Source organism: Cnephaeus nilssonii (genome assembly GCF_951640355.1).
Source record: "Cnephaeus nilssonii genome assembly, chromosome: 14".
Lineage (NCBI taxonomy): Eukaryota > Metazoa > Chordata > Mammalia > Chiroptera > Vespertilionidae > Cnephaeus > Cnephaeus nilssonii.
The window spans coordinates 39,570,823-39,700,201 of NC_137085.1; the positions used below are offsets into that span (position 1 = coordinate 39,570,823).

The following is a 129,379-nucleotide window of genomic DNA, read 5'->3' on the forward strand; positions in this document are numbered from 1 at the left end:
TTTATAAAAATTGTGGAGGCCCTCTCGTGGTCCCATAGTGCTGCTTTGAGCCTGCTGCTAATGGATCCCCTGATTTGAAGCTCCATGTTCTGCTTTCTGACAGAGAACCTGATTGACCACAATTTAATTAGACCATTTGGGTTTTCATTTGCTTGGGTATTTATGAACCAAATTCAATGGAGTCTGTGCTAAAAAAATAAAATAAGAATGAAGTTGATACTCAGAGGGAAGTGTAAGGGAAGGACTAAGAATCTTGACATTGCTCAATCCCCTGGTTCCACTTATCCCTCTGCCCAGTTTCACCTTCCCTATGGCTTGGCTATGCTGAAGGTTGGATTTCTGTCACCTATAATCCAGAGTTTAATTAACACAGGCAGCAATTGTTATTCTTCTAATAATAGGTAAGAGGTCCTAAGTAAAACCGGGAGAGCTGAGAATAAACACTCTTTTCCCAATTTCATCTCCTACTTAATAACTTATTCTACCACTAATTATCTGATTAGTGGAAATCTCAGAATATAAAATATAGTTGATAAATTTTTCCAAAAGATGTTTTCCTACATATTTGGCTTTATCTTGTTGGAGTTCTTCAAAGAGTAAATTTCATCTTGACTTTAGTTCTCATCTCCCTGGTGGAGCATTTATAATAAGCTAATGGTTTTGAGGTACATCCAATTCAAGCAACATAATATACTATTATATAGGCTGTTCCATCTGGGAAACACTTAGAGATAAAGAAAATTATCTGATTATTTGCTTCATACAAATTTCAGCTCTGAAAATTAGGTTTTCTTTAATGTAGAAAATAAGATCATATTTAATCCTTCTTATCTGGCTTAGCCTTTTTAGATTTCAAGGGACTCCAACTGAATATTGACATTTAGCAAAACACTGTATATGTAATAGAGAAATTTCAGATTATACAAAGAAGAAGAATATATTTGTTTTGGCATCTGCATCCAGAGTTATTGTTAAGAGTTGTTTTCAGGGACTTAAGAACCAAAAGAATCAGAGGTAAGAATCAGGTACCTTAGTACTTACAAGGAAACACTAAATCCATTCTCACTTTATATAGTCTGAGCAGTACTATTCAGGTAACAGCCAGACTTTCAACAGTAATGTGTTTCATGGAAAGAATGTACTGGGGAAATAAACCATCATAAAGAAAAAAATTATAGACTATATACAAGATATCAAAAAAGAACAAAACACAAATTAATTCCATTGTATACCCCTGTCAGGCATAAGATGCTCCTGAAATGAAAACCCTGCTACCAACAGTGGTACTTGCTTTTAAGAATTTAAAACTGTCTGGGTTTGTACTTTTGATTACCTTTAAAAAATATTTAAGCAAAATGTTTTACAACTTTCAGAAAACTTATTAGAATGTCCATCTGTTTCCTAATTAAAATAAAATATGGAAAGCCAACAAGACTTTGCCTTCTTTGTCAAAAAGTAGTTACTGCTTTGATCCCTAGCCAAAAGAAACCAAGCATTTGTATACATAAATCATCTCAAAGCCATATCCATATCCCCTCCACCTTACCCAGAGATCACTTGCAGACATTTCCTATTTACCACCATGGCTTCCTGCAGCATCTCCTTATTTGAGGGCACTCTCTGACCACACAAGAGAAGAAGGTCACAGACTTGAAGTACCAGGAAGCGTATGCTCTAGGAGCAACCCTTAACTAATGAGGGTAGGAGTTGGTGCATAACCTAAAAAATTCTCATCACCCACGGTGACATTCAGAGGCTCATTCCATCCCATCTCAAAGGGCAAGACTGATCTTTCTTCCCTTCCCTGTCTCATATCCTCACTCCCTCACAGTGCCTCCTGGAGTCACTTCCCAAAGAATCTACTTGCCCTCAAATCCTTATCTCAGCATGTACTTTGGGGGGAACCTAAACAAAGACCAACTCCAAGCAGGTTGTTTTTACTCTGCATTGCTCCCTTTCCTTCTTACTGTTATTATCATAATTAGCTACTTAATCTGCACTAATAAAAGAGAAACATGCAAATTGACCATCACTCCACTACACCCACCAGCCAATCAGGAGGGAATATGCAAATGAGAAGGACAAAGATGGCGGCTGCCCAGATGCTCCAGGCGCAGTGTCCAGGTGGGTGGAGCAGGATGCCTGCTATGAGAGGAAGGGCAGGGGGCGAAGGGATCTACAGGAGCGGCAGACTCCGGCCGGAGCGAAGGCCTGGGTCCCGGGTGCCGAAGGACAACCGGTGCTGGAAGCCAAGGGAAGGAAGGCCTATTGCATGAATCTCTTCGTGCAACACCTTTAGTGTTAATATAAGAAAGAAAGCAAAGGGAAGTAAGACTGTAAGGATGGCCACCTTGGAAGTTTCACGCAACATTGTTCCTCCAAGGGGTTAACACCCCTCCCTTCCCCCCATCAGGTACTGGATTGTTGAGGGGAGAGGTTTAGGCATAAATTCAGTAGAAGTCAGGGATGTGTTTGCTTATCAGTCTAGCCTAAGGAACAATGGATTGGCTAGGGGGTGGACCCCATCAGAAGTGCAGGAAATCTTGGAAGGTTAATTGGTTAGTTTGAAGAAGCTCCTGGTTAAAATCTCTAAAGAATTCCCTCTTGCTCTTGCTCGCCTCTTGCTCTCTCTTGCTCTGTGACCTGATCTCGCCCATGTGCTCGCCTGTTCTCTCTCCATAGTCCTGTGGCCCATGACTGTGCAGATCCCACACTCAATGGACTGTAACTGGGAACACAAGCTAAGCTAGTCAGATGCTAGACAGGACTATACTTTAATATAGAGTAGAAACTATGGCCTTAATTCTGGCCCTAATGAAGATAAGATTGGATTTCATCCATGACAAGATGGATATGGATGGACTTTGGAGGGGAATGTCTTTAATTTTACATCATCAATAAAGCTTTCCACAAAACGCCATCCTCCCAAGGGGCCTCAGGAAATTCTTTTCTTCAAGGTACCCCAAGAACTCTACTTCCACTGATAACATTACCTACTTCCTTCCTACTTTCAACACCTAAATTGTATAAAGAAAGTTTATCTACATAATTCATTTTAAAAAACTGATCTTGTGGAATCTAATGAACAAAATGAACTTACAAGCAAAAAAAGAAAAAAATAGACACAGACTCATAGATAGAGAGCATGGTAACAGCTGTGGGGTTTTGGGGCTGGGGGTGTGAAGAGAGATTTAGCAAAATAAAAAAAGAGAAGAATGTATAAGGAAGTTATCTAAGGGGATCTATTCAAATTTCTGGATTTAACTTCTCTTATTATTGGTATTAAAATGAAAAAAAAAAAAGATGACTGGTCATCAAGGTAGGAATAAAATTATTTTTAAATGTTGACAACTTAGTTCATGGTGGCAGATTAAAAAAGGACCATGAATCTAAGATTCAAACCAACTGCACAGCAAGAGATAAATAAATAAATAATAAATAAATAAGTAAATAAATATTTCTTTGCAGCTCTTAAAAAAAAAGTTTATCTATTGTGAAGAGAAAAACCAAAAATAATAAACCATTACCTCTGCTATCCAAACACATGCACCCACACAAACACATTCACACAAATCTGTAAGTCACAGAAAATCACAAGTATTCTCATAAATATAGGAAGACTACCCAATTGTATCTGTAAACTGAATTGATAAAGGCATTCCTAGACAGAGATGCTCAACCAATACTTACTCATGGATGAACAGATAAGAGAAGGAATGAATGCAAAACTGAGCACATGATCCATGAAAGCATGATAAAAATTGGAAAGGCCATTAAATCAAACATAAGGATCCAAACAGAAGAGCCCAGCTCCAGCTCCCTCACTTACAATGTAGCAAAGACAATGTCACGTGACCTCTGAGCTTCAAACTGAATCAAGAGTGCCAGACATGCCAGCATTAAGAGGTTTGGCCCACAGGCCAGGACAGCTGAACTGGAAATCAAGCTCACCAGTACCTGACACAACATTCGGCAAATCCAATCTTTATTGGAACAAATGTGGGGTTACTTGTACTTTACAGGTTATTATTAGAATGAAATGAAAATTTGACCTTGAAAATGTAGCTACGTTCTATACCCAATGTAATTACCTAAGGACCTTCAGCTATATTTGTTTTCCTTAAAGAAAATAATCCAAACCTTGGTCGGGAAGTTGTGTTTTTGTTTTTTGTTTTTTCAAAGTAGAGAGTTTTATTCAAAATAAACCCTCAAGTAGAAGCTCAACTTATTTATCTTCATTTATTCAATTAACAAATATTTATTGTGCACCCAGCATTGTTCAAAGTACTAGGGATTCAGCAGTGAACACAATAAATATAAAGCCCCAAACCTCCTGGAACTTACCATTTAAAAGTGCTGTGATGAATGGGTATATGTGAGCTGGGAGAGGCGAGGGAAATGGTCCCTGGGGCTCTTCATGATGCTTAAGAGTCATCTGGAACATGTGTGTAACTACAGGTCCCACCAGCCCCCTTTCTTCCAGCAACTGCTCCTGTAGATCTCTAGAAAGAAAATCAGAATTTTCAGCAGGTACTCCAAAGTATCTGATGCAGGTGATACAGACCACACGATGAGAAACACCACCCTAGAGTTTTCCAGGCGCAGGTTACAAACTACATGCCTGGACAATTTCTTTAGGAGCCAGGCTTTCCCTCCCAATTCTCAGGTGGCCACCAAAAAACATATTTGATGGATATCCCCATTGAACTAGAACCTGAGAAATTTCTGAAGTTTCATTAGAAGTATGCTTTGTGCCCAGCTGGCATGGCTCAGTGGTTGAGCGTCGACCTATGAACCAGGAGGTCACGGTTCGATTCCTGGTCAGGGCATATGCCCAGGTTGTGGGCTCGATTCCCAGAGGGGGTGTGCAGGAGGCAGCCGATCAATGATTCTCTCTCATCATTGATGTTTCTATCTCTCTCCCTCTCTCTTCCTCTCTGAAATAAAAATAAAATAAGTATGCTTTGTGCCAAAGTCACAGCTAAATAAAACAAAGTATTACACTTCATATCTAGGTCCTAAAAGTATTCATAACAGTAAACTGGGCAAATGAATACTTGTTAGCTGCTCCTCAACTAAGTTCCTAGAGTGCTTCACACACACACACACACACACACACACACACACACACACACACACACACGTACCCTAAGTATCTATATTTCTGCCAGTGTTTCCTATTCTCAAGTAGTTCTCAAGTAGTTGAGAACTGTAATTTACATTCGTCTTTATGTCCATGATGCTACCACAGAACTTGTCCTATGGTAGACAGTAAATGCTTATGAAATCCTCGAATAAATGAAACAACTAATCAATAACCAACGAATTCACAAGTAAATAAGCCGCCTTTCTTGCATTAGTTTTCTCATCTAGCAAATGATCTTTCTACATAATGTCCAACTTCCCTTCTAAATCTCTAAACCTTGAAAGAAGATAAAGTAGAAATAAAGAGAAAACTAGCCAAATATTAATTGCTGCTTCCAAAAATATGCCCCCCAAAATTACAAAATACTCTTTACCACATGGCTTATAAATCCTGGATTTGGCTACATTTCACATCAATTCTACAAAAAAAAAATAGATCTATCAAAAAGAAAGTTTGATGTGCCCTGGCCTCCTGTGTGGCTCAGTTGTTTGGACACAGAAAGATGGTGGGTTGTGGGTTCGATCCCCAGGTGTGGTGCATACAACAGGCAACTGATCAATCTCTCTCTCTCTCTCTCTCTCTCTCTCTCTCTCTCTCTCTCTCTCTCTAAGAAAAATCAATTAAAAACATTCCCTTGAATGAGGATTTTAAAAATAATAGTAAAAAGAAAGCTTTATGTAATGAAGATTATAAGAGTTTGCTTGTCCTCCGACACAAGTTACATCATTTCCACAGCACATCCTCTTTTTACTGAAAAAAAAACTTTTAACTTTTAAAATAATTCCAAGAACTTGATAATAACGACGACTATGAGGATGAGACACAAAGCCTCCCACTGGTTATTTACTTAGGCATCACTGCCCTCTGCTGGATAGAGTTAAAAGTTTTCCCATGAATGTACATAATATTCCAGACTGCCCAGCTAGGAACGGACTTTTAAAAAATATTCTTATCTAGTCAAATTTGGGGCTAGGACTAAGAATAATTATTTGGTTTTTCCTTTTACCTAAGGCTCCACAATGGCTTATCACAGCATTGTTACTAATCTTGTCTTTATTCAAACTTGTGAATCACTATGGATTATACATTAATTTCAAATTTTAAGATATTAAATATTATTTATTTTAATTATGGAATCTTTTTGTTTCCCCTTAAATTTTGCACCTGAGATGAGTGACTCATTGCCTTCCCCCAGTCCCAGCCTTGATCAAATCACCCCTAAAGTACTTTCTCCAGGTGGTTAGTCAGCTGTATTTGAACAATTCGGGAACACCTTCCCTCACTAGCTCAAGGTCCCCTAAACCAGGCTTCGACAGGGCTGTGGATATTTTCTTGCATAACTGCTAGATAAATATCCACCTCCTGCTCTAGACTCTGAGCTCGATGAAGGTGGTAACCATATCTGGTATTAGCTCTAAGCATGGGATTTCCAGCCCCTAACACAGACCCACCACATTGTAAGCCTCCATAAACGTTAAGTTGAATGAAAAAAAAATCAACATACTCCCAGGGAAAGAAGGAAGAACTGTGTAGCAGACTTTTCCATCTTTGGACCACTTTATTAGGAAGATCTTACTATCGAAAAAGGTAATAATAAGGACAATGACAACTGCCATTCACTGATCACTGGCTACATTTCAGACTTTGTGTTAAGTAATATATGATCTCATTTAACCCACACAACCTTATGACACATGTACCTTTATCACCCACATTTCAATAGAATACAGAAATCAAAAAAAAAATTTCTCCCTATAGTTTTCATGCTGGTTCTAGAACTTCTCCTCAATAGCACTTTTATAAATCACATAAAAATAATTCTAACTCCCACCAAAAAAAAGTGTTACATATCTGTTAGGTGAAAGGCACAATCATAAGATCTCAAAAGGATAGAAAGGCAAAGTAGAACACATTTTTCTCTGGAATCTTCAGTCTCTGAATATGAAGAAGATTTATTTATAAAGTATGCAAATGATAATTTAAAAAACATAAGGCTCAATAGAGTTGAGGTCAAAAGAGAAAGTTCAAATGAGAGAGCAGTTATAATCTGGTTGGAGAGTCAAGAATCCCTTCATAGGAGGTGGCAGCATGTCAAATATGCCTTGAAGGAGAGATAAAATATTTACAGGCAGCATTAAAAGGGAGGAGAGAGGAAGAATAGTTCAGAAAGAGGCAAAAATCCCAGTGCAATAGGAGATGCAGGAGGGTGTATGTGTGTGTGTGTGTGTGTGTGTGTGTGTGTGTGTGTGTGTGTGTGTAAAGGAATCCCCCAGTTTGCCTGCAGCACAGAGCACATGTAAAAACAGAGAACATCAGATGGAGAAGGAGAACATCAGATGGAGAGGAAACCGTTGGATGGAGAGCATTCGGAGGGACAGGAAGGACTGGTATCCTGCAGCTGGCTCGATCACCATCACGTCCCCGGCCTGTGCTGGGTGCAGACCTGGATTGCTGGACTCCTGACATTTAACAACTGTTTCTCTATCCAGTAACTTGTTTTTCTTTTTTGTTTCAGAAATAATCACATTTCAAAAATATGTACAAAGGGAAGAATAATCACTGAAAAGAAATAAAGACTGAATATTTTGTTATTAAAAAAAAAAACAAGAAAGAAGGAAAAACAAAGAGACATAGGGCAATGAGGCAGACTGGAACATACTAATGAGGACTCCCCATGTCAAGCTACGGGATCTGTAGTTAAGTACATCCTACTGGAATGAAAGAAAGTTCTTGAACAGAGGAGTGCCATGATACTCAAACCTCTGCCCCCACCAAAAGCCATTGATTCAGACTTCTGGTAGTTCCTTGTGTCAATAGGAATGTCTCATCCATCATGTCATTACTACTTCTAGGTAGATGAGGGCAGCTCCTGGTAGCAGCTCAGCCAACCAAGGCAATGGTAGAGGCAGCAGTGCCCCCCCCCCACCTTACTACTCCCAATGGGCCTGTGTTGGAACAACAGAGTAGTGGGCAGGCCCCTTGGTGGTGGCGATGTAGGTGGAGCTGGGACATGGGTTCTCCCAGGTCCCACATGTAGGAGGTGCTAGCATCTGTATGTATACCCAACCCAGCACTTATAGCTGCAACAAAGCTAATCAGAAAGTCCTTGGAAGACCTTGTTGCAGTTCCCTGTGTAGAATCATGGCTCAGAAAAGAATATGATTTAATCAATGACAGTCATAAAAATAATTTTTTCCCAAAATCAATAAACAACTTGGAAATTATTAGAATAATTGATAAATGATGTATTGTAGAATTTACGGCACTTGTTTTATGACATAAGGTTTAGTTTAGTTAAAGAATAAAAAATACATTTCTCATTTTCTTATGCACTTATTTATATATATAAGCATAATGGTTATTGACTATTTAAATATCACTCGGGTTTATAGGCTTTCATTTACATGGAGATAGCTGGCTGTCAGGGAGGGCCTGGGCAGTAAGTGAGGGTATGCAAAGACAAACCTCCCTCCTAAATGGTGGTCACCTGACCTGGGTATATCCCTGGCCATTACCACTGTTTCCTATCCCACTGAGCTCTGCGCTACAATACCTCCAGCAGCCAACTGCCCTAACACAGCATGTTGATAATGTGGATCAAGTTTGCTTTGTCCTTCAGAGGTGGAACCGACTACAACCAGAATACAACAGCTTTACTAACTAATTAACTTACCTAAAGGTTAGGGAAGATGTACTCATTCATTTTAAAAAGTATTAATTATCGTAGGCTTGCTATGTTCCAGGCACTATGCTAGACTCTGGGGACACTAATGAGTGACAGGTAAGCAAAGGAATTTATAGAGGAGGGACCCCAACCCAGTATTAAAAGGAAGGAAAAGCTTTCCAGAAAAAAGTGGTCTCAACACTGACACCTGAAATGTAAGAATTAAACATTAGCCAGACTCTGGTACACAGGAGAGGAGAGAAGTAGAGAAGGAGAGGAAGGAGGGAGAGAGAACAGTAAGTGAAAAGGCCTGGCAGAGGAAGAGGAAGTGTGGTCCTTCCGGGGAACAGCGGTTGTTTTTAAGGCTGGAGCACTGAGCACAAGATGGGGAGTAGTGAGAGATAAGACTAAGACGACACGCAAGGCCCAGTTCGCAAAGGGCCTTGTGAGCCAATTAAGGATCGGGGCTTTATCGTGAAAGAAGTAAGAGGCATAGAAAAGATTTGAGAAGAGTGATGTGATCATGTGTGCACTTGAGAAAAGCACCTCCGCTGCAGCACAGGGACTAGGTGGGACGGGTAGACTGGGAACAGAGACAAGTAAGGATGCCTGCTGTGGTAAACAGATGTCCAAAACTAAATTATTACTGTAGGAGCTGAGAGAAGAGAGTGTTTCAAACACTAGTTATTAGGGAGAACTGAAAGACTTGGGATGATTGATAGATGGTGTTATGAACCGAATGTTTGTGTCCCCTTCAGAATCTCTGTGTTAAAATCCTAAACTCCAGTGTGGCCGGATTTGAAGATGGGGCCTCTAGGGAAGTAATTTAGGATAAATGAAGTCGTGAGGATGGGACCCAGAAACCAAATTTGCTAGCACCTTGATCTTTGACTTCCCGGCCTAAAGAAATGTGAGAAAACACATTTCTGTTGGTTATGCCATCCAGAATATGATATTTTGTTATAGCAGCCCAAGCAGGCTAATACAGATGGGAATTCGGGGAAGGGAAGGAGTCAAGTGGAACATCCAGGGCTCTAGCTTGGTCCCTGCATGGCTTGGAATTCCAGCCACTGATAGAGAAGCACAAGAGAAACAGGCTTGGGGGTGGGGGGTGAGGGGGAGGATGCGTTCAGTTCTGGGCAAAGAGCTTTTGAGAGATTATGGACTAACCTTGTGGAGATGCCCAGTAAGAGGTCAGATACATAAGTCTAGAGCTGAGGGGAAAAGTTATATCAGAGACACAGATTTGGGAATAACATGCATATTGATCATTAAGACCTTAAAAATAAATATTTCTCAGGAAGTATATGAGGATGAAAGAAAAGAAGAAAAAAAAAACAGAGTATCTCAGTCAAAAGATGGCCAATATTTAAAGAATGGGGAAAAGAAAAGAAGAAAAGAAGAGCTCTTAAGAAAGATTAAGAAGAAGAGGAAAAACATAAAGAAAGGATGGTGAACAAAGCAAAGGAGAAAAAATATCAAGAAGGAGGGCATGAGCAATAGTGTCATATGTTAATGTTAGACAAGGACAGAAAAGAGATTCCTGGGTTTAGCAGCATGAAAGATACTGATGACCTGGAAAAAGGACTTTCAGTGGCACGTTGGTGTGGGTAGCCAGGGTGCAGAGTGAGGGCTGAATTAACAGAATAAGTTAAACTGAGAGAAACTGAAGCAAAATACAACATGAGAAATAAGGTCAATGTATATCTGCAAATTTGTTTACCCTTGAGTTGTAATTTTTTAATAGATGTAAATAATAAGACGAAATTCACTTCTAGAAGGCATAAAGATATGCTTTATTTGTGCAATACTATTTTTTACATTAGGTTATTTGGCAGGTTAGAAATGAAGTCACATTTCAACCTCATGTGGAACTAGATTGGTTTATTTTGTTCAGATTAGGTTTTAATAGAAACAACACCTTATGAATCTCTGAACTTTCAAAAATGTTACTTTTGTTTATTTGTAAAATAACTTGAGAACAAGTATAAACACATTCCGAAACCAGGCCAAGTCCAATAAACTTATCTCTGTGTATTGTAATACTGGTTTTCATTATTGTTATTCAGAGGCAATAATATTCTGTACATTATTATAAACAAATTACCTGTATGAACCCAGAACCTTCCTAATCTATTGTTGAGAGAAATCTCTGGATTATAGGAATAGTCTAGGAAGAAACTAACCCTGTCCCTGTCTCTCTCCTTCCTCTTTCTGTCCTTCAATAATTATCCAAATGTGACAAGCCCTAAAAAGGCAGTTGGCAAGATCATAGCTAGTGTTACTTTAGATGCCTCTTTTTACCTGTGAGCTTCAATTTCTCTGCAAGAAGTCCTTTCCTGCTCTCAACATAGGTGTTGAAGGATTCTTCCACTCTTCTCCTCTCTCCGGATTCTAGAACTTGTCCCATCTAGGACCCAACACCTTCTCACCTTCCCTCTGATCTTGTTAAGCTCCCCTCAAGTCCAGGCACACATTATCCAGTCTCTATGCAGGAGAAACCAGCTCTAAATGCTTATATAGTCTTCCAACTACTTGTCTTTGCCAGGTCTTGATTTCAAAAATACAAAACTTAAAAATCAACTCGTCTTTTATCCACCATTGGCTCCTTACAAGCCGACCCTCAAGGCATGTAAGGTGAATCTCATAATATAGCAGACTGACACAGAGGTATAAAATCCACTGGGGGCAGGGGGAGTTTAGAATTTGTTTATAACTCCAAATTTTATCTTGCCACTTAAACAGATAAAAGAAAAAAGAATAAAAGAACAAGGAAAAGGGCAGTTGACTATAATAAGAAAAATTAAAGCATCCAACACCCAATACCATAATCACTAGGGAAATTTTTTGGCATGTATCTTTTCAATTTATTATCTATCTATATACATATATTTCTATTATGCTTATCTTTTACCATCTTTTGGTGAAAACTGGCTTCATTTAATTCAATCACTCATATATCCCTTGCATAACATTATTTATTTCTGGAAAATCTTGCTAAGTAATAAAACTATAATTTTTAAATTTCCATTCTTTTTTTAAATATATTTATATTGATTTCAGAGAGAAAGGGAGAGGGAGACAGAGATAGAAACATCAATGATGAGAGAGAATCATTGATCCATTGATCGGCTGCCCTGATCAGGAATTGAACCGTGACCTCCTGGTTCATAGGTCAATGCTCAACCACTGAGCCATGCCGGCTGGGCAAATTTCCATTCATTTTAATGGAAAAAGTTATGATACATTCCATCCCACTCTATGATACCTAAACAATTCTCACATTGCTAACAAAAAATGAAAGCAAGTCATATAAGCAATAGAAAGCAATATTTAAAAGTATATGAATATGGTTCATACATTGAAATATAATAAATATTTGTTATTCTCACAAAATGAGGAAGAAGAGTCTTAATAGTAGCTATTAGTTGGGAACAGTTGTGAGGGAGTCATTCTTTTGGAAGATGAATTCTATATATACCATGTTCTTTACCAAGTTTTCAAACTTTTGGGGGTACATGGTTATTATTTTGTATTGAAATTAGACTTAGAGATAAGTTATAACACTGAAAATCACTTTTAGGGAAAAATAAAGGATAAATCTGCCAGTCCTAAGTGATTCTAGAAAGAGAACAAAGAGATGCTTTATCTTTAGCGCACTTAATTGGTGAACATACACAAAGCAATCATTTGGAATCATCAAATATGGTGTCCAATTCACTGTTTCATATTGTATTACTTTATTAGAAATTATTTGTTGAGAAAATTCATGACTTCATTAGCCTAAAACCATAATGTTTCCTATAGATATTTATTATTTATTGGTTGAAAAATAATTAATTTTTTTAAAGTGTTGTCTGAAAAGTGGTATAGCTGTTAAAAAGCCATATGGAAAAAAATAAAATCATTAAATGAATGTCATTATACAAAGTAAATCTATATATGAAAACATCATTCCATTCCAGTAAATATGATTCTATAGCAATATTTTAAATGGCTGCATAAATTTCATTATTTAAATGTACCATAATTTATTTAAATAATTCCCTATTGTTGGAAATTTAGTTGGATATTTATTTTTCAGATTTCATTGTTAGACAACAATATTATAATGAACATGCTTGTGGTTAAGTCTCATAGGAGGTGCTTTATGTACAAGTATTAGCTTTGGCCTGCATGCAGCTAGATCCCAATTCTTCTGTTTCTCAAGTTAGTATTTTTTTTCTCTTTGCCAAATTGAGGAGACTTGGATCACATTCGATTCTGCACAAACACAGAAGCAAACACACAAAGATTCCCATGAACACACACAGTTTATGTTGACTGCTCAATTCAAATGAATGCAATTCTCACTCTAATGTAATTGGCTGACAGTTTATAAAATAATAAGCCTTTAGGAACATACCATCAAGATTTAAAAAAAAAATGCAGTCCTTGTCCAATTTGCATTGTCCTAATGGCATGGACTGGGAATCCCTCTCAATGACTCAATGCCTGTAGGCCAGAGACTCAGAGTTTCCCAACTTTTCTTTCTTAACCAAGTAGGGGGAGACTGTGTTGTACTAAATAAATAAATACATAAGCCTGGCTCTGCCTTATTCTTTGTCTCTTTATTGACTCATATAAGAAATAAGAAAGAATTGTACCAAACCATTTATTAGCATATCAGTACTCTCTCTCCTGCATCGATTTTTTTATGCTTTTTTGTGAGATTGTTTTGCTTATTCTTTTTTGTTTGTTTGGCTTTTTTGTTTGCTTTGTTTTTGTTTCTTTTTTGCTTCTGTTTTCCCTCGCCTTGCTTGATATTAGTTGTTGTTTGTAGTTTGTATTAATCTCCAGGAACTTGTTGCTGGCATTTACTGAGATTAGTGGCTGTTCTCTTGGAGTTTTCTCCCCATATATATAGTTTGTTCCCCTTTACTTTCTTAGTCTCTTTCTTTTCTCTCTTACTTTTTTTTTCCTTTTCCCAATTTCATTTTGGCACTCCTTTTTTTTTGTTTGTTTGTTTTTTCTTTTTTCTCTTCTTCTTTCTCTCCTATCCCCTAATTTGCCTTTCTCTGGTGGTCACCTTTATTAGGGGTTATTAATATCGTGAATACATTTCTGTTCAGTGCCTTGTGTGTTGTACCTGGTTGTGTTGTATTTTGTGCCTTTAAATCAATGCAGGAGAGAGAGAACTACATAACCAGACATCCAGAGAAGAGAGACTATGGGGAGACAAAGATACAGCCCGCATAGGAAAGAAAAGCAGGCATCACCAGAAAAGGAAGTAAACAAAATAGAGGCAAGCAACCTGTCAGAGAAAGAATTCAGAGAAATGGTCATAATGTGGCTGAAAAGAATGAAAGACAGATTCGACAATATGAGTAAGAACCAAGAGGAAATGAAGAAGAACCAAGAAGAAATGAAAAATGACATTGCTACTGTAAAGAACTCAATAGAAAGCATTAAGAGTAGACTAGAAGAAGCAGAGGACTGCATGAGTGAGCTAGAAGACAAGGTGGGAAAAAATACCCAAGTAGAGCAGCTTCTAGAAAAAAAAAAAACATTAAAAAGCAGGAGGAGAGCCTAAGGGAACTTTAGGACAACACGAAACAAAACAACATCCACATAATAGGGGTTCCAGAAGGAGAGGAAACTGAGCAAGAAATAGAAAACCTGTTTGAAGAAATAATGACAGAAAACTTCCCTGATATAGGGAAGAAAAAACCCACACAAATCCAAGAAGCTCACAGAGTCCCAAGCAAAATGAACCCCAAAAGACGGACGCCAAGGCACATTATAATTAAATTTGCAAACACCAATGACAAAGTAAGAATCTTAAAGGTGGCCAGAGACAGAAAGTTACATACAAAGGAACCCCCATCAGACTAGCAACTGATTTCTCAACAGAAACTCATCAGGCCCGAAGGGAATGGAATGAAATATATAATGTCATGCAAAAGAAGGGTCTGAATCCAAGAAAACTGTACCCAGCAAGGCTATCAATCAAAATTGAAGGTGAAATCAGAAGCTTCACAGACAAAAAAGGACTAAGGGAATTTATTACCACCAAACCAGCAATGCAAGAAATGCTAAAGAGTCTGCTGTAAAAAAAAAAAAAAAAGGAAGCAAAGAAGGAACACAGGGGTAAAGAATAAAAATGGCAACAAATAAGTATATATCAATAATAACTTTAAATGTAAATGGATTAAATGCCCCAATCAAAAGAGATAGGGTAACGGATTGGATAAGAAAACAAGACCCATATATCTGCTGTCTACAAGAAACCCACCTCAGAAAAAAAGACCCACACAGACTGAGAGTGAAGGGATGGAAAAAGGTTTTACAGGCGAATAAAAATGAAAAAAAAAGCTGGGGTAGCAATACTTATATCTGACAAATTAGATCTCAAAGTGAAGGACATAACAAGAGATAAGGAAGGCCACTTCAAAATACTAAAGGGAGCAATCCAACAAGAAGAAATAACTCTGGTAAACATGTACGCACCCAATACAGGAGCACCCAAATACATTAAAAAAAAAAACTCCTGGAGGATATCAAGGGAGAGATTTACAGCAATACAATCATAGTAGGAGAATTTAATACTCCACTATCACTATTGGACAAATCCTCTAAACAAAAAAATCAGCAAAGAAACATCAATCCTAAATGACTCACTAGACCAGATGGAATTAATTGACATCTTCAGAACATTTCACCCCAAAGCCACAGAATATACATTCTTCTCAAGTGCACATGGGTCATTTTCAAAGATAGACCATATGTTAGGACATAGGCAAAGTCTCTCCAAATTAAAGAAGATAGAAATCATACCAAGCATCTTCTCAGATCACAGTGGCATAACACTGGAAATCAACTACAATAAAAACAATCCAAAGAAATCAAACACATGGAGACTAAACAGCATGCTATTAAACAATGACTGGGTTACCAGAGACATCAAGGAAGAAATAAAAAACATCATGGCAACAAATGACAATGAAAACACAACAATCCAAAATCTATGGGACACAGCAAAAGCAGTTTTGAGAGGGAAGTTCACAGCTCTACAATCCTACAGCAAAAAACAAGAAACAATGGTAATAAATTACCTAACCCTACAACTCAAAGAGTTAGAGGGAGAGCAACAAGAAAAGCCCAGTGTAAGCAGAAGGAAGGAAATAATAAAGATCAGAGCGGAGATAAACGACATAGAGACCAAAGAAACAATACAAAAGATCAACAAAACCAAGAGCTGGTTCTTTGAAAGGATAAACAAGATTTATGAACCTCTAGCCAGGCTCACCAAGAAGCAAAGAGAGAGGACCCAAATAAACAAAATCAGAAATGAAAGAGGTGAAATAACAACAGACCCCACCAAAATACAAAGGATTGTTAAAAAATACTACGAACAACTCTATTCCAACAAACTGGACAACCTGGAGGAAATGGACATATTCCTAGAAAAATATAACCTTCCAAAACTCATTCAGGAAGAATCTAAACACCTCAATAGGCCAATAACTATGGAAGAAATTGAAGCAGTCATCAAAAAGCTTCCGGCAAACAAAAGCCCGGGGCCAGATGGCTTCACAGGAGAGTTTTACCAAACATTCAAGGAAGAACTAAAACCTATACTCCTCAGACTATTCCAAAAAAATTTAAGAGGAAGGAACACTTCCAAGCTCCTTCTATGAAGCCAGCATCACCCTAATACCAAAACCAGATAAAGACAACACAATGAAAGAAAATTACAGGCCAATATCCCTCATGAACAGAGATGCCAAAATCCTCAACAAAATTCTAGCAAACCGGATCCAGCAGTACATCAGAAAGATCATACACCATGACCAAGTAGGATTTATCCCAGGAATGCAAGGAAGGTACAATATCTGCAAATCAATAAACGTGATACATCACATAAACAAATTGAGAGATAAAAATCACAGTCATATCAATTGATGCAGAAAAAGCATTTGACAAAATCCAACACCCTTTCTTGATAAAAACTCTCAACAAGGTGGGAATAGAAAGATCATACTTCAACATAATAAAAGCTATATATGATAAACCCACAGCTAACATCATACTCAATGGGCTAAAACTAAAACCATTTTCCCTAAGAACAGGAACAAGACAGGGATGCCCACTCTCACCACTCCTGTTTGACATAGTACTGGAAGTATTAGCCATTGCAATTAGACAAGAAGAAGAAATAAAAGGCATCCAAATTGGAAAAGAAGAAGTAAAGCTGTCCTTATTTGCAGATGACATGATATTGTACATAAAAAACCCGAAAGACTCCATCAAAAAACTAATAGACTTAATAAATGAATTCGGATACAAAATTAACGCCAAGAAATCTAGGGCATTTCTATACACCAATAGTGAACTTACAGAAAGAGAGACTAAAAAAGCAATCCCATTTACCATCGCACCAAAAAAATTAAGATACCTAGGAATAAACTTAACTAAGGAGGTAAAAGACCTATACACGGAAAACTATAGGACACTGAAAAAAGAGATAGAGGAAGACGTAAACAAATGGAAGAACATACCATGTTCATGGATTGGTAGAATCAACATCATTAAAATGTCCATACTACCCAAAGCAATCTACAGATTCAATGCACTCCCCATTAAAATACCAATGGCATATTTCACAGACCTAGAAAGAACTCTCCAAAAATTCACCTGGAATAAAAAAAGACCCCGAATAGCCACAGCAATCCTGAGAAAGAAGAATAAAGTAGGAGGATCTCAATACCAGATTTCAAGCTGTATTACAAAGCCACTGTTCTCAAAACAGCCTGGTACTGGCACAAGAACAGACATATAGACCAATGGAATAGAACAGAGAATCCAGATAGCGACCCAAACCACTATGCTCAATTAATATTTGACAAAGGAGGCATGAACATACAATGGAGTCAAGACAGTCTTTTCAATAAATGGTGTTGGGAAAATTGGACAGATACATGCAAAAAAAATGAAACTAGATCACCAACTTATACCATACACAAAAATAAACTCAAAATGGATACAGGACTTAAACATAAGACGGGAAACCATAAAAATACTAGAGGAATCCACAGGCAGCAAAATCTCAGACATATGCCAAAAGAACTTCTTCACTGATACTGCTCCTAGGGCAATGGAAGCTAAAGAGAAAATAAACAATGGGACTACATCAAAATAAAAAGCTTTTTCACAGCAAAAGAAACCATCAACAAAACAACAAGAAAGCCCACTGTATGGGAGAACATATTTGCAAATGTTATCACTGATAAAGGTTTAATCTCCAACATCTACAGGCAACTTATCTTACCTTATAATAGACAAATATGCAAATTGACCACACCTCCGCTACGCCCAAGCCACGCCCACCAACCAAGCCATGCCCACCAACCACGCCCACCAGGAAACCGTTGCAGGGACGTTGGGTGTGGCGGAGCCCAAGGCCAGGAAAGCCTCGGGCAGAGGCTTTCCTGGCCTTGGGCACCAGCAGGGAGCCTGCACGGATCGCAGGCAATGACCAGGGGGTAGGCTCCTACGATCTGTAGCAGGGACGCTGGGTGCGGCCGAGCCCAAGGCCGGGAAAGCCGCCCGAGGCTTTCCCGGCCTTGGGCACCAGCGGGGAGCCTGCACGGATCACAGGAAACCACTGGGGGTCGGCTCCTGCGATCCTTAGCAGGGATGTTGGGTTCGGCCGAGCCCAAGGCCACCGTCCGGGGCCAAGCCCCGACCCTGAAAGAAGGCAGAAGGCGGTGGCCACCGCCAAGGCCTGGGTCCCCAGTGCCGGCAGAAAACTGGTGCAGGCAGCCAGGTGAATGAAGGTCTATTGCACGAATCTTCGTGCAAACGGGCTACTAGTACAACTTAATAAAAGGAAGATAAATGATCCAATAAAAAACGGGCAACAGACCTAATAGAATCTTTTCGAAAGAAGACAGAAGGAAGGCCAAGAGACACATGAAAACATGCTCAAAGTCACTAATTATCCGAGAGATGCAAATCAAAACGACAATGCGGTACCATCCCACACCGGCCAGAATGGCTATCATCAACAAATCAACAAACGACAAGTGTTGGCGAGAATGCGGAGAAAAAGGAACCCTCGTGCACTGCTGGTGGGAATGCAGACTGGTGCAGCCACTGTGGAGAACAGTATGGAGTTTCCTCAAAAAACTGAAAATGGAACTCCCATTTGACCCAGTAAGCCCACTCCTGGGAATATATCCCAAGAAACTAGAAACACCAATCAGAAAGGATATATGCACCCCTATGTTCATAGCAGCACAATTTACAATAGCTAAGATTTGGAAACAGCCTAGGTGCCCGTCAGCAGATGACTGGATCAGAAAACTATGGTACATCTACACAATGGAATACTATACTGCCATAAAAAAGAAGAAATTCTTACCATTTGCAGCAACCTGTATGGAACTGGAGAACATTATCCTAAGTGAAATAAGCCAGTCAATGAAAGAAAAGTACCACATGATCTCACTCATTTGTGGATAATAAAAAGCATTATAAACTGATGAACAAAAAGATAGATACAGAGGCAGTAAAGCATCAAACAGACTGTCAAATTACAGCGGGAAGGTTAGGGAGAGGTGGGGAGATAAGAGATCAACCGAAGGACTTCTATGCATGCATGTAAGCATAACAAATGGACGCAAAACACTGGGGGGTGAGGGCATGTATGGGAGTGGGAGGGGGGTCAATGGTAAGATATGTACACATATAATACCTTAATAAAAAAAATGGAGGGAAAAAAAAGAAGAATAATGAATGAATGAGGAAATTCCACATCAAAAGATACTCTTTTCATTTTCTCTTCTTCATAGTCTTGTTCACTCCTTTCTTTTCCTTTATCTATTTTTTAAATTATATTTGTATTGATTTCAGAGAGGAAAGGAGAAGAAGAAGGAGATAGAAACATCAATGATGAGAGAGAATCGTTGATTTGCTGCCTCCTGCAATCCCCCCACTGGGGATTGAGCCCACAACCCTAGCATGTGCCCTAACCAAGAATTGAACCATGACCTCGGTTCATAGGTCGATGCTCAACCACTGAGCCACACTGGCCGGGGCTCCTTTCTCTATTTCATTATTATGTTTTTCTATTTCCTTTCCAGTATTTAACCATTTTCTCTTTTTCCACATTCCCTAAGGAGGAATCTATACATTATTCCTTGACTTTTCTTATAGTTTTGTTCACACTGGAAATTTGCTGTTCTATTTTAGCAGAAAATTCAGAGTATTCTCCCAAATAAAACTGCCTCTCTCAGATGAAATATCAGAAATCATATTGCACATAAAGTGTGCTGAAACTGATTTTATAACTAATACTACAGATAATAAATTCTTTATATAATTTTTAAGAATTCTAATTTTTTAACCATGGTAACTACTGACCTCTCATGGCCGATATAGGAACTGAGAGTTAAAAAAATAAACATCCTTGCTGATTAAACATATATTGAGCATCTAATGTCTGTCAGACATTGTAGATGTCTGTGAGAAATCTAGACAAATAAACTACACCCCCTGCCTTCAGTTACTCAATTTTCTCCCATATTATTTCAGAAATTCCAGAATAATATTTGATCGAAATATTTATTTCACTAGAAAGTCTTTGAATACTATTTCAAGTTCTTTAGGCTAACTATTCAGAGTCTCTAAAGAGAAAGATTTTTCTTGCCCAAAAGGTAATTCCAGAGCTTCATAATGTATGAAAAATGAAATTTACAACTATAACTCAAATCAGAAACCCTGGGCTGTGAATGAATCATGCATCTTGATATGGAAATTTTAACTCTTTGAAATTTCCTTACCTATAATGTATTATATATATATATATATATATATATATATATATATATATATATATATATTATAATAAAGATATAGATATAGATATCTTTCCTTTGAAAACAAGTAGTTCAAGATAACTAACAGGATATATATTTCCCTCTCCTTCCTCCCCAAATTCCACTGAAATAATGAAAGAAGTGTAATAGAGAGATGAATAATGGGAAAGGTGGCATCACTGGACCAAAAGTAAAGTGCCATTTTGATGAAATGTATGTATGGGATAAGTGTATAAAGGATTCATGTCAGACATGCAAACATTTGGTTAGTATAGGGTCTTCCAAGAGCTATGTTGATATTCACAAGAAGAGATTCTTAGGGAAGAAGAGGTAATAGGGGGCTCAGAAGCAGCAGGAAGTTAGAGCAGGCAGTGACCTGAAGATATATGTATTCGGAAATTTCTGGAGATACTGGGGAGAACACTGGATTTCCAATAGCATATGGGACTAATGTTGAAGTAAGTCTACTAGTTATTAAAGTATCAGACAACCTTCAAGGGCTGAAGGATATATAGACACCCACACAACAAATTGCTGGGTTTCAAATAGCTAAAGTTTGCAAATTTATGTTTTTAAATGAATGAGAATGGTCTTACTTTCCCTATAACAATATCACCTTCATTAACTTACATTTACTATATTTCATTGACTGAAAAAAAAAAAGGGCTAGCCTGAGGGTCATAGGCACTGGCCACTAGGTGTGTTGTAAATGCCATCATATGTGTCATTGTGGGGAAAATAAATCTACGATAATACATTTCATAGAATTTGCTCCAGGATCCTGTCCTGATGATTCACCTAATTTATTGTTCACAATCCTCCAGGTGAGGGAGGTTCCACCAAGGTTTGGTCCACATTTACCTAAATGATGAGAATAGAGCATCAAGAAAAAAAGACCACGCTTTCAGTGCCCTCAAACCGAAGCCAGCTTATATTCTTTGTTATGGGCTAAACTGTGCCCCCTTTCCCCAAAATCCATCTATGGAAGCCCACGTACCTTAGGATGTGACTGTATTTGAAGATGGGGTGATTAAAGAGGTGATTAAGTTAAAAAGAGGCTACTGGGTTGGACCCTAATCAAATCTGACTGGTATTCTTATTAGAAGAGGAAATTTGGACACCAGGGATGTACACGCACAGCATACAAGGAGACAGTATGAAGATGGCCATCTACAAGCCAAGGAGAGAGGCCTCAGGAGAAACCACCTGCTTGGATTTCTAGCCTGCAGAGCTCTCTCTTATATAAAAGGCCCGTGGCCGTCACGCCATAACGCTGTCACAACCAAACGAGTAGCGGCTCTCACGGCAGGCAGGGCGGGGCACGAGCTACTAGCTGCAGAGGGCTACGAGTGGCAGAGGGCGGGGAGGCCAGCTGAGGCAAACGGAAGTGAGCTACTCGCACGATTTCATGCGCACTGGGCCTCTAGTGAGGAAATAAATTTCTATTTTAAAGCCATCTAGTCGATGGTATTTTGTTAAGACAGCCTAAGCAAAGTAATATATTCCTCAAGATATGATATCTGATTTTTAATTTTCGGCCACCTAAGCTAGGTTTATTCTTATCTTTTTTTCTGCTATTCAAATTCATGCACCAAAGATCCCCAGAACACATTTGTGATTTTAAAAAAAGAAAGAAAGAAAGAAAGAAAGGAAAGATTAGATTAGATTTTATTAGCTTCCTGTAGCAAGGGGCTACACACACCATGAGAACTTGACACATCTCAAACAAAGGCAGTTAGTGAAGGGTGTTTGTGCGGTTTTGGGGACTGTGGTTTGTCATCGGGTGGTTTTAGGGCAGAAGATACTACGCAAGGTCTAGGCAGAGATGGGTCAGAGTTTGTAAACTAGGTGAGTTACTGGAACAATCGGTGGTTTTTACTAGTATCTCTAAAAGATGCAAGTCCTTATTCAGTTACTATTAGATCAATTTTGTAATTTATCTTGAACATTGAGGTCTGAATGAGCTGGTGCTAAAGGAATCAGCTTTGTTTGTCTTGCATGTCATGGTTTGGTACAGTTATCTGTCTTGCAAGTTATGATATAGTTTTCAAGTTGTGGTTTCTGTCTTATTTCTCAGTACTTAGAATCTCTTTGTGCTTAAATGAAAGTGATCTCAGATATGATCCAGAGAGCTGATATGGATAAGTGAGCACTATATCAGTGATGAGTGACTATGCTTACTTTCTAAATAATTCCAAAACTCCTTACTGTTTACAAACTGTCAATATCCTAAGATTAAAAAGACAAAACTTGGCATCTGAAAAACTAAAGGTTCGATACACTAAGTCAGTGGTCGGCAAACTCATTAGTCAACAGAGCCAAATATCAACAGTACAAGGATTGAAATTTCTTTTCAGAGCCAAATTGTTTCAACTTAAACTTCTTCTAACGCCACTTCTTCAAAATAGACTCGCCCAGGCCATGGCATTTTGTGGAAGAGCCACACTCAAGGGGCCAAAGAGCCGCATGTGGCTCGCGAGCCGCAGTTTGCCTACCACGGCACTAAGTTAACACAAATTTACTTTTTCATGTTAACTGAAATCCAAACAGTAGAATTACATTAACAATTTATCTCAAAATTAAAATTAGGACTTTAGAGTCAGACAGACCTTGATTCAATCAATTCCCATCTCCCTGGCTCATCAGTTGTAGATTTAAGCAAATTATTTAATAGCTATGGGTCAATTTCATCACCATTAAAATGGCATAAATGATTATACTTCCCTCACAGAGTTATTATGAGAATTAAATAAGTGAATGCATGTAGTCTACTTATCTGTTACTACATAACAAACAACTCAAACTTAGTAGCTTCAAACAATAATTTTATTTTGCTCATGATTTGGGGGGGGGTCAGGAATTTAGTAAGGGTGGCATTCATGTCTGCTGCCCAAAGCATCTGCTAACATGATTCTATTGAGGCTGGAGGATCCATTTCCAAATGGCTCTAAGGTAGGAGATCACCTAGATCTGTTGGCCAGAGGCCTCAGTTTCTCTCCAAGGGGCCTCTTGACAGCGCTACCTGGGATCCCTCATCGTCAGGCAACTAGGTTCTTAGACTTTATGAGTTTCACAAAAGCTGGAAAGCCTTTTTTTCACTTAGCCTTAAATCCCAGAGAGTCACTTCCACTAGAATTCAATTGGTGAAGCATGTCACAAAAGCCAGCATAGATTCAAGAAAAGAACAAATAACTCCACCTATCACTGGTGGAATGGTAAAGAATTTGTGGTCATCTTGAATCTACTACGCACATAAAATGTTTAACATAATAACCACCATATTCTGTGAGCTATTACAGTCCTTAGAGTTACTACTAACCCAAATGTAGGACACAAGACAGCTTTAGTTTCCTAAAATCAGCATAGGAACATAAACTAAATGTGTTGTTGTTTTTAATTTCCTTATAGAACTTTTGTCATTTTTATTAACTCCATATTGCTCAAGGAATGTTTTCCCAGGCCTCTTCAATAATCACAGTCACCACAGAGGTTCATGATAGTTTTCCAGATATGTGTGAATCCTAGCAAAACTAGAATTTGTTTAAACAACCCACTGATTGGTAGAACGTATTTGCCAATGATACATCTGATAAGGGGTTAATATCCAAAATTTGTAAAGAACTTATAAAACTCAACAACAAAAAAACAAATAATCCCATTTGAAAATGGGTAATGGGCACTTCTCCAAAGAGGACATACAGATGGCCAATAGACATGAAAAGGTGCTCAATGATCAGAGCACTGACGGTCAGAGAAATGCAAATTAAAACCACAATGTGATATCACCTCACATCTGTCAGAATGCCTACCATCAATACATCAACAAACCACAAGTGTTGAGGAGGATGTGGAGAAAATGGAACTCGGTGCACTGTTGGTGGGAATGCAGATTGATGCAGCCACTGTGGAAAACATGGAATTACCGCAAAAAAAAACTAAAAATGGAGCTGCCTTATCACCCAAAGATTCCACTTCTGGGACTATATCTGAAGAAACCCCAACACTGATTTGAAAGAATATATGCACCCCAATATTCAATGCAGCATTATTTACAATAGCCAAGATTTGGAACAGCCCAAGTGTCCATCAGTAGATCAGCCGATAAAAAAGCTATGGTTCATCTACACAATGGAATACTACTGAGCTGTAAAAAAGAAGGAAATCTTACCTTTTGCAACAGCATGGATGGACCTGGAGAGCATCATGCTAAGTGAAATAAGCCAGTCAGAGAAAGGCAAGTACCATATGATTTCACTCATATGTGGAATCTAATGAACAAAACAAACTAACAAACAAAAGAGAAACAGACTCATAGATACAGAGGACAGACTGACAGCTGTCAGAGGGTGAGGGGTTGGGGACTGGCTGAAAAAGATGAAGGGATTAAGAAAAAAATCTCATAGACACAGACAACAGAATGGTGAGTACCAGACTGAAAGGGGAGGTAGGGAGATTTAGAAGAGGGTAGAGGAGGGATGAATGGTAATAGAAGCAGACTTGACTTGGGGTGGTGAACACAGTACAACAGAGATTATGCATTATAGGATTGTACGCCAGAAACCTATATAATTTTATTAACCAGTGTCACCCAAACAAATTCAATAAAAATAAAAAAATTAATATATAAGTAAAATAAAAATTATTGCTGGCATACCAGTTTAAAATCATTGATTTAATCAACCACACCTATGTAATGACACCTTCATTTATTTATTTTAAATAATGCTAATAATAAGAGCACAGATAGTTAAGATGAAAGGCTAAGTATTTAAGAGGAGGTTTGTCATTGTATAATTTATGAATTATATCAAAAGACATCATGACCACATTTCTAAACAAACCTCAGGAAACATGATTTGTCAAAAGACATTTGTTGGGGCAGAGATTATAAACAGGAATTGCCCTCTACCCTGAGTTGAGATGTGTGATCTGTACACATACATGATCTGCTGAACCCTGACCTCTGCAGTGCTGGTCACCAACTCCTGATATGCTTCATTGGCCCCGGTGTGGTGAGTTTGAGGACTGCCGTTTCCACGCGAGGACCTCCACTCACAAACCTCAGTAGCATTGAGAGGGGTCACAAAGTGGTACAGAGTGCTGGAAAAGTTGACCAGCGTCATTAATTTCTACTGGAAGCCTGAAAATCGCCCTGATACTGTCTGTGCTGGTGGGACAGGAAGGATACTGGGAATGACTGAACTCCCTGTTGGAGAAAGAAACGTGCAGGAAATAACGGATGTCCATCCAGATAAGCCTCCATTTATTTAAAAACAAAAACACAACTAACTGAAGAGATCTGGAGAACGGGGTTGGTGAGTACAGGGAGGTGGGGAGAACGGCACACTCAGGGCATAAAAGCTCCTTGTTCCTTCCCCAGTGCCTTGAGCTCTTCCGTCTGGCTGTTAAACATAAGTAAACTGTTTTTCTGAGTTCTGTGAGCCATTCTAGCAAATTATCGACCTCAAGGATAAGGTCTGGGTACACCTGATTATCAACAGCTGGTCAGGAGAACAGGTGACAACCTGGACGTGTGATTGGCATATTAAGTGGGTCCAGGTGGCAGTCTTGCAGGATTTAGCCCTTAACCTGGGCGGTCCCAGCGCTAACCCCAAGGAGACAGTGTCCCAGAACTGAAGAGAGTTATAGGACACCCGGTCGGTGTCCAGAGAGCTGGCGAGCTGCTTGGTGTGCAAATCCCACCCAGTGGTGCGGAAGTGTGGTGGAGTGAATACAGAAGGAAGCAGTTTCCCCTTTTAGCCTCCAACCAGGCCTATCACCAATTTTGCTCGCACACCAAAGTCCCTACGACCAAGTGGTTGAAACCATGCTGACCGTCAGCACATTCATCTGTTCATTGGTAAAGCACTTACTTTGACACGGGCTCTGGGTCGGGAGGCCGGGGAGGCACATGAAGGAGGACTGTGCCCAGAAGCTCCTGGTGGGAAACGGTGCAGCATCCGGGTGCTCCAATCCCCTGCGGCCGGAGGCGGGGCGTTGGCGAAGCTGGTCCTGGGGCGACCTGGCGCGTTCAGATCTCGCGAGGTTACAGGGTCAGCCAGAGGGGACATAGCACAGCGAGGGCTGAACCATGGGGCTGGCTGAGACCTGCGTCCCCTTTCCACGTGCTGGGTGGGTGGCTGGTGCAGAGCCCACGCTAATCCCTGCATGGAGACTCCTCCCTCCCCACCCCCCCAAGGCCATACTGCCGAATGTTTGCGCAATATCGTGGCTGTACAGACACAGCTCGGTAATCATCCAGTCTGGAGCAGATACCCGTGCACCTGGGCCTTGGGTGTGTTGCAGAAGGAATGAAGGTTTCCAGAGTAAATGCCCAGGGAAGGAAAAAGCATTGAAAGAAACAGAGAAATCATGGGCACAGGAAAAGGTCCATGCAGATGTGGGAGGTGAGAATCCAGGCACCCTCACCCCCTGGCAAAGATGGAAATAAAGGATAGTTTGATTTCCTGATTTGCTCTCAGTAGCAAAGAAAGCAAGCAAGTGCTTATGAAACCTGTAAATAAATGTTCACAGCTTGCCCTAATTGCCAATACAACCCAAATGTTCAACAAACTGTACATTCATGAAGTGGAATATTACTTAGCAATAAAAAAGGAAGGAGCCGAAACTGGTTTGGCTTAGTGGATAGAGTGTCAGCCTTCGCACTGAAAGGTCCTGGGTTCGATTCCGGTCAAGGGCATGTACCTTGGTTGCGGGCACATCCCCAGTAGGGGGTGTGCAGGAGGCAGCTGAATGATGTTTCTCTCTAATCGATGTTTCTGACTCTCTATCCCTCTCCCTTCCTCTCTGTAAAAAATCAATAAAATATATATATTTTTTTTAAATAGAGAAAAAGGAAGGAACCATTGATACATGCAACAAACTTTGACAAATTCAAAGGTAAGTTGAGTGAAAGAAATCAGTCTCAAAAGATTGATTCCATTTATGTGACATTCTGGGCAAGGCAAAATTACAGGGCAGGAGAACAGATCCGTAATTGATGAGTGATTGACAGGATGGAGTTGGGGGAGGAGGTCACTATAAAGGGATAACCAAGTTATTTGTGTTGACTGGAACTGTTCTGTATCCTGATTATAGTGGTGATCATACAAATCTATATGCGTATTAAAATTCATAAAACTTTACATAGAAAGGGGGGGCACTCAAATTACTGTGTAACTTTTTAAAAAAAAGTAAACACTCTATACCAGGTTTTATGCTATCTAAGGCCAAAGCAAGAGAAAAGGCATGACTATAAACACAAAGTAATTAGAGCACAAACATATTTGATATAGGATAACTGCAAAGTAAAAGCAGCGTCTTATAGGAGATGATTTCCAGTTTAAACAAAATGCTTCAGAGCAGAGCTTGCAATGGATCTCAGTTTCAAGAACAAGAGGCAAATGATAATTCCACGTGGAAAATGGTCATTTAGATTTATCATGTGTGTAGCATGCAGGAAGAAATGGAACAGAAAGTGCAGAGGGCAGAAACTATGCCTGGTTAGAAGATAAGGAATTTGGGGAGAGCTTGAGCTGGGGTATTGACCATCTAGTACAGCAAGTCTTTCCAGGGAGCTGCACCCACACCTGCAGGGTACCCTGGAGACCAGGAGAAGGTTGGCATGACCTACTTCTTAATTTTATACCCAACAATTGAGTTTTTTTGCCTCATTTACACATGTGGGTCACATATTTATCATCCTTGCTACAATGTTGGCTCTTTCTAATTGTAATTATGCTGTCTCTTATCTGCAGCTTATCCTCGACCTCCAGGATCCCCTTCCCACAGACCCCCTTGTGAATCCAGGCAGTAGCAGTGGAAATGGAATGGAAGCACGGATTTGGGAGGCACCATTTTAGAGTTACGATTGACAAAACTGGTTTATAACTTGGATGTACAGGCTATAGTTACAGGGCAGAAAAAAACACTGGTTTAGAGACAAAGTTCTAAAAGAATGAAATGTAGCTAGTAACCATTTTATTCGTGTCCAACAACTGCACTTAAATATCAGTTTAAATCAGTTTTAGTTTGCTTAAATCAATATTTGTAAGTGAAACCAATTTTTATTATAAATGCATGCAGGGCAATAAAACAGTTTGTGAGCAGGCCATTCCAACTTTAAGTAAAAACTGGAAAGTATTTTAAGCAGCCATATGATTTAACCCAATATTTTAAAACATAAAATATAGCCAATCCTGTAAGTCACAATTAAAAACTTTTTATTCATGAGGAGAGAATTTTCATGAATTTTATAGAGTACAGAAAATAGTATGTGATTGAAGAATTCTTTTAAAAATGAGTGCAAGCATACCCTCATTTTACTGTGTTTTGCTTTATTGCGCTTCACAAGTATTGCATTTTCTACAAATGGAAGGCAAGACCCTCCACCGACAAAACAGATTTTGACTTATTTATTGCAACATTCTCTTTATTATGGTGGTCTGGAAGAGACCACAATACCTAACAAGGTATGCCTGTATTGGTGGCTTTTCTCACAATAAAAATATATATATGTGTGTGTGTGTGTGTGTGTGTGTGTGTGTGTGTGTGTGTATGTAAAAGAAATAAGAATGACTTATATAGAGAATAAAGTTCGTTATACAGCTTGCAGCAAAAATAAAATTTGATAGTACTGGATATATATTGTTAGTTTTTGTATTAAGCCACAATTGTATGCCACAGAAGAGCCCCTCAAATATCTAAACACAACGAGATGTTTCCTGTTTGTATGGATGTATATGAAATCATTATTAACATTGCAATAAAAAATATTTGCAAACAAGTAAAATAAGCAAGGCACATCAATAAAGACTGAGGAAATGAACCCAGACTTGTATTCTTATTCATCTAAAGTCATTACAAAGTTTACAGGGCTGTTGGTTCAAAGGAAAGCATAATAGCCACAAATATTTACTGAAACATTACCTATTTACCAGGGTTTCATTTTCAGGATTCCTCAGTGGTTCTAAATGGCAATGCTGCTAAACAAGTACAAAATAGAAACATTCAAAATATTTATTCTTCATCTTAAAAAGAAAGCACCTTATACATAAAAAGGTTTGTGAATATTTGCTGAATATTCAACAATGTTCATTGCTGACAGATGAAACAGAAAGTACCATGAACACTTATATCCTGTGATTGGACATACTCCACAGAATTGAGTCATCTTATTGTAGTAACTCAGACACCATAAAAATAAGGGCACAAGAATTTCAATTCCTTTTTATCTAGGATAGCTAAGAAGTCCAGACACAAAACTTGGATAATAAACTCAATCATTTCAAGTTTCATTTTGGATAGCATTTCAGTTTCTTCTCATATTAACCTTTATCAGGAGACAAAAGTAAAAATATATGTTTTTTATTTATATTTATAAATATGTATATTGATTTGAACAGGCCCTTCCCAGTTCCCTGGTGTGTGGCTAAAATGTAGTAAAGAAAAAAAAAAAGGGAGGGTGGAGAGAGCTGAATATAAAGGACTTGGAAAAGCCAACGGGGGGCGGGGGGAAGAGGAATATCTACAGTGTGAAAATGATCTCACACACAGCAACTTGATCTAGAAAGAAATACCCATGGCAACTATCTCAAATCCCGTGCATCTGATTCCGGTGATCGGCTGTCATTAACTTGCTGTGTTTCTTATAGGAAGACACTTCGTGGCCTCAGGCTCCATTTATTAAAAAAGGGGAGAGGGGCCAGATACTGAACTGAGTAAGTAGCATCTGACTATTCAGAAACATTTAGGAACAGTTCTCATATTAGCAGTTACCATTTTCTTGCTGAAATTTCCTAGTGAGGAATAAAAGCTTACTGGTTTGAGGTAGCAGTAGTGGTATTAATTAATGAATTCACAGTACAGAAGCAACCACTGCTAATAATGCAAAATGGAGAAAGATAAGGCACAATTTCCAATTTTAAGAGAGAAAGGCATTTACAAATTTCATACAGTGTCTATAAGCAGTGACCAAAATATTAAAAATAGGTGGAAGGCATGTGACTTATAGAAGAGCAATACCCCCAGCACTGATGAATGCAGACCTAAAGAATAAAAGTAAAACCTCCCACTATACCACACCACTTTCACATACTCACCTGGGTGGAAGTAGAAGACCTCCAAGTGGCCTTTCACCCTGAGACCCACCATCTGATCGCTAGTTCTGAGATTAAGAGCAGGGGCTCTCCATGTGGCCTGCTGCAGATGAGGGCTACCACACACTGAGGAATTGACACAGCAACCACAGTAGGTTATGCTGTAACCTGAGGTTCTCAAGAGTCCTTGATCCAGGTTCTCTAAAAAGTGGATGCAGCAATGACACTTTGAATTCCCATGAGGAGCCAACATCACCTGGTCCTCATTCCGGGTACATCAAGGGGACTAAGAGGTCTGGTCAGTGTCACGGGGCGCAGACATGATGGGTGAGGGCTGCAGGCCAGGTGTCCCCTGAGCACTGGCTGTCATGGTGACACTCTCTTTACCTGAGAACTTTTCAGGGCTGTGGATTTCTCTGAAGCTATTTCTAGTTTCAATCAATAGCTGTTCTTTGGCTGATTCTTCAGAGAAATTTGTGTGTAAGTAGGCGTTATTTTCATACCTTTTTATACCAGACTTACTCCCAATATAAAAAGACATTTTCTGTGGCCCCAGGAATTCCCCGTCTGGAATAGGGATTAAGGAAATATCCCATTTAGTTCTCACTCTATCGCCTTCCTGTGCAAAGTTAGTGAAGACTGTATGATACTTAACTTCTAAATGTCATAGATTCTCTATCTCATTGACCATGATTAACTAAATTCTTGAAAGCTTCGATCTCATAGGAGAAACATATGAAGTTGCAAAGCTTATCTACTGGAATATATGGACTGTTTCTATTTTGAAAAAATATAAGAGCAAGATGGTATATCAAATAGCCTTCCAACTTGAAACTGTCCCAGACCAAATATTAGACCCATGGACTGTCAAGCCCATGAAACTACTCCAAAGCAAGGATGTACAACGAAGACAGTGGGAGAGACAGTCTCCTCACCTGAACTTTGAATTATTTCAATAATAACCACGTTTTTTTCTAGTTATATACCTCTTCTCCATAACTCCCAATAAGTACATTTACATTGAAAAAATGTAAACTACCACGTCTAAACACACCTAAATGATTGAAAGGAAACATCATTGTCCTTCATTCATTTTAAAAGTATTTTAAAATATCTCACTCTTCACAATAATGGTGACTTTGAAAAACATTTGTTGACACATCCTTCACACATACACATTTATTTGTTTTTAATGAAAACTTCCTCGTGGGGGCATATGAGTACAGCCAATATTTATTGAGCAATGACTCTGCCCGGCACTATTCTAAGTTATTTACATAGCTCATTTTATTTCATCCTCTTCACTCTAGGCAGTAGGTACGCCTGCTTCCCCCATTTTAGAGCTAAGGAAACGAAGTGTTTTAGGCAATTTGCCCAAGGTCATTCAGCAATATCAGCAGAGCCAGACTCGAACCCAGAGTTTCCCTGCAAAGCCCATACACTCTTAGCCACTTCTTGAAGCATTCTTATGATGTCACATCAGAACTATGGGTGATTTTAAAAGGGTCACCATTTCTCCTTTGTTGTTCAGCCTTTTTCCTACTTTGTCTCTTCTTCCACTTTCCTTTCTGGTTCTTCTCGGGCTCTCTAACTCCGACCTTTGAACTTCCTCAAAGTTGTCTTTTCCAGCCACAGCCAAAATCTGGACTCATTCCAGCCCCCACTTGGCAACGGTGCAAGTGAGGCAGAGGTTGAGCCTATTGGGAACCCCAGGCAGATGGCCTTTGGCAGAAAACAACAGAACTGCATGGCAGTGTGAGGTTACCTCCACGTCCACCACGAGCTCCCAGACTAGAGTAAGACAACATTCTGTGACCCTTCCCAGGGGCACACTGATTTTCGGGGTTATGTGGGAATATGTGAGGAGCTCTCAGACTGTCTGAGGGAAAAGTTGACTTTAGCAACGCAAACTCAGACAAGGTGAACTGCTAGTCTAGCCTTTCTTTCTTTAATATGTATTCGGTTTCATTTGCATGGAAATTTTGGAAAGTTGAGGGGTACAACCTGTTTCACTAAATATTTCTGCAGGGTTACCAGGAACCAAAAAGTTTTGCCAAAATTTTTCTGGGGGTGGGGCGGGGGGGAGAAAATCCTTCAAAAAAAAAAAAAAGTTCTTAGAGTTGCTTCAATAACACATTTAGTTAAATTAGTAGGTATGTTGAATTTATTAGATGCCACATCCAGGGATTGAGATGGAAGAGGAGCTGGTCTATTTCTGCGTATTTTTCTGGGCATGTGGATGATCATCCGCCAGTAGCAGTAGGCAGCAGGTACATCGGCTCAGGAGTCAACCACACCTGCACTTCCACCTTCAAGCACTGTGACCCTGAGCCAGTTACTTAGCTTCTTCAAACCTCAACTTCTCTGTAAAGACATAAGGGCATTAACGTTCACCACCCCGGTGAACCTTTGCTGGAAAGATCAAATGACATCATGTCATCGAAAGTGCCTAGCACAAAAAAATGTAAGAACTGACAGAGTAGGCATTCAATAAATGATAGTTTTATTTAATTTTATGTCATTTTAAGGGAGGGGCAGATGTAAAGGCTTGTTATTTAAAAAATAAGGAGACAGAAACCATAAATTTGTGGTCTACAATTTTTCCTTCACTTAAGAAAAGTGTTCGGCAAGGCTGTATTTTCCGTTAAAACAGAGCAGAGTCTTTTGCAATACCTCTCCCACCAAAACCTCAACGTTCAGTAGTCAGACACTTCGAAGTTTGGCTGCTCAGTGTATGGCTGCTCTGCTACATACACATTTACAACATAAAATTTCACGGAACAAACACAAAATCAAAGTCAACAGGGAAACGGTGATGATCAGATGTAAATGTTAGGCCCTACAGCCTATTAGAAAAGAAATCATCATCTATGAAGATGTGAAATACAGAGCTCACAATAAGAAATATCGGTAATTCTGCAGTTCTATACAATAAAGAACATTTGTGAAGAAAACATATATGGGAAAACATTATATTTTTCTCTACCTAAAATTATCTGAGATTTCACTTTCAGCATATTTCCAATTTGTTGTGAAAGATTGGAAAAAAATAATAGGGTCACCACTGCTTTGCTCCATGTTTCCCTTTGGTTAAGTAGACAATCTATTGAAAAAGGAAAAGAAGCCATTTGGGGAGCTCACTAACGAAATACAGAAACTGACAGCTGTAATTGCATGGCAATCCAACGATAAATAACTTGCCACAGACCAGTCCCATAAAGGAATCTAAAATGGGAAACTCTGATAAGAAAAGAAGAATGTTCTTTGCAGGAGGTTACTGGGCTGGTAGCTGAACTAGCATCCTGAGCCCAGGGGGCTGAAAGGCTGGGAAGGAGTTCAGGCCACTGTGAGGGTCAGAAAGCTCAGGTTACAGGGAAATCTCCTAAGCCATTCCCAGGACATAATCAAAGCGCTCCTCTGCAGGGGCAGAGCAGTGGCAAGTTCCTAGAACCGATTTTTGCTGCTGACTTCAGCATGAAACAATCTCTGAGAAAGTTCAGATCAGCTAGGCTGAATAAGCAAGAAACAAAAGTAAATTTCACCATGGAGTTTCAACTACAGCTAAATGCATTGTCCTGTTTCACCAAAAAGTCGTGCAAATCCCTAAGTCCACCCTCCACTCTCCCAAAATACTATAGTTGGCCAACTTTCTAGAATTTTCATAGGTTTGAAAACGTTAAAAGCAATGATAACGAAGTCCCCACTATTCTTTTCCTCAAATACATAAATAATCTAACTACATCAAGCACAGAACATTTTCATAAAAACTATCTATATCTATGCATGTATTATCTCTGCCCATGTTAAAAAAGAGTGTTTAGTTGGCATCTTTCCTAATTATCCCAGGCCCACAGTGTCCTGGAACAAAAAGTTAGAGATTTCCAAAAGCTTTTAGTTATGGTACAAACACCCTTTTTAAAGAACAAATCCTTAAAGGTTCTGTGAGGACAGATATAATTTCAACAATGATTTCGTATCTTCAAATTTATGCTTATGAAGAAATACAAATGTTCACCTCACATTTAGTAACATTTGTTTTGAGAATAAAGTATCCTTTTTTGTTAATTTCAGATTTTTCTTCTTATCTTTTGCTGTCACTACTTATACAGATTTCTTTCTACTGAAATTGAGTTGGGGTAATTTTTTTGAAGACCTCAAACAGGCTTCTCAGAGTATCCTTTCTCAAGGCACCCACAGAGAGAAAAACCAAACAGTCTCAGACAGAGGAAAGCCTTATAGACTAGAGGCAGTTATTCGTTTCCTGAGCTAACCCACTTCCTTCTTCAAACAGTTCCTTCTCTTCACCAACGTGTGTTTTGAAATTAGTATCGAAGTCTTCTTGCAAAATATAGTCCTAAGCCTAGTGCCTGGAATCGGGACAAATGCCAATGGCCATGTCATTTTTAATATCATCACAGGAGTGATAAAAACTAGAAGCTCAAATAAAGTGTCACTTCGATAGTACAGAAGGCTCCCTAAAATGTTACTTGATGTTTTAGCAAAAGAATCCGAATCATGAGAAAACCAATGTGAAAAATTGAAAGCCAAAAAATACCATGACTCCTGGCTACTCCATCATAGAAAACTATGGCATGTTCCATAATAAGGAAATCATTTCCTTTTTTAAAAAATTTATTGATTGGTTTTAGAGAGGGAGGAAAGGACAGAGAGAAACATCATTTTGTTGTTCCACTCATTTATGCATTCATTGGTTGCTTCTGAGGAGAGATCGAACCCGCAACCTTTGCATATCGAGACAACCCTGTAACTAACTGAGCTACCTGGCCAAGGCAGTCATTTCTTTTTTAACCTTTCAAACCTTAAACAATGAGCTGCTAGGTTTCTTCATACTAAGTATAACCTTGGAGATAAAACTGAAAGTTTCATACTCATTAAAGTTATATATCTTATTAGAAAGTTATCTTTTCAGTGATTATTGTCTTGACTTTAATCAAAGCAGATATAGAAAGTTGAAAGTAGCCGAGACCGGTTTGGCTCAGTGGATAGAGCATCGGCCTGCAGACTGAAGGGTCTCAGGTTTGATTCCGGTCAGGGGCACGTGCCTTGGTTGCGGGCACATCCCCAGAAGGAGGTGTGCAGGAGACAGCTGATCGATGTTTCTAACTCTCTATCCCTCTCCCTTCCTCTCTGTAAAAAAATCAACAAAAAATATATTTTTTTAAAAAAGAAAGTTGAAAGTAGATTTGGCTCTCATGATTCTCCTGTGCTAACAAATACAAAATATAATTTAAAAAAATAAAGTGAGTCCTTACCTAAATATAAAAAACTTATTTATTTACCGGCACAGAGTTATACCAGAAAAACACACAAAAGGAAAAAGTCTCTTAAAATGTTTATTTTTGTCAGAATAACTGACAATTTTCTATTGTCTTTTGGTTTATTATTATAATAAGCATTTCTACCCTTGAAAAATCCATTCAAAACATCCTTGAGGTAAAGAAATTTAATTTATATAACCATCCTGATTTTTTTAAAGAAATAAATTCTTATAATTCCTTTAACTTGATAAATAGCAATAATCTCTTCTTGTTCTATTCTGTTGAACAAAAACTTACTTTATACAGCAAAGAATCCAGTAACTTATTGGCAAACCAAAGGTGAGAACTATTCATTTACATGTTCTACTCAAACACAGTGCAATACTGCCACGTTCCATATTCATATGGACATTAAGAAACAAAAACAAAAATACAGTTACCAACACTCTTCTGGCAAAGACAAGGTTTTGGAATGGCAAAAGCAACAGAAGTTTTAGCTCTTAAAGCTTCAGAAAGGAATTAATCTGAGTCATCTTCATCAAGATAATCCTCAGCATTGCTTAATGTTCGAGCAGCATCTAAAAAAATAGAGGGAGAAAGCAAAAAAAAGAAATTAAATATTGCTTGGATTTTGTTTTCATGTACAAAGCTCCTGACATTCAACAAATGGTCATCTTCTCTCAGACCCAGGGGTTGTTCTTTCCCCAAGGATCTTCTTCAACTTTTGCTTTTCAGCCTAACTGCTGCCACAGAGGCTGACAAATCTACTTGTTGGCATGTTCCTTAGACATGCGGAAATTGAAGCATGTGGTGCTAAGGTACCACCATTACTCTATCTCATACAAAATGGTCCACGACCACCGTGGAACACACCAGAAGTCCCTCCCCTGTGAGGGCTGTGCTTCCAACCTCCCCCCAGGACAAGCACACACATGACTTCAGTCAGTCAACAACCTGAGGCCTTACCTGAAGGCAAGGTCACTGGATAGAAAGATAACTAATGAGGGAGAAAAAGGAAAGAGAATGAAAACACAGAAGCTTCAGTTTCATTGTAGAAAACACTGATAAAGTAATACTCAGAAGCAAAAGACTGAAATGAAAAATAAGTTTTGAAATAGAAAGAGCTGAACCTCATCAAATTTAAAATCAACCTTGAACAGGGTTCAAAAGGAAGACTGGGACCTTAATGTTCACCTATTCAACTGTCTGTTCAAATTGTTAGGGGCAAGAATAGAATACTGGGGACTAGCTATAGTTATAAGAAATATTAATCATGCTGCTAACCGTGATTGGCTTGTTCTGATTAAAGAAAGGACATTCTAACCTGGTTGGGAGTTGTATGCCCAGGACCCCAGAGTCAACCACAGAGTTGCAGTCAACCTAGGACCTGGGAGTCAATCTTGGAATGCAGTCCATTCTCATTCAAGAATTGCCTATTATCACCCTGACCGGTTTGGCTCAGTGGATAGAGTGTCAGCCTGCGGACTCAAGGGTCCCAGGTTTGATTCCAGTCAAGGGCATGTACCTTGGTTGTAGGCACATCCCCAGTAGGGGTGTGCAGGAGGCAGCTGATTGATGTTTCTCTCTCATCGATGTTTCTAACTCTCTATCCCTCTCCCTTCCTCTCTGTAAAAAATCAATAAAATATATATATTTTTAAAAAAATGAATTGCCTATTATTATGGAAAGATTAACAATCTTGTTGCCCAAACAATGGAGTCTCACCCCAGCCCCCATTACCTGCTTCCCATGCCTATAATTCTTACTTCCTCATGTAATATTGCCCTAACCAATATAAGTAGCTGGCTTATGGGGATTGCAGAGCAGATTTTTGTGGATGACTTGCTGCTCTCCCATACTGCCAAAATTATTGGAATAAACGCTCACATAAGATTCAACCCTGTCTCTGGTGAATTGGCTCAAGTAGTGACAGGCAGCCTGGACCCATTGGTTATCCGGCTTCAAAATTTCTATAACAGGTTATACTAGGTATAATTTAGAGGGGGAGGGGGGAGGAATTGAAATGTACATATAAACACATTGTTAGAGGTCAATAAATATATGTTATAGCGCCCAGATCATGGTCTCTAAATACTATATCCTTACCACTCATTGGAGATAAGACTAATTTCAAGTCTGGGGCAGAAAATGTAAAAAAAATAAAATAAAAATGCACCTGAAACCATTTGTCATGCCACGAAGCAAGGATCCTACCAAAATTAGCATCACTTTAAAATGATTCAGGATCCAACATGAAGAGGCCTCCACTAGCCAGTTATCCATAAAGATATTAATTATAAAGGATTAAAACACATCAAATATTTCAGCACACACCAAAGGGAATTCATTGGTCCCTTTGGAGACTGATAGGGAATCAGCACTTTTATTTTGAAAACCCTTAAATGAAGGGTAAAAATCAAGCCTTTATTCTGTGTGGACGAAATGGGCCACATGTTAACCTGACAAGCTCAGGGAAGGCCTGAATGGCGGTCTTGCAAACTCAGAGACATGCTAGTAAAGTAACCACAAAGGATGGTCTGAAAACTTTAACTAAAAGCGGTTATGGTGGGTAGTTACATCCTAAGCCGGTATCTTCACTGACAAGGTCCACCTTTACCTTAACTGAGCCTATCTGTCTTTTTGCATCTTTAATAACATACCCTTGAAATGTCTGGGTAACTTGTAACTTCCCTTTTTCTGGACCCCTTGGGGCACAACCTAATGTGCCTGGGCTCCAGGACAGACACCACAAATTCCTTCATTGTTATGGTAATTGTTCTTGCACCCACCTAAGTATGTGTCTATCATTTTACTTTTCATCCAATCCCAGGGGTTTCCCTGCTTTGCTTTCTCCCACCTCTCTAGTCTATCCCCAATGGATTTCATGTAACCCACCTACATCCCTTTCCTTTGATTGCAACGTATAAATGCAGATGTAACCCGCCATTCTCCGGAGCATTATCTCAGTTCATTGAGGTTCTGCTTCCCGGCATATGTCCATAGCTTGGCTCAAATAAACTCACAAAAATTCTTTACAGGTTTCAATGGTTTTTTACGTTAACATCTGCTTCTGCTACATGAACTATTTCTCTGGGTAACCAAACAGCTGATGAGAAATTTTTCTTTATAGAATTTCCCGGCTAATAACTGAGGCAAAAAAAAAAAAAAGTGACAGAATTAGAATATCACCATTTGCAACAGATTAGTGAAATAATGGATCTAAACAATGATCATCAGTGGATGCTAACATCATAGGAAGAGTGACAACCAGATATTATATGCCTCTGTGGAAGGACATGGTTTTCTTTCTGAAGTATTCCTTCCTCTCCCCCTACGATAGCTAGACCTAAATCTAATCAAACATCTAGATCTAACATCATTCTTTGGGGGGTGGGGGGATGTAACATCATTTAACAAAAATGCAGAAGACAGTAGAACGTGACGCACACCACGGGACTACATACTTACAATGCCTACCTACATGGGGAAATTCAAATAAACTAACCCAGTCTCTAATAAATATATTACAAGGCTAAAAACAGGGGAAGAGAAAAGGAAACACTAATTTAAAAAACAAAACAAAACAAAACCGAGAGTTAGCTATCAATGACCTAATTTGGACCCTGACTTATACAAAGTGTAAGTAAATAAATAGATAAGTAAGCAAAGAATAAGTAAGTAGGCATAAGAAAAATGGCAAATTTTGAAAATTACATTTGATAATATTAAGAGCTTAATAATTTTAAGTATGTTAATGATATTGTAGCTTTTTAAAGAATCTTTACATGTTTAGAACAAGTGGGTACAGAACAGAGGGAAACTACCATGATTTCACTTCCAGACTATTACAAGTCTCCAGATTGACTGTATTCTTCTCCATTCCCCTAAGAGGAGTTCTGGAGACCTGGGAGAAATGTATTTTGTTCTACCCCACACACAAACTTCGAGACTGGCTACTCACTTGGTAAAAGCAGCTTTAAGTAAAAGACAGAGAGACAAACAGCAAAGTTCTTTCCCCTTCTACTTTGCTACTCCAATCCTGCATTTTGCAGTATTTGAGATATTCTTTGTCCTTCAATGGTTATTTCTGCACTTTGTTATTTTAACCTCGTTTCTCTTGTTAGCAAGAGAAGGATGACCTGCCCTGGTGCAAACTCAGACTGAATGGAACTCACGAGACAGAAATGAACCAGGCAAATAAATTCTTTTTCCTCCCTTCCTTTCACTGACCACTCTGAAGCAGTTTCTCTGGAAACTTCTCATATGGACAAATGCTGAGTCATGAGCTGTATCTCTTCATAGCCTATCTTGGTTCATGCCCAGCATGATAATGTATCACCTAGCAGCACTTCCAATCTCCCCTACCTCACTTCCATTTTTCTTCAGTCTCAGTGCCCTGGACTTACATGTTCCAAATCAAGCATCAGCACTTCAGACAGACAGACATAAATAACTGGTGGAGGGACAAACACATAACATGGATAAACATCACAGAAGTAATGTTAAGGAAAAGACACAAAAAAGTACATACTGCTTTATTCCATTTACATCAAGTTCAAGAACTGGCAAAGCTAATCTGTGGTAAGAGAAGTAAGGATACTAAGGGAGGCCTCTGGAGTATGGGAAATGTTTTCCATCTGGATCTGGGTTGTGGCAAATAAGTGTACGCACTGTACACTTAGAATTTATGTACTTCACTTAATGTAAATTATACCCCAATTTTTTTATTAGAAAAAGGATTAAAGGACTCAACCCTCAAATATGACTCTTGCCCCACCCTTATATCCTAAAGTTATCCTTCATAGTAATTAAAACAAATGAATTATTTTTTTCCTATAAAAAAAAATCCAAGAAGTGGACAATGATATCAGAATATACCTTTTCCAGCTTAGAGTTCATGCTGGCAATTAGTGACACAGTTCAATATTTAAACTCATTCCAACTAGGATCAAAATACAAATTAAAAATTTTTTTAACTGGATTACTGAGGAAATGAAGCAGAAAGAGAAAGAAAAAGGTAACATGAAAATCGAAATATGAAAATTCCATTCTTGGCTCTGTATGCCAGGCCCCAAGATTACCTCCTTAACAAATCCATTATCCAATCAGTACATACTTAGGAGGGCATGCTAAAGACACTTGGAGTGAACAGAGAAAAAGAGCGTCCATCTTCTAGCCCTATTCTACAAAGACTTCAAAAAGGTGAGAGACAGAGGAGAGCTGGCCACCTGCCTCTCCCCGGTCCAGCTGCTCACGTCAAAGCTTCGGGGTGCAGCTCTCTAGGGGCTGAGCACATTTGGCATTTTCCTTGCCCATCATGATCAAGCTCACACTATGCCTGAGCTTCTGATAACCTTCAGCTCACAAGAAACCTTACTCCTCGGTCAGGACATTCTGAGGACACCCACAGAGCAACAGGAAGTCAATGGCAGAGAAAGGAAATTAGGCCAGAGTCCTACTTCCTAACCCAACCAAGGCAGCAAGGAGTAGGAGGTCCACATCAAGTCTCTCTCCCCAGCAACAGTGCAGCTGGGGAGCACCACTCAGCTGGTAAATACTTTCTCTCTCACTTACTAGAACCTATTTCATCTCTGTAGGAGCAATTACTTTAAAGAAAGCCTTGCTCTGCTAGTGAGCACACATGGCTTAAATAATTAATGAGTCCCCAAACTGCTTAACAGCTGACATTATATATCTGAAGTTTAAAAAAAAAAAAAAAAGGATCTGGAGCAAACACACGTCTGGAATAAAGGACAAAAAGGAACAATAGATTCCAGAGGAGGGCTGTGATGGGAATCCCATAATGGGTAAGGAGGATAATTCTGGGAAGCTCCCTTGGTGAGCCAGGAAGAGAAGGGGACTGTGATATTTTTGATGGGCTGAAACAGGAAACCAGGGGACTGACTTTATTTTGTTGCTTCTGCTAGGAATGGAATATGTATAGGACAACGTAAGATTGCCTCTTCTCATAAATAAAAGGATACCTGAGGGAAAAGTAAGTTTTCCCAGGGTTCAAAACTTAATGAGAAATCAATTCAAATGATAAAAACAGAAATCAGTAGCTCATTACACAAACTCTGAAAGTGATAATACCTTCAAGCTAAAATGAAAACAAATGCACTTTAGCCTCTATAATAAAGATTTTTCAAAAGTTATATTGTAGTTCTCCACCAAGATTAATCAGTCTAAACTTTAGATTCTAAAGCAGGGGTGGGGAACCTTTTTTCTGCCCAGGGCCATTTAGATATTTAAAAATTCATTCATGGGCCATACAAGATTATCACCTTAAAAATGAGCCTGCTATATTTGGTCAAACATTCAATTAACTCACCCCTAACGCTTTGGCAGGGCCAGACCAATGATACATATTTTTTTAGTGTTTTTTTGTTTTGTTTTGTTTTGTTTTTTCAGAGAGGAAGGGAAAAAGGAGAGAGAGATAGAAACATCAATGATGACAGAGAATCATCGATCAGCTTGCCCCACACTAGGGATCGAGCCAGCACCCCGGGCATATGCCCCGAATGGGACCATGACCTCCTGGTTCATAGGTCGACACTCAACCACTGAGCCACACCAGCCAGGCCAAACCAATGATTTTGTGGGCCTTAGAAGACCTGCAGGCCAGACATTCCCCACCCCTCCTCTAAAGCTACACTAAGAAGGGTTGGAATGATGAGTAGCAATGCTAAAGATTTGGAAAAACCACTACAGGTTCCTTTAAAAAAAAAAAAAAACAGTGAAAAATATGTATTAATTATATACTTCAAAGTGGTATTAAAATGCCAAATATAAAGTAGAGTAAGACTTGAGATGTGAGAAAAAAGAGACGAGAAGTTCCCTCTAACCAAATCATCTTCTACCTTTCTTTTCCTACCTCTCTGGGTTTCTCAGGGGCCGGTAGGCTAATGATGAATGAAAAGGGGAATCAGAAGAGAAAGATAGGAAGAGGAGTTCAAGGCACACCCTCCAGCATTTTTTTCAGGAATCACATTAGAATGATTCTGGGGGACACATTCAATAGGCTACGTACTGAGAGGTCAAATGGTCAAACAACATCCGGTCTCTGAATGTTCATCAGGAATGACTGCAATGCTGTTTGACACCTTTCTTTAACATCTTTTCAAAACAACCACACAAGCCTTTCATTTTTTTCAAACCTATTTTCCCACATCAATAGCTATTTTTATCTTTAAGAATGTATACCTAAACTTCATCTTTAAAAACCACCCACAGTCCTACAAATAAATGCCAAAATGTTTACAAAGTATAAAATATTTTAATATATTTTTATTGATTTCAGAGAGGAAGGGAGGGGGAGAAGGAGACAGGTAGAAACATCAAATGAGGAGAGAGAATCACTGATCGGCTGCCTTCTGCACGCCCCTCACTGGGGATCGAGCCCACAACCCGGGCATGTGCCCTGACTAGGAAACAAACCGTGATCTCCTGGTTCATAGGTGGACGCTCAACCACTGAGCCACACCAGCTGGGCTAAAATAGTTTATTGAGATTCTCATTTAAAACAGAAACAAAATATAATAATGGAGCTGCTAAATGCTTAAGTTAAAAAATATTTAGAGATAACCACTCATTAAAAATGTATCTGAAAAGAAGAGATGGAGACGATGGTTCTCTGAAAAGGACTGTAATGGAAAGCAAAGTGATTAGAATTTGATTGTAAAAAACAAAGAAATATACAAAAATTTGTATGTTTAATTTGTCTCTTCAAATTTGTTTGCATGAGGGTACTCTTCTGTGTTAGAGGTTCTGATTTAGACCAAGGATAGACAATCTAACTTCAGAATCACCTGAAGAGTTTATCAAGAAATTTTTTTTTTCCTAATACTAAATTGAAAAATCTTAGTCATGACAGCACCATTGGAAAAGAAAGGTTAAAACCAAATACACACCCAGCTGGCGTGGCTCAGGGGTTGAATGTCAACCTATGAACCAGGAGGTCACGGTTCGATTCCGGGTTAGAGCACATGTCCAGGTTGTGGGCTCAATCCCCAGTGTGGGGCATGTAAGAGGCAACTGATCAACGATTCTCTCGCATAATTGATGTTTCTATCCCTTTCTCCCTCCCTTCCTCTCTGAAACCAATAAAAATATATTTTAAAAAACAACAACATGGGGTGGGAACCGGGTGGAGGGGAGCTATGGGGGGGAAAAAGAGGAACATATGTAATAATCTGAACAATAAAGATTTATTTTTTAAAAAATACCTGTTCCCTGTTTCTTTTTCAGGAGAGTTGCGCAGGCAGCATTAGTAGCCATGTCCAGGGCCAGCTTCTTCTCATTGTTTCTTAAATCTGTTCTAGCACCTTTCCCAACACAAGAAACGTAAATTAGATGTTTTTGAACACTGTAGCAGCAGCAATACTCTTTCCACCAAAACTGATTACTTTTGGCAAAACTAACTGGAGAACTTTTCTGGTTCAGAAGTAAGTTTTTTCAAAGCAGAAAAACATTCTCAAACCAGTAATAGGGTATTTGGCATCTTTAATCAGGGAGCTTGTTGCTGCACCTGTGATAATTATGTACAATCAAAATATAGCCTTTCCCTCCAAGTCCCTGTAGAATTTGATTAAATCCTAAAGCAGTTCGACCCCACTAGTTAATGTGCCGCAGCATGATTGTTTGGAGATTAAATTCAATACACCATTTGCCTCTTCTGTTCACTGTCTTTGGGAAAGATCATGTGGGTTGAGCTTGAGGGAATTAATATTTTATGTCTATAACTATATTCTCATGTAAATTAGCAAAATAGTAATATAATAAAACTTAGAGGCAATTTATTCATAATTTCCATCACCCATCTTCTATATACTTTTTTCCTTGTCTTAATTGTGTTAAAAATTATATCAGCATTCATAAATACATTCTCATCATTAAAGATTCAAAAATACAGAAGTATGCTGACAAATCCATATGTTCCATTTTTTATCTCCCAACAAATGCATCCTTCCCCATTTTCTACCTTCTTCACAGGTAACCATTCCTCACAAGTGGGCTTCAGTTATCTCCTTCACATGCATGAATGCATTCACAGACATATATGTACATCCACACAAACCCAAACTACATGTATTGGTCTGTCATTTCATTTTTTAACTGATGTATAATGGACATAAAATTATATTAGTTTCAAGTGTACATGATTCAGTATTTATAGATATTGTGAAATGATCACCACAATGTCTAGTTAACATTCTTCACCATTCAATTACAAAAAACTTTTGTTACATGATGAGAAGTTTTAAGATCTACTCTCTTAGCAAGTTTCAAATATGCAATACAGTATTATTAACTATATCACCATGCTGTGTATTACATCCCCATGACTTATTTTATAACTGGAAGTTTATACCTTTGACTCCAAGATTTTTTTTAACTTAATTTATAATGGTATTACTTCCTTAGTAGCACACATACTTATAACTCAACCTATTTAAATGTTTATAAGTATTCCATTTTGTGGATGGGCCAAAATTTATTTAATCTCTCCTCTACTGGGGGGCACTTAGCTGTTGTTCCTAATTTTCATGATCGCAAACAATTCTGCCATGAACCTCCTTGAACATCTGTGTGTGTGTGTGTGTGTGTGTGTGTGTGTGTGAGTGTCTGTATTTCTGAAGGATGGTTTCCTAGAAGTGGTGTTGAAATGTAAGAATATGTACATTTTTCATTCTGCTAGCTCCTATCAGACTGCTTCCCAGGAAGGCTTTAGCAATTTTCACTTTCTGCTACAATGGGTGAGAGTACCATTCTCTTTGCAACCACATCCTCTTCAACAAATCAGAGCCATACATGTAATTTTCAATTTTCCAGTGGCCGCATTTTCCAAAAGTGAGATTCATTTAAATAATATACTTTATTTTACCCAGTATATCTGAAATGTTATTACTCCATCATGTAACCGTTACAAAAATGATTATGATACTTAACTTTTTTTTTCATTAAGTCTTCAAAACCTGGGGTTCATTTTACACTTACAGCACATCTCAATTCATACTAGCCTTTATTTCAGGGGCTCAAGTGTGCATGTGGCCACTGGCTCCATAGCTGATAGCACAGCTCTCGGCCTAACTTGGGGGGAGCACAACTAAAGTGGTGTCCAATCTTTTAGACCAAGAGTTTATATCATCAATATACTTTACATCAAAAACATTTCCTCTCCTATATGCCAACATTGCTCCAAGGAGCCCTAACAATAGTACATCCATGTAACAGGGCCTTGGGGGCTCAAGCATCTTATATTATAGCCTTCTGGACCAGGGTGTTAGGCCGGTTTCGCTGTAAGGGTTAACATTTGTTGGACAAATGGTTGAATGGATGGTCAGTCCATAATTTCACAGTCCCCTCTGACTTAAGTAAAAACAGAGAGTTCAGGGATCTTCTCTCATTCTCTATACATCTAACTCCTTCTCAGTCAGAGCAGGACACTGCAGCCACAGAAATCTTTCTTAGCTATCAAGACTTTCCTGTGAGAACAGGAGCTCAGAGACTTTACCCATATTTCTCAGAGAGGACCTCCTCTGTCCCTCCCCCCACCGCCACCTCCGCCTCTCTCTCTCTCTCTCTCTCTCTCTCTCTCTCTCTCTCACACACACACACACACACACACACACACACACACACACACACACAATACCTCTTTCTTTTTCTAAGGTCCTTTAATCCTACATAAATGTATAATAAGTTCTTACTAAAATTAATATATATAATTTGAAAGCTTACCACAGTTTTAATTTAAAACTAAAAACACAAATCATCAAAATGATTCTATCTTATCATAACAACTCTGTGATACAGACAGAGTAGAGGTTAAAAATCCCAGTTTTATAATAAGGAGGCTATTATTTTTCCTACTCTTCCTATTCTTCCTACTGGTATAATTGGATGTAGCCTATTTTTCAGTGTAAGCAAAGACCAGGTAAACTCAGCACACTTTACCTTTTGCCAGAAGCAACTCGACAATGTCTGCATAACCCTTCCAGGCAGCAGCGTGCAAAGCTGTGTCTCCCAACTTGTTCTATGGTGATAAAAAGAGAAAGCAGCTTATTCCCCTCACCTTTTTCACCCAGCCCTCACAACCCCCATCCCCTCTGACAGCTGTCGGTTTACTATCTATGAGTCTGTTTCTATTTTGTTTGTTAGTTCATTTTTTTTCCCAGTAGATTCCACATGGGTGAAATCATATGATTCCCTGGCTAGTGTGGTTCAGTTGGTTGGAGCGTCGTCCTGTGCACCAAAAGGTTGCCGGTTCAATTCCTGGTCAGTGCATATACCTAGGTTGTGGGTTTGATCCCCAGTGGGGGCACATACGGGAGGCAACCGATTGATGTTTCTCTCATCTCTCTCTCTCTGTCTCCCTATCCCTCTCTCTAAAATCAGTAAAACATATCCTCAGGTGAGGATTTAAAATATATATATATATTATATAGTACTTGTCTTTCTCTGACTTGCTTATTTCACTTAGCATAACGGGATGGTAAATACACAATACATGTATAGATAATGTATTATAGAATTGTACACTGGAAACCTATGTAATTTTATTAACCAATGTCATCCCAATAAATTCAATTTAAAAAATTAACAAAGAAAAAAAAAAGAAAGTAACATTTTAAAAACAGAGTGTAGACCGAAAACACAGGAATTTAGGCTTACTCTAAGTCAGTGATTTTCAACCTTTTTCAACTCATGGCACACATAAACTAATTACTACAATTCTGCGGCACACCCAAAAATATATTTTTTGCCAGGCCGACAAGAAAAAAAAAGTATAACTTTGGTTTACAAAATAACAATAATAATAATAATTAATTTAATTACCTATCCTTTTTACTCCAAAGTGACTTTTAATTAATTTATTTATCTTTAAAACATCTATTTGTTATTCCACTTATTCATGCATCCATTGGTTAATTCTTGTATGTGCCCTGACCAGGACTGAACCTGCAATCTTGGTCTATCAGGATGACACTCTAACCAATTGAGCTACCTGGGTAAAAGTGACATTTAAAATTTTTTAAAAATATTTTTATTGATTTCAGAGAGGATTGAACCTGCAATCTTGGTCTATCAGGATGACACTCTAACCAACTGAGCTACCAGGGTAAAAGTGACTTTTTAAATTTTTTAAAATATTTTTATTGATTTCAGAGAGGAAGGGAGAGGGAGAGAGAGATAGAAACATCAATGATGAGAGAGAATCATTGATTAGCTGCCTCCTGCATGCCCCCTACTGGGGATCGAGCCTTCAACCCAGGCATGTGTCCTTGACTGGAATCGAACTCTGGACCCTTCAGTCCACAGGCTGATGCTCTATCCACTGAGCCAAACCAGCTAGGGCTAAAAGTGACTTTTCAAAAAACCAGGTGCCTATACATGTATATAAGGATTTCTGGTACTAAGAATTAACTAAACAAACACAACCTTATTATACAACATGACCAGTATATGTATGCCCTATATATTTATGGTTCAAGACAGGGCATGTACACAGGACAGCTTGTTGTCTGTGGTCATTTTTTTTTATTTGACAATCTAAGGGAAAAGAGGTCAGTGCCCCTGACTAAAGAGTCATGTATTGCACATTTTAAAAATTCTTGCAGCACAGTGGTTGAAAATTACTGCTCTAAGTAAACCTCAAATGAGAAGAAAGTTATAAAATCACATAAGATTCCAAAGAGGGTAAGGAGACTCAAGAGATGGGACCTGAGTCACGTAGGGAGATGGAATGGGATGGAGGAACGGAAACGGCAGTGACAGAACCCAAGTGGAAGCGCAGAGGCCTGCAGAGCACGACACCAGAAGGAAGCCAGCGGACTTCCCTCCCCAGAAACCTGGCACGAACTGGGAACTGGAGACGCCTAGAGACACTAGAGCAGGAACGAGGCATGGGGGTGAAAACAAGGGTGTGGGGAAAAGTGTCTGTAAGAAGTAACCCCAGTACCCCAGGTCACCTGCCTCTCTCCCTGCTGCCAGAGGATCCAGTACAGATGCTAGAATTACCCTGTCAAGAAATTAACCAGAGAGTTTCCAAGCTCATGGACACGAGGTAGAAAAGAAGGTGGCAATAAGGCCAGGAAATACACCCAGAGGCTAGCTGAAAAACCTAAAACCTGAGCAGTAAGACCGCTCTCCCAACTGCCTTTATGACTTCCTTGCCCCAATGTGTACAATCTAACATGTACCCAGACAGGAGGCTGGAGGTTATTTTTCTGTTGAAGCTGATCAGTCCCACATGCGGAGGAGGGAGGGAGTATTCATGCTGGCACATAAGGACAACCCAGCAAAACCTGTGGAGAAGCCCACCAGACAACAAGCCCCACAAGCACACAGAGCTTCTAATTACTAGTACACGTAAACATGAAGGGACAAAGACACCGGGTATTTGAGGAAAGTCTGTATTTGTAAAAGAACCAAAACAAAAAAAAATCAAATGAATCTCTGAGGAAAAAGATACAGTACTGTGAACAGCAGAAAATGTTTCCAAAAGCTATAATTAACATCAGAGATATATTAAATAATGAAACAAGAAATAAAGAACGCTATTTAAAATAACAATCAGAGTAAAAGAAAGAGCTTGGGGTAAACATAATTTTAAGCTTGCCTCCAAGACTCCTGCTCCTGGCACACACCCACTGTATAATTCCCTCCCTTTGAGTCGTGGTTGAGACCGGTAAATATAATAAAACATCACTCCCATAATTAGGTGTCTCATCAGTTGATGTTGAATTCATCAAAAGGGAGATTATACTGGGTAGGCCTGACCTAATCAGGTGTGCCCTTTCCCAAAAAACAGGTATAGTGTCAGAGATACAATCTCCCACTGGCCTTGAGGAAGAAAGCAAACAGCCATGCTGTGAACTGTCCATAGAGATGCGTGGTCTCTGAAAGCTGAGGCCCCTATTACTACCAATACACGAAACTCAATTCTCCTGGCAACCTCAAGAGCTTGGAAAAGGATGTGACCTCCATATGAGAATCCCACTCTAGCCAATACCTACATTCCAACCTATGAGACCTGAGCAGAGAACCCATCTATGTCACGTTGAGCATTTTGGTCTACAGAAAATATAAGGTAGATGAGTGTTGTTTTAGACTGCTATATTTGCGGTAATTTGTTACATAGCAATAGAAAAGTTATAAAATAGAAAAGGTAACCAAAATAAAGCATGAAGATAAGAGTGAGAAAAACCTTAGAAAAGCTAAGAAAACTGGAGGTTCAACCTAAGAGGTCTAACGTAACTACTAATGGGCATTCAGAACCAAAGAACAAAGAAAATGGTCAGAAAATGACCATCAGAACTAAAAAAGGAATAATACAAGGTATTTTTCCAGGCTGAAAACACTCACCATCGTTATTGGGAAAAGACCCACACTGAAGCCCATCACTGTGAAATTTTAGAACACCGAAGTTAAAGAGGCCAATTAAGAGAAAAAGTAGCTCACACACAAAAGAATGGAAATCAAAATGGCATCAAACCTCTCAAAGGCAACCCCAGAGAGTAGAATACCATGGAGGCATGCCTGCAAAATTTGGAAAGAAATCATTTACAGCCTATAATTCTGTCAACCAAATAATCAGTAGCAAGCTCCCCTTTCTCAGGATTCTACTTGAAGACCTATGATTTTCAAGACACTATGATATGATTTTTTTCATACCCATAAGCTGCACAAAAAGAACAAGGCAGATGTGTTAAATGACTTTCATGTAAAGAATCTTACCTGTTGGTCCAGTTCAATGTTTGGTTGAGTAAATAGCATTTCTACTATATCTGAAATTCAAGAAGAAAAAATAATAGTTTTTTAAAGAATTTTTTAAAAGTCTGATAAAACTAGGCATAATACATTTAAAGAAGTGAATTCTTCAGAAGAATCTTCAAGAAAATCCTTACAACAAATTTTTCTAAATTGAAGTCTTAAGACTCTAAAAGGTAGAATTATTTGGGAATTTTTTTTCAAATAATTTGGCTGTTGCATTTTCACATGACATCTATTATAGAAATATTTTTACATTTGCTATGATACCTAATATTTATATCACTAATTTGTGTTTATTAACTAAAATAAAATGGGTATCTTTTGAGACACAACCATACATTTTCCTTCAGCTATGCTCTTTAATTTGTTGGTTTTTTTGTTTCTCATTGTAGTTGGGATTATGTTTTGGGGTTGTAGAGAGAGGTGTAAAGAGAGTGGTTGTGGCAGAATTTTGGCCAGTTTGAAATACATCTAGAAATTCCATCTGTCATTATTACTAGGGACTATAACAGAGAAAGTTACCAACTGAATCACTAACTCAAGCAAATGCTCTTTCTCCTGAATCTAACAGTTTGCATTAATCTTCAAATGTATATGATCGAAGCATGTATCATGGAAAAAGCTAAGCTAGAGGAGTCCATTCTGCCCCTTTCTTCTGTAAGATTAGATATTGGGGTTTGTTTTTAAATGACTGTTGTTTTCCTGTAACTTTGCCAAGTCTGAGGAAAGGAAGCTTCCACTCCTTCAAGTCAAAGAGGTCCATGTAGGAAGGCTGACTGATGACATTCAACCTACTGCGTTACAAAGAAAGCTTCTAGGATCAGGGCTATTGGCTGATGTTCTAAAGGATTTGACAAGAATAACCAATTCTTTTTTTCATTTCTATAAATCCAACCCCCCTAGATGAAGTACATTTTTCAGAAGCATAGACATTTATGGTAACAAAATGGATTACCTTTGTGACCCCCGTGACAAGCCCAGTACAAGGCAGTGCTCCCAGCTTTGTCTAAGCCATTGACCCCAACTCGGTTGTCCAGACACTCTCTCAACCAGCTCAAGTTGCCTGAAAAAAATTTTACATTTATAAAAACACAAGAAAAAGAATTTTGGTTTTTGTTTGGCCTTTAAATCAATTTCATCCTGCATAAATTTCCACTTGCAATGGATTAATCAGCAAGTCTGAAAATAAGACCTGCTGAGTAATGCATCTATTATGGTATATTTTGACTTCCAGTTTATTAATGGAAAGCATTAACATCAATTTTTAATAGTAGGTTAATGGGAAGAGTTGCCTAAATGGGTCTGCTAAAGGTATTTTTACTCTGTAAAAAATAGATATTTTTCCTTTGTGAATTCCTAAAATTTGGGGGGGGGGGGAAGTCAAACCTAAGAACAAGCAGACACTACCTATATTCATATTTAAAATGTACTTTCAGTTCTTACAAGAAAAGAAATACTAAATAACCTACTCTGATTTTTTACTCATATATCAAAGTAAAACTACTGATTTAAAATCCCCTGGCTAATGCCCTAAATATCTAATTTACAAAAAAAAAAAGTTTTAAATGTCAGTTTCTTAGCTCTACTTATGCACAATCCTAAGCCAATAATTTCCTTTTGCATATTCCAATTTCAAAAGGACCTAAAGTAGAATAAAAGAATCCTTGCAAACACTCCCCATGCAGGGTTTCTCAACAGTAGACTTATTGACATTTGAGGTTGGAGAATTCTTTGTTATCAGTGCTGTCCTGTAGCCTAGAGTATATTCAGCAGTATCCCCAGCCTCTACCCAAAAGGTGCCAGTGGTATGCCCCTAGTCATGACAGTCAAATATCTCCAGATATTGCCAAATGTTCCAGGGTGTGGAGGGAGGATTTACCCTCCGTGGAAAACTGCTGATCTACAGGATAAAGCCTCAGGTACAAGGCCCATCCTGTTGCTCCCTCCCTCCCTGATTCTACCCTTCTCACACACACACCATCAACACTCTCCCAAATGCCGTACCCCCAAAAAGCCCCCACCCTCCTGCCCTCCTGTTAACTCATTCTGGCCTCTGGGGCCTGTTTAACTCAAACACACTTCCATTGCTGTACATATCACACCATCTTGTTCTGTCACACACATCTCTCTCTTTCTAGACTTTAAGCCAGGGGTCCTCAAACTTTTTAAACAGGGGGCCAGTTCACTGTCCCTCAGACCGTTGGAGGGCCGGACTATAGTTTTAAAAAAAAACTATGAACAAATTCCTATGCACACTGCACATATCTTATTTTGAAGGAAAAAAAACCAAACAGCAAAAACACCCGCATGTGGCCCGCGGGCCGTAGTTTGAGGACGCCTGCTAAGCTCTGGGAGTCACAAACCATTCTTTTCCACTTGCCACTGAGCACGGGGTATATAAGGCACTCAAAAGTGTGAGTGACTGACATTTCAAAATCAAAATTACACTTATCTCTCTAAGATGACAGAAGGCAGAACAGAGACTGCCTCTGGGGGAGACAGGGATTTAACTAGAAATGGAACTTTCTGGGATGATAGAAACGTTCTAAATCTTGGACCTTGATCTAGGTATTGGTTGCATGGCCGTACGCATTTGTCAAAAGTCACCAAACTGTTTAATTAAAATCTCCGTGTGCCACTGTTCTGTATATCTCAATCAAAAAGAATCACACCTACCTCTTTTTGCAGCTTCATGCAATGGATTGTCAATGGATTCTGCCTGCTCAGCCACTAGACGGGAAAGATAAAGTATAAACCCGGTGTTGAGCGTGTCACCCAAATGGTTCACTAAAGCCTTCACAGTCCCCCAGTTCCCACAGGGCCAGGGCCTTCCGCAATCCAGCTTCCCTCACTGAGAGTGTGTGAGGCCGAGTGGGGAGGGCGAGGTGGGGGGATAGCAGAAAATCTAAATGATGTTTCCCGCTTTAAAAGAAGCTGAATTATGTGTTCAATGAAACCAAGCGAAGCAATAACACAGTAACATAGCAATTAACTGGAAGTATAAACAAAACTAACAGATCTACGGCCTGCATACCAGTTTATTCAAGTATTTAATAAACAAATTTAGTCACAAAAATACAAAAGAAAGACCTTGATGTTCATTTTTACATTCTGAAAAAAACACCCTCTATGAAGATGGCTGAGAATCATTGTTTCCAGTGTGTGTGTATGGGGGGAGGAGAGAGAGAGGGAAATATTTTGCTTCCTGTATTCAGAAAGGGCAAGGAGTACACCTACCTGCCTCCAAGGAAGGTGTGTTCGCTGCTATTCTAGAATCAGCAGGGGTGACACGACTATTGTTCAAATGAAACTTCAGACACACACCCTCCCTCCATAAAGGGCTGGAACTGGATATTCCCTTGGCTAACTGGGATCCAAAGCCACATTTTACACTCCCAGTGTCTATGAACATTTTACACCCACGGGAATCAAGTATATTTGGGATTTTAAAGGTTAGAGAAATGGAGAAATGTTTAAAGTCTTTTTACATCCAGAACGGTATCGCCCTCAAACCAGGACAGGTGGGGCCCCTGTGTTGGGCCCCATGCCTCAGCCCTCCACCCTCTCCCTTCCCTCCTCCCACTAGGAGCTTTAAAGTGCCTGCCTTGACATTTTCTAAAGTCCCCTTCCAGTGCTTGGGACTGGTGCCTGATACCAGCCCCATCGGTCTAAGGATGCATCCAGTGCTAAAGTCCAAAGGAACCTTAGAAGTTATTTAAATCGACCCTCTCATCATATAGATAAGGGAACAGTCCCGGAGGTAGCAGTTCAGTGCCTTCAGGAAGGTCCCTGGTTATTAGGAAGTGGAAGGAAAAGTATTAGAACCCTGGACCCTTGTTTATCAGTCCTGGGCTCTATTGACTTTGCCAATTTCTAGGAAACCCTGCTTTCTCCCCCATCCAGCTACAAGTGTGTTCATGGCAGGGGCCACGTCTCCCTGCTCAAGCTGCCCAAACCGCCCCTGATAGGCATCTGATGAGCATCCCTGCCCCGAGAATGAACTAACAAGGCAGGGTTACTTCATCAGAAAAGGAAGGGCTAGTCTAAGAAACCATCCGTGAGATGTAGTTTAACAGCAAAAAAAAAAAAAAAAAGTTCTAAGAGTTGAATGAAGTAAAACGTGTGTTTCCTTGGAAACCCTGGGTCCTTTCAAGAATGCTACAATGCATTTTCTTCAGCCAATGAGTCAAGGCTCAAGCACGTCTACTGACCATGACCATTTTATTAACAGGAGGCTCACGGAGAAGAAAATGTCCTAGACCAGTGGTCGGCAAACTCATTAGTCAACAGAGCGGCAAACCCCGGCTCGCGAGCCGCATGTGGCTCGCGGGCCACAGTTTGCCGACCCCTGTCCTAGACTGACAATGGCTCCATTGATTTCTCAGCCAGAGCAACAAGCAGAAAGGCCCCGGGGACCAGAGAACTGGAAGTGCACAGAGCATGCCAAAGTGCAGCCACGGCCACGCTTACCATAGTTGCTTGGGATTAGTCCAGTCCGGCCTTTGCAGGTGCCTTTCCACCAACTGGTGTCACTCTGGGGAAAGAAGAGTTTTACGTGGTACCAAATCCAGTGAACATTCGATCACTTTTAACGCCATGGGACTCTCATGGAGCGTACCAGCTCTACAAAATGCCCATCGGCCCTGCTCACAATCATCAAGCTTCCTCACTCCCTCGTTACGGGGGTGCATTCATCTTACCACTAAATTACAAATATTCACATATCTGTCTGCAACAAATTAAAGGCACTTCATCACAGAGCCTCAAAAACCAAACAGATCAAACTGAGATAATACGAATGAAAAGAAAAAAAAATTACATTTAGTTTATACAGACTACCTATAGAATATTTTTTGTCCAGACTAATTTTTATTAGCGTCAAGATTTTTGTTGGTTTATTTTCTAAAGATCTCTTTATTTCACCTTTATTTTTGAGGTAAATTTTTAATACAGAATAATCCAAACCTATACAAAAGTAGAAAGAACACTAAATGAACCTACATGTACCCATTTTCAACCGCATGAATTATTTACTTATGGACAATATTGCTTCGTATACACCCTCACCTATAACTTCCCTCCCCTTCAGATTAACATGAAATAAATTCTAGACATCATATTATTTCAATATCTGCAAATATTTCAATATGTATCTCTGAAAGATAAGGACTTTCTCAGACATCATTGTTATACATTATCACAGATTCAAATTTTTCAACAATTCCTTAGTATTATCAAATATCTAAATCAATACTTAAATTTTCCGGTTGTTCTATAACTTGGAATTCAATTAAGAGCCGTACGGTAGGATTGATTGATTTGCCTCTTAAGTCTCTTTTATTTTATTCTATAGGTTCCCCCTCCATTTGTTTTTTTCACTCCTTCCCCGTTTACTTGTTGGAAAAAAAAAAAAATCCATTTGTTTTGTAGTTTCCAACAGCCTGGATTTTGCCTGTTGAATTCCTGTGTTAGCAAAGATGTGTTCTTCTGTTCCCTGTATCGCCTCTAAATTGTTCATTAGTTTTAGAGGTTTAATTATATTTAGATTCAAATTTTTTTGGCAAGACTAGTTCATCTTGATCTCTCTCATCGAAAGACACACAATGTCTGGCGGTCTCTCCTTTTGGAATGTTAGTAACCGCTGAAGAGCATTATCTGGATCCATTATTTCATAGGGGTTGCAAAGAGGATGACATTCTAATTCCATCATTCCCACTTCATTTAAATAACTAGAATACCTTTTGAAAGAGAAACTCTCCCTCATCAACTCCCAGGCTCTCCAGAGATGAAATTCATGAAAAAAAGGCAGAATAAATGCTGATTATTTTCCATAACAGATGTCAGAATAAAAAGTTGGTTCCCTCACATCCTCTCATGGTGTCTGATAATGTTTATTTTGACATATCATTAGGAATTCATAATTTAAGCATAGTAAATGTGTTTCAATCCTTGGGAATTGCTACTCTAATCGATTGCTCAAGTTGTCCTGTCTTTGGCTAGTGGCGGCCTCTCCAACACAGTGCCTGTGTCTTTCCAATGTGACCCTAGGTAGTCTTGGTAGCTTCCTTGCATTCTAAAAACAAGATGTTAGGGGATTATCTTGTACCTTAACTGCCCCCGACCTGGTACCAACCTTTTCTCAAAAGAGCCTTGATCCTTTTAATGGGGAACAGTATAGAATTATTAGTTGGTTATTTTTTTCTAGGCCTTTTCAAAGTACAGAGGAGGAAATAATGTCTTGTTTCATTTTAGGTAAAATATGTTCTATTCAAATGCAGAGCTACAGGGTTTTTACTTACCCTCATTGATCTTACATCCATATATCCTTTCTTGCAGGCTGAAAATCCCAGTTTTCAACATCACTGACCTAATGACTCATTCGCTACACAATACACATGCAACTCTCTCAGAATAGTGATCCTAACAATCTCCAACAAAATCATGCTTAAAAACAGTTTACACTTTTTTTTTGGCAGTTCTTTTTGTCCTTCATCCATCTTCTACTAGAGAGGTCACTCCAACTGCTGAGTTTTAAAGTCACTTGGAATAGATCCTCTCTGTGTGGTTATTACAATGAAGTTCACCTGATTCAGGCTGACTTTAATTTTCAGGGATTGCTTTTTACCAATTTAATTGTATGACTATGAAAAAGTTTACATGATTCCAAAGTGAGAACTCCAAAATTAAGTATAATTTTTAAAAAGTCTATCTTCCATCTATGTTCCCTCTACTCTATTTTCCTTCCCCCCACACAGAAGAAACTATTTTTCAAATTTTATTTTATGACTCCTCCTTTGACTTTTTATTACAAATTGAAGAAAATAGGTTTATGTATATCCTCCCACCTTTTCTTAGGTAAGTGATGGCCTGCAATCCTCATTTTTTCATCTTGCTTTTTTCACTTAAATTACTCCACATTATGGGTATGCCTTATTCTTTGTAGCTACATCATACTCCAATTCTGCAATGTTTATTCAAGTATCTTCTTGTTTTTCAACATATGGAGTATTTCTAATTGTATGCTATTATAAACTGTGCTAAAATGAACAGACTTGAGCATATGTATTTCTAGATAGAAACACATTTAAATAATGTTATGGCTTTACAAAATAGTCTTATACATCTTTAATTCATACATGGGATTATAAAATTTTAGCTGGGCTTACCATGTCAGTAATGTAGATAATATCACCTTCCTCAAAGTACAATTCATCTGGCTAAAAGAAAAAAAAATGTTTTTAAGTTTGACTCCATGTGATATTTTCATGAATTAGAATATGATTATGATAATTATATAGATTCCATATAGTAAAGTATTCAATGTGGTTTTAAATTACATAACCCATTTCACAAAACATTATTAACAAATTGGCACATATCGAAGCTGAATTTTTCCCATTTGAACTTCAAGAAACTATAACAAATAAAGATTCCCCAAATACACACATCATATTCTTCCACAATGAAAGGAGGGCATTTTATATAAAAACTAGAGGCCTGGTGCACAAAAATTCGTACACTTGGGGGGGGGGTCCCCTCAGTCCAGCCTGTACCCTCTTACAATCCAGGACCCCTCAAGTAGGGTCTCTAGGCCTGGCCTGAGATCAGGGCCTATCGGGGCTTTCCTTCCCCCAGCTGAGGCAGCTGGTCCCACCCCCACCGCTACCACTGCTTGCCATCTATGCAGCGCTTCTCCCCCCACCCCGCTCCCCTGCCACCGATGGCCTCCCTCTGCAGGTGACAGACATGGGGTATGATGGCTTGGCTGGCCTGGGCCTCCCTCTGTGGGGCGATCACTGGTCAGCCACACACCTGCTACAGAGTCACTGCCAGTGGCCTGGGCCTCCCTCTTTCTTTGCTGGGGGGTGGAGCCAGCCCTGAGAGGGGCCATCTGCCTACCTGTTCACTCCTAACCCCTGGCCTGCCTACCTGATCACCCCTAACCACTCTGCCTGCCTGCCTGCCTGATCGCCCCTAACTGCTTGCTTGGGGGCAGGGCCAGCCTGACAAGGGGCCATGGTGGTTCTGGTCTCTGGTTGTTCCAGTCATTACACTTATGGTGGCTGGCCTTTTATTATATAGGATAGAATATTAAATAAAACTTCTTTCTTATAGAAATTCCAAAAGGTGATATATATTTCTTTATCTATATATATAAAAGCCTAAGTGGTTGTTATGACTGGTCGACGACTTGACTGGTTGCTATGATGCACACTGACCACCAAGGGCCAGACTCTTAACACAGGAGCTGCCCCCTGGTGGTCAATGCGCTCCCACAGCGGGAGCGCCGCTCAGCAAGAAGCCAGGCTTACGGCTGGCAAGCACAGCTGCTGCAGCGGCAGGCAGGTGCAATGGGGCCGGGATCAGCAGGAGCAGCATGGCGCCTGCCCCGAGCCGGGTGCCTGCTGCTTTGCGCACTGCTACATCCCTCGGGGGATGTAAGACTGCCAGTTTTGGCCTGGCCTGTCGGGATCAGGCCGAAACCGGCTCTCCGACATCCCCCAAGGGGTCCCAGATTTTGAGAGGGTGCAGGCCAAGCTAAGGGACCCCACCAGTGCACGAATCTATGCACCAGGCCTCTAGTAAAAGGATAAATGTCCAGAATTAAAACCATGACAAATGACTAGAAGCTTGGCTCTTTCCTAAATGATTAGGCATCAGTACTTAAACACTTTCATATCAACATCTGCTAAATGCTTACTTTGAGAAAACTATTATCCTATCTCTTTATGTTCAGAGAGAATGAGCATTTTATATGTGAGAATAGTTAATACAGAATTTAACCATGAAAGATATGGAGCTGAGAGATATGATCATAAGCAGGTAAGGGATTAGTTGATTACAGTCAGTATGTGCTCTGGCCCATACCACCCAACTGTCTGACACACTCTCTGAACAAATCCAGGCACTTTAATTAAACATCTCCTTTTTCCCATTAGTAGATAACACTTATCAGCATGACCTTATGAGTAAATAGGATGATGTCTATTCAGAGGGAGTTTCAGATATTGAGAAATGTTTACGTTGTCATGTTGAGTGGAAAATGTAGGGCACAAAATTTCACACAGGATAAGATCACAATAATGTATGAAATAAGTATTTTCCAAATATTATTACTTACATATTTTTAGTTGTAAAAATACGTTCGTCATAAGAGGCTTTGATATTTCCTATTATAGTTATTCTTCCATACAAATAAAATCTATGCTAGCAAAACAAATTATTTCATCCATTTCTTTTTCCATATGTTTATCTCCTCTCTCAGTCACTGACCAGGGTAGTAAATATGACTTTGCACTAGCAATTTATTTAGTATCAAAGCTGATCTATATCATTGTTATAACTATTTCTTCCAAATATAAATGAAGACTATAACATGCTTTAAAGCTACATCATGCTTTAAACAACCACAATACACGAATATTTAGATGCGTTATAAATTCAAATATCAAAATTAGCATTAATGATTAATGATAACAAAAAATGGCTAAGTTCCTTTAAAAGGCAACTTTCTGAAGCATTTGTTGCATTTACACTTTTATTTACAGACACTAGACTTACACATAGCACAAGCTATGCAAAATTAATTGAAACTATGTAGACTTGATTATACACATTTTAATGTTATTTGAAATGGGAATTTAGGAGGAAAAAACAAAGCATGCCCTCTAAGATTGTCTGTAACTCTTCTCTAAAATGTTCTGATGATCTATGATCAATATGACTACCAAAATGTGATGGACATAGAAAGTGATTAGGGGAACAAACTATTTCCTTTTGTACTTCCCTCTCAGAGAAGCTATAAAGGGGACTTGCTTACCATCATAGGTAGCATCCCAGCTAGACATAGTGGCCGCCCCATAACAGTAAGGTCAGCCTTTACTGGCAACACCATTTGACTATCTCTCCTTCAGATGACAGTCAGAGATGGGAGAAGAGAATGAAATAGGGTATAAGAAAGTAAGGAAAACAGAATATATGTGAAAAAACAGAATATATGCTTTTTTTTTTTTTTTTTTTTGGAGTGACTAAGTGTCCTGGAGTTTTGAAAGAGCTCAATGCCTTGAAGAGATCTTCCTGGTCTTAGAGCCATCCTGGGCCATTCTTATTATGTACTTCTCTAAGCGCTAAACCTACCCACTTGTGTCTAACAGTGAGTCCTCCTCAATCGGTGCTTTCATTGAAATTAAGGAGTCATCACTGCCTACAGTTTGGGTCTGACTTCTATAAACATGGAAGCCAAATCTGCCTAAATTTTCTCATTTAATAAGATCACTCACCCTTGGAAGCAAAAGGCACATTTTGAAAAAGTATCATACAAATACCTCAACAAAAACAAAGTGTACACACACACACACACACACACACTCCCTGCATTTAGTCTTTCACACACAAAAAAGGAATAAAGCCCAGAAGAATGGAAAATAAATGCTTAATGGGTATGGGGTTTCTTTTGGGGTGATGAAAATGTTTTGGAACTAGACAGAGATGATGGCTGACAACACTGTGAATGTACTGAACTTGAAAGTGGTTAATTTTTTTTTTTTTTTTAAGAAGTCAGTCTGGTTCTAAGTGTGATCGGAGTCCAGCAGTACTTCCTTTTTGGGCAGAACTCACTTATTGGTTGGGGTATAGACTGACCTTTGCTTGGGTGCTCAGGGATTCTTTTGTTGTGTGCATTCTTTTCCCTCCATCACCATGTATCCCCTCTATGCCTTCTTCCATCTAAAGTGGTCAATTTTATGTAATGAAAATTTTAGCTCGATTGTTTAAAAGGCAATAAGAGCCTAGGACAGTTAAAACTCTTAATGTCTTTTAAGTAATTCCTGTCCTGCGTGGTTTGGTTAAGTGGCATCTGGAAAATGTCGCTAAGTACGGTCATTTTGCTAACTTCTCAGCTTTCTTTCGGTTTGGTTTTTAAATTAATGGCTGCTATTCAACAGCGGCGTCTACCACAAGCCACATATTAGGGCAGACGTGTTTTTTAACTGAGGCAATAGCAGGCGGTCGATTTCAGCCAGGTATAATAAGGTCTCACTATTTTTTTTTCATCTTGAGAAAGGAGAGTGGGGGTTTTATTTTCTTTTTAATCAATAGTTCCCAGACACTCAATGCTACTTACTACCCATAAAATAGCTTCTCCCAAAGAAACTAGTGGCAGCTTGTCCTGAACACAGCTAAGGAGGTGGTCTACCAAGTTCTTTAGACTGTTGATGGCAGTATAGACCAGCGGCCACCAATCTTCCGGACCTCACGGACCAGCCGTGGTCCACGGACCCCCGGTTGGCGACCGCTGGTATAGACAACAAGGTAATTTCATGATTTTAAAACTCAGATACGTTTTACCGGTAATACTCACACTTTCCATTAAGAAACCGCTTACAGGGCACTTAATGTAAATTGTTCAATGAGGATCTACTTTTAAATTCCTGGCATCATATACATGGGACAGAAATGGGAAGATAGTGACACAGTCAAGTAAGCATTTCTCTATTTCCAGCTTGTTCTTTGGCTTTTAACCACATTCCTCCTTTTTCTCCCCTTGAAGAACCACAAGGTATCAGAACAAGTAAACTGTTGGCCACTGCAACGTTACAGCGATGGGTACAACTTGGGATTATATATTCTCATTCCTGTTCCATATAATTCCCAAGGTATTAATTTTGTTGGTTTATGCAAATATATTTTTTTATTTTAAAAAATTCAGAAGACTGAGATACTTTTGACATTTTTCAGATTTGTCAATGCGGAGCCTCAAAAATTAATAAAAAGAAAAAAATCAAATTGACACATATATATTTATTTAACAATTTACAGTATTATTATGTCCCAGGGATTGGTCTGGACAATTACAAATATTAATTAATTTAATCCTCACCAGGGACATTATCAGGTGGGTGCTACTCTTATTGCCACATTAGCTGTGTTCAGGACAAGCTGCCACTAGTTTCTTTGGGAGAAAATATTTTATGGGTAGTAAATAGCACTGTGTGTCTGGGAACTATTGATTAAAAAGAAAATGTGGCAATAAGGTAAGAAACATATCCAAGGCCACAGACCAGGTACACGGTAGACCCCAGACTTGAACCACGACAGTAAAATTCTTGAGTCCCTGCTCTTCGCTACCACCTATGCTTTCTCTCATACGGAAGGGTCCTGCATAGCCATTATTGGTCGTCATGGTGTCATGACCTAGTTAAGAGGCAGTGGCCGCCCTAACCGGTTTGGCTCAGTGAATAGAGCATCAGCCTGCAGACTGAAGGGTCTCAGGTTCGATTCCGGTCAAGGGCACATGCCTGGGTTGCGGGCTCGATCCCCAGTAGCGGGTGTGCAGGAGGCAGTGATCAATGATTCTCTTTCATCATTGATGTTTCTATCTCTCTCTCCCTCTGCCTTCCTCTCTGAAATAATATATATATATATATACACACACACACACACACATATATATATATATATGTCAGTGGTCATGAAAAATATCTGTTTCCCTTCACCTCCACCTCCACATAATGCATTACAACAAAACCAAGAGCAGCACCTTATACTTGCAAAGCATATTTAACCTCATTTTATTCTCACAACAACCCCTTAGAGCAGGGCTGGCCATGAGCATTATCTCCATTTCACAACCAAGCTTAGAGAGGTTGAAGAACTTGCCACAGGTCACACAGTGTGAGTGCCAGGGCTGGGCTCCTACTTCAGCTTTTGGAATCCCATTCTAGGGCTCCTTCTTGTACATTTAATGCTATAAACCTAGCAAAGTCCAGCAAACATTACGTGATAGAGCAGGGTCCTGCTGGTTTCTCTTTGGAACTCCATATTATACCCCCAGCACACAGGAAATGCTGTTCATTCTCTATCAGCATGGTTTTACACTGGTCTGTCAAGTCCAGCCAGTTCTCAGTATGACACGTTATTGCACTGGAGGTTTGGTGAGAAATAGGAACCAAACAGGACTGGGTGGTGCCAGAACTACCTTGCTTTCAAGCAAGATAGGGGAGAAAAGGGTTAGTAGGAAGAATCGGGAGCCACAGCTGTCCAGTGTTCTACCTGTTCAGTGGATCACCAAGAGTGGAGTTGGGCATTGCTGTCCCTATCTTGGTTGAACAGCAGCTAAAAACAGGGCCCAGGGCTCTCTGGGGTGCTGCACGAGTCAACAATGGTCCCATAAAGTCCAGATCAGCTCTTCCATCTTGCCTGGTCCCAATGACTCTAAGGAGACCAGGTCAGTTTAGAATGTACCCACCAGAGCAGATGGCTATTGGTTATGGGAGAGAAAGACCAAACTAAGCTTCCGACATTGTCCAACAGGAATTCTCATTCAGAAAAAGAATGCAAAACTAAGCTAGTTCTTGGGTGATACTCAAAATATTGAACAGCTGGTACAAGTACAGGCACTTAACCAGTCAGGAAGGTCCATGGGAGCTAGAGGCTACCTTTAACCACTGGATTGAGGGCAGGTGGAAAGGGGCAGAGTGTGGGGGCAGCAGGGTATGGGTTAGTCATTACTGAACACCCGGTACACTCTGCAGCCTAGAATCCTTGAGACCAGGGATATTAAAGAATACAATAACATTTGAACTACAGAATATTCAAAAACCTAATAAGCAATGCCTACTCTCTCCTATGCATTCAATAATAACAAAGATGAAGAGCAGAGGAGAGACTCCATCTGGAATAGAACCAAAGGTGAATTAAAGTAACTAATGTATCAACAAACCAAATATATTTGTTAAAGGTCAGTGAGAAAGGACAAAGGTGATGATGAGCAGGATACTAGAGGGAGAGAGGAGAAACAGTGATGTCACCTCAGGTCTCAAATGAGTAAATGCAGGTTGCTTTCTAGAATTAGGATGACTGCCTCCCTCTCCCCACTCCTATCTACCCCAGGGATCATGCAACTTAAGAGAGAGAGGTCAATGAGAATAGGTTTCCTTCTTTGTTTCTTTCTCTTCTGTGTCCTGTCTGGACTCCCTGCTTCCATTCTTACTTTCCTAGATGGTTGTCCACTTCTCAAAGTGATTCTTCTAAAACTTAGCTATCTAATTACCCTTGAGCTCAAATCCTTCAATTGTTTCCCATTCTACTCAGGGCAAAATCCAAACACAACCCACAAGGCCCTACGGGACCCAGTATCCCTGAACTTGTCATACCTCCCTCTCCCTTGTTCACAACTTTCCTAGCCCCATTGTCCTCCCTGCTGTTTCTAGAACCCACCAAGCATCCTTTTTGCACCTGCTATTCCTTCTGCTCCTTCACTTCCTTCAGGTTTCTACTCAAAGGTCACCCAAGGCCCTGGCCAGGTAGCTCAGTTGGTTAGAGCATCATCCCAATACTCCAAGGTTGTGGGTTCAATCCCCTGTCAGGATACATACAAGAATCAACCAATGATTGTGTAAATAAGTGGAAAAACAAATCAATGTTTCTCTCTCTTTCTCTCTTAAATCAATAAATTAAAAATTAATTTAATGTCACCTCTATAGAAAGGCCATCCTTAAACACCCTATTGAAAATAACACTCCTCCTCCCTTAACTGTGTTGCCCCTTACCCTCCTTATTTTCCTTCATAGCACTTAACCAGGCCCTGACAGTTATACTCATTTGTCTGCTTAACTGTCTGTCTCTCCCCACTGGGATGTGAGCGCCCTGAGACAGACCTTTCTCTTGTCCCTACACTAGCCCCAAGGTCTGCACCAATGTCTGGCACATGATAGGTGCTCACTAACCCATGGGTGGAGAGATGGAGTTATGGATGTATGCCAGAAACTATAACAATGAAAAATACATACATCAGAGACAAAAAAACTTGCTGTGGGCAATTCGCAGAAGGTGACATTATAGGTAGCTGGAGGTAGCAGGTCAAAGGGAAAATCAGTTAACAAGAGAGTCAGCGGAAGGATGACTAAGACAGGGTGACATGCTTGCCATGCAGGTCACTTGGTGATTTTAAAGCGAGTGGTTTCACCTCAGGGAGAGAAGCAGCTCAAGATGGCCTATATGACCTTGAGACAGAAAGACATGCAGATCAATGGAGGGGCTTAGCTTTCACGCCTCTGGGCTGCAGGGGGAGGGAGTGACCGAACATCCATTCCTGTGAATGATTTATGGCTAACCAACAACAGGCAGCCCATTTAGGCCAGAGGAAGTATCTAAATGCAACCAGCTTAGGTTTTTATGCCAATTTTAAAGTTAAAAACTGAATACTTACAGTTCTGGGTTCAAACGTATAAAGAGCTCTGAACACTTTAACTTGCCCTAAAAGAGAGGCGGAAAAACAACATGATCAATTCTTTCATTTCTAAACTATCCATTATATTTTTCAGAATTCCCTAATTCAAAGCCTGTGGGAAAAATTCATTTTGGAATTAAGTGCTTTGTCCTCATAGGAGGCATTTTTTTAAAAAACATTTGTTAAATGAAAGCATGAATAAGCACACACCTCTGAGGTGATTTTGCTTTCTCCTTTCAAACAATAGGAGCTACACAATTATCTGTACTTACCTTCTGTCCTATACAGAGCCCTTCCAACACTACGATCTAAGTTTAATACTGGAAAGGTGAGCATTTAACATGAAAAGATATTTAACATGACAACAGACAATGGTGTAATAGTCTTAAACCCATGGTTTAGAATTTTATTTTCCCCAAAAAAAGAAAATACCATTGAGAAAAATAGTAGCTGTTGGAGAAATCTGTGAGTCCATTAAGTCCCAAACAGAGTACAATAACTAAGCAAAGAGGAGGTCATGCCCATAAAAGCTGTCCTCCATTCTGCCAAAAGATCTCTCTCTTTATATGCCCCTTGGCTGCATTTCCATTAGCCCGTGTCTGAGAAGAACTGATTTGCCGGCCTGTCTCGTTTAAAGGCAGAGAAACCCTGACTTTTTCAAATTCTTGGCACCTCGCTGGCATATACACAGTATGAACTTAATAAATGCTTGCTAAATGAATATGTAAGTAAAAGAACAAATCCACACAGGGTAAGAAAATAAACCTAAAGGTAGCAAAAAAAAAACAAAAAACAATAAAAACAGGTCTTTTATGAAATAAATTTAGAAGGGATATCAAAATAGAACTACCTATTGAAAAAGTGACAACAGTTTGGTGTGAGCACTGGGAGCACCGTTAGAGGTGACATCTATTACAGGAGCATCGTGCAGAACGGTGGCCTCCACGGCGCGATACAGGCAGACTACTTCAGAAATTATGCACATTTTTACCTTCTTTTTCATTCCTTATTTCACATGTCTAATAAGGTGACAGCACAATAGAATACATGTGCAAATTATAAGTACATTTATATTTATTGGGAGAGAATACTCAATCTTTCCACTGCTAGAATGGAAGCATTACGAGGACAGGTGTTTTTGTTTTATGAATGAGATGTCCAAATACCTAGCACAGTGCCTAGAACATAGAAGCACTCAATAATTATGTGTTGAACAACTCAAGAATGGATGAATAAAGGAATGGAAACGTGCTCAAAAGAAGTCTGAAAACCAGTCGTTTAGAACAGCACTGTCCTATATAACTACTAGAGGCCTGATGCACGAAAATCGTGCAAGAGTAGGCCTTCCTTCCCCTGGCTGCCAGCACCGGCTTCCCTCTGGCACCTGGGACCTGAGCTTCCCCAAGCTTCTCTCCAGCTGCCGGCAAGCACCCAGGATCCTGGCTTCCCTAAGGCCACCGGCAGGCACCCGGGACCTGGGCTTCCCTCACAGCCCGGGCTTCGTCAGGAAGGTCGTCTGGAAGGATGTCTGGCCTAATTAGCATATTACGCTTTTATTATATAGGATGCAACGATGGAAAAGTCCTATATCTGTGCTAGTCACATATAGCTACTGAATACATGAAATGTGATGAGAGTGACTGAGGAACTTATTTTTAAACATCATTTAATTCTAATTAAATTGCCACACATGGCTGGTGGCTAGCATATTGAACCATGCAGGTTTAGAACATCAGAAAATGAGAAATGACGGAATGTCTGTTCAGAGGGGTCTATGTAAATCAATCCTGACTCATCCATACAATAGTCATTAAAAAAGAAGGATCTGCAGACCCGGACATAGCAAAGAGCCTACAAAACATTCAGTGACATTATGTCAAGTACCATCCCGTTTATGTTGACAACACACACACACACACACACACACACACACACCTTAACTGAGAGAACCAATTATGGGGAACCTTCACATTCTACTTTACATGTATTGTTTATATTCATTACACGTAGCATGTATTACTTTTACAATCAAGTAAAGCTGTAAAGATACTTTCACGGGGGTTAAGAGGGTTACCATTTTTTCTTCTAAATGCCCTAATGATACTATTTATCAATCAATGTTGGGATTCGATCCTATTTATCGATTAATGTTGGGATGTTAGCCTCTTGTGGATCCCTTTTAATCTACATATTTTAAAAGTTCAAATCCCTGTTACTTAGTGTGCTGCAAGAAAATATTTTTTTTGCAATCTGAATTCTAGTGCCACTTCTTTCCTGCTCTACTAAGGGGAGGGTTATAGGCAGAAGGAAAGGTGAAAATTTTTTTTGTTTGGAGTTTGCTTTTTTAACCACACCCACAGGCCTGAGAAAGGAACTGCCAAAGGGAAGAAGGAGTTGCCAGGAGAAATATTTTCTGCTGACCTGACTGTCTCTCTGAGAGGGAAGACTGGTTATCTTGATTACTTCGAACTTTCCAAAGAGAAGTTGCACAAGGAAGCGGTCAAATTAATAAAGACAGAACTCTCTGGTTTCTTTGAGGGAATGACAGCAAAGGGTGGTACTACGGCTAATTTTGAAAACAAGGGTCCATGTCAATTTAATGAGCATAGATAAAATTCAATATAAAGAACCTGAAAAAATACTTCAGGTGTGACTAATCCATTGATTTTTGTAATTGCATCTTTTGTGATTGTCTTGAACTGTTCACAACTAAAAGGAAGTGGGAGATTTATTTGCATTTTTATTTACATTGATTGAACATTAGGCAACTATCTTTAGGCCAGAGATTTTCTACATTTTTCATCTTATGGCACACATAAACAAATTACTAAAATTCTGTGGCACACCAAAAAAATATATTTTTAGCCAATCTGACAAAAAAATAAAAGCTATAATTTTGATTCATTCACACCAGACAGCTATTGTTGTGTTGGCTGTTGTCATTTTTTTATTTGATAACCTAAGGGAAAAGACGTCAGTGTGCCTGACTAAACAGTCCAAGCATTGCATGCTTTAAAAATTCTTGGAAATCACTGCTTTAGGCTGTTATACAAGGGAGCATTCTATGTAATGCTGCAGAAATACTACCACATATACAGTCCTATTTATTGATTAACTAGAGGTCTGGTGCACGAAATTTGTGCACTTGGGGGGATCCCTCAGCCTGGCCTCGCCCTTTCACAGTCTAGGAGCCCTTGGGGTATGTCCGACTGAAGCCAGCAGTTGGACATGTTTTGTGCTGCTGCGGAGGCAGGAGAGCTACCACCACCGCCACTGCACTTGCCAGCCGTGAGCCCGGCTCAGGGCTTCTGGCTGAGCGGTGCTCCCCGTGTGGGAGCGCACTGATCACCAGGGGGCAGCTCCTGCGTTGAGTGTCTGCCCCCTGGTGGTCAGTGCACGTCATAGCAAGTGGTTGAGTGGCCTTAGCATATCATTAGCATATTACGCTTTGATTGGTTGAACAGCCAACCTGACACTTAGCATATTAGGCTTTTATTATATAGGATGTTGGGATGTTAGCCTCTTGTGGATCCCTTTTAATCTACTTATTTTAAAAGTTCTGGGCCTTAATTTATTCTATTCTCAGACCTGAGTCAAGTAGAAATAAAAGAATGCAAAAGAAATAGCCAGAGGATATGAAAGAATTGCATAAAAACAAAGTTTCATGATGACAGTTTACTAACCTTGGATGAGTCTCTTAAGAGAATAATAATTAAGAAAACTTAATACAGTGATCATTTTTATAACATATTTAATTCAACTGTGACTAATGTTCTATACAGGTTTAAGCAAAGTATTGAAGGGAAGAAATCAGGGTACTGTGTCTTCCTATAGTATTAGCCCTGCAGACATCTAAAAAATAATAATAAACATTTTCATCATCAAGAGATGGTACTGATCAATTCCAATTTTATTTAAAGAAAGCAGAGGCACACATGTGAAATAGTTGTGTTCTTATATATATATGCAGGGAGGCTAACTTCGATGCCTTCTTCGGGCAACTTCCATCTTCACCGTTTTCTCATGGAAGTCTGGTTACACATAACAAAGAGAGAAAGTAGAGCTGGGAAGACTGCGTGGATTACCTGAAATCACCCTGGCATTCACCCTGAATGAGACTGGAAAGAAGCCCAATCTTTTGTCTGATGTTTTACGTGGCGCTCACATGAAATAGCATGTGAATGGTATTAAGGATTTCAGCAGGGCTGGTTTCCTGAGGTTAGCAAGATAAGTAAACGCCCGCCCACAGCTGCGGGCCCCTGTTGGTTTTTCACTCTGCTGGCTTCTCACCTTGCCAGGCACACCCTTTCCATTTCTCTGCAACCCCGCCCTGCCCCCATAGAGAAGGGCTGAGGCCACCAGTCACAAGCCAAACACTATTTTCCTCTGCCCCGGACTTCAGTAAACTAATCCTTGTCCACCGTGGCTGAGGCAGGTAGAGGAAAGGGGATCGGCACAGGGCCGTGTACAGAGAGAGGGTCAGAGGATTTTCTGTTTCTGAGGTTTGCAGAGTATGTATTGCTGCATCTCTAAGACCCTGAAATAGCACTTAGAACTTGGGGCTTATAAACTCAAACATACAATTTCTAATCTACTTTATTCTCTGTTGGAGAAGGAGTGGAAAAGCTTCTAGAGTAAGTCTCTAAGAATTAAAATGGGACTGCTTACTATAACGAACAGACATATAATAAACAGCAAGAGAAATAACTTTTCAAATATCAGAACTTAGTGATCTAGAACAGATTGGCTCTTTCACTGATGTTCTGCTATGAATCTGGGAAGCATGAGCCACCTAGGACTTCATACCCACCTATGATGGTTAAAACTGAAAATATTGACAATGTTAAGTGTTAAGAATTCTGAATAACTGGAATTCTCGAACACTACTGGTGGGTGTGTAAACTGGCACAACAATTACAGAAAAGTATTTAACAGTAGCTTTAATTCATAGGTTATGGTAACATGCCTTTGAGATCTTAAATTGCATTTCTGGGAAAGAAACATAACTAGAAAATCTTCATTGCATCTTTTGTAGGACTAAATACTTCATACAAAGATGACCCTTCCAGGACAGCGTCACTACTCACAGAATACATTGAGTCTCAACATTTTTAAACTGCAGATTATAATGTACAGGTTATGATCTGCAGTTTAAATATATATATATCTCCTCTCTAATAAAATGGTAATATGCAAATTAACCATCACTCCGCTACATAAGCCACACCCACCAGCCAATCAGGGCGAGTATGCAAATTAACCCCAATCCAAGATGGCTACAGCCACAGAGAGCAAGGTTTCCCAGGTAACAGAGCAAGCCAAGCTTTCCATAGCCGTTGCAGGCCTAAGCCTCCACTCAAGCTACAAAGTTTCAATTATAGAAGGTAAACAAATTCAAACAAATGGCGGCAGAATGGAGCTTGAGAGAGCAGGCCAGGGTTGCCGCCGGCAACAGGGGAAGCAAAGCTTTCCGCACACCCTGGCCGGGCCCACTCACTTAAGGCTACAAAGTTTCAATTGTAGAAGGTGAATTAACTGCCACAGAAATGGCTGTCGGAGCCCCAGGCTTGGCTCCGCTCCAGGCTACAAAGTTTCAATTGTAGAAGGAAAATAAATTCCAGATACCAGGGCCTCCCCTTGGGTTGCCAGGGGGCGTGGCCGGCCTGCAAACCACCACAGGCCCCTCGCTCAGGCCGCCCCACACCCCAAGGGAACCCCCACCCTTATCTTCGACACCCTTCAGGGCAAACCAGCTGGCCCCCAACCGTGCACCAGGCCTCTATCCTATCTAATAAAAGAATAATATACAGATTGATCATCACTGCAACACACAATATAGCTGCCCCCATGTGGTCAAAGATCCTGCCCCCATGTGGACACAAGATGGCCATCACAAGATGGCCAACAGGAGAGGGCAGTTGGGAGGCACCCGGCCTGCAAGGGAGGGCAGTTGTGAGGGACCAGGCCTGCAAGGGAGGGCAGTTGAGAGGGACCAGGCTTGCAAGGGAGGGCAGTTGGAGGTGATCAACCTTGCAGGAGAGGGCAGTTAGGGGTGACCAGGCTGGCAGAGGAGGGAAGTTGGGGGCAAACAGGCTGGCAGGGGAGCAGTTAAGCATCAACCAGGCTGGCAGCAGAGTGGTTAGGGGGTGATCAGGCTGGCAGGCAGAAGCGGTTAGGGGCAATCAGGAAGGCAGGCAGGCAAGCAGTTGGGAGCCAGCAGTCCTGGATTGTGAGAGGGATGTCCGACTGCCCGTTTAGGCCCGATCCAGGATCCCAGATTGGAGAGGGTACAGGCTGGGCTGAGGGACAACCCCCCGCCGTGCATGAATTTCATGCACCGGGCTTCTAGTATATATATATATATATATATATATATATATATATGTGTGTGTGTGTGTGTGTGTGTGTGTGTGTGTGTGTGTGTGTGTGTGTATTATTGTGAAGCTAATTTAAAAGCTTTAAAAAATATTAAGTAGAACTGAAAAGACCAGAGCACACTGTACACAACAGAAGTAATAAGAGTTCTGTGAAATTTTTGTGTCATTGGGATTGGATAGGTGGATGTTTATTTTAGAAACAAACGCATTTTGTTTGGCATCATGCCAAATGGCCAAATATTGAAATCAGTATTTGCCAAAGCCAAATGTTGCCTTTACAGAATGAACTATTGAGAAACAAGAATAAGTCTGAAATTTTATTCAAAAAAATAATTATGATTATAATCTTAGTATTAAAATTTCTGATAGACCCATTTTTAAAATTTGATATAAAAGGGCAAAAACCGTAATTCCTTGGCACTATCAACTGCAGCCAGATGAGACTTGTATAAAATTAGGTCTGTGGAGCCCGGCCCGTGTGGGTCAGTGGTTGAGCACTAACGCATGCATCAAGAGGTTGCCAATTTGATTCCAGGTCACGGCACGTGCCTAAGTTTTGGCTCAATCCCCAGTAGGGAGCATGCCGGAGGCAGCCAATCAATATCCCTCTATATATATCTTTTTCCCTTTCTCTCTAAAATCAATTATATATATATATATATTCCATTTTTAACCCTTTGCACTCGCTTGCTTTTTTCTCGATTCCTGCTACCGATGCTAACCGTGTCGAGTCACATTCGACATCCGAGTGCAAAAGGTTAAAAAGATGTTGTTAAATAAATAAATAAATAAAATGAGGTCCGTGGAAAAGCAAGCTAGTTTGGTGCTAGCCCTGCCAGTTTAGCTGTTGCCTGTGGTCATGTTACCACCAAGTTAGTAAGCTTTCCTTCCTCCCTAATAGAAAACGACTGAAGTCAAGACTTGCCTCCTATTTATCTCTGTGCTGGAAGGTTTGCTTAATCCTAATGACGCAATTTCACTGAAGGCAATCCCACAAATGACACATTGGTTTCCCCAAAATTATTAGCAATTGCACTCTCGCAACATTAATTCCCAATCTATACCTATAAGGACATATAAAGTTCACAGCCTCCACAATCATCATTACTTATAGCAATATTTTACTCTCTAATAATAAATGTACATTTAAACTTTCAATTGACTGAGGGAATTTTCATATATAAAGCACAAAAGGGAGCATTTGGGATAAGTCACATTTAGAGTATTTAACAACTGTTTTTCACAGTGAATATTAAGATAATAAATCCAGCCCTGGCTGGCTGCTCAGTGGTTAGAGCGTCTGCCCACAGGCCAAAGGGTCTCAGGTTCAATTCCCGGTCCAGGGCATGTCGTACCTTGGTTGCAGGTGGATCCATGGCCGGGGCCAGGGAGCATTCAGGAGGCAGCCAATCAACGTGTCTCTCTTACTTTGATGTTTCTCTCTCTCTCTCTCTCTCTCTTCCTCTCTTCCAGTCCCTCTAAAGGATTAATGGGGAAAATATCCTCAGGTGAGGATAAAAAAGAAAAGATATTAATACATCCAAATGGCGTGTCTTGTTTGCATTACTGGTGCCACTACACTGGTTAGACAGGAGAGTTACCAATGCAATCTACAATCCTTGTTCTAATGCAAGTCTAGGTGTGTCTAAAAGGACACCAAAGCAGGCATTCCACCATTTGGCCAAAGTTAAATGGCAGATTTAGGAAGAAATTTGAGGCTAAGATAAACTTCTGTTTACCCCTATACTCGTGTGTGTGTGTTTTCCAGGTCATTAAGTAAAATATCTTACTGATGATCAAGGTAAAAAAAAATTTGGAAAGCCACTGCTTTAGGCTACCTGATCAAATTAGGATTTGCTACAAGACACTCTAAAGAAAAAGTAATATTTCCTCCACTTTGTGAATTTTAAAACTCAGCTAGCATATAAATAACTAGAGGCCCTATGCATGAAATTTGTGCAAGAGTAGGCCTTCCTTCCCCCGGCTACTGGCATCGGCTTCCCTCTGGCACCCATGTCCTGGGGTTCCTTCCAGCACCTGTGACCCAGGGTTCGCTCCAGCACCCAGGATCTGGGGTTCCCTCTGGCCGCCGGCACCTGAGACCCAGGCTTCCCTCTGGCCACCAGCAGGCACCCAGGACCTGGGCTTCCCTCGCAGCCCCAGCTTTCATCCAGAAGGTCATCCGGTCTAACTAGCATATTATGCTTTTATTATTATAGATAATATTCTCCTATCTCCCCCCAAAACAGATAATTTATAACCACCATTAGAGTTTTCAAAAAGAAAGAAGAGTAAGAAAATTATATGAACAAGGGAAAATCATGAAAAAATAAGAATTTACCGTATACATACAGTTATCACAGGTGTCTAAGACAGTGCCCGGCAAACTCATTAGTCAACAGAGCGGCAAACCGCGGCTCACGAGCTGCAGTTTGCCGACCACTGGTCTAAGAGAACACAGGGAGTATTAATTTCTTAATGTACATCCTGTGTGTCTGAAAAAAAATGTGTCACCACCTCTTAATATTCTCAGAGTAAGTAAAAGCATGACTATTATTTCTACTAGGCATATTTAAATTATTCCATTAAACATGCATGATGAAACAGGATGTTTTCTGCTCAAAAGCAAAACAGAAGGAGTCTATGTGATAGCATCCAAGAGTCAAGGCCATCATTGGATTGCTGGGATGAAAGGAAACAGCTGTGCTCTGTTGGGCCAACACAAGACTCCCCTGAGCTTTGTGGAGTGCCTACACCCACAAATGAGGTGGTTAGCTCAGAACAGGCTTCTTGGTCAGGATCTCTATTCATGTCATTCCACAAAAGCCCATTGCTCTTGGAAATAAAACAGAGAGACTATGATCCTTGCAAAGAAAAATCGTCATGTGAGGGCAGCAATGTCTGAGAGTTTCCAATGCAAAGAATAAGTTTCTTCCCCTCATCCTCTTGGACTAATTAAATCAAACCCAATGAATTCTAGTTGCATATCTATATTTACCATAAAGGATATAACTAATTTTTTAAAAAGCTATGAACATAAAATTTTCATCTCTCCTTACTCCAGCACCACCTCTTCCCTGCAGCTTCACTTTATCCAATAAAAAAAAAAAAAAAAAAAAACTAAAGAATTTGAAACGTGTCTTGATTTCAGCTGCAGGAATGGCAGACTCATTAAAAACAGTAGCCAGTGTGTTTTCTGACAAGAGGGTTCTGTTGATTAACAGTGTGCCTTTCTTATCCATTTTTTCCTTTGCTTACACTTTTCAGTGCCTTTCAGCAAACTTGGTTACTTTTACGTCCTGAGAGGTCATAACTGCTGGTTATTTTTATTTCTTCTCCACAGTATAACATAAAAGCCCCAAAGAGCAGGGTTCAACATTTCAAATGACATGCTCAGTGCCAAGTGTGTCTGCACTTTGGAGAGGGGGCCAGGGCCCCTAAAGACCTTTCATCCCAGAAGAACTTTGTCCAAAGCCAGTTTGAGGAGACTGTGGGGATGAATGGAGGAAAATTCTTTATTTCAGTCCTTGGAATTGAACTAAAACAAGGCTACGCTGGTCATGTCACCTTCTGCAAAAGGCTCAGATGAGCCCATGACAGCAATACCTGTTTTCGTACAACCAGTGAGAGGCTAAGAATAGTTGTGAATTTATAAATGGTTGGGGTGGGAAGGTAGGGAAATAAAAATAATAATAGCCGGGCCGGAGTGGCTCAGTTGTTGAGGGTCAACCTATGAACCAGGAGGTCACAGTTAGATTCTCAGTCAGGGCACACGCCCGGGTTGTGGGTTCAGTCGCCGGTTGGCACTGATCAATGTTTCTCACATCAGTGTTTCTTTCTTTCTCTCTCTCTCTCTCTCTCTCTCTCTCTCTCTCTCTCCCCTTCTCCCTTCGTTTCTCTCTAAAAAATTTAAAAAACACATATTTTTTAATAAGTAAACTCTCTAATCCAAAACAAAATTACCCATCTATGCTCACATTTATGAGACACTTACCAAGCACTGACTTGCAACCACTCATTTAATCCTCAAAACAACCCTGGGATGTAAATGCTTTATTACCTCTATTATAGCTGAAGAAACTGAGTTAGAGAGGGTAAGCATCTAGTCCAGGTGTACACAACTAGGAAGGAGGAGATAGGGTGTAAACCCAAGCCCAGGCTCTGAACAGCCTGAAAGTGGCTCAGAAAGATCTGAGCTTTTAATGCTGGCACCCTGGGATTAAATGAGACTAAACAAAGTAACATACATGAAGTATTGAGTGCAGCTCCTGAGGTGGTGTATGTGCCCGTGTTAGCTATCATTAAATACTACAAATTTTTACCTTTTTTTTTTTGGGGGGGGGGCTTATTCCTTGGGTCTTTATCCATACTGGCAAAAATCCTATTCCTGTATATTAGGAAATTTATTTATAATATGCCAGCAGAGAAATCTTAATGCTTTTGTTACACGAAGCATAACATCTAGTATTATATCCCTCAGTGGCTATTAAAGAACTAAATGTGAGTTTTAAGTGGTCATTTTGAAACCTACAGCTATTGTCTTTCGCCAGCTCAGGCTGCCTTAACAAAAGACCACATACTGGGTGGCTTACACAGCATTTATTTCTCACAGTTCTAGAGGCTGGGAAGTCCAAGATCAAAGTACTAGCCACCTCAGTTTCTGGTGGTAAGTCTCTTCCTGGCTCGCAGACGGCTGCCTTCTCACTGTGTGCTCACATGGCCTTTTCTGCGCGCACACACACACACAGATCTTGCTTCCTCTTCTCATAAAGCCACTAATCCCATCACACAGGCCCCATCCTCATGACCTAACCCAGTGGTCAAATTGCGGCTCGCGAGCCACATGCGGCTCTTTGGCCCCTTGAGTTTTTAGCAAAGGCCAGCTTAGGAGTACCCTAATTAAGTTAATAACAATGTACCTACCTATATAGTTTAAGTTTAAAAAAATTTGGCTCTCAAAAGAAATTTCAATCGTTGTACTGTTGATATTTGGCTCTGTTGACTAATGAGTTTGCCGACCACTGACCTAACCTAACCCTAATTACCTTCCCAAGGCCCCATCTCCAAATGCCATCACATTGTGGGTTAGAACTCCAACATATGAAACATTCAGTCCATAACAGCTATGAATACAGAATTATTTAAAAAAACAACAACAGAAAAGCATGAACATGTAAATGTATACATATGCTGGAATATAGGCTACCACAGTAAGAGTAAAAATTAGCTCTTTGTAGATATGCTTATGTTTTACTATTATGTAAAAACTAGAGGCCCGGTGCACAGATTCATGCACAGGTGGGGTCCCTCAGCCTGGTCTGCGCCCTCTCGCAACTCTCGCAATCTGGGACCCCTTGGGGAATGTCGCTGAAACCGGCAGTCCAACATCCCCCAAGGGATGTAGCAGTGCCAAAGCAGCAGGCAGCCAGGGAGGAGGGAGAGGCTCCCACCACCACAGCTGCACTTGCCAGCCGTGAGACCAGCTTCTGACTGAGCAGCACTCCCGCTGTGGGAGCACACTGACCACCAGGGGGCAGCTCCTGCATTGCGTGTCTTCCCCCTGGGGATCAGTGCACATCATAGCAACCAGTCATTCTGGTCATCCCAGTCAACCAGTCGTAATGGTCGCTTAGGCTTTTATATAGAGAGATGGTTGGTGGAATAATATATATACAATCAACTGTGTAAAACAAAAATATGCATAGAAGAAAAACCAGAAGGAAAAAATATGTCAGAATATTAATAGTTACCTCTAGACAGTAGAACTATGAGTCATGTTTATTTTCTTGTTTATTTTCCTAAACTGTCTATAAAGACTAAACATTCCATATATAAACAGGAAAATATATTCTTCTAATGCCCTATTGAAGGACAACTTAAGTTATTTTTACTTTATTTATCAGCAAAGTATTTTAATGTCTTTTTTGTCCTCTTTGTCTCCCTTATCTCACCACCAAAAAAATGGTGGCGAGATAAGTAACTGCAATGCTACGTAAGTTCACAAAAGTGTGACTTGTGCTGGCTGGAGAGGAGGTGGCATCTGCTTTGATTCTGGAAAGATAACAGGAGTTATGTTTTCCAGAGGGGCAGGGGCAGGTTGGGGCAGACCCATACTACAGAGCAGCGTACAGACAGAAGCGCTGGAGGCCAGGAGGGCTGCCTATGAATGCCGACAAGGTCAGTGTGGCTGGACCTGGTCGGAGAATGGTGTGGGCAGAGCACAGACAGGCTAGAGGTTTCTCAATATTTCTGAGACCCACATTAGGAAATACATTGCACATAAGGAACTGGGAAACACACATATATACACTCTCATGAAACTGAAAAAATTTCACCAAAACTTCGAATGATTCTCTCTAATATTTTTTTATTGATTTTGAAAGAGAGAGAGAGAGAGAGAGGTTTGTTGTCCCACTTATTTATGTATCATTGGTTGATTCTAGTATGTACCCTGACAGGGGCTCAATTAGAGCACTGGAACAATGCTCTAACCAACTAAGCTACCCGGCCAGGCACTCTCTGATATTTTCTGTTCTCTCTCTCTCTCTCTCTAACCCCCCACCCTCTCTCTCCTAAATGCTAAATGTTAGTCACGACTAACTATACCGACTTCATGACCTACTACTGGGTCACCACTCAGAATCTGAAAAAACACCAGGCCGGAGCATTTAATACATTAATGTGTATAATCAATGTTTAGAAATCAAATAGAAAATTTTCAGATTTAGATATCTGGTGCTCTTGGCAATTAATAGAATGCTCTCCGAATATATTAAAAATTGCCTTGGAAATTATTTTTTATTTCAAGAGAAGTTTTTAATTTGAACAAATAATAAATGGGCAAGCTTAAACTTCAGACTTCATGAATGCCCAATTTCTAAGGAAATTACTAATGCAGTTAGGAAATAAAAATTTGCAACAACTATTTAAAAAATGGCCTTGGTCTTAACCCTCTATAAAAACACATGGTAGCAAGACAACACGATGATAAAAAAAAAAAAAGTCTCCTTTATTTAAAGCAGAAGCCCTTTAAAACCTGATATAAGGACCAAGATATACACTGTGTCTAAGGAAAACAAAAGCGAATCTCTAGAGACACTGAACTGAGCTTAAGCTAAATCACTCGAAACTTACCTGACGAACACAGAGGGGCCAAATCTATAGTGGAGGGCATTTCACTATTTCCAGTTAGCACTAGAACTCTTGTCTAACAGCACAAACACTGGATGTGTAAGAAATATTACCAAACACACAGGAGAAAGTAATTAGAGAGCAAAGAATAAGTAACAACTGAATCTGAGCCCCTCTCCGTTCAGAAAACAAGACTTCCAGTCTGCTTCTGTGGCACCTGCAAGAGACTCCACCCAAGTCCATTTCCTAAAACAGGAAAGTGGACTCAGAAAGGCCACCTGTCGGAAACCAATGCGCTGTCTAAGACATTCATTTCTCCCAAGATCATCTACTTAACAGCCTTGAACCTAGAAATGGTTCCCCTGATAGCATCTTCTCTCAAGTGCCACAGCAGTGCTTCCGCAAAAGGTTTACAGGGCTCCTAAGGGCCACGGTCCTCCCCTGAACGTGGTGAGCTGTGCCTGGTGGAAATGTTGGACATGGCACCTGGGACGTTACAGAGCCGCAACTGGCATCTCGCTGAAGGCTCAGCCCAGAAGGCGCGGGCAGGGGGATGCCCCTGGTGATGAGTCCCTTCTCCAGCTTGTCTAGTTCTGAGAGCCGAGAGTGCTCATGGAAAGGAGGGCGAGACAGAAGTCTGCAGGGTCCGAGAAGGCCCAAGAAGTTGTGGCGGTCCAGAAAGAGTCACCCCCAAGATGGGCCTCTGTGGTATACAGATTGTTTTGAGCTAAAGGTAACTTTAAGCCGCAGGCTCAGCAGAAACTTTTGCCCCCCACTCTTAACTGCCTAGAAGAATTTGAATTCACGGCCTTTCCCACAAGAGATTATCAGTGGTCATCTTTTCAAGTCACCTCCATGATAGGACAAACTTGTATGTTCTCAGCAGCTGCTCTTCTTATCACCCTGCAATGACCCTTTTTAGCCCCCGAGGTGCATTACCTCACCCCTAACTCAGAACTTCTTACAGACCTCAGTCGCCCTGTCTGCGTAAACCTCTCCTGCACGTGGAATCGCTGACTCATATGCAGGGTTCCCATACATAGGTGTATGTGTTAAATTTAGTTATATTCTCTTGCAAATCTGCCTCATGTCTATTTGACCCCACAGAGTCCAAGTGACTCCCAAAAAAGGTCAAAGAAATGTTCAGGCCCTAGCCGGTTTGGCTCAGTGGATAGAACATCAGCCCAAAGACTGAAGGGCCTCAGGTTTGATTCCAGTCAAGGGCACATACCTCAGTTGCAGGCTCAGGCTCAATACCCCGCCCCAGGCAGGGCACCTGCAGGAGGCAATGAATTGATGTGTCTCTCTCACATCGATGTTTCTCTCTGTGTGTCTCTCCCCCTCCCTTCCACTCTTTCTAAAAATCAATGGAATGTCCTCGGGTGAGGATTAACAACAACAAAAAAGAAATGTTCAGGTATTTTCCCAAACCAGATCATATTTGGGGAGAGGGGAGAGGGGCCCAGGAGAATAAAGTCCCTAAAGAATGATAGAGAAGTCCCTAGAATTTCCCTAGAGAATGACAAAGGTTGGACAAATGAAAAGCTGTGGTTTTCTGGTGCTGTAGTTAAAATAGGGTAATTACAGGACTATTCTTTTGAAAATGTCCCCTCCAGTCAAGAACTGGGCATAGGTGAAGGTTGTATATGTAGATTCAGTGACTAACTCAGCTACTCCCACTCCAAGGCACCCTGCACACTCATTCCTGAGGCTGTAAGTTGCTCATGATTTTAACTCTTTCTCATTAAAAGACATCCAGAAAATCATTTCTCTCTATGAAATGGGGCCATGAGCCGGGGAAGGCAGGGGACTGAGACGCTGGAATTTGCCCTTAAACTTCTATGAATATTCCTGGTCCCTTCCCAAACCCTTGAGCTTACAGAACTATTTGCTGTTTATGATGTGGATGAGTTGACAGAGAAAAAAATAACCTCTCTGCCCACAGGGACAGAAGCGGGGAAACTCACCACTCTCTCCCCTGGCAGTGGCTTTCAACCAACACTCAGCGGTATCTAAATTGCAGGCTTTTATAATAATTACCAGGAATTTGCCCTCCTTCAGTACCCACTGTCCAGCGGCAAAAGTAACCTGTCTTCTCTTGTCATCTGTCCTAACAAATTGCAGTTCTTTATGGCCTGAAGTGTATTTAGTGGAAAATTAATACTCAAGAGCACTATAATAGTTTTTAACTACAACAGAATTTTTGTTGTTATTGTTTAAGTTCTAAAGTTTTAGCAATAAAACTTATACCCATGAGGACAATTCAATGTTCTTAAAACTGTAAGTACAGAAATGTTAGTTTCTTTTTTGAAAAAGAGGCTTTGGTTTCTTGTGTAAGAACTACGTTAACTGACAGAGCGAAGGGTGGGCTGAGAACAACTTTCTTAGAGGAAGAATCAGTTTCTCTTCCAGAGAGGAGCACCGTAAACCTTCCTTCCTGGAATAAAACATGGCCATTTCTATACAGCAAGGTCTGAATTAGAATCCCTGGCTTAGAACTGTTACCTCCAAAGAGGACAGAAAAATAAATGTCAGAGAAAAGAGGATTCTGAACAATATTTTGCACAGAATTAATTTCTGAACACCAGCTAAAGATATATCCTTAGCTCGCAAACCTATGGAGTTGATGTTATCGAGTCATCATGAGCTTTATACATTTTGCAAACATAAAAGTCCCCAGCCAATCATGAATGTCACAGTTTGCACGGGTCTCCTGGGCTGTGCCTGTAGGGTCCAGACACATTTCTGCAGGGCCACCCTGATGTTCTCTTCCACTAGGCAGCTACAAAAACAAAAATAAAAAACAAAACAAAAACCCTCGACTGCCCTATCCAACCACAGCCCAAGGGAAATCAGATTAGACCTGTTTATGAACATGCTATGTCCTCTTCCCACCCTTTCTCCTTGGTGGCTCAGTTGGTTGGAGCATCTGGTACACCAAAAAGGTGGTGGGATCAGGGATTGAGCCTGCAGCTGAGGTATGTGCCCTTGACCGGAATCAAACCAGCAACCCTTCAGTCCACGGGCCAGCACTCTGTCCACTGAGCCAAACTGGCTAGGGCTCAATGTTTTGTTTTCTTTCTCTCTCCCTTCCTCTTTCTCTGGAAATCAGTAAAAACATATCCTCCGGTGAGGATTAAAAAAGAATTTGTGACCAGACTTTCACCCCAAAGCTAACGTTCATTTCCCATTACTATCTTCTGCCTCTTCCTCCAATGAAAGCCTAGTCCCTAGAACAGTGGTCGTCAAACCGCGGCTCGCGAGCCACATGCGGCTCTTTGGTCCCTTGAGTGTGGCTCGGCATTAGAACCACTTCTTCAAAATAGACTCGCCCAGGCCGAAAACCGACTTCTGCGCATGATCCACGAAGTTTCAATCGCACTGTACGGGCGCGCCCGCACGTGGTATTTTGTGGAAGAGCCACACTCAAGGGGCCAAAGAGCCGCATGTGCCTCGCAGGCCGCGGTTTGCCGACCACTGCCCTAGAATATCTGAACTCTATTAGCCTGTCTTTATGCCTAAAGTCCTATTAAAGAGTACAGTGGTCCCCCTTATGCCCAGGGGATAAGTTCCAAGATTCCCAGTGGATACAGGAAAACACAGATAGTACCTATATATATATACTACTTTTCCCCTACAAATTCATACCTTTTCACGGAAAGGAAGCACTTGTCTTTGGCATGTCCAAATTGTCAGCATCCTTACTCTTGTGCTTTGGGGCCATTATTAAGTAAAATGAGGGTTACTTGAACAGGGGCACAGTGATACCGAGACACTCCATCTACCAAGACGGCTACTACATGGCTGACAGGTAATAGTAGTAACCGGGAAAAGGGATGATTCCTGTCAGGCGGGATGGTATGAGATTTTATCACACTACTCTGAAGGAGATGAGATTTAAAATTTATGAATTGTTTATTTCTGAAATTTCCCACTTTATGTTTTCAGACAGAAGTTGAGTGCGGGTAACTGAACCATGGGCAGCAACGCCGTGGATCAGGGGAACTACGGTAGTTCAACTGAAAAGGGAATTCCTTCCCGGAATCTTGTTTTCAGCTCACCTTATTTTTAAGTCAAACACCTTTGGGAAGGGGATTAGGATAAATCCATGATGGGTTTAACACAGAAGGTGTGAGGCGGTGAGTTAGTTCACTCTCAGAGCCCTGTGGAACTGAAATGAGAGGAAACCAAGTCCCAGATGATGTCAGTGAAGAAGACCAGGACGGTCCTGACTGAGATACTGCTGTGAGGCTCTCTGGGCATGTGGCCCTGGTCCCTTAAGGTGCCATCATCAGAGCTCGAACTAATGGCTAAGGTAATCGGGCCTGCCTAAGGTTAGGTCTGAAGAAGCAAGGACACCTAAGGGGAAATCCATGGAAGAGTAGTCACAGACCCAGGCCAATCGAGGGTCAGAGTATATCCGAAAGGCCCAGGTATGTTAGCTAAGTGATAGGGGGCATGTGTCCAAGCAGGAGAAAAGCAGGCCAATGACCAGGGTTTGGGACAGACAAAGCAGCAGATACCCCAATGCCAGTCAATAAGAGGGTGCCCCACACGTCAAGACGTCAGAAAGATGCAGTACCAACCAAGTACCACTGTGGAGAACAGAACTCGTACCACGCCAGTGCCAAGTCCCAGGGGCCCTTCAGAGGCCCCATATTTAGATATCCAATCGCTCCTAGAGACTGGGAAGGCACGAGGCAAAGGTCAGAAGCAGCCCTGTGGCTGGGCCAGGCTTCCTGAAAGAGGAGCGGGCACCACAAGCAGTGACGCCTGCTTCACCTTTCAACTTAACTCGGGCCCCACCCGGGTCTTTGGCAGCTGCTGGGGTGCCTTAGATTTGGAACCTGAGCACAGAGGAATGAAAGAGAATGATGTATTCTCCAACAGAAAAATAAGGCGGAAAACAGTCTCTCTGGCACACCATTCAGAAAATAGCTTTGGAGGGGATGGTTTCTGTTGTCACATTTCACAGCCAGTTTCCATGCCTGAAAAACGAGTGAGAATGCCTTCAGGGTAGGTCCTCCCGGGGCGAATGATGAACTTGCACTGACTCACCCAACAACGGGCCCCCAAAGCAGAAAACCCTGTCAACCCGGCGAGGCAACGTTTTAGGGAGAGTCGTTCAGAATCCGGTTTTCAAGCGAGGCACTATGAGGCTCCGTGGATACTTCCCAATGTGGAGTCTGAGACCTGCCAACTGTGCCAACAGGCTCCCAGGGCTTCTCTCAGCCGGGCCGCCCTCCGCCATGCTCAGAGACACTGCAGTTGGAGGGGTCCTTCCCCCAAGTACCGGCTGGGTCAGGAGGTTCATCGAAGACACAGCCACACCAGAACACTCTCCAGTGGAAGCCACTGCTTTGTCTCATGCAAGTAAGTTGATTCAAGTCTTTTCTCCCTAGACAAGGGAGGGAATCCTGAAATAGAACCAGTGAGTTTCTCAGAACCAAGCAAAATCCCTGGAGTGTCAGGCTGCCGGAAAGACTCCCTAGCGCTGCCGCCGTCAGATCCTCCTAAAGGGCCCAAGGCGGCCCCTGTCACAGTATTCACTGAGCTTTTCCCTAGGGTCTGCCTTCATTTGAATTCAGGCTGCCCCGAAATCAGGGGCACTAACCTAGGAAAGAACCACACGGAATGTCTTCTTTGGTCCCAGGAATATAAAACCAAGGTAACTTACCAAATGCTGAGGGATGCTAATGAGCTTTAAAATCCCACACTAATCAAAATGCACAAACACAAAACTATCCCCCACCTCTTACCCCAAGAGCAAGTTGAGGAATTTTCCTTGTGACTCTCTGACATTTCTACAGATGCCCAAACATCAAGTGGGAAAGGACTGGCGGCAAGAAGGAATAAAAAGGAGGTGGCCGCAGCAGCCCCACCAACGACTTGTGTACGTGATTTAAATCTCTGACCCTCTTTAACCCACGCTGCAAACTAAACACCCACAGCTATTGTTAACCCTCTGACAAACAGATACGCAGGTAGGTAGAGGGCTGATAGGCAGACATTGAAATTCTCCATTCCTGTGTAGAACAAATTCTTGTTTTCCACGGACTGCTACACCAGACGAATGACTTTCTCTTTAATTCGGAGCAAATCTCTCCAATCCACAGTTCCCTGTGTGCACAGCAAGTCTCCCTGGCTTCTCTGAGAGACGGAAAAGCTCAGCCCCCGTGCAGTCAGGCGAACGTGGATAGGCGGACATATCAAATTATTTCATTTCTGCCCAAGTCAGACGACTTTCCCCCTGTTTTGTCTACCAAACCCTTCCTCAGCATTCGAGACCCTGCTTAAATTTCCCCTTCCTGTGACGCGTTCTCAGCTTCCTGGAGCTCCTTGACCTGCACTTCCCAGTTCTCTGGTCACACTTTGATGCTATCTCCTATGACATGCTTTGTAACGTTTCTGTTTAAGACAAGCTCACACATTTTTGGAAGGAAGGTCAGTTGGTACAACCCCTTTGGAGAACATTTTGGAGATGTCTTTGAAAATGACAAGTCACGTGCCTTCGAACAATACATCAACCCCTCTGTCAGGACTTTCTCCTGTAGATTTATTCACGAGGTAAGCAACAACTTATAACAAAAGAATGGAAACAATCTAAATGCTCGCTAATGTAGGTCTGGTTAAATAAATACAATAGAATACCATGCGGTTGTTCAAAAAGAACTAGGAAACTCTCATTATACTGATACCTAAAAATTTCCCCCAAAACTCCTGTAATTTGTTTGATAGAGAATCTCCCCCCAACAACCCAGCTTTACTGAAGTATGATAGACAAATTTATAGAGAATCTTGACTTAGCTCACATCAGCCCACGGAAAGTGCCAAGTGCATTGCATCTCTCTCTCTCTTCTCTCTCTCTCTCTCTCTCTCTCTCTCTCTCTCTCTCTCTCTCTCTCTCTCTCTCTCTCTCTCTCTCTCTCTCTCTCTCTCTCTCTCTCTGACAAATTTTGTTTTCCCCTGGGCAATAAGCAAGGGAGCACACTTTGGCAATGGTTTTCATTGGACATGAGCTATAAGGTAAAGGAGATTAAAATCTGCCACTTTGGTGTAAGGGTTATTTTGAGCTGAAGGCAGGTGAGTAAAAGCAGACACAGGAAGGACTCTTTATCCCAAGCATGTCAAACTCAAAGGCTCACACGGGCCAAATAAACAAGGCTTAAGTTTATGTGGGCCACAAAAAACAAAAGCTTCAATTTTCATAGAAATGTAGTTTTATTTCGATAGAGACATGCTGAATACAAAGGGCTGAAATGAGTAATTGTTTACATAAAATAATAGAACATTTTAATAAAAATTAATATTTTTTCTTGAACATTAAGTTACCAGACACTGAATAACTGCACAAATAAGTGTAACGCAAATAAACCTATTTTTCTTGTTCTCTGAAAGCAAAATATTTCCTGTTGCGCACACCAAACAAGTCAGTACAAGACTAATGATGTGGCCAAAACCGGTTTGGCTCAGTGGATAGAGCGTCGGCCTGTGGACTCAGGGGTCCCAGGTTCGATTCCGGTCAAGGGCATGTACCTTGGTTGCGGGCACATCCCCGGTAGGGGGTGTGCAGGAGGCAGCTGGTCGACGTTTCTCTCTCATCGATGTTTCTAGCTTTCTATCCCTCTCCCTTCCTCTCTGTAAAAAATCAATAAAATATATTAAAAAAAAAAAAAAGACTAATGACGTGGCAATCGGCTGCTAAAATACTCGCTGCTAGTATTAGTGGAGAGAAATGGTGTGCCTGAGCTTATGGCACCATAGGGAAATGAATGCAACATGATTATAGTAATCAGTCATTAGTGAACGTTGTAGTTCATTATTAATAATTATGTATAACACGATATTATGAAAATTAAGTTACAAAATTTTTATTAAAACATTTCTTACATACTGTTATAATGTCTGGGCTGCAAAAATATTCATTGTGGGCCGCATGCGGCCCGTGGGCCCCGAGTTTGACATGCTTGCTTTATCCTCTCCCTATCGGCCTAAAAGCAGGGCATAAATTCCCCTTGTGAAGGTACCCCTCCCAGCATGTCCCCATACAAGAAAGAGAACAATCCTTATCACTGGAGTTGGAAATGGCACCTGAATGAGTCTGTATAAACAAGCCTTACTAAAATGGCCCTTATCTTTCATTAGTTTCCCCATATATTTACCTTCCCACAGTTTATTTCCCATAGAAGCCTGACCCTCTTGTTCTTTGTCTAGTCACACTTAATCACTATTTGTTAAAATGATGTCTGAGCTTCCAAGATTAACCACTTCTTTGGGTTTTTCACTTCTTTTCTGTATATTCCCAACTATATATATAAAAGCCTAATATGCAAAGTGTCCCCTTGGGATTTCAACTGGCTGGGAGTTCGATCGCTCGCTATGCTTTGCATTGACCACAAGTGGGCAGCATGGAACGAAGGAAGGCCCCTGCTGGCAGCTGGGGAAGGGAAGCCCCGGCCAGCAGCTGGCAGCCACTAGGGACCCTACCTGTGCACAAATTTCGTGCACTGAGCCTCTAGTGTAGATATAAAATTAAAAACAAAATAAATTTTTATGCATTTTTCTTCTGTTAATCTATTTTTTTCTCAGTTTAATTCACAGGACCCAGACATAGAACCTAAGAGGGTAGAGGAAATATTTTTCCTCCCTTACAGAGGCGTGTCAGAAAAACTAGTTACTAGTCACAATGAAGTCCAAGCAGTGGGAATGTTAACACAAAAGGGAGGGGACCCCCACTATTTTCAGAAGTAGTGCTGATGGACAGTGCCTCCAGTCTTTGCTACTTTATGGTGAAGCTACAAGATGTACCCAACCACAGTCTCCCTCACCTTCTTCCAGACAAAGACTTCATTATGTATCAAGACTTTTTATGTATGTCATGCATAAAAAGTTTAGTTGCTATGCAGGTACAAAGAAATAAAAGATTATTCTATTCTCAGAAAGTATCTAATAGTCTAATACAGACCTATTGAAAGAGGGGTTATACAAAGCAAATATAAAAAATACAATTGCGCCCTAACTGGTTTGGCTCAGTGGATAGAGCATCGGCTTGTGGACTCAAGGGTCCCAGGTTTGATTCCGGTCAAGGGCATGTACCTTGGTTGCAGGCACATACCCAGTAGGGGAGTGTGCAGGACAGCTGATCGATGTTTCTAACTCTCTATTCCTCTCCCTTCCTCTCTGTAAAACATCAATAAAATATATTTTAAAAAATACAGTTGCATAAGTTAATAAGGATGGCTGCCCAACAAGACCTCGTCCAATCTAACAGAATCCTCACAGGTTTCTCTGAGCAAAATGCAGAGACTCCAGTTAAGGCTTGTGTTCCATTCCTGGGTCAAACCAACCACTTCCTAGCTTTGAGACCTCAAATAGTTTTCTATTAGGATCTACCTTTTAGGGAAGTTAAGATAATCAAATTAGATGGGGCATTTAAAGTTCCTGGCACAGTTCCTGACACTTAGGAATAAATGTTAACTATTAGCACCACCACCACCACCATCATCATCATTACCCTGTCATTTTCAAGGGGTTTCTCAAACTTTATAATGGAGCACCTCTGACATTCATCTATTAAGAGGGGAAAAATATATATGAAAGTTCAGATGGTTTTGGATGAAGACCTTTTTTCTCTCAATGGTGTTATATAAGCAGCATATGTGTGACATCTTTGAGGTTTGTTTTTTACTGTGTATACAAAAGAACCCAAAACATTGGCATTTGCTTCTTCAGTGTCCCACAAATTTATTTTCAGAAGACATGTGAAATATGTATGCTGCTTTACTTCCACCATCAAAATCAATACTTCCAGCTACAGTGGAGGGTCATCAAACCTGCTTTGAATGCAAGGATTGTAGCCACATCTCATTCAATATCCTTTGGCCCATTTTACATCAAATCTCAGAATAAAGTCTCTTTAAAAAAAAAAAAAAAGGCTTTGTGAGAACATAAGTCGTTTTCTCCACTCCAACAAGCCGGACCGGTTCACCCTAATTTAACTGCAAGGCTCCAGAGGGTGGCTGAAAGGAGCAGAAATGCCACATGTGTGTAAAACAGTAGAAGGTAAAGAGGATTCCATAAGGAATGAGATAAACCACAAAACTGTGACACATTTTAGCAGATGGAGTACCATAGTGACACATCTAACAATCAGAGACCTGGATTGGCCAACAGTGACCATATAGGAATTAAAAACACCAGTAAACAAGGGAAGGTTAAAATGTGACAGAATTGATCTTTCAAGCAGAGGACAGGTGATACTATAGAGAATATAGGAAACATGGCAGCCAACAGCAAGGCACTTAAAATGGAATCTGATTCTGTTCTGGGAATAACTGTTTGTATTTTCTTTTTCCAATGAAACGGATTTGAAAAAGAAGAAAAAAAAACTGGGGAAAAACAGTGGTTATCACCAGATGATAAGTAGGGATGGTTTTTATATATTTATTATTTTCTAAAGGTTCTATAATAAAAATATTACTTTTATTTTTAACTACAAGATTTTTTTTAAACAAAATGGACAAATCAGCCATTCACTTGTAGGAACAACCTAAAATTAATCTGTGCATATGTAAATTTCCCCCATTAGACTCAAGACCCTCATGAATGAGAACCTATTTCATTGTTCCTTGGAATCCTAGTGTCTAGCACAGGGCCTACGTATATTAAGAAGTGCTTTTGGCAAATGAATTTTGATTGTGGGCAAAATCCCAAACAAGGTGACCCCTGGTATAGCCTCAGGAAGGAAATTAAGAAAATGAAAAAGAAATTAAATGGCAGGGCTTTCCCACAAGCAGCTGACCAGCATTTGTCTGGGCAGCCTCCTTTCCAACAAGGTCCCCTCATGGGGGTACTGCCAATCAACCTGATAGATACATTAGCCCACATTATAGCTTAATGTTCCTTATTGCTAAAACTTCCCAAAAAGTCCTTTGTCCTCTCTCACCTAGCTGTCCTCCTTCTCATATTGCCTATGAACTGAGCCACGCTGGTCTGCCCGGTTCTTGCTTTGCAGAAAGCTAGAGGGACCCTATTTCTAAGGTGACCTCATTTGAGTTTGGATGTCATTTATAAATGTGTGAGGCATCCCAGCTGTCTCTAAACAACAGTCATTTTCAACCATTTGCTTTCTGGTTTGCTGAAGAGGAGAAAGCAGTGATGCTAGACAACAAAAATGATTCCTGGGAGTTTATCCCCAACTGGTAACACTAGGGTCCTTAAACCACACCATGGGTGCATAAGTACACACTCGTGCACACACACATACACGTCACATTCAGTGTCCCTCCAGCTGCAGCAAAGACATCACTTCATGTCTAAAGACATTAAAAAAAAAAAAACCCTCATGAATAGCTTCTCAAGACATTCTTTAAAATAAAGTACAGTACTTTATTTAGCTATCAAATAATAACTATGCTTTGTTGAATACTTGAGGTCATGATTCACATCTGAGTTTAGAAAGTGGCCACCTCCTACATATTCACTTAAAATGCAGATTCCTCATCAGATTCCACATCTAAAGAATCACAGAGCCCAATTCTAGCCAAGCCCCATCTTTGCTCGCAGCAGAGCCAAAGTCCCAGCAACTTTCTCCATACCCAGCCCACCAAAATTTACGTCTTCAGTGAATCACTATTCCACATATGTGAGTATGTACACAATTTTCAAATCAAATGACTTGAAACTAACAATGTATGTGGGCAAAGAAAGAAAACTGAATCATCGTGCAAGTTGTAGTGCTCACTAAAGTTTAGAAAAAAATCAAGGAAAAATTAATCACTGAAACTCTATGCCTTGCAACAGAGGTTCCTTTGAAATGTAAATTGATATTTTTCAGCCTGTGCTATACCGAAGTTCCATGAGATGGGGAGGAAAAAACCTGAGTATGTCAGAGCTATTTATTTTCCGTTTCCTGCGTTTCCCATAATTACCTACCAAATGAAGGTGGGAAAGTTTGTTATGCAGAACTGATCTGAAATACATCAGTCCCTTTTAAATTCTCTTTTCTCCCTATCGCAGAAAATATTCTAGAGTAAAGTAAAAAAAAAAAAATGAACCGGGACGATGGGCCAAGAAAACGGCTTTGAGTAATTTAGTAATCGCGCCCTCTCCGGTGCAGAAGGCCAAACCACGGGGGGGAGCGGAGGCGAAGGTCTTGCCTTGCACGATAAAGTGACACTTCCGAACCGTTCAAGCCGAGATTACTCTGCCGAGGCAGCCGCGATTGTTCTCGCCATGAACCCGAGTTCAAGTTTTCTAAATGTTTTTCCCCCAAGATCCCGAGATCAATTTCAAACGCTGTTCCTCTCAAACGTCCCAAAGGCGCCTCGCTCACCCACCCCACCCTGCAAGCAGCGCACTTCCTGTTCTCTCGGGCCGGTCAAGAACTCTAACTTGACAGTGACACACACTGAAAAAAAAAAAAAAAAAAAAGGAAGTGGCTACAAGACCATTTCAAGACATTTACTTAATTTCTTTTTAAAAGGGAGACCAACAGCCCTGTCCACCAGGAAAGTTTCAATGGGACGAAGCCATCACGCCCGCTTGAAACGTCGCAGAGAAGGTCAATGCTGTAAAACCGAGGGCGACAGCACTTTTAAAATACACTTTTTAAAAAATCTTCGAAATCCTCTCGCTATCCGAAACGATGCCTCCCCCTTCAGCGAACGCAACAAAGCTAACACACTCCTCTCCCGGTGGGTCGGACCCCGAGAGCGAGGCTGCGGGCCGGGTACGTGCCGGGTCTGCCCGGCCAAGGGGCAGAGAACGCGCGTTGCAGGGCACCGAGGCGCTCAGGGGACCCGGCCGGCACCTCCCTTACCTGGTTTGACCGGTTTGGGTGGCGGCTTCGCCATCTCGCTTCCTGGAGCAGCTGATCCTAAAAGACGACGCACGAAAAGCCAGCCGGCACGCCGGGAAACCCGAGCTCCTTTTCTGTCTGGTTTGCAGCGGTGCGCCTGCCTCCGAGGACCCGCGCCCACCCTTGGCTGCGGGACGAGCGGACGCAGGCAGAGGGGCTCGGCGCAGTCCCCGCCCCGCCCCGCGGCCGCCCAGCCGTCCGGAGCGCGCGGCCGGGCTGACGAGGAAGTGGCCGCCGCCTCGCCGAGCGCTCATTGGCTCCCCGGCTGGCAGCTGCGGCGCGGAGGCGGGGGCGCGGGCGGCGGGAGCGCGGGCGGCGGCGGAGCCAAGCCGGAGTCTGGGCCCGGGCGCTGCCGGCGCGCGCCCCCGACGAGCTAGGGCTGGACCTGCGGGGGCGCGCGCAGAACCACGCTCGCCGGAGCCCGGCCCCGCCCAGCGGGGTCTGCAGCCGGCGCGGCGGCCCGCGGGGTGGGCTGACCCCTCCGTAAATGACCTCTACCTGGGCCGCCTCTGACCCGGGAGGGACGCGGTGGGAGGAGCGCAGGGGCGAGGAGCGCTGCGGGGCAAGGGCCGTGGGCCTTTGGGTTGGCGAGCTGCGGGGTGGCGGCGGGTCAGTGACAGGCGCGCTGGGCCGTCGCCTCTGCCGCGTTGCCCGGGAGGACTAGAAAGTGCGGGTGAGTACCTGCCCGACCCCGCGGCGCCGCGCAGCCTCGCCCGGGGGGGCCTAGAAGGGTCCCCAGCGTGTTCCTCTGCTGGAGCCCGAACCTGGTTGCGTCTTGCAAGTCCCATTGGGACTCTTACCCCCTAGACGGGCCGATAGGTAGCCTGCCACGTGCACTCGTGCTGACTGAGTGCTTGAACGCCCCGCAGTAATCCTTGAAATGGGAATCTGACTCCCTCGGGTCGTCCAGATGGTGGGGGAAGTCACCGGGGACAAGACCCGGTCTTGTGCCCTCTGGCATTGGGGTTGACTGACTCTACCGCCCCCTGCCTCCTGTTATCGTAGGGCCTGCTAACCGAGAACGGTTTTTACATTTTTATAATGGCTGAAAAGAGGTCAAAAGAGTGTTCTGTGGCACGTGAAAATTATAGAAAATTCACATTCCAGCGCCCATAAAGTGTTAGGAACACCGCCACGCTCCGTTGCTTAGGTATCGGCTGTGGCCGCTTTCATTTCAGAAGAGCTGCCCGCAAAGTCGGAAACATTCTCTATCTAGCGCTTGACAAACCTTTGCCCACCCGTCACCCAGCAAAAGGAATCGCCAATGGGAGCAAGGGCTGGAGCAGACACGAAATGCAGCGTTTATAAGTTCAAAATAGCACAGTCACTATTATACACCAACTGTGTGTTTGGGGGAAAAAAGTGGAAAAGAAAGAAAAGCTTTCTACAGGAGACTCGACGTAAAACCAAGTTTCGAAACTTATACCAGGGGTTAGTGAAAGATGGAGTGATTCCAAGGGAAAGGGAAATCTTTTGTGTATTCAGAAACTTTAGCCAAATTGCTCTTTTCAATATGTAGAAAAGCAGAACACTTCGTTCGCATATTGTCCTCGGTCTTTCAAACCGTTTGCGTTAGGGAGTTGCTATTTTCTTATAATCTGCTGACTCTGCACATGCCACCTCTGACCATTTTGCAGTTTGGAAGCTAAAATGTACCAACCCTAGTAGTGAAATAGATGAAATGTTATAAACACCAGCTATGAAGAAAAAAAGGACTGAACAATATATTTTACTTAGGGTAAAAGACAGTAATTAAAATGACTTATTTTGGGTTTGCTCGTGGATATCTTAGTCGCTTCTCCTACCCCCTATGCAAATGCTCTGTGCTGCTGAGGAAAGCTTTGCACTTATTGGGAGAATAGAGTACGTTAATATCCCATGAGATTGGGGGTGATTATATTCCTAGTAATCAGATGCCCTGCGTTGATGAGGCTGGAAAGTCCAAATGGTTGTCTCTCTGGAGACATTCAGTGATTGACAGTGTGTAGTTGATCAAATTTGTTTGCTTCGCGGAGGCTGCTGCTGCGTATACATACAGTATTTAGAGACTGGCAACTCTGGATTGAAAGCTTTTGAGATGTGATTTTAAAATAGTTCTTAAAGAGGGCTACAGGCAGTGAAATAACAGAACCTGGTGTTGAGGTGGACAGTGCCAGGCCCGAACTTAGAAACCACCCGAAGCTGCCCTGTGCATCCCACACTGTTGGAAATAAATGGCCTCTGGGATTTCTACCCCCCCTACGCCCCCATCTACTCATCCCAGCCAGAGGTCTTGCTTCTGCCGCTTCCAGGTCCCCACCCTTCCCACCACATTGTCATCTGTTCATTGCTAATGGACTGTAACCAACATCTGCCCAAGCACTGCCTTGGACAGGCTAAGACTACTAATACAGAACCGAGGGTTCCTGTTTTGGTAAAAACTTGCATTGGACTGGGGGAGTTCCCTCCTGAGCCCAAGAGAATTTAGTATAATAGTAGGTTTTTTGACTTTCTCTCACTCGTAGTTTCTGAATTGCTAGAGTTTCCACCCAAATAATCCCCTCAAGCCTGTTGGCAGGGCCACAGCCACACTCATTACTTACATGCGATGTCATTGATACAGTGTCCTAGTGTGCGTGCACAAACGTGGCAAGAAGCACAGGGACCAGCAGTCCTTGCCATGTAGTGTGCGGAGAAAATATACACCCATCAATAATACATCAAGAAAAAGGGCATCCATCATTCATGAGAGCCTCACAAGCCAGCACATGCGCACCACTTTTTCTTTGCTCTTGGTAATAAAGTGCTTTTTAGCCGCTTGAAAGGAGGTCTAGTTTTGTTTCTCACTTTTCCAAAACCTACCAGCTGTGTTGCCTTGGGCAAGTCACTGCATTTTCTGGGCCAATTGCAACTGCAAAATGAAGGGGTAGGCTAAGTGAACTCCCCAAGCCATCCTTTCGCACAAGAAAGGACATTTATCAACAAAAAAGTAAGAAAGGTACCCTCTCAAGATAAAGGGCAGCCTTCTCTCCCCAAAAAAGAATAGTTGCCACCCTTGCACTGACATATTAAAAATAAGAATAGGGTAAAATTCAACCCAAAAGTAGAAAAATTATGTGGACAAAAAAGGGGCCCCATACTAAACCTGACAAGCTCAAGGGGGGCCTGTGTGGCGGGCCTCACACACTCGGAGACTGAAAGGACCCACAGAGGATGGTCAGAACATAAGGATTCCTGACTAAAAGCTAGTCATGGCAGGTAGTCACATCCTGGGCCTGGAGCTTCCTTGACAAAGAAAGGTTCAAGTTTTACCTTAAGTAAGTCTGTCTGTTGTCTTTTTGCATCTAAGATAACAAACCCTTGGAATGTCAGCGTAATCTCCTTTTTCCGGCCCCCTCAGAGTATAACCTCACACCAGGGCATGAGCTCACACAACCCCTCACTGTTATCTGGTTCCCCAAATACCGTCTCTGTGTGCCGTGAATGTTCATTGTTAACTATCCTGTACCCACCAGTGTACAAGAAGTGTCTCTCTGTTTTGTTCTTTATCCAATCTCAGAGATTTCCCGTTTTTGCTTTCTCCCACGTCCCTAATCTATCACCAGTGAATTTCATGTAATCCCCCTTCTGTCTCTTCCTTTGTTTCTAATGTATAAAATAAGCAGCAAAACTACCATTCTCCAGAGCATTTGGTCAATCCGTTGAGATTTTGCTTCCCAGCAATTGTCAGTTTGGCTCAAATGAACTCATAAAAGTCTACAGATTTGGACGTTTCTTACATAGACAATTACAGCATAAAAACTTACAGTACTCATTGTATGTAATTGGTCCCTTGACATGCTTTGTCAATTTGGGTGGGATATACACTGAGTGGCCAGATTATTATGATCTCTGAACGAATAATAATCTGGCCACTCAGTACACACACACACACACACACACACACACACACACACACACACATATATATATTAGAGGCCCAGGGCATGAATTCATGCATGGGTGGGGTCTGGCCAGCCTGGCCAGGGGGAGGGGACATGGGTGGTTGGCCAGCCAGCCTGCTGGTTGAACTCCTGGTCAAGGGGACAATTTGCATATTAGCCTTTTATTACATAGGACGTACACTGAGTGACCAGATTATTATGCGTTCAGAGATCATAATAATCTGGCCACTCTGTGTATATTCAACAGTGCAACTCCTGGTGAAACTCAGATGCCCAGCTTGTTGTGTTATTATAGTGTTAGCATAGTCATGATTGAATTCTTGTCTCACACAGGCATGTTAATGAAAGTGGGACCGAACCTTAAGCTATTGCTCTCAATTTGGAATATTCTGGGTAAACTGGGCAGACGCCAAGGAACAACTGCCCCTCTGCACCAGGCTCTTCTCCCCTCCCCCTCTCCCCAGGGGACGTCTGGACGCAGGTCAGAGGTAGGAACTGGGAGGGCTGCTGGGAACCCCCAGCGCAGGGGCCACCCACCGTGAACAGCACAGCTTAGGTTCCTGGTCAGCCAAGCACAGCAGTCAGGGATAAAGAGCAGCTTTCTGAGGCTCCCTCCGCTGACCTTTACCTTTTCACTTAAAAAGGTGAAACTGGCCCATTGGAAGGGACTGCTGTGATGAACCTTAGATGACCATGTGTGAAACTGCCCTCCGACCCCTAGACCAGGGGTCACCAGACAGTGGTCTTGTGCCTAAAACCTGACCCTCTGCTTCAACATTTGCCATCTGTTTTCTGATAGGGAACACAAACTTGCAAATCCAGTAAGGAAAGTGTTATCCAAAAAAAAAAAAAATTATATTCTTCTCATTAGTAGACATGTATTACCCAAAAACAGTTGTACTCAATTATTTTTATGTCTCGACTGTTATCAAAAACATAGTGGAAATTTGTTTTATCTCTTATATAAATACTTACATAATAACCTGGATTTTGCCTCTTTACCCACAAAGCCTCTAATATGTACTGCCTGTCCCATTTCGGAAAAAATTTATCTACCCTAGCCTTAGACGGAGGCTTCTGGGTGGGGAAATAGTGCCCTTAACGCAGAGGGTGCAGAAGGGAAAGAGGGAGACAGAGAGAAGCTCTGTGGTTCCCTCGTGGGGAAAATGGATCATGTCCAAGTGACTGAGTCCAGCAGGTAAAAGGCGACCTGGCTCAGGGATAGGCCGATAGGGTGTAAAACTGTAGGGAGCTCTGCAACCTCGCAGCTCTTCCACAGCCTTGAAAACACACCTTCAAGGGTATCCACTTTGTCACGGGCCGTTTCAGTTCACCTGACTTGGGCACACGGGCGCTGAGCACGCACCATCTGTTGGCACTTAGCAGGAGAGTGTGGCCGAGAGAAGCCAGCACAGGCATACCTCGTTTTACCGCGCTTTACGGACCTCGCATGTGTTTTTTTGTTTGTTTGTTTTTACAAATTGAAGTCAAGACCCTTCACCAGCAAAAAGATTATGACTCCCTCTATTACAAGATGGTCTGGAACTTAACCCACAGTATCTCCAGGGCATGCCTATACCGTGTGAAGCTCCTTCACAGACTGTGGATAGTCCAGGGCTGTGCCATCTTTCCCCCTCAGCTGACCCTGCTAATGTAGGACTCTTTCTTTTACCTCTTCAGACATCTCAATGATAAGCATTCCATCTTTTTTTTTTTTTTTTAGGAAATTTCAGAAGACGTTTTCAAAGCTAATTATGAAAGCATTTGTCATTGGGATTGGTGGGTGAGTAATTTTGCTACACACAGCTGGTCAAGACACTCAGGATGTCCAAAGGGTGTTTTCATGTGGACGTGATGGGGGAAGGAGAAGCAGTGAGGATTCCTGAGTCCTGGAGAACAGGCCAGTATCAAATGCAAAACGGAGCACTGGCTGCATACATGCCAACAGGAGCTGGGAGTTTCCTTGTAAACAGAAAAACAGGAGCGTCCATAAGCAACTTGATCATTTATTTTTTATACCAAAGGCAAGGCCACGCCTCCATTTTTCTCCACTGTGCATTGAAAAGGAATCGCAGTTTTATATATTTGCATTAAAATGTGCTGTTCATATTCTGTGTTGCATATGAACCCTGTGACTGTTTCACTATAGACAAAAAAATTCTTTTGTTTCCAACACAGTAGCTGTATTTTTAGTATTTAGTCTTGGTATGACCCAATTCACTTGCCCAGTAGTTAGTTACCTTTCTCCTCAATCCTTATTTGATAATACATTTTTATTGATTTCAGAGAGAAAAGGAAAGAGAGAGAGAGAAATAGAAATATCAATAATGAGAGAGAACCATTGATCGGCTGTCTCCTGCATGCCTCCTACTGGGAATCAATCCCACATGCTGGGCATGTGCCCTGACAGGGAATCAAACCATGACCTTCTGGTTCATAGGTTGATGCTCAACCACTGAGCAACACTGGCTGGGCCCCAGATTCCATATGTCCAAAGCTGGGCGTAATTTATTGCACCGTCTACTTATGCCTTGGTTTTCCCACAGAAAAACATTATCTATGAAAGAAAGAAATTTTCTTAGATATTAGATATTGTTTTAAATGTTCTTTTTCTAAGATATTTTTTAATATTTTATGTTTTTTAATATAACTTTCTTCTTGGTACTTTCAATGTTTTTACAAAGTTTCTTTCTCTTTTTTTGGTTCAGTGTGACAAATGGTGGGAAGACAACACTGGCTAAAAAATTGCAAAAACATCTCCCAAACTGCAGTGTCATATCTCAGGATGATTTCTTTAAGGTATCTTTAAAACTTCTTAGATAATTTATTTAACGCAAAAGAAGTTCTAATAGCAAAGTTGATTGTATTACATCCAAAAAGCCTTTATTGAGTGATAAAGCTTTTGTAGTGAAGGTAGAGTCAATGCAGTAGAGTTACTTATCCACTAGATGGCACCACTATCGCGGCTGTTCTTTGATTTTATCCTCTTTCAAGGCATTTATTAAAGGTTTATCGCCTCTTCATTGTATAATTGTATTATTTCTGCATTGCACAGTTTTTATGGGTACTTTATTATTTTTTTCAGCCACAGTCTGAGATAGAGACAGATAAAAATGGATTTCTGCAGTACGATGGTAAGCAGATGAGCTTGTGAAAACATTACACCCTAATGTTCATTTTCTTTTTCAAACCCAAATAGGGTGCTATCTATGAAGACATTCTCAAAGTGTGCTTAAATACATATTACTGTACTTTAAACATGCTTTTGTAAAGGTTTCTGACGTATGTTCAACTATTTTTATTTATTTTTCTTGATTTCAGAGAAGGGAGAGAGAGAGAGGAACATCAGTGATGAGAGAAAATATTTGATTGGCTGCTTCCTGCATGCCCCCTACTGGGGATTGAGCCCACAACCGGGTATGTGCCCTAACCGGGAATCGAACTGTGATCTCCTGGTTCATATGTCGATGTTCAACCACTGAGCCACACCGGCCAGGCTGTTCAACTATTTTTAAAAATGAAATATTTTCCCCAGTTTTATATTTAAAACTGAAAACATTGGAATGATATAGATTTTTTTCTTCTGAAGCTAGGGCAAGGTGGGTACTCTAATCATCCCTGCCTGGGGAATATAACTACTTCCCTTCCCTACCCTCAGTCTTACCTGGGGCAAACTTAAAGCAATCATCTTCTGAGCTTTTCTTTCCAGTGACCATGGTGATCTGGACAGTTGATTTTTTTTTCTTTTCATTGACCAAAAACCATAATGAATATTTTTTAGATGGATTCACCTCACTCCTCTACCCAATCTAGCACTGCTTTGAAGCCAAAGGATTAAAGTCCATGAGTAAAAGTTTATTTTCCTATAAAGAATGCCATGCTATGCACTAGCCCGTTTGGCTCAGCGTATAGAGAGCATCAGCCTGCGGACCAAAGGGTCCCTGGTTCGATTCCGGTCAAGGGCTCGTACCTTGGTTGCAAGCTCCTCCCCGCCCCGGGCCCTGGTCAGGGCTTATGCAGGAGGCAACCAATTGATGTGTTTCTCTCACATTGATGTTCCTCTCTCTATCTTTCCCTCTCTCTTCCATTCTAAAAATCAATGGGGGAAAAAATGTCATGCTAATAAACTATATTTAATGGTATTATCAACTTTTATAATTAACAAGATAATCATTGAGAGCTATCCAAACTAGCAACCAAGGGAATTATCTTGAGGAGCCATAAAATATGTTCTTTATTTTTAACTTTGATAACCTTGGAGGTAAAATGTTGTGTAGTCACTTCTTACAGACACATGGTAGTTTTACCGTGGTAAGAGAGGCAAAGTCCTTGAGTTGCTGTCTGTTCTTGTGTCTTGAGCTACAGTCAGGATATTTTTTTCTTCTCTTGCCTTTTTCTAAAGGTTAGTAAGGAAGATTATACAAAGTAAGAATTAAACAAGGAAACATTGTTTTCTACACTTGATGAAGGATTATTCCTAACTTAAATGAGTCCTTACAAACTAATAAGACAAACATTAATATCCCAATTGTCCAAGGATGTGAATAAGCTATTGACAGGAGCAAAAGGTTATTGATAATGTGCAATAAAAAGTCAACCTCAAAGGTACAGGGACATCCTCCAATCACAGAGCATTGAATTAGAAATTAGAAATCAATAACTAAAGAGGAAGTAAAGTCCCAAGTGTTTGCAAAATAATCAGTACCCTTTTTTTCTGATTTTTAAAAACTTTATTTTTATTGTTGACACTATTATAGATGTCCCCATTCCCCCACTTTGCCCACCTCCACCCAGCTCCCACCCCCCTTCCCTCTGGCCATCACCACACAGTTATCTGTGTCTATGAGTTATGCATAAACTATGTTCTTTGGCTAATCCCTTCACCTTCTTTCAACCAGCTTCCCCCAGCCCCCTCCCATCTGACAGCTGTCAGTCTGTTCTATATATCCTTTACTCCGTGAAAACTTTTCCTAAGGGAAAATTTTAAACATATACAAAAGTAGGCAAGAAAGTATAATAAACTCTCATGACTTCAACATCCAGCTTTAAAAATGATAAACTCTTGGCCAATTATATTTTATCTAGACCCTCACTCACTTTCTCCTATGTTATTTTGAAGCAAATCCCAGATGTCATCCATTTTATCTGAAGCAAAACACTTCTATATCCCATGACTTAAAGAATAAATCATAATGAAAATTAGAAAAGATTTTTAATTGAGTAAAAATGAAAATATACTAAAACTAACGGTATTTCTGGTTCCAGCCAAAATGGATTAGCCCCATTCCTAACTATTTCTTCCTCTTACTAAAAACCCTGGATGAAATACAGCAAACAAAGGAAAGACGCTGAAAGATGAAAAGAAGAGAGCAGACTGACTAGGGACTTCAGGCCTTGAGGAATAACATGGCTGTGAGTTACCAGAGTTTTTTTTTCCCCTCTTATATATTCTAAAAGGGGTGCTGGAGAAGTGTGCAACATGGAACCATCAACAGATACAGACAACAAACAAACAAACAAACAAACCAGGAAACCTGTTCCCTGGTCAAAGGACCAGAAAAGGATGTCCTAGCAGAATAGAAAATCATTTTTACAATATCCACCCTACTCAAGCCAAAGGAAAAAAACACACACCACTTTCCCCTCATGATGTTAGCAGGGCCAAGTGGGGAGCAAGACTTCTGAACCCATCACACTAGTAAGGTGGGATGAGTTGGCCCCCCATGTCATCCATAGGGATCATATCAATGGAACAAAACGGTGACTGAACTTCCACCCCCACCTCCAGCAAAGAGGCAGGATGAGGTAGAGTGAGGTGGTGCTAGTTGTACTCCACACTTTATTCGCCCAGATAGTCAGCTACTATCAGCAGAACTCAGTAGAGAGCTGAACTTGACCCTTTGCTGAGCAGCAATGAAGCCACACCAGCACTTTAATTTTCCCTTTCTCCCTTCATGGCAATCCCTCCCGCCCTAAGTATCAGTGAGGCCCAGCCAGAAGCCAAACATCCCCTCCTCTGGGCAATCTACACCTAAACAGGTGACTATCTGCAATAAATAAAGAAGATTGAATAGGCTTAAGAACCTCACAACATAATATCCAAAATTTCCAGAACAAGACTGAGTATCACTTGTCATATTGAAAACCAGGCAATTCTCAACTTTAGTGAGAAAAGGCAATCCACAGACACCAACTCCATGTTGACACAGATGTTGAAATTACCTGGCAAAGTGTTTTAAAGCAGTGTTTATTAAAAGGCTTCAGCGAAAAATAAAATAAACATAAGTGAGCAATTGAGTCAAGTGAAAACTTAGAAAGCTTCAGTAAAGAAGTGCAAGATGTAAAAAAGAATCAAACTGAAAATTTCAAACTGAAAATAAACAATAACTGAAATTTTAAAACTCAGTGGATCAGCTCAACAGAATAAATATGATAGAGGAAATAATCCGTGAACTATGAAACAAAACAATAGAAATTATTCAATCTGAACAACAGAGAGAAAATAGACTGAAAAGAAATGAACAGAAATGTGGAGAATAACAAAAGATCTAACGTATCATTGGAGTCTCAGAAGGAGAAGAGAAAGAGTGTGGTGCTGAAAAGGTATTTAAAGAAGTGCCCTGGCCGGGTAGCTCAATTGGTTAGAGCATTATCTCCATATGCCAAGGTTGCAGGTTCAATCACCAGTCAGGGCACATGCAAGAAGCAACCAATGAATGCATGAATAACAAATTGATGTTTCTCTCTCTCTCTCTCTCTCTCTCTCTCTCTCTCTCTCTCTCTCTCGCTCTCTCTCTCTCTCTCTCATCAATTTTTTAAAAAATTTAAGCAAAACCAAAGTAATGGTGTAAAACATCCCAAATTTGGCATAGGGCATAAATCTACATATGCAAGAATCTGAGTGATCCCCAAACAGGTTACACAACACTGTTCAAGGAAAAACAAACAAACAAAAAAATAAAACAGGACCTAGCCAGTTTGACTCAGTGGATAGAGCATCGGCCTGCAGACTGAAGGGTCCCAGGTTCGATTCTGGCCAAGGGCACGTACCAGTCTGGGCCCTGATGGGGCGAGTGCAGGAGGCAACCAATTGATGTGTCTCACAGGAATATCTCTCTCTTTTTTCTCTCTCTTCCACTCTCTCTAAAAATCAATGGAAAAATATTCTCAGGTTAGGATTAAAAATAAAACAACAACAAACAAACAAAAAACACAGGAAAGGCACAAATTACAAATACCAAAAACAAAAAAGATAATAGCATTACAGATGCTACTTACATTAAAAGGATAAGAGGGTATTATAAATGACTTATGTGAATATATTAGAAAACATGAAATTTACTCTTTCCCAGAAAAATATAACTTACCAAGACTACTAGGTATACCGGTTAATAATGCAGATTTTTTTCAATAGATGGAATTACACATATGTTGATATATATGCAATTTGATATATATGCTATTTTGTTGTATTGACAGCAAGCTTCAAAACTTCATATGTCAAATTTGCTGAAGGTGTTAACATCATAGATATTTTTATACTTAAAAATATCAAATTTTGTGCCAAAAAAAGAACATTTGTGGGAAGTTTTAATTCATTACTTTATTTTGAAGAAAATTGCTGCTGAAAGTTATCATATACTTCGGGAAGCTTATGGTGAACATGCTCCATCTCAAGATACTTTTGAATGCTGGTTTAAACGCTTTAAAAGTGATGATCTCGATGTGAAAGACAAAGAACGTCCAGGTCAACCAAAAAAGTTTGAAGACCAACAATTACAAGCATTATTGGATGAAGATGTGCGTCAAACTCAAAAACAACTTGCAGGAAGATTAAACATTGCTCAGCAAACAATTTCTGATTGTTTACAAGCAATGGGAAAGATTTTAATGCCGGGAACCAATTCCAGCATATAATAATTACAAGAGTTTCACCAAAAGGTTGGTGAAGTTTGGGCGGCTCAACAAGGGTGAGCCACAAATGTAGTTTACCTGTTGGAAAGGCTAAATGGCACTTCCCCCAAACCTGAATAGGATTGTCTGCTGCCAGACAGCTCAGGACATTTTATTGCCTCCTGTTGGCCAAACACCTGAACAGCTGTAGGCTATTTCCCAAACTGGCAATGCTTCTGTAAACCCTTTGAAACCTTACCCTTTGATGTGTATATCTCAACCTTGCCTTAGGATAAATTGTGTTAAATAAATAGCACGGGATCCTTAGACAAGGGGTAGTCTTCTAGCTCCTTTAGCTGAAGATCCTCTGACCCCCAATGCCTTTCAAAATTATCTTTCGGAAAAAAAAATCAAAATTATCTTTTGTCCTTGGACTCCTTCTTGAATCTACGCATCAGCCCCTTTCTCCAGAATGCTGAGCTCTTTGTAAGGATGGGACAAGAACCCCGGCATTTTAAAGGAAGGAAAATGGGTGCCACATCAACTGAACGAAAGACAAATGGAAAACCAAAAAGTCATCAGTAAAATGTTGCTTCAACGGCACAAAAGAAAGTCTTTTTTTGCATCGAATTGTGACTGGCGATGAAAAAGTGGATTTATTTTGAGAATCCCAAACACTCAAAATCATGGATTGATCCAGGTTAGTAGACAATCTATATTATTAACCAGTTAATAGTTAATCCGCATTATTAACCAGTGAATAGGCAATCCGTATTATTAACCAGTTAATAGTTAATCCGCATTATTAACCGGTTAATACAGATTTTGTAATTTCAAGAGAAACATAAAAAGTGCTTTATTCAAAGTAATGTCCATCGCTAGCTACACATTTCCCCCATCTTTCAGGTAATTTGTGGATACTGTCCCAATATAACTTTTCTTGTTCTGAGGCAGACCATTCAGAGACCCAATTTTCCACTTCTTAATACGTTTTGAAGTGCTGCTCAGAAAGTGCATGTGCCATCGATCGGAACAAGTGGTAATATAAAGGAGCAATACAACAAAATAGCATACATATCAAATCGCATATAAATCAACGTATGTGTAACTTCATCTATTGAAAAAAATCCGCATTATTAACCAGTACACCTAGTAACACCAGAACAAACAAAATCTTAGTAGCCCTATATCTATTAAATAAATTAAGGATTAATTAATAAAAACCTCTAAATCCAGATGAATTGACAGTACTTCTGGAGTGAGATGCAGAATTTGCCTTCCTAGTAAATTCCCAGATCATGCTGAGGCTGCTGGTCAAGGTACCACACTTTCAGAATCATTTTTATAACCGAAAGCTCGGAAAGTATGCTCATTTTACAGTTTGAAAATGACATTTGTGTTCTTTGCAAAAGTTTTAATGGTTTTCCTCTTGTTTATTTTAAGAGCTCTTTATATATTGGAAATATTAGTTCTTTACCAAATACATTGTAGATATTTTCCTCAGTGTGTCATATATCTTTCAAACTAATTTGTAGATATTTTGTCATCCAAAAATGTTAGACTTTTATGTAGTCAGGGGGTAGTAGAAGTTATCAATAAAGCAAGATTAGTCATGAGTTTATGATTATCAAAGCTCCTCATGAGGACATGGAAGTTCATTGTACTTTTTACTCTACTTTTGTATATGTATCAAATTTCCCATAATAAAAATGTTTCAAACATCCCAATTTATCAATATTAGAGTTTAAAAGTATCTAAAAGATTTGTTATTGGGTTTTTTGAAGAGTAAATAGTGTTGTTTAATATATTTAGCGAGCCCAGGATATACTCATATCCTGCATCATAACACTTTTTTGGTACTGATTTCTCATTTTTGTATGTTGTTTGAAGTGCTTGAAGCGCTTAACATGGAAAAAATGATGTCCACCATTTCTTGCTGGATGAAAAGCCCAAGACACTCTCCGGTATCAGCAGACTGGAGAAACGCTGAGGAAGTTCCCATATTAATCATCGAAGGTTTCCTTCTCTTTAATTATAAGTAAGCATCCTCACTCAGATATTGGCTCTGAATGAATGGGAGGGAAACCCCTGTGAACTAAATATGCTATTATTTTAGGCCCCTTGAGACTATATGGAATAGAAGATACTTTCTGACCATTCCATATGAAGAATGTAAGAGGAGGAGGAGGTAAGTTTTGAAATTGCCTTTGTAGATGGTGATTCAAAAGACAAAATTTACAAAAAATGAGGACAGCAACATTATTGAGCAATACGTATATGTCATTTTTTCAAACAAGGGAAGCCTCAGCTCTTTTACACAATAAGCAAAACCTTTCTCCATAAATGATCATCCACGTGGACAAATACAAATTACTTTTCTAAGAAAAGGCCCTGTAGGAGCTATTTGGCTGATTTCTCCTCAGTCTTCAAATGAAATAATTCCATGTTGATTATGACTTTAAATTAGTTGGCCTATATTCTGCTATAGCCACAAAGAACACCAATTAGTTTAAAGCTCACTCCTGCATATCAGTATTTCTATCATTATTTACACTGATATTTATCTCTTAATTATTTTATAAAAAACTAGAGGGGGGAAAAGATAATATAAACTATAGTGAATGAGAAGATTAACTTTTGGATGAGCAAACTAAATTCATTTTATTGTCTTTGTAACTGGCATTGAGTATAAAATGTATAGTCTTAATCCTGTTTAGATTCGATCTCAGTGATTTTTTTTTATTATCCTGGCCATTATTATTTTACTTTATCAATGTGTGTTTCTATCAACATGAAGTTTCCCACCTGTTTTGACAGCACGAGGGTCTATGAGCCTCCAGACCCCCCAGGGTACTTTGATGGCCACGTGTGGCCCATGTATCTAAAGCACAGACGAGAAATAGAGGACATTGAGGAAATTGGTAAGTGCCCTTGCTCCCTCCATGGGAGACCTTTAACCTGTCATTGCCAGAAAGTACACAAAATTCAGAGGGAATGTTTCTTATGTATGTGTTATGTTATAAAGGAAGCTTGACGCTGTAGCACTCTGGGCTCCCGTCTTCCACAAGAGGCTCTCCTGGCTTCTACTTGTCTCTCTATGGCTCTTGTGAATAGCTTGTTGACTTCTAGGTGGTCCTTTGCTCAATAAATATGGGTTGAATGCCGAAACCGGTTTTGCTCAGTGGATAGAACGTCACCCTGCGGACTGAAAGGTCCTGGGTTCAATTCCGGTCAAGAGCATGTACCTTGGTTGCAGACACATCCCCAGTAGGGGGTGTGCAGGAGGCAGCTGATCGATGTTTCTCTCTCATGGATGTTTCTAGCTCTCTATCCCTCTTCCTTCCTCTCTGTAAAAAAACAACAAAATATATTTAAAAATATATATATGGGTTGAATGTTTTCAATGTACAGGTATTGTCCTGGTGATGTATATCAAGGGAAATAAGGCAGATCCAGTCCATACTCTCATGAGCCAAACGTTAAACTAGCTACATGAGCATGCCTTTTCCAGCTGTGCTGAGTACTGTGACAGGGAGCTCTTAGGGCACTGCCTAAGTCCCAGTGATCCAGCCACATGCCAACTGTGCTCTGACAGGGTTAACTGGAGAAAGGGAAGAGTGTTGGGATGGAAGATCACCCCAGGCAGTGGGTGTGATACATAGGAAGGCCAGGGGGCAGGAAGGAATGATCAGCATCCGGAAGGAGGTTGGTGTATTTGTGGAGAGAAAAACCAAGGACAAGAAGTGCTGCTGGTAATACAGGAAAGATCCTAACCCTACAAGGCCATGGGCCAGTTAAGGACTTGGGTCATTATCCCAATAAAAGTAGGAAGCCCTCTACAGACAGGTTTAAACAAGGACACGTTAGATATCAGATTCTTGCTTAGTAAGATCTCCCTGGCCATGTGGAGGGTGGGTGTAGAGGATGCAATATTGGGCACGTGTGCTCAATGGAACTGGATGGTAGTGTAGATACGGTGGGTCCAGGAAATCGAGGTGTCGAGGATAATACCTTGGAACCTGGCAGGTACTGTTTTGGAAAATAGAAAAAAGTGAAGGAGTTGCAGGTTTGGAAGGTAAGAATGCAAGTCTGTTTTGCACGAGTTAAGATACCTGAGAGACATAAAGTGGCGATTTGGGGGTAAACATCTGGATCTATGAGCCCAGGCTCAGAACAGACCTCTGGAATACAGGGCTCAACACGGAGAAACTACAGGAAGCCGAGGGGAGGGAGAAGGCTCTTGGTTGGAACAGAAGAAGCAGAACTGATGCATACTTTTCAGAATAAAGGGAGTTGCCCATATTGGGAAAAGCTCCGTGGCCTCCAGGGGGCTATGTCTGAGCCGTGCAGAAAGCACATGGGGCCTCCCCCTGGTCTGGTGGCCGTTATAATCTCTTCTTCAGTCAAGTTCAAGCCCTTCTCCCCATCCATAGAGCCGCTGCTGGGGTTCTAGCCACAGCACTTCCAGTTTGGACCATGGTTACAGAGGTATCCTCTTCTCTCTGTTCCTCTCTCCCTCTCCCTCTAAAATGCAAATCTAACTATGTCCCTGCCTTGCTTGATATCTTCATAGAGTCTCCAGCTCTCCTGTAAAACCCCCACACAGCCAGACATCAAGGCCTCTAAAGACAAAGGCACAGCCTTGTTCCAAAACCTCCTCTCTCCACTGTTTCTGCCTCCTCACATTCTAGGCTTTCCTAATGGTGCATCTTATTAACAGGCAAAATTCTCTCCTACCTCCCTACCGCTGCAGATTTCTGACTAGAAGGCCTTTTCCTTCCTGTAACATACATAACTTCTACTTTTTCTCCAAGACTTACTATGCCAGTTTTATTAAAAATATATATCTTCTGGGCCCGGCTGGAGTGGCTCAGTGGTTGAGCATCAACCTATGAACAAGGAGGTCACAGCTGATTCCCAGTCAGAGCATATATCTGGGTTGCGGGCTCAATCCCCAGTGGAAGGCGTGCAGGAGGCAACTGATCAATGATTCTCTTTCATCATTGATGTTTCTATCTCTATCTCCCTTCCTCTCTGAAGTCAATTATATATATATATATATATATATATATATATATATATATATATATATATATTTATATATTTTTAAATACATATATTCTGGGCCTGAAGAATTCTGATTAAGTTATATGTGGGGAGCCCAGCCCTACCTGGTGTAAGAAGCTTCACAGATAATCTTGATGCATCAGTAAGAGGGATAACTACTCCCTTACATGATTCTTTCGGGGACACCTCTTCAATGCCATTTAATTATTTTCCTTTCTTTTTCTTTCATTAAAAAAAAAAAGTAATTATGTTCATATTAACTAGTGTGCATTTCTCTGTAATTAACCAAAAATTTTTACCTGTTGTTTCTGACTATAATGTACTTCACTCTCTAATGGCTATTCATTTATTTTTATTTTATGGTCCTTGGTTCTTTGGTTAAACCTACTAGGTATTTTCAAGAGATATCAGGTGCCAAGGTAAGCATGCTATCTTAATAAGCCTGTTAGCATTTGACTTGCTCTCTTTTTCCCTTTTCAGTTTACCTGGATGGGACAAAATCTGAAGAGGACCTCTTTTCACAAGTGTATGAAGATCTAAGACAAGAACTGGCAAAGCAAAAATGTAAGTATTGTTCTATTGAAGTGGATGGCGAAGGAACAGCTAGGAACATAGTTCATTACATAGCTAAGAATGGCATACCAGAATGCTAATATAGGAGTGACTGTATCCATTCATTCATTGCTTTGAAGATAATTCAGAATCAGATTCTGAATGGGTTTGAGTACTTGATCAATTTTTTAAGGGTGAAAATATCCACCCTTCGTTATATCTCTTAATATTTATGTTATGTAGTTTAAATATTTTAGTAGACAGTTGCTATTTAATAAGACTGAAATGATCCTTTGGCCAAGTGAAGTTAAAATGCTGATGATCTTGTTTGTTTTAATATGTTTAGAGCTCCCCTTCTCCTTATTCCTCTCAAAGATTTTTTTCATGAACTTCTGTTTCCCAGATACCTCAAAAGTAAACACAAGATTTAAAAATTTATTTACTGAGTGTTTCTGTAAGATTTTTATATTAGACAACACATTTGCAAATGCGAGAAATTCTCCTACATTTTGCTTAAGCAAAATCAGTACAGGGGCAGCAGTCACTGACAGACATCATGCCTGTTAGAAGCACTGTCTTCTTAGGTCCAACAGCACCAGTGGAAAAAGACAGTTTATCCTTTTTCAAGATTGTTCATGAGTTGATAAATGTTGAGGCTGGGTGTTGTGTACAAGGGGTTTACATACAATTCTCACTGCTTTAGCAAATGTTTAAAATTTTTTAAACAGATTTTAAAAATTTTATTTTTCAAGTACAGGTGACATTCATATTATTTTATATTAGTTTCGGGTGTACAGAATAGTGGTTAGACAATCACATAATTTATAAAATGATCCCCTAATATATCAAGTACTCACCTGACACCATACTTAGTCATTGCAATATTACTGACTATATTTCCTATGCTGTAGTTTGCAACTCATGACTATTTTGTAACTACCAATTTGTACTTCTTAATCCCTATTTCTTTTTCACCCAGCCTCCCAACCTCCACCTTAAACAGTTTTTTTAAAAAGCAGTTTTCCATTTTAGCCCAGCTAAAATTTCCCATGGAAGACTTTGATTGGTCCTGCTTGATCACATGACTTTTGCTAAACCAATCACTATGGCCAGGGAGCCGGCATACTCTGATTGGCTAGAACTGGATCATGTATTGATCTTGTAATTGAATATACCTCCTAAGGTCTCCTGAATTAAAGGGATAAATTAAAGGGAAAGCAGAGCAGGAGGTAGAAACCAGAAGAAGAAGGATAACAAAGCATGTTGGGAGAACAATACTGTAGATCTAGCTGCTGTTCTGTTTGAACCAAAAAGATTTTTATGGCTAACTCATGCAAAATGCAATCATCAGCCGACTCAAGACAAGACAATATGAGTCACTCCAGCAGTGAAGAATATTACATGCTTTTTTTGGTGAGACGCACTGCCATAGTCCAAATATCATCTCTCAAGAATCAGATTTCCCATGTCCTCAATAAATTCCTATCTGACCAGGGAACTGAGCCCAGCAATGCAGCTTATTGATCCTACATGCTCCTAATTTCAGGATCCGCCCTTCATGTAGGCATGAACCCAATTGAAGAAATTTCAGGACCATTTTTAAATTACTTCTTAGTGGAACTTATAATTCTTGCCAGATATGCCTGCCCACCCCTGCCATCTGTTACCTTGATGAAAGGCAGGCCTCCAGCATGAATGGATAATGGAGTGTAGGGGGAAAGAAGGGGCTCTGCCTTCATAAATGATAGCACCTGAGCCAACGCCACTTGTATAGGGGTTAGAGGCTTTCTTTCTGGCCCTACGGAGATATTTCCAGGGCCATTTCAGCTGTTGGTCACCTAGGCTTTTCCATCTTCTCGATAATGGCCAGTGAGCAGATCCAATTCTCCCTTAGTGACTAAGTCATATACTGGAGTTTGCCCTTAGGATTTGCCTGCTGATAAAAGTAAAAGGATCATGGATTTCAGGCAAATTGCACCTGGTCCCATACCAAAAGCCAGCTTTTGCCATCGGTCTAAAGCCCCAGAATAGCTGGCATGCTGAAGGTCTACAAGAAAGTACATGTCCATGTGTGTTACACCCTCCTCTTTCCTTGCCTATGTTCTAGAGACTTGTAAGGAAATAATTAACTGTTCCTTTTAAGGCTATCTTGCTTGTGTTCTAGATATTGGATAAAGTTTAAAAGGAAGAAAATACAAGGTGGGCAAAAGTAGGTTTATAGTTGTGAGTACACGAAACACAGTTTATTCTTGTGTTATTATTTGTTTATTAATTACTGGGTTGTCCATATGAATAGCTATAAGCCTACTTTTGCCCACCCCTGTGTGTAACAGACATGTTAGAAGAGAAACAAAATCCAAGACAGATCAGCTTTTCCTACCTCCAAGACCTATGTTATTTTTTTTCCAGTTGTATAAGTTACTGTGTTATATTAACCCACCATCTTTCCCATTTCTTCCAACCACAGTGTCCTGCAAAGCCAGCCTGGAGGGATCCTCAGCATAGCCTGCTGTGACCCTTAATTCAGGAATGAGCTAGTGGGGAGGACTTTCAGATGTTTCATTTGACTACTCTTTAAGTTTCTCATAACATCTCATAAACCTGCTCAACTAATTTTCCACTCTAAGCATCTAAAATCATAATTGTGATAAAGTCATAATAATGAATGGGAAACAACAAAGACTGAATTTGATTAATAAGACACACTAAATGACCCAGGAGAATAAGGATATGAAGTTATAAATTTAATTTCATCCTTCTTAAATCCAGACTTTGACGCGAAATTGAATGATTACCTATTCTCACTATAATAAGGCAGTCTAGTCACCAGCATCATTCAAACCTCCTTTAAGAATGTTTACTTTTACCTCATGATAAAAGTATCATATCCAATAAACAGCAAATATGCAAATTGACCATCACACTGTCACAAAGATGGCTGCGCCCACAGTAGAGGCAGGGTTTCTGTAACACAAGATGGCTGTGCCCACAGTAGATACGGGGTTTCCGTAACACAGATGGCTGCACCCACAATGGAGGCTGAGTTCCCATAACGAGCCTTAACAAGCATTCAGCAGGGACCTGAGGCTGCTCCCCCCTCCCAGCACCGGGCCAGGGGACCTGAGGCTGCACCCCCTGCCGGTGGGACTTGACAAGGGTGAGGCTGGCCCGGTCTGGATCTCGCCCAGTGGGGGTGGGGCCAGCTGGGTCTGGGTCTCAAGCGATTTTGAGGTGCCTCGGGTGGGCAGAGACTTGACTCTGGGTCCCGCGGCACACCGCAGACTCTGACAGGAGGAGGATTTTCATATACATTTTACTAGTTTTCTTCCATCTCTACACTTCTATTATAGAGAAAGGGCAAATAGCAATATTAAAATAATTCCTCTAATTAATCCCCTTTTAATGTGCACGAATTTCGGGCACCGGGCCACTAGTATTGATTATAAAACAAAAACAAGTTTTAATGTAAAAGCAAAAGGAGGAAAAAAAATCACTTATATGTCCACCAGTCAGTCAATCTTAATGAGTACACATCCAATGATTTTGCGGTTCACATTCATCTGTCTTTTATATGGCTACATGGTTCATTGTGATGCTTGTTTCTTTTTAAAATTAACATTTAATGTTTAAGAAGCTTTATAGAGTCCATTATATAATGAAACTGAATAAAACTAAATAGCTCTCTCAGTTAAGAATTGAAGTCTGAGTTCTGTTTTGCTCATTGAAAGTGAATTATAAGACAACATGGACATCTTAGTGCAGAAGATGTCACATGTCTAGTTTCAAGTCATAGAAATAAGAAATTGCAAACTAAAAATATAATCAAATGTTTATATTTTTCTTTTTGGCATTTTTCTACATTGGATTTAAAATATAATTTCTAATTATGAAGTAAGAGTAGCATAATAGTTCAAATTGATATAAGATTATTGAGTCATTTCCCAATTGTTGGATATTTAGTATTGTACAAGTGTTTCATATTGGCAAATAACATGCTATAAAAGATATCTACAAAGATTGCTGGTTTTCTTTAATTACATTAAAATTTTACAGAATAGCGCTTAGTTCAAGAGTATAGTCATTTTCACATTTTACATACTTCAAATATTAAATACTAAAAAAGAAAGAACTCATGGACATTAGACAACAGTGTGGTGATTGCCAGGGGTGGGGAGGGTGGGAGGTGGATGGAGGTGGAGGAAGTATAGAGAGCATAAATGGTGATGGGGAGATGAAAAAAAGAAACAGAGGCATGGATATATGGAACAGACTGACAGCCATCAGATGGGAGGGGGTGGTGCCTGGATGAAAGAAGGCAAAAGGATTAGCCAAAGAACATATATGCATAACCCATAGTAACCCATAGACACAGAAAACAGTGTGGTGATGGCCAGAGGGAAGGTGGGGTGGGAGCAGGGTGGATGTGGGCAAAGGGGTTAGGGAAGGAGAATGGAGACATTTGTAATAGTGTCAACAATAAAAACAAAGTTAAAACAATTTTTTAGAAGATTAAATACTAAAAAATGTGTGTTTCTCATCCAGCCTGTGTGTCTCAGTGGTTGAGCAACCCATGAACCAGGAGGTCATAGTTTGATTCCTGGTCAGGGCACATACCCGGGATGCAGGCTCAATCCCCACATAGGGTGTGTATAGGAGGCAGCCAATAGAGGATTCTCCTTAGCATTCATTTTTTTATCTCTCCCTCTCCCTTCCTCTCTGAAATCAATAAAAATATATTTTTAAAAATGTGTGTTTCTCCAACATGAGCTATATAATAAGAATGCAGTAGGGCCCAGCCAGCATGGCTCAGTGGTTGAGTGTGGACCTATGAACCAGGAGGTCATAGTTTGATTCCTGCACATGCCTGGGGCACATGCCTGGGTTGCAGGCTCAGTCCCCAGTGTGGGGTGCAGGAGACAGCTGATCAGTGATTATCTCTCATCATTGAAGTTTCTCTCTCTCTACCTTCCTCTCTGAAATCAATAAAAATGTATATATTTTTAAAAGAATGCAGTAGATTTATCACTGGATTTCTAAGTCAAAGTCACTAAGTATTAAGCTAGGTTTCCTTGGTTTAAGAAAAAACATTAAAGGTAACAATATTTATTTTCCCAACATTCCAACACAAGAATCCTACTGCAGCCAGCTACCCTTTGTGATATTCTTCTGATTCTCAAATTATTTCATTCCTGGAAGTCAAGGATTATTTTACCAATTGCAAATGATATTGGATATCTTAGGATAGGCTTAAATTTAATGTAAAGATTAAAAGAATGAGACTCGGACTCTATTTAGTTCTTGACGGAAAACCAGAATTTCTGGCTCCAGAATCCCTATAATCTCAACAGCCTTAGTTAGAATACTGTTGCCAGTATGAAGACTTAGCAAAATGAGAATTGAAATTCTCCATTAATTTCTATTATATTTATTCCCAAAGTCTGCAAGTAACAGCATACAAATAGAATGCACTGTATTTTTCCTGGGTGAATTAAGAACATTAACCAAGAACCTTATTCAAGAACCTTAACTGAGATATAACATGTACTTTAGTACAGTGACAGCTGTTGTTTTGTTTGTTCTAGCACACATGATTTCCCCAATATGTGGAACAATAAATAGTTATCCATGACAATGGCCAGGAATTTATCTTAATGAGTTATTCTCACTCCAAGGAGTGCATAGATCGAGCATAGCTCACAAACAGTCTGTCAGTTCCTCTAGAACCGTGATTGTGCAACTATTCTGAATGGGACCCAGTAGGGGGCATGCAGGAGGCAGCTTATTGGTGATGTTTCTCTCTCATTGATGTTTCTATCCCTCTCTCCCTTCCTCTCTCTCTAAAAATCAATCAAAACATACAAAAAAAATTTTACCAAAGTGAGTATATCCCAATGCAGTCACACCCACAGGGTCCACAAAGATGTCATCAATATAGCAAAAATCCTCTCTAATAAAATGGTAATATGCAAATTAACCATCACTCCGCTACATAAGCCACGCCCACCAGCCAAGTCATGCCCACCAGCCAATCAGGGCGAGTATGCAAATTAACCCAAACCAAGATGGCTACAGCCACAGAGCAAGGTTTCCCAGGTAACAGAGCAAGCCAAGCTTTCCATAGCCTTTGCAGGCCTAAGCCTCCACTCAAGCTACAAAGTTTCAGTTATAGAAGGTAAACAAATTCAAACAAATGGCGGCAGAATGGAGCTTGAGAGAGCAGGCCAGGGTTGCCGGTGGCAACAGGGGAAGCAAAGCTTTCCACACACCCTGGCCGGGCCCACCCGCTTAAGGCTACAGAGTTTCAATTGTAGAAGGTGAATTAACTGCCACAGAAATGGCTGCCACCCCGGAGGGAGCAGCAGGCTTGGCTCCGCTCCAGGCTACGAAGTTTCAATTGTAGAAGGAAAATAAATCCCAGATACCTGGGCCTCTGCTTGGGTTGCCAGGGGGCGTGGCCGGCCTGCAAACCACCACAGGCCCCTCGCTCAGGCCGCCCCACGCCCCAAGGGAACCCCACCCTGATCCGGGACACCCTTCAGGGCAAACCAGCTGGCCCCCACCCATGCACCAGGCCTCTATCTTATCTAATAAAAGAGTAATATACAGATTGATCATCACTGCAACACACAATATAGCTGCCTCCATGTGGTCAAAGATCCTGCCCCCATGTGGACACAAGATGGCCACCACAAGATGGCCAGCAGGGGAGGGCAGTTGGGAGGCACCCGGCCTGCAAGGGAGGGCAGTTGTGAGGGACCAGGCCTGCAAGGGAGGGCAGTTGAGAGGGACCAGGCTTGCAAGGGAGGGCAGTTGAGAGGGACCAGGCTTGCAAGGGAGGGCAGTTGGAGGTGATCAACCCTGCAGGAGAGGGCAGTTAGGGGTGACCAGGCTGGCAGAGGAGGGCAGTTGGAGGTGATCAACCCTGCAGGAGAGGGCAGTTAGAGGTGACCAGGCTGGCAGAGGAGGGAAGTTGGGGGCAAACAGGCTGGCAGGGGAGCAGTTAAGCATCAACCAGGCTGGCAGCGGAGTGGTTAGGGGGTGATCAGGCTGGCAGGCAGAAGCGGTTAGGGGCAATCAGGAAGGCAAGCAGGCAAGCAGTTGGGAGCCAGCAGTCCTGGATTGTGAGAGGGATGTCCGACTGCCCGTTTAGGCCCGATCCTGGTGGGAGAGGGTACAGGCTGGGCTGAGGGACAACCCCCCGCTGTGCACGAATTTCGTGCACCGGGCTTCTAGTAGAGATATAATAATATGTTCCCCGCTAGCTTCCAGATCCTAGGGAAGCTGGGTTGTTTTATTCAAGATTAAAAATTGAGACTAAAACTCATGCAAAGATATCCCTATTGACTCTTCCCTTCAAGCCTGCACAACAAGTTCCTAGAACGAATTGTTACAGCAGTGGTTCTCAAACCTTAGCATGTATCTGAATTAATTGGAGGGCTCATTAAGACAGATTGCTGGCCCGCAACCCCAGTTTCTGATTCAATAGGCTTTGGGGCAGGGCCCTGGAATTTGCATTTCTAACAAGTTCCCAGGTGATATATTATCACTGACCCAGGGCCACACTTTTAGAATTATTGCACTCTGCACAGTAGTGGACAAATAGCAGCTCACAGGCCCATGAAGCCCCACCCTGGCTATTTGGACACTACCAGTTTGAAATTACCAGTGTTTTTAGCCCCAAAGGCATTGCGAAATCAATCTTGTGCCAATTTTTTATTTTATTCACTCTTAGATCCAAAATCTTCATTTTGCCTCACCTGTAAAAATTAATCTGGACCCTTAACTATTTTTCTTTTGCCAGGTGGAACAATGTTAGTTTGTCAACAGAGGGCACTGGAGAGACATTGAAAAAGAAAAAGACTTTGCTTTCCTGTAAGTCAGCAACTGTAGCAAAGTTCTTCGGGTGAGACACCTCCCAATAAGTGGCTTTTCCAAAGCACCCTAGACAGTGGATTTCCCCAAAATTCCAGAGGACAGATTCCAGCAAGTTTGGCTGACGTGGCACCACAGCTACTTCTGTGCCATTCAGTGAGCCAGGGCAGAGCCTTCTTCCCTTTTTAAAAAAAAACTGATTTGAGAGAGAGAGGGGAGGGGAGGGAAGGAAGGAAATAGGGAGGGAGGAAGATTGATTTGTTGTTCCACTTATTCACCCAGTTGTTGGTTGAGTCTTGAGGTATGTGCCCTGACTGGGGACCAAACCCGAAACCTTGGTGTATTGATGATCTAACAAACTGAGCTACCCAGCCAGGGACTCTCCAACAAGGTCTGGCTCTCATTACTGGCTCATCCTTTCCTCAGTCATAGGAGATGTGGCTGTTCCTTAAGAGTTCTCATTATTTCTTAGTAGCCAATACCTTATGTATATTCTATTTACATCATAAATATATAATCAGAATTATTTAGTTATTTAGGTCTTTTTATATTTTAATACATATATTTATATAAATAAATATATTTAAAATATATTTCATTTATATATAACTATGATGTACCTGTTTACTTAATTTATATAATACAATTATTAATTTTTAAAGAATAATTATATTTATTTTATGTAAGAATGTATACAATTATTTAATTAAACTTTTCTTGTTCACAGTACTTTGTGGTTTCTCTCCCCTGATGGACTCAGATTGATACAACTATTGGTTATACTATTCAAATGATTTATAGAAGATGAATTTTGGCAACTATGTGGTTCCTTTTTTTAAAAAAAAAAATGTTTTCCATCTCTTATCTCTGGGATACCATGCTCATAGAATAAAAACATTTTTGTCCATCAAAAGGGCTATAGCCTGCAATCCTATGATCTTTATGTTACCATACCTGTTTTTACAGCAGACATTACATGGATTTCCTAAGGCTATTTTGGATAGTCTCAATTTGACAGTAAAGTTTCTCAGACTAGAAGAGAAGCTTGTTTTCTTGAGTGAGGGTTTCAGGAAAAATTTTAAACATGGTGTTTTGTTTTTTAACAAGATCTATGATCCATTGTTCTGAAGGTTATATTGGAATAGCCAATTCTCTAGCATATACTTGTTTGACTTGCTATTTTCTCTTGATTAGGATATTTTAATTCTCATAAGGGTAGATGCTGTCTTGTGGAAACTGATAGCTAGGGGTGTGTTTTTTTTTCCTCAGCACTCTTGGCATTTCTAGATAATTCTTTTCTGTGGGGGACTGTCCTGTGCATTGAAGAATGGTTAGCATCATCTCTAGTCTCTATACACTAGATGTCAGTAGTGCCCCCTCTCCCAGGTTAGGACAGCAAAAATATCTCCAGAGAAAAGGGAATCCTAGTGCACTGTTGATGGAAATGCAGCTTGGTGCAGCCACTGTGGAAAACAGTATGGAGGGTCCTCAAAAAATTAAAAATGAACTGCTTCTGGGAATATATTCAAAGAAATCCAAAACACAAATTTTAAAGAATATATGCACACGCCTATGTTCATTGCAGTGTTATTTACAATAACCAAGATTTTAAAGCAGCCCAAGTGCCCATCGGTACATGAATGGATAAAAAATTTGAGGTACAGTTATACAATGGAATACTACTCAGCTGTAAAAAAATGAAAGAAATCTTACCTTTTGCAACAACATGGATGGACCTGGAGAGTATTATGCTAAGTTAAATAAGCCAATCAGAGAAAGACAAGTACCATATGATTTCATTTATATGTAGACTCTAATGAACAAAATAAACTAACAAACAAAATAGAAATAGATTCATAGATACAGAGAACAGACTGACAGCTATGAGAGGGGAAGAAGGTGTGTGGGGCGGGGGCTGGGTGAAATAGGTGAAGAGATTAAGCAAAAAAAAAAAAAATCTCATAGACACAGACAACAGTATCAGAGGGAAAGGGGGTGGGGGAGGTAGAAGAGGAAAAAGTGGAGATAAATGGTGACAGAAGGAGACTTGACTTTGAGTGGTGAACACACAATACAAATACAAATGATGTATTATAGAATTGTACACTTGAAACCTATATCATTTTATTAAACAATGTCACCCCAATAAATTCAATTAAAAACATTTTTTTAAATATATAGTCACAGACACACACACAAATGTCTCCAGACATTACCAAATGATGCTTGGAGGGGAAAATTATCTCCACTTGAAACCACCTGCTGATAGCGATGAAAATTAAATTTGTCCCCTAGAGATAATTCAAACCTTTTTCCTTCAGCCACCATAAATGCATTGCTCTCTCCAATTTTCTTTGAACCAGCCACACCACCTTGTCAACTACCTCATTAACATGTTAAGTGAATCTTTAACACGTGTTCACTTTATACTTTGTATGAAAGTCATGTTTTCAATGTTTTGGAAAATATATTTGGCAATACTTTCTATACACTACTTTAATCCTTATAACAACTGGATAAATATGAGGCTTTGAGATGTAAAATAAGGACCCAAAGTCCCACTGCTAACACTTAGAACAAGGTTTGGAACCTGTCTTCATGACCCAAATAGTGAACTCTTCACCACCATGCTATACTATATCATGAAGCTAAGTCCTAAATCTCCGTGACCTGGCTTGCTGTGGTCACTGCACTTAGTTTGCAATTATACCCCCACAGCTCTTGGCCATCCAATTTATGTACTATAAAAGGGCTTGCATAGTTCAAAATCCAAGAACCAATCAGAGTAGCCTTCTAACTTTGGAACATTCTATGCTCACTTTATTATAATATCAACACAACAGCCAGCTGACAGAGTAGTACATGGAATCTGTAGCTACTTAATTCAAAGCGCCATGTCTATTTAACATGTTCCTTGAACTTATCTTTGTGAGTGAGTTGCTATCATCTCTCTCTCCAGGCAAAAGATAGAATCTTTTGGGACTTGTTTATTCTGGTATTCACTTTTTGTCCCTCTTCATGTTTTTCAAATGGAAGATGTGGTAAAATAAGGCACAAAGGCATCAGGGAATGGTCTATGCTGACCTTCAGATCTCTGTCTAGGGCCTAGACTCTCCAGTGATGGGCAACCTTTTGAGCTTGGTGTGTCAAACTTCGCCAAAAAACAGCATAACTCGGGTAGTGTGTCACTTTGAGGAAAAAACATTATTTCGCAAATGTTTCATCCTCAGCATGCAGCCGCCTCAGCGGCCGCGTGTCATCAGAAATGGCTACGCGTGTCAGTGCTGACACGCGTGTCATAGGTTTGCCATCACTGGTCTAGGCTAATAATACTAATCACAGTAGGAAGCATATAAATCTGTATTGGATTTTGTGATTAAATAATCATTTTCTTGAGTTTTGAGTTACCTCTTGTAGGAGGTAATTTAGCTTTATGAAAAATACATGCAAGAACCTGCCGAAACCGGTTTGGCTCAGTGGATAGAGTGTCGGCCTTCAGACTGAAGGGTCCCAGGTTCGATTCCGGTCAAGGGCACATACATTGGTTGCGGGCACATCCCCAGTGGGGGGTGTGCAGGAGGCAGCTGATCGATGTTTCTCTCTTATCGATGTTTCTAGCTCTCTATCCCTCTCCCGTCCTCTCTGTAAAAAAATCAATAAAAATATTTAAAAAAAAAAAAAGAAAAAGAAAAATACATGCAAGAACCTGGTGTGTTCACTGTGGCTGGGCTCATCCTGCTCCCTGATGTTCCCTCTGCTCCCACCTCCCCTGTGTTTGGCTCTGCCATGCCCTACTCTGAAGAAACAGTCGCCATCTCCCCCAGCAACTGGGCAGTTTGTGAAGGAGGGTGGCTTGTGAAGGAGGGCGGCATGAGGCCCCTCTTTGCCCCGTTCTCAGAGAATGCCATGGCTCTGAGCAAGAGGTCTGTGTGGACCACAGGCTATGACCCATATGCTTATAAAATACCACTTATGGAGAAAGCCCTTTTGAAAACCAACATTAAGATAGCTCTTGCCCTGGCCTGTGTGGCTCAGTTGGTTGAGTGTTGTCTCATGCACCAAGGGGTCTAGGGTTTGATCCCTAGATGGGGCAGGTGCGGGAGGCAACCGATTGTGTTTCTCTCTCTCTCCCTCTCCCTCTCTTTCTAGAATTAATGGAAAGGGTGTCCTCAGGTGAGGATTAAAAATAAAAATTTAAAAGTAGCTCTTTCTTCTGGATGTTATGGAAAAACTAGAGGCCTGGTGCATGAAATTTGTGCACTGGGGGGGGGGGATGGTCCCCCCAGCCTGGCCTGTGCCCTCTCACAGTGCGGGAGCCCCGCAATCAATCACCCCGAAGTCAAAAGCGTTGGCCCATCCATCCGGGGTTCCTCGATGGATTGCCCCAAAGAGGTAGGCTGGAGCCAGGGGTCCCGTCTCTACGCCTCATGGAGCCATGGGACCCCCAGCCTTGCCGCACAGTGCTGTGGGACCCCAGGCCTTGCTGTGCAGAGCCGTGGGACCCGCGCTCTGCGCCACGCACGCAGTGTCAAGCACCCGCCAACCCGCGTGCAACCACTGTACACTCAGCCTCCTGGTGATCGCTTGTTGCGGCATGAGGTCATCACAGAATTAGGGCATGACAACCACATAGGCTTTTATTAATAGGATACCTGTAGTTCTGGCTTGCCTGAAAAACGCTTCTTAGATGCAGGAGTTGGTGTCATAGATGAAGATTATAGAGGAAACCTTAGTGTTGTGCTGTTTAATTTTAGCAAAGAAAGTCTAAAGTAGAAAGGGTGATCAGATTGCACAGCTCATGTGTGCAAGGATTGTTTGTGCTTCTTTTAAAATCCAGAAATAGCGGAAGACCAAGTTTGTTTGTTTTTTAATCCAGCAATAGAGGAGGTCCAACTTTTGGATGATACAAAAAGGGATTCAGGTGGTTTTGGTTCCACCCAAACACATGCAGGAACACAAAGTGCTTCCCATCTATCATGCCACCGATACTTCCACATCCATGGAAGGTAGGCCAATCTTAGGTATTACCCCACTTGACAACAAAGGAAAATGAGGTGCCAAGATGTTATTTGAGGCCACTCAAACAGTCTGCATTGGATACAGATTTTTAATAAAAATCAAACAATCCTAGAGACTTGGATTTATTTCAGTATGGATTATAAACTCGGTCTCTTTACCAAGCCAATATACTTTTCTTTGTCCTCCACTCCCCCCTTTCTTTCTGTTATGCTTGTAATGAGGCTTCTAATGAAGTGCTCACCAAAACAAACAAATAAAACCAAAACACCATTCTTAGGATACAGTAAGTCAGGGTCTGCAATTATAGTGTCCCCTGACTTTTGGGAAGTCCCATGCTGCCAGAAGATGAAGACTGAATCAAGGACATAGCAAATGGAGAAGGCAGCAGCAATGGCTGGACAGGCTGAAAAGTGAAACAGCCAAGTGGAAAGCAGGTGGGACTGTGAGTAGGAAAACCTGGGTTCTCCCAGCTCTGATGCTTGACCCTGGGCATGTCCTTTAACTTCTCTGAGCCCAAGGAAGCCAAGCCTCTCTCAAAATTGAAATTATTAACATCAACCTCATGGTATTTGGTTAAAAGGGTTAATAAATATAAAGCACCCAGTCAAATGCCTGGCACCTGGTAGGTGTTCACTATTATTAGCTTCATCTTTCAGTCCCAACCCTTTTGACTCCATCCTAGAAACCTAAGATTGTTCTTAAGATCAAATAAAATGTTACGAAACCATCTATAAGACTCTATCTATAAGACTCCTCAAATGTTAAAGTGTTATTAAGACAGATCTAAGCCTATTACCGTGAATAGAGGTGAGTCACACATAACCCTTCGGAGTTTTTTTTAATTAGTTTTCTTTCCCCTTTAAGTCTTCCCTTGATACTTATTTGAATCATTTTCACCTCATTAAAAACAAATGACTGGGTGTGGTGGCACATATGGCTCTAGGACCTAAAACTGTATAAGGATGGGCTTTAGGCTTTGGGACAATACATCATCTGACCTATGAATACCATGCCACTCCTCCTATTCAAGGACACCTTAATTCCAGCAGTAAGTTATATCAAGCTGCTTCTGCCTTGCTGTCTTTGATTGCCCAATCTGGAGAAAACCAACATGTTGTCAGAAGACTCCAGCAGCCCTGTGCAAAAATCCATGTGGCAAAATAGTAGGGTCACCTGCCAACAGCCAGCACCATCTTGCCAGCCATGTAACTGAGCCACCTCAGGAGTAGGTCCTCCAACCCCAGACAAGCCTGTAGAGGACTGAAGCCCAGCTGACACCTTGGTTTCAACTTCACGAGAGACCCTGAGGCAGAGCCACCATAGAAGTCACTCCCCAAATCCTGATTCACAGAAACTGTACGAGGAAACTGTTTTAATCTCCTCAGTTTTGGGTAACTGGGTAATTTGTTACGCAGCAGTAGATAACTAATACACAGCCCACTCAAAATTGTTGGCTGAGGCTGATTTGAGTTGCATTTCTGCCACTTCCAGACAAAGAAATTCTAAATAATACATCTGCTCCATCAGAATCAACTGGGATGAGTCTTGGGCATTCTTTTTATTTGTTTGTTTGTTTAAAGCTCTACAGAAGGTTATAATCTGCAGCCTAGTTTAAAACAACTTTGTTTTATTATGGAATGTTGATATTAACATATAATTATAACCCTACAACTTCAAGTGAACTAAACTCCCTCTTCCCTCCATGATGCACTGTGATAGGACCAGCTATTAGGTAATGGAAGATTAGATAGGCTTCTCCAACATTAGGGAAACTGGAGGGTCTTTTTCTTTCCTCGACCTCTAATATAGAAGCGAGCAAGAAAGATTAATTTGCACCCTTTACTCTTCAATTTCCATCTTGGCTTCACGGTATGGAGTGTCAATCACAGCCAGTTTGTTTGAACTATTCCTGGCCATCGGACAATGTGCAACGGATCCCATCACATTCTGTTGCCCGCTGTCCCTCGCCCCTGGTTCTGACATACTAACTCATTGATGCAATATTACACAAATATTTTTCAAGTACATATGAAAAATCCCTTTTACCCAGACAAAATGACACAATGATGAGATGTTGACACTTCTACCTCATCCTTACTCATTGATATAAACTCAAGATACTGAATTTCCAAACTTGAAACTTGAAAACAAGAGTAAATGAATGGCTAAGCATTTCTTTCTCCCTCTCTTTTAGCTCCCCTCCCCCACCCACCCCCAAAACACTCAAGCAGCTTCCTATAGCAGCTACACACCAGCAAATCATTTTTTAAAATCTTCTTAAGGAATCTGCACTACTTGTTAGAAATCACCCATTTGCTATGTCCTTAGCCACCAATTGGTAATGGAGTCCAACCATCTACCTGATATTCTAATATCCTAATAATTATCCTCAGTTCCTCTCTCTTCTCATCTCACTCATGGAAACAGCCGCCAAATCTTGTTAATTCTACTTCAGAAGTCTCATAGTCAGACTTTCTTCTCCATTCCTGCAGCCAAAGCCTTTGTTCAGACTACCTTCATCCTCTGCCTAGCTATTACAACAGCCTCTTAATTGGTGGCTTTGACAGCCTTCCTTTACTCCAGTACTAGCTGTCAGAGTTATCTTTCCAAAGTGTAACTTGTTTCGTGCCATTCCCTTGATTAAAAACATTTCATTGACATTGCATATCCTCTAACATAAGGACACATCATTTCTGTGGTATTCTAATCATGAGAATATACCAGTCAAGCCCAGCTGAGTAGCATCATATGAAAAAAAATGATCAGTACTTTTCCAAAGTGTCAAGATCATGAAAGAAAAAGAAAGACTGAAGAGATATCCCAGGCAGACACAGAAAACGAAGGGAGGTGATGACAAAATAGAATGCCAGATCTTAGATTGACTTCTAGAACGATAGAACATTAGTAGGAAAACCTGTGAAATGCATATAAATTCTGTAGCTTAGTTAATGCTACTCTACCAACTTCTTAATTTTGACCATTGTACTATGATTATGCAAGATGTTAACATTAGAAGAAGCTGAATGAAGAGACTATGAAAACTCTCTGTAATACTCTTGCAAGATTTCTGAAGTCTAAAATTATGTCAAAAGGTGAATGGAGCCTGGCCGGTGTGGTTCAGTGATTGAGCATCAACCTATATACCAGGAGGTCATGGTTCAATGCCCAGTCAGGGCACATGCCCAGATTGTGGGCTCAGTCCCCAGAGGGGGAGAGGGGGCGTGCAGGAGGTAGTCGACCAATGATTCTCTCTCATCATTGATGTTTCTCTCTCTTCCTCTCTGAAATCAATACAAATATATTTTTTAAAAATTTTAAAGGTGAATGGAAAAGATCAGGGGGGAAAATGCCATTGCATTAAATTCCAATCAACTATATAAGCTTAACGGAGAGGGAGATAGAATGGGAGGATAGGGCTGAGAGAAGGAGGGAGAGAAAGGGGAGGGGATGGGGGAAAGAGAGAAAATGAGTATATGCCTGGCAGATGTATATTTACAAGATCTCCTATCAGCTCCCTAAATACACAATAGTATGAGCACTCCACAATGGTAGATGTGGTTTGACTCTTTAAAAAATGCAAGCCAGTTACTTCATCTGGTGCTCAGCTGAAAAAAGTGTTCTGTTCCAACACTAGAACACTGTGCTGATTTTCTGAATGTGACAGAGAATGCCTCCCAATTTTCATCTGCCCCTTCTTCTTTAGCAATAAAAAGTCTGGTTTTTGGGTTGAAACATTGTCACCCAGCTAAAAGAAATTTGATTTTCTCTATTTATTTGATAAAGAGTATAATGAGATAATGAAACCCAGAGCTTTGGTGTCCATCACACAGAGCAAAATCTATCTTGAGGCTTAGTCACCTTGTCCATAAAATAGAGATAATAATAAACTTACTTTATAAAGTTGCTGTGGGGATTAAATTTTTAACTCACAAGGCAAAGCTTTACATTTAGCATAGTAATCTGGCACAGGATATGTGCTCATTAAATATTAGTTCTTATTTAAAGACAGAGAGAAAGTCTAAAATTCGTGGAAGTGTAAGGTTAGTGACAAGACATTCAAGTATAACTCTAACTGCATGCTCCATTAATCCAGTAGTCCATAGTTTTGGAAATGTGAGCTAGTACATGGCTTTCTTTTTCCATTCTAGACTTTACTCCTTTGAAAATTCCTACATTCTCAATATTCTATCCTCCAAATCATTGAATCTTGCCAGTTTCCTAAAATGAAGAAGAATCCATCCTGTGATCTAGTGACTAGAGAAAGGAAGCTGGAAAGGTAAGATACATGTGCATGCTAATGTCAGTCCTCTCCTCAATCAAGAGATAGCTTCACCGGATATACTTTTATTTATTTATTTTTATTGATTTCAGAGAGGAAGGGAAAAGGAGAGGTTGAAACATCAATGATGAGAATCATTGATTGGCTGCCTCCTGCACATCCCCTACCGGGGATCAAGCCCACAACCTAGGCATGTGCCCTTGACCAGAATCGAACCTGGGACCCTTCAGTCCGCAGGCTGACGCTCTATCCACTAAGAGAACATCTACAGTTCAAAAACACGTTAAAAAATAAGAGTTAAAAAAATACGGACTTTATTTCTAATAAGTAGTGCTGGATTACATAAACTAAATGTGAATTATGGTATCAGCAAGTACATTTCTAATGAGAAAAATTGTAAAAATCTTAATATTTGTGATTATCAACAAAGCATCACAATAGCATCATGTGACAAATCATGATTGCTGGACTTCTCATGCTTATTTCACAATTTTTTTTTTCTTATTTCACAATTTAACCCTTTGCACTCGATTGCTTTTTTTCTCGATTCCTTTATTCTACTCGGGATTTAATTTTTTAAATACCCCAGATTTCACAAAGCGCGGCAGTAGAATAAAAAAACTGGAGTTTCTTTTCATACAAACTTATTTATTTGGATTTTTTTATATTTCAAATTATTGATACATTCAAAGAGTAATTTTAATCTCGACATCCGAGTGCAAAAGGTTAATAGTCTTACTTTGAATCACATGTGTGAGGGAAGTGAGGTACCATAATCCTTCAGTACTTAGAACCTGTAGTAGTCTTTATATAGCCTAGTGATGGAAATCATAGGATAAAAGAGCAGGCTTGTAGGGTAGGGGTATTGCGGAAGAAGAAACCCACTCTCCTTATATATTTCTTTGTAATTTTGGCTACAACCTTTGTCATCTCTTTTGTTGTTGTTGTTGATTCAGAAAGGAAGCGAGAGGGAGAGATAGAAACATCAGTGATGAGAGAGAATCATTGATTGGCTGCCTCCTGCAAGCCCCGCTACTGGGGTAGAGCCCAGCAACCTGGGTATGTGCCCTTGACCAGAATTAAACCCGGGACCCTTCAGTCAGCAGGCCAATAATCTATCCACTAAGCCGAACTGGCTAGGGCTATCATCTCTTTTGATTCTTCCCTTTAGTTATCCCCTATATTCAACTCTGTTTTTTTCTTCCTTAGAAAATACCATCTGGATTTACCTTAATCTCTTCCTTTCACTATTACTGTCTAGCATAAACCTTTATCACACCATTTCAGAATTATTCGAACAACCTCCTCATCTGGTCTTCCTGATAACATTTTATCCCTTGGCTTTTGTTTGATTAAGCGTTCTATAATACTACTTTTATCATATCACACTGCTGCTTCAGAATTAAAATGAATCTCCTTGGCTTAGTGATTCACCCAAACTTTTCTAATTTTTAAAGGTTCTAATAATTTTATACCATCTGAATTAGTAAAATGCCCCCCCCCCCCCCCCACACACACACACACACACACTTCTTCATATGGGTTATAATCAGATCGGTCTTTGCCGTCTTTGCCTTCCTCTCCACCTGGCTTATGTTATTACTCCCAAACTACACCAAAAATTGTTGTGCTTTCCTGTTCAGAATAGACCTTATCTCTTGGTAACATCACTAAAAATTTCCTTTGGAAACCATTAAACCCTTCACTCCACGGTTTGGATGGACATGTGACCTAAACCCAGCTAATCAGAGAACCACAGCCCCTTTAGTCACAACAATCAGTTCAATGAAGAGCACACAACTCAAGCTCTTGGTCCAATGAGAGTCCTCAGGGGCTTTGAGGACTTTTAGAAAAGAATAGTGCTCTTTTAGCACTACTAGAAACAGCAACTGACAGATTCCCGATGATATAATTTGAGCCTCTAGATTTACCTATGCATGATCTTTTCAGTAATAAGAAACAATAAATCCTTCCCCCTCCCCCACTTTTGTCTTAAACCAACTTGAATTGGTTTGCAAAAAGTACTCCCACATCTTTGCCTCTTCAATTAAAGTCATCCTTAGAAATTTAGCTCTATACCACTTTTAAACCATTCTCCCTTTTCTTAATTCCCATTACAGTTTACTTAATCCATACTATTTTAACACTAAATCTTCTCAATTGTTTAATGTTTTCTAGTTTTGCTTCCCTGTTGTACCACAAGCTTCTTGAGTGCTTGGATCCTGAATTACATTTCTCTTGTGTTCAGAGCACTTTAGAATTTTTCACACGTAAGATGCAGATTGACTGGTAAATTCTTGGATAAGTTACTTTTCTTTAGGAAGTCAATGGTTAGAATCTTAATAAATGAAGTCTG

The 129,379-nt window shown here is 40.6% G+C and overlaps 2 protein-coding genes across 6 annotated transcripts; one reads left to right on the plus strand and one right to left on the minus strand.

The window, feature by feature from the left end:
* Positions 1–31,912: 31,912 nt before the first annotated feature.
* Positions 31,913–92,608, minus strand: OSTF1 (osteoclast stimulating factor 1). Its single transcript, XM_079790182.1, has 10 exons — positions 92,380–92,608; positions 66,031–66,077; positions 57,989–58,039; positions 55,293–55,356; positions 53,499–53,552; positions 51,778–51,885; positions 50,787–50,836; positions 47,004–47,082; positions 44,273–44,371; positions 31,913–36,625 (listed from the first exon to the last, which is right to left on the minus strand). The coding sequence occupies exons 1-10, from the start codon at positions 92,411–92,413 to the stop codon at positions 36,567–36,569; spliced, it is 645 nt and encodes a 214-aa protein (XP_079646308.1). The 5' UTR covers positions 92,414–92,608; the 3' UTR covers positions 31,913–36,566.
* Positions 92,609–92,778: 170 nt separating this feature from the next.
* Positions 92,779–118,629, plus strand: NMRK1 (nicotinamide riboside kinase 1). 5 transcript variants are annotated; one of them, XM_079790184.1, is made up of 11 exons: positions 92,779–93,091; positions 96,675–96,829; positions 98,065–98,124; positions 99,050–99,140; positions 99,427–99,475; positions 106,125–106,272; positions 106,351–106,422; positions 107,052–107,155; positions 109,782–109,865; positions 117,655–117,725; positions 118,453–118,629. In XM_079790184.1, exons 3-10 carry the CDS (start codon positions 98,096–98,098, stop codon positions 117,699–117,701), a joined length of 624 nt encoding a protein of 207 aa, XP_079646310.1. In that variant the 5' UTR covers positions 92,779–93,091; positions 96,675–96,829; positions 98,065–98,095; the 3' UTR covers positions 117,702–117,725; positions 118,453–118,629. The 5 variants fall into 5 exon arrangements, with proteins under 5 accessions (XP_079646310.1, XP_079646309.1, XP_079646312.1 ...); XM_079790183.1 differs by having other exon boundaries at positions 117,655–118,629; XM_079790186.1 differs by lacking the exons at positions 117,655–117,725; positions 118,453–118,629 and adding an exon at positions 112,321–114,000.
* The last annotated feature ends 10,750 nt before the right edge of the window (positions 118,630–129,379 follow it).

Bases quoted from the DNA above. Each gene is read 5' to 3' on its own strand.
- OSTF1 (XM_079790182.1), bottom strand. From the start codon at position 92,413: ATGGCGAAGCCGCCACCCAAACCGGTCAAACCAG. The intron at 55,357-57,988 runs GTAAGCCCAGCT...TTCTTTCCCCAG, and splicing joins TTATCTACATTACTGACATG to AGTGACACCAGTTGGTGGAA. The intron at 50,837-51,777 runs GTAATCCATTTT...CTTGAATTTCAG, and splicing joins TTGTCACGGGGGTCACAAAG to ATATAGTAGAAATGCTATTT.
- NMRK1 (XM_079790183.1), top strand. From the start codon at position 98,096: ATGAAAGCATTTGTCATTGGGATTGGTGG. The intron at 98,125-99,049 runs GTGAGTAATTTT...TTTTTGGTTCAG, and splicing joins TTTGTCATTGGGATTGGTGG to TGTGACAAATGGTGGGAAGA. The intron at 106,273-106,350 runs GTAAGCATCCTC...CTATTATTTTAG, and splicing joins TTCCTTCTCTTTAATTATAA to GCCCCTTGAGACTATATGGA.